Below are 144,179 nucleotides of genomic sequence, written 5' to 3'. Positions count from 1 at the left end.
ACAGAGGAAGGCAAAAAAAAGCTAGTGACAGTAGCCAGTGGACAAATTCCTTATAACCTCAACACCAATTCTCTTGTGTAAAAAAATAAGTACATTTGTTGCATATTTGTGCAAAATGTTGCTACATTTAGTTATTTTATTCAAGCCCTTGCACTTTTCTAAAAAGTGGACAGAGCTTAGCAAAATGGTGCATGGCCTATCACAAAATTTGCTATACTGCCGTCCCCAATTTATGAACATCCAACTTACACACAACCACTAGTTACAAATGCAGGATGTTAAAAAAAATATCTAAAATCTCGCCGCTGACTCCTCCAGCAGCCTCTCTGCTTGACGCCTGGTCCTCTTCTTTCTGCTGTCACATGGCGCATCTTTGGCACTCAGTCCACCTCTGTGACTTGTTTGCCGTGGGCGACCGCACCGCCGTGTACGCTGTGGGTTTCAGGCCTTTCAGCTCTCTTGGTTGTTTGGCTCCGCTGGCCTGTGTTGCCTTACACAGGTGGAGCTCTGCAGAGCCTTCTGCTTTGCACTCTTGCAAAAACAAAACTGACAATGACCATGACACACCCAAAGTCTTTACTGCAGGGTTTTTAACTGGAATCTGTGGCTTGGGCCACATAGAAAACCAAGGCCAGGAATGAAAAGGACTGCACTACTACCATATGTAGTCTGTTTCAAAACACAAAAGCCCAGAGCAGGTTTTCCCTACATTTGCCTTGGACAACCAGCATGTCCAAGACCTATACTCACTTCTATGCTACATTGCAATCACAGCTACACCTGCGACTGCAATGCACTCCCATGGCCTCAATATACCTCCATGGGCATCCTGGGGGAACACACAACGACCGCTACTTGTGACACCAGTCACTGCCTCACAGTATGTTAAAAAACCTTCCTGGAAAACCGGATCTTGTAATGGATTTGTACTGTGTACCTATAAAGGAAGTGGTAGGTTCCCTCAGCTGCGCCCTCTCCTCCCCCGTGCCCTTCGTATATATATATATATGTTATTCACTTGAATATACTATGTGTTAATACTATGTATTATGTGAATGTTCCCTTTAATGTGGTGTGTCTGCCATGTATGCAATACACCTAATAGAGGCAGGGACAGCAACAGTTAATATTGTAGGCTGGGCCAGCAGCAGAGAGGGGACAGGAAACTGCTTCTTCCTAGTCAGAACTGCCTGGGACTTTGGCCATTACAGACAGGATTGTCAGATGGGGCACTGCCAGACCCCCTGGATGGGAGAGGTCTGTTGTCCCGGACTCAAAGGACTCCAGGGACTCAGGAGGGGTCCCAAGGATCAAAGGACTGAGGATCACAACACGGGCCCCAGGAATCTGGAAGGGCTCTCGCTGGAGGGGTGTCAAGGGCCCAGGACTCCAGCGCATGGACCACTGTCTACCTTTGGCTGCCACAGCTGCTGTGGGTGCGGCTGAGGAGTGTGTCAGGGAAAGATCAGGAATCCAGTGCTGTATTCTTCTGTTATTCTACTCCATCCCTGTTTATTAAAAGTTGTTTTCCCTGTTGGAGAGCAGCTGCCTTTCTGGAGTATTAATCGCCTGGACTGCTGTGACCAGAACAGGGAAAGTAATCTGTGGGGAAAACTATGTCAGTTCTGTCCATTTATGGACAAGGGGCCGGGGGGAAGCTCGCTGACTGTCTGCCCAGTGGACTCGGTCTGTGTACTGTGCCTTTTATTAACCTGGCCATAACTACCCCCCGCGCACTTGTTACATAGCATTTGAGGTTTGCACAGAAATCCCATGATAATCCTGAAAAGAAATGGAATGGTGCAAAAACTGATTCCATCAAATAAGTGCATGTAAGCAAAGGAGAATATCAATTGGAAAACTACACAAGATCAAAGAGCCTTTTATAAAGGTAAAGAAAAGAAAAGCCCTAATAATAACTTCAGAACAGTTTTATGTGACAACAGTTTCATAATTAGGAACCCAGCATCTCTCTTCAGAATTGTAACTCATCTCTTCGAGAGGCGTAGCTAGGGTTTCGGTTCGGGGGGGGGGGGGGGGAAACTTCTGAGTGGGCCCATAACCAGGTAACCTTGATTACAACTGGGTGCTGCACAATAATAGTGGATGTAGGAGAACCTCAGCAGATGACTGCCCTGTTGCTGAAAATCATCTCTATATAAATACCAACAGTGGTCAGTAGTAGATACCAGTCCTATGTAACATATAAGAGATTACTGCACAGTTACAGATCCTGACTTACAACTGACGTTCTTTCTTGTGGAATTGTTCACTTTTCACGTCTTTTCCATCTGTCCAGTACTCGGCTGCATAAATGACAATAAAGACACATTTCAAGTCTCGTATTTTCAGTACCGTCCCAAATGGGACTATTCCCAACCTACACAAACTCCTAATCCTTCTGATACTCCAATACTGAGCCGCTACTGCCATATGTGTCCCTATTACTGCACCTGCTGTGTGGTTCTGTGTGTCCTCTAAATTCTAAAGCAACCATCTACAAGTGTACAAGGGTACAAGTGTCCTAGAAAACAGGGCCCACATTTTGCCCCCTAGAAAGTAATAATGCTCTGCGTGCCCATTTGATAGTCAAAGTAACCTGAGTTCCTCTATAACAATGTGTCCACTTTACATTTATTAATGTCCCGAGTCTCCCCCTGTATAGCTCTCTTATACACAGTATGATGCTCTCTTATACACAGTATAATGCTCCCTCAGTGTACCATCCACTCAGTATACTGATCCCTTAGTAGCCCTCAAACTGTTTGATGGCTCCAACACTTTATGATGGCCCCCTAGATAGCCTCCATATAATATAATGCACCAGATAGTCCTCAATATAGTATAATGCACTCCCCACAGGCCTCCATATAGTATAATACACTCCTCATAGGCCTCTATAATATAATGCATTCCCCATAGGCATACTCTAACTAGTATAATGTACTCCCTATAGGCAGACTCTATATTGTATAATGAACCCCCCATAGGCAGACTCTATATTGTAGACTCTGTAGTATAATGCACCCCCTTAGGAAGAGTCTATAGTATAATGCACCCCCCATAGGCAGACTCTATTGTATAAGGCAGCCCCCATAGGCAGACTCTGTATAGTATAAGGCAGCCCCCATGGGCACACTGAATAGTATAAGGCAGCCCCCATAGGCAGACTCTATAATAAAAGGAAGCCCCCATAGGCAGACTCTAACAAGTATAATCAACTCATCATAGGCAGACTCTATATAGTGAAAGGCAGCCCCCATAGGCAGATTCTATAGTATAAGGCAGCCCACATAGGCAGATTCTGTATAGTATAAGGCAGCCCCATAGGCAGACTCTATATAGTATAATGCACTCCCCATGAAAATAAATAAATACAATAGTCACCAGAGTCACCTCTTCTCCTCATTCCTCCACTGCTACAAGCTCCCACACATCTCTAGACAGCGGGTTGTGACGTCATCGCGACCCCCTGTCAGTGTCTGTGTCAGTGACGTCAGACGCTGAGAGGGGGATGATGGGAGAGGGAGCGCTCTATCTCTCATCAATGTGGTCAGCTGTATCGGCATGCAGCCGATACAGTTGAACGTGTGAAGATGGGCGGGGGCCCACTGCTGGCTTTGTACCCCCCCGCCTGCTCAGGGGCCCCATAGCATCCAGACGGCAGAGCAGGGAGATCAAGTCTCCCTGCTATGCTGCAGAATGTAACTGTATCGCTGATACAGCTACAGTGGTGTAGCTTCAGGTGGGCCCCCTCAGAGTGTGGGGCCTGGGGCGACTGCCCCCTCTGCCCCCCCCCGTTAGCTACGCTACTTCTACCTCCTCATCCTGCCCTCTTTGTTTGTATACCACAAGGCTCTGTTCTGAGACCTATACTCTTCTCAATCTATATCTTTTGCCTGGGACAACTCAAAGTCCCATGGCTTCCATTACCACCTATGCGCTAATGACACTCAGATCTACCCCTCTGGCCCAGACATCACTTCTCTGCTGTCCAGCATCACAGAGTGTCTATCAGTGATATCCTCACTTTTCTCATCTCACTTCCTAAAACTCATTGTGGACAAAACTGAACACATTATCTTTGATCCATCTCATCTAACCCCTTACCTTATCTATCTCTCACAATTAATGACACCACTCTCTCCATAGTACTGAAAGTACCATGCCTCGCAGTAACCCTCGATTCTGCCGTTTTTCAAACCACACATCCAAGCTCTTGCCACCTCTTGCCGCCTCCAGCTCAAAGATATTTCCAAATTCCGTCCTTTCCTCAACCATCAATCTACTAGAATTTTAGTGCATGTCTTTATCTCCATCCTACTGCAATATCATCCTCTGTGGCCTCCCTGCTAATACTCTTGCCTCCAAGAGTACTTGCGAATATGCCTCATCCTCTGGAATTCTGTGCTGCAACATATCCAAATATCTCCCACACTCGGAACTTTAAGATGGAACTTGAAAACCCATCTATTCAAGAAAGCTTAAAGCCTGCAAGGACCCAATGCAACCTCACCACCACTAAAGCTGCTGCAACCCCCTAATCTGTCTCCTTTTGCATTATCCTGTAGAATGTAAGCCATCAAGGGCAGGGCCCTCTCCTTTCTATTTCAGTCCGTCATTGTTAGATTTTTCACCATAATTTATATTTGTATTGTGTATGTAACCCCTTCTCATGTACTATACCATTGAATCAATGATAGTCTAAAAATAAATAATAATAATAATGTTTTCTACGATTTTGTGATACTTGATTGAATTCATCTTCTTTTCCACGTGCTACAAGTTTTCAATGCCAAAGGAATTAAAGCAGCTCCAAGATATCACTGAGTTACCACCATGTTTCACTGTAGGCAGCGCTTTCATTTCAGTATATGTTTCACTCTTCCTCCTTCTGAAATACTAAGAATCCACAAGTCCCAAAAGTTCCAATTTTGTTTAATCTATAACAGAACAGAATCCCCATACTCAATGTGGTTTATTTATACAGTTTTGAGAATATTGGAGCAGATTGTCTTGTGCTTTTGGGTGAGAAGAGGTGTATGTCTTAGCCATACTACGTTTAGTGTGCAGTGTTGCTGTGCCAATTATTTTTTTTTTATCGGAGGTCACACAGACGCATTAAAATTGTCCTATTGTAATCCTCAAAATCAGATCAGAATAGGACATGCTTTGAGTTTCACATATCTCATTTTCAGTTTTGTCATTTTAAATGGATGTCTTAACAGATCCACTTAGAAAAAAAATCATTGCTCATGAGGAATGGGCTAAGATTCCTCAGGAACGCTGACAGAACCTGGTATCTGGCGATGCATCATATTTGCAGCAAGTCAAAACAGCTAAAGCTGCTCTACCAAGTACTAAAGATGCTGGTTATAAAAGTGATGAATAATTCTGAGACAGCAGTAGTCATTAAAAGTGACATTTTGTGTAGAATTTGGAAAAACCACTTGTTATATTAGTTGTGCTGAGCTATTTATATTATTTGATTGCTTTATTGCAAAGTTTGTACATTTTAGGAATAAATCTAATTTTTAGTGGGTGATGATTGGAGCTGTACATAACAGAAAGAGGGGAACGAGTTCATAAAAAAACATTAAGAGTTATATTAAACTCCCTGTCAGAACAAGCTCACTGTGGGGAGCTAGCTGTCAATCAGCATTACTTTTGCAGTGATGCCCCTAAGAAAGAGTATACCGGAAAAGGAAGAGCTGCTATGCTGACGAGTAGTGAAATGAAACTTGGGAATCGCCAGGCTGAGTCGTCAGGGATTGTCCATGTGCAGAAAATGCAGGTTGTTAGCAACTACCTGCCCGTTAGTTCTTAACCCTATACACAAAAATAATAATAATAATTCAGGGTAACCCCTGTTAGTAAAACAGATATGCTCCCAAAGGTATCCATATCCATGAAGAATTTACACCCCCCACCCAGTCCTTCTGAAGTATGACAATTTTTCCAAATAGTTACTGAGCTAGTATGAGAGGGGCAATTTTCTTTCTTCTATGAAAATGAAGTAGGAGACATACTTGGTAAAGCATGTTTGAGAGTATAGTTTAATTTTGACTGACTTATTTTTTTTATCGTAACTCCATCTTTTCCATTCCTTACATTATTACAGGGAAAGCCATCTTGCCCAACTAGCAGCTCTAGATATTTTTAACAGTGTCTAAAATGTATAGGCTACTAGGAGAATCAAACTGTGTATCCAAACTAGAACCCCCTTTTTTAAAAAAGGACCTCAGTCTCAGAAAATGCAACATTTTCCTAAATACTGCTGTTTACCACCATCTGTCTTAGCATTATGAGCTCTAGGCTATACTCTATCTTTTGCTTTACAACAGCCATATGGACATAAATCAAGAACAGATAATGACTCATTATATGGAAGAATGTTATGCGAATGCTCTCTCATGTGTAGCAGAATCTGGGCTGTTAGAATATCATCAAAAAGTTCATTTATTTACGTTGTTAAATACAAAAAGTGAAACTCATATATTATATAGAGTCATTACAAACAGAGTGATCTATTTCACATGTGTATTTCTGTTAATGTTGATGATTACGGCTTACAGCCAATGAAAACCCAAAAGTCATTATCTCAGTAAATTAGAATACTTTATAACACCAGCTTGAAAAATGATTTTAAAATTCGAACTGTTGGCCTACTGAAATGTATTTTCAGTAAATGCACTCAGTACTTGGTCAGGGCTCCATTGGCATCAATTACTACATCAATACGGCGTGGCATGGAGGCGATCAGCCAGTGGCACTGCTGAGGTGTTATGGAAGCTCAGGTTGCTTTGATAGCGGCCTTCAGCTCATCTGCATTGTTGGGTCTGGTGTCTCTCATCTTCATCTTGACAATACCTTATAGATTCTCTAAGGGGTTAAGGTCAGGTGTGTTTGCTGGCCAATCAAGCACAGTGATGCTGTTGTTTTTAAATCAGGTATTGGTACTTTTGGCAGTGTCGACAGGTGCCAAGTCCTGCTGGAGAATGAAATTTCCATCTCCAAAAAGCTTGTCAGCAGAGGGAAGCATGAAGTGCTCGAAAATTTCCTTGTAGACAGCTGCGCTGACTTTGGTCTTGATAAAACAGTGGACCTACAGCAGCAGATGACATGTATTGTGTGTAAGTTTAAAAATGATAAAACTAACTAGAATACTTGTATCAACAAATCTGCCTCATTATTAGGTATTAGCTAATTTCAATAGCTAAGCCAATTGCTTATCTCTATCAGCTATGAGAGAGAGTCCATGAAAATGACATATTCACATTATTCAATTACAATATATATTTTAATCATCAGAAACTAATTTAGAAAGGAATAAGCTTCCTTAGAATGAGAAGAAATTAGAGTCCTTAGAATTTATAGTTTTCTATAAAATGTCTCTTTGTAGAGCTAAATATTTGTTTAGAGCAGACCTGGGCAAAGTGCGGCCCGCGGACCAAGACAGCTGTGGGGCTGGAAACCAGAGGTCCACGGGCCGCAACGTGCCCGCCTGCTCTCTGTCTCCATCTTCACTGACTTCATTGGTGAAGGAGGGGCCTCCTTCCACTTCCTCCACCAATCAGCTTGTGAAACAGCTGACGAGATGATGTCATTTCATTGTGTCAGCTGTGTACTGCAGAGAGTCAACGCATCGGAGGCAGGGAGAGAAGCTGAGAGCCGAGGAATGGGACTGAAGTGAGTATGTGGTGTTCTTTTTTTTCATATGTATGGGATGTTTGGGTGGGCATGGGGATGCTATGGGGGAGACATGCAGTACATGGGGAGGCTATGGGGGTGACATGCAGCACTTGGGGAGGCTCTGGGGATGACATGCAGCACCTGGGGATGCTAAGGGGTGACATGCAGAACATGGGGAGGCTATGGGGGTGTCATGCAGGACATGGGGATACTATGGGGGAGACATGCAGCACATGGGGATACTATGGGAGAGACATACAGCACATGTGGCTGCTATGCGGGAGTCATGCTGCACATGGGGATGCTATGGGGAGATATGCAGCACATGGGAGGCTATGGGGGGTCATGATGCACATGTGGATGCTATAGGGGTGTCATGCTGCACATGGGGGTGCTATGGGGAGACATGCAGCACATGGGGAGGCTGTGTGGGCTATGGGGATTTCATGCAGTATATAGGGAGGCTGTGGGAGCATCCTGGTGCACATGGGGAGGCTATGGGGGTTTCATGCAGCATATGGGGCGTCTGTGTGGGCCTCATGAAGTATATAGGGAGACTGTGTGGGGCTGATACTGTATATGGGGAGGCTGTGGGGCTCATGCAGTATATAGGGAGGCTGTGTTGGGCCTCATATGGGGAGACTATGGGGCTCATGCAGTATAAAGGGAGGCTATTTGGGTCTCATGCGGTGTATGGGGAGACTGTGTGGGGCCTCATGTAGTATATGAGGAGACTGTGGGGCTGATGCAGTATATAGGGAGGCTGTGTGGGGCTCATGCAGTGCATATAGGGAAGCTGTGTATCTCGGGAGGCTGCGTGGGGCTCATGCAGTGTATATAAGGAGGCTGTGTGGGGCTCATGCAGTGTATATAAGGAGGCTGTGTTGGGCTTCATGCAGTATATGGGTTGACTATGGGGCTCATGCAGTATAAAGGGAAGCTATTTGGGGCTGTTGCTGTATATGAAGAGGCTGTGTAGGGCTCATGCAGTATATTGGGAGGCTGTGTGGGGCTCATGCAGTATATGGGGAGACTGTGTTTGGCCTCATGGAGTATATAGAGAGACTGTGTGGGGCTCATGCAGTGTATATAGGGAAGCCGTGTGGGGTTCATGCAGTGTATATAGGGAGGCTGTGTGGGGCTCATGCAGTGTATATAAGGAGGCTGTGTGGGGCTCATGCAGTGTATATAGTGAGGCTATGTGGGGCTCATGCAGTGCATATAGGGAGGCTGTGCAGGGCTCATGCTGTATATATGGGGAGGCTATGGGGCTCGTGCTGTGTATAGGGAGGCTGTGTGGGGTCTCATGTAGTATATGAGGAGACTGTGGGGCTCATGCCGTGTATAAAGGGAAGCTGTGTATAGTGAGGCTGTGTGGGGCTCATGCAGTGTATATAAGGAGGCTGTGTGGGGCTAATACAGTGTATATAAGGAGGCTGTGTTGGGCCTCATGCAGTATATAGGGTGACTATGGGGCTCATGAAGTATAAAGGGAAGCTTTTTGGGGCTCTTGCTGTATATGAAGAGGCTGTGTGGGGCTCATGCAGTATATAGGGAGGCTGTGTGGGGCTCATGCAGTGTATGGGGAGACTGTGTGGGGCCTCATGGAGTATATAGAGAGGCTGTGTGGGGCTCATGCAGTGTATATAAGGAAGCTGTGTATATAGGGAGGCTGTGTGGGGCTCATGCAGTGTATATAAGCAGGCTGTGTGGGGCTCATGCAGTGTATATAAGGAGGCTGTCAGAGACACCGCACTGAACTTGCTCACTGAGCCAGTGCGCGTGTCCTGAGTAAAGCGAACAGTGCTCAAAGCTACCTGTGGAGCGGGCAGCAACTGAATAGATGCGTACTTCAGAGCTGCAGGGCCTGAAGCACGTGTCTGCTAGAGGCGTGGCCTAAACTCCACAGAGCTAGGAGCTGCAAGACAATTCCTAGCAGAGTAACTGCGAGACAAAGTTACCAAGGGGCATAGACAGTGAGAATAGTCAAGACGTAGCCAATGAGTCACACACAGAGATAGCTGCAAGGTACCAGAGGGGCGAGCAGAGAGTAGTCAGGTCACAGGCAATGAGTCATACACAGATAATAACGCAGTACAAAATCAACAGGCAAACTCACAACGGGAAACAGAATCGGGTCAGAACCATATAAACAAGCTATAGCAACCAACAGGCACACGGGGGTCAGTACACTAGGCCAAAGGCAAAAGTATAACTGGCAGGGATTGAAGCTACCCAGGGGTTTATGAAGCTCTCCCAGAACCAGAAAGAGGCCACAATCATTAACCCCAAGTGTGCAGGTCAAAACCTGCACAGAGCTCCAGACATTAACCCCCAGTGTGCAGCTCAAAAACCTGCACTGGGATCATGACAGTACCCCCCTCTCAACGGGGGGCCTCTGGACCCCCAGGCTTCCCTGGGTACTTGGCATGGAACGCCTGAACCAGGCGATCTGCATGTACCGAGCGAGCAGGGACCCATGAGCGCTCTTCTGGTCCATATCCCTTCCAGTGGACCAGCTACTGCAAAGAGCGGCGCACCCGCCGAGAGTCCACAATATGTCCGACCTCATACTCCAATTGACCCTCCACCAGCACTGGAGGAACAACAGTCTCAGAGTTCTCTTTGACAGATCCTGCTGGTTTCAACAGAGACTTATGGAACACATTAGATATTTTTAAGGAGGCGGGGAGACGCAACCTATATGCCACAGGGTTGACTATCTCCATAATCTCCTACGGACCAATGAACTTTGGTCCCAACTTAACTGATGGTACCTTTAAGTTGATGTTACGCGTGGAGAGCCAAACCTTCTCTCCCACCTGAAACATGTCACCCGAGGCTCTCTTTTTGTCCGCAAAATATTTGTATCTCCCCTGGGCTCGAGAGATATTACGCCGGACTTCAGCCCAGAGGTTTTTTAACCGTTGCACGGACCCCTCCCCACCTGGACAACCGGAATCCACCCGAGAAAACTCCCCAAAATGCGGATTAAAGCCATAGTTAATCAGGAATGGGGACATGTTGGTGGACTGACTCACCCGGTTGTTAAAAGCGAATTCAGCCAATGGTAACGCATCACACCAATCCTCCTGTCTGGCGGAGGTCAGCCACCTGAGAATTTGTTCCAGGGATTGATTGGTGCGTTCTGTCTGACCATTACTCTCCGGGTGATATGCCGACGAGAAGGAGAGTGAGATGCCCAATTTCATACAGAACGCCCTCGAAAATTTGGCCACAAACTGCACACCTCTGTCAGACACAACATTCAGGGGTACCACATGCAATCGGACCACATGCTGCACAAACAATCTTGACAACGTTTCTGCTGAAGGTAATGCTGCTAAGGGAATGAAATGGGCCTGTTTAGAAAACCTATCCACCACCACCCAGATCACGGTATTGCCCCTGGAAAGTGGAAGGCCGGTAATAAAATCCAAGGAAAGATGAGTCCATGGCCTATCAGGAACCGGTAAAGGCATGAGTTCCCCAGCCGGCCGGTTATGCGAGCTTTTGGAACGGGTACACACGCCACAAGCAGAAACAAATTCCTTGACATCGGACCTTAATGAAGACCACCAAAAACCCCTGGCTACTGCCTCTCTAGTGGCCGTGATACTTGGATGAGCACTCAGCCTAGACTCATGAAACTCCTGCAGAAGTCTAGGCCGCAATGAATCTAGAACAAACAGTTTATCCCCTGGCCTGGTTGCCAGAGCTAGGGCCTGAGCCCTTAGAATTTCTTGTTCCAACTCAGTTGAGACCCCCGCCACTACCACCCCTGGGGGAAGAATGGAGGACGGCGGCTCAGGGGGAGACACTGGATCAAAACTTCTGGACAGGGCATCCGCTTTAACATTTTTGGACCCCGGTCGAAAAGTAATTGAGAACTGAAATCGTGAAAAAAAAAGTGACCAACGGGCCTGTCTAGGAGTAAGCCTCTTAGCAGATTCAAGGTATGCCAAATTTTTGTGATCCGTGACAACCGTGATAGGGTGAGCCGCCCCTTCCAAAAAGTGCCTCCATTCCTCAAACGCCAGCTTGACCGCAAGAAGTTCTCTATTGCCTACATCATAGTTTTTCTCAGCTGAAGAGAACTTCTTGGAGAAGAAGGCACAGGGTTTGAGATTGGTAAGGGTGGCCGGACCCTGGGACAGCACAGCCCCCACCCCCACTTCAGAAGCATCCACCTCCACAATGAATGGTTTGGACGGGTCAGGTTGCACCAACACCGGGGCAGACATAAAACATTTCTTAATCGCTGAGAAGGATTCCTTAGCGAGTACAGACCAATTTTTTACATCAGCTCCCTTCTGGGTAAGATCCGTGAGTGGTTTCACCACTTGTGAGAAACCTTTAATGAATCTCCGGTAATAGTTCGCAAATCCTAAGAAGCGCTGGAGCCCCTTGAGATCTCGAGGCTGAACCCAGTCAGCGATCGCCAGCACCTTCTTAGGATCCATACGAAACCCCTCACAGGACACAATCAACCCCAAAAAAGACAGCTCCTGTACAAAAAACAAACATTTTTCCAATTTGGCGAACAATTGGTTCTCCCTGAGTCTCTGGAGAACTGTCTTTAGATGTTGCAAGTGAGATTGACTGTCCGGGGAATACACCAAAATATCATCCAAATAAATAATAACAAAACGGCCTATCAGATCAGAAAACACAACATTGATGAAATTTTGGAAAATAGCTGGTGCATTAGTTAACCCAAATGGCATTACCAGGTTCTCAAAGAGTCCTTCTGATGTGAGGAATGCCGTTTTCCACTCGTCCCCTTCCCGAACCCTTATCAGATTGTAGGCCCCCCGCAGATCTAACTTGGAGAACCATTGGGCCCCAGCTAACTGATTACATAAGTCTGGGATGAGGGGAAGCGGGTAAGAGTTCCTAACCGTTATCTTGTTCAGTTCCCGAAAGTCAAGGCACGGCCGCAAACCACCATCTTTTTTCTTCACAAAGAAGAACCCTGCTGCCACAGGTGACACAGAAGGCCTGATATGCCCTTTGCGGAGACTCTCAGCTATGTACTCCTTCATGGCTTGGCGCTCAGGCCCAGACAAATTGAACAATCGAGCCTTAGGTAACTTGGCTCCGGGTACTAAATCAATGGCACAATCATAGGGTCTATGCGGTGGCAGCTCCTCAGCCTCGCTTTCGGAAAAAACGTCTTCGAAATCTTTCAGGTACTCCGGAATACCTTCCAGATCGACAGACGACACAGACACGGATTTAACAGCGTTAACAAGATGTCCCCGGTTACCACATTTATTATTGCATCCCCATTGAGTGATTTCCCCTGTAACCCAATCAATGGTAGGATTATGGCGTTGAAGCCAAGGCATCCCCAGTACCAGTCCTGCAGGCAAGTTATCTAGCACCAGACAACTTAGTTTCTCCACATGAGTGGAACCCACTTTTAGAGAAAAAAGTTCAGACCTGCAACAGATACTATCTTGGGTAAGAGGAGATGAGTCAATTGCCACAAGTTTAACAGGATCATGAAGCCTGACTGTCCCTATCTTATTAAGAGTTATAACCTTGGTATCAATCAGGTTCACAGCCGAACCGCAGTCAATAAAAGCTGTAGTCTGAACAGGACCATAACCAAGTTCCAGTTCCACCTGCAGCACCATCTTTGCACATGAGGAAAATTGTACCTGAAGGTCTGGGTAGCCTCCTCGATTACTACCCAGACCTAGTCGTTTCCCGCCATCTTGGAGGATGACGGACAGGAGGGGCAGTCCTTCTTCCAATGTCCAGATTTCCCACAATAGAAGCACAACTGCTTTTCCCGGCGGCGTCTTCTTTCCTTTCCCTCACAGGTGACAGCGCTCACCTCCATAGCCATAGGAAGAGTCTGGGTCTCATCTCCACTGAAGAATAAGGGCGATTCCCGTTGCATAATGCCTCTAGCCCGCAGCCTGCGATCCATGCGAACCGCTTGGACCATGGCATCCTCCAGGGAGTCAGGCGGAGGATGTAGTGCCAAAGCATCCTTCAGACGTTCACACAGGCCTCTGTGGAACAGCCCCCGAAGGGCGGCATCACTCCAGGAAATCTCGGCTGCCCAACGTCTGAATTCAGTACAGAACCATTCGGCCGAGTGCTCCCCCTGACAGACACTCATTACTTTGTCCTCAGCCAACCGCACTCTATCAGGCTCATCATAAATAAGCCCTAAGGCTTCAAAAAATGCATCCACAGACATTCTCTCAGGGGCAGAAGAGGAAAGCGAGAATGCCCAGGCTTGTGGGGACCCCCTAAGCAGGGACATCACCACCCCCACCCTCTGTTTCTCATCCCCAGAGGAGCGGGGTCTCAAAGAAAAAAAAAGCTTACAGCCCTCCTTAAATGCCCTGAAATCATCCTTGTTACCAGAAAATATATCTGGCAATTTAACCGGGGATTCAGGTGGGACTAAAATGACATCTCTATTCCCCACCTGCTGGAAGCCTGCGGAAAGTACCCCCTGAACTGAGTCCTCCACCCGCCGTTGGAACTGGGCCAGAGCTTGGTGTTCCAAACTAAGCTTCTGCAGTGACTGAGTCAAGCATTTCACCTGCTCAGATAAAGCACACATTGGGTCCATGCTGCAGAAGTGAGGAGAGAAAAAAAAAAAAAAATGTTGGCCAGTTATAATGTCAGAGACACCGCACTGAACTTGCTCACTGAGCCAGTGCGCGTGTCCTGAGTAAAGCGAACAGTGCTCAAAGCTACCTGTTGAGTGGGCAGCAACTGAATAGATGTGTACTTCAGAGCTGCAGGGCCTGAAGCACGTGACTGCTAGAGGCATGGCCTAAACTCCACAGAGCTAGGAGCTGCAAGACAATTCCTAGCAGAGTAACTGCGAGACAAAGTTACCAAGGGGCATAGACAGTGAGAATAGTCAGGACGTAGCCAATGAGTCACACACAGAGATAGCTGCAAGGTACCAGAGAGGCGAGCAGAGAGTAGTCAGGTCACAGGCAATGAGTCATACACAGATAATAACGCAGTACAAAATCAACAGGCAAACTCACAACGGGAAATAGAACCGGGTCAGAACCATATAAACAAGCTATAGCAACCAACAGGCACACGGGGGTCAGTACACTAGGCCAAAGGCAAAAGTATAGCTGGCAGGGATTGAAGCTACCCAGGGGTTTATGAAGCTCTCCCAGAACCAGAAAGAGGCCACAATCATTAACCCCAAGTGTGCAGGTCAAAACCTGCACAGAGCTCCAGACATTAACCCCCAATGTGCAGCTCAAAAACCTGCACTGGGATCATGACAGAGGCTATGTGGGGCTCATGCAGTGTATATAGGAAGGCTGTGTAGGGCTCATGCTGTATATAGGGAGGCTGTGTGGGGCTCATGCAGTGTATGGGGAGACTTTGGGGCTCATGCAGTAAATAGGTAAGCTGTGTATATAGGGAGGTTGTGTGGGGCTCATGCAGTGTATATAAGGAGGCTGTGTGGGGCTCATGCAGTGTATATAAGGAGGCTGTGTTGGGCCTCATGCAGTATATGGGGCGACTATGGGGCTCATGCAGTATAAAGGGAAGCTATTTGGGGCTGTTGCTGTATATGAAGAGGCTGTGTAGGGCTCATGCAGTATATTGGGAGGCTGTGTGGGGCTCATGCAGTATATGGGGAGACTGTGTTTGGCCTCATGGAGTATATAGAGAGACTGTATGGGGATCATGCAGTGTATATAGGGAAGCTGTATGGGGTTCATGCAGTGTATATAGGGAGGCTGTGTGGGGCTCATGCAGTATATATAAGGAGGCTGTGTGGGGCTCATGCAGTGTATATAGTGAGGCTATGTGGGGCTCATGCAGTGCATATAGGGAGGCTGTGCAGGGCTCATGCTGTATATATGGGGAGGCTGTGGGGCTTGTGCTGTATATAGGGAGGCTGTGTGGGGTCTCATGTAGTATATGAGGAGACTGTGGGGCTCATGCCATGTATATAGGGAAGCTGTGTATATAGTGAGGCTGTGTGGGGCTCATGCAGTGTATATAAGGAGGCTGTGTGGGGTTAATACAGTGTATATAAGGAGGCTGTGTTGGGCCTCATGCAGTATATAGGGTGTCTATGGGGCTCATGAAGTATAAAGGGAAGCTTTTTGGGGCTCTTGCTGTATATGAAGAGGCTGTGTGGGGCTCATGCAGTATATAGGGAGGCTGTGTGGGGCTCATGCAGTGTATGGGGAGACTGTGTGGGGCCTCATGGAGTATATAGGGAGGCTGTGTGGGGCTCATGCAGTGTATATAGGGAAGCTGTGTGGGGTTCATGCTGTGTATATAGGGAGGCTGTGTGGGGCTCATGCAGTGTATATAAGCAGGCTGTGTGGGGCTCATGCAGTGTATATAAGGAGGCTATGTGGGGCTCATGCAGTGTATATAGGGAGGCTGTGTAGGGCTCATGCTGTATATAGGGAGGCTGTGTGGGGCTCATGCAGTGTATGGGCAGACTTTGGGGCTCATGCAGTAAATAGGTAAGCTGTGTATATAGGGAGGTTGTGTGGGGCTCATGCAGTGTATATAAGGAGGCTGTGTGGGGCTCATGCAGTGTATATAAAGAGGCTGTGTTGGGCCTCATGCAGTATATGGGGCGATTATGGGGCTCATGCAGTATAAAGGGACGCTATTTGGGGCTCTTGCTGTATATGAAGAGGCTGTGTGGGGCTCATGCAGTATATAGGGAGGCTGTGTGGGGCTCATGCAGTATATGGGGAGACTGTGTGGGGCCTCATGGAGTATATAAGGAGGCTGTGTGGGGCTCATGCAGTGTATATAGGGAAGGTGTGTGGGGTTTATGCTGTGTATATAGGGAGGCTGTGTGGGGCTCATGCAGTGTATATAAGGAGGCTGTGTGGGGCTCATGCAGTGGATATAGAGAGGCTAAGTGGGGCTCATGCAGTGTATATAGGGAGGCTGTATAGGGATCATGCAGTATATATGGGGAGGCTGTGGGACTCGTGCTGTATATAGGGAGGCTGTGTGGGGCTCTTGCTGTATATGGGGAGGCTGTGTGGGGCTCATGCAGTATATAGGGAGGCTGTGTGGGGCTCATGCAGCATATGGGGAGACTGTGTGGGGCCTCATGCAGTATATGGGGAGGCTGTGTTGGGCCTCATGCAGTATATAGGGCGACTATGGGGCTCATGCAGTATAAAGGGAGGCTATTTGGGGCTCTTGCTGTATATGGGGAGGCTGTGTGGGGCTCATGCAGTATATGGGGAGACTGTGTGGGGCCTCATGCATTTTATGGGGAGGCTGTGTGGGCCTCGTGCAGTATATAGGGAGGCTGTGTGGGGCCTCATGTAGTATATGGGGAGATTGTGGGGCTCATGCAGTACATAGGGAGGCTGTGTGGGGCCTCATGCAGTATATAGGGAGACTGTGGGGCTCATGCAATATATAGGGAGGCTGTGTGGGGTACATGCGGTATATGGGGAGACTGTGGGGCTCATGCAGTATATACTGAGGCTGTGTGGGGCCTCATGTAGTATATGAGGAGACTGTGGGGCTCATGCAGTACATAGGGAGGCTGTGTGGGGCCTCTTGCAGTATATAGGGAGACTGTGGGGCTCATGCAATATATAGGGAGACTGTGTGGGGCCTCATGTAGTATATGGGGAGACATTGGGGCTCATGCAGTATATAGTGAGGCTGTGTGGGGCTCATGCAGTGTACATAAGAAGGCTGTGTGGGGCTCATGCATTGTATATAGTGAGGCTATGTGGGGCTCATGCAGTGCATATAGGGAGGCTGTGCAGGGCTCATGCTGTATATATGGGGAGGCTGTGGGGCTCATGCTGTATATAGGGAGGTTGTGTGGGGTCTCATGTAGTATATGAGGAGACTGTGGGGCTCATGCCGTGTATATAAGGAGGCTGTGTGGGGCTAATACAGTGTATATAAGGAGGCTGTGTTGGGCCTCATGCAGTATATAGGGTGACTATGGGGCTCATGCAGTATAAAGGGAAGCTATTTGGGGCTCTTGCTGTATATGAAGAGACTGTGTGGGGTTCATGCAGTATATAGGGAGGCTGTGTGGGGCTCATGCAGTGTATATAGGGAAGCTGTGTGGGGTTCATGCTGTGTATATAGGGAGGCTGTGTGGGGTTCATGCAGTGTATATAAGCAGGCTGTGTGGGGCTCATGCATTGTATATAATGAGGCTATGTGGGGCTCATGCAGTGCATATAGCGAGGCTGTGTAGGGCTCATGCTGCATATAGGGAGGCTGTGTGGGGCTCATGCAGTGTATGGGGAGACTTTGAGGCTCATGCAGTAAATAGGGAAGCTGTGTATATAGGGAGGTTGTGTGGGGCTCATGCAGTGTATATAAGGAGGCTGTGTAGGACTCATGCAGTGTATATAAGGAGGCTGTGTTGGGCCTCATGCAGTATATGGGGCAACTATGGGGCTCATGCAGTATAAGGGGAAGCGATTTGGGGCTCTTGCTGTATATGAAGAGGCTGTGTGGGGCTCATGCAGTATATGGGGAGACTGTGTGGGGCCTCATGGAGTATATAAGGAGGCTGTGTGGTGCTCATGCAATGTATATAGGGAAGGTGTGTGGGGTTTATGCTGTGTATATAGGGAGGCTGTGTGGGGCTCATGCAGTGTATATAAGGAGGCTGTGTGGGGCTCATGCAGTGTATATAGGGAGGCTATGTGGGGCTCATGCAGTGTATATAGGGAGGCTGTATAGGGCTCATGCTGTATATATGGGGAGGCTGTGGAGCTCATGCTGTATATAGGGAGGCTGTGTGGGTCTCTTGCTGTATATGAGGAGGCTGTGTGGGGCGCAGGCAGTATATGGGGAGACTGTGTAGGGCCTCATGCAGTATATGGGAAGGCTGTGTGGGCCTCATGCAGTATATAGGGAGGCTGTGTGGGGTTCATGCTGTGTATATAGGGAGGCTGTGTGGGGCCATGCAGTGTATATAAGCAGGCTGTGTGGGGCTCATGCAGTGTATATAAGGAGGCTATGTGGGGCTCATGCAGTGTATATAGGGAGGCTGTGTAGGGCTCATGCTGTATATAGGGAGGCTGTGTGGGGCTCATGCAGTGTATGGGCAGACTTTGGGGCTCATGCAGTAAATAGGTAAGCTGTGTATATAGGGAGGTTGTGTGGGGCTCATGCAGTGTATATAAGGAGGCTGTGTGGGGCTCATGCAGTGTATATAAAGAGGCTGTGTTGGGCCTCATGCAGTATATGGGGCGATTATGGGGCTCATGCAGTATAAAGGGACGCTATTTGGGGCTCTTGCTGTATATGAAGAGGCTGTGTGGGGCTCATGCAGTATATAGGGAGGCTGTGTGGGGCTCATGCAGTATATGGGGAGACTGTGTGGGGCCTCATGGAGTATATAAGGAGGCTGTGTGGGGCTCATGCAGTGTATATAGGGAAGGTGTGTGGGGTTTATGCTGTGTATATAGGGAGGCTGTGTGGGGCTCATGCAGTGTATATAAGGAGGCTGTGTGGGGCTCATGCAGTGGATATAGAGAGGCTAAGCGGGGCTCATGCAGTGTATATAGGGAGGCTGTATAGGGATCATGCAGTATATATGGGGAGGCTGTGGGACTCGTGCTGTATATAGGGAGGCTGTGTGGGGCTCTTGCTGTATATGGGGAGGCTGTGTGGGGCTCATGCAGTATATAGGGAGGCTGTGTGGGGCTCATGCAGCATATGGGGAGACTGTGTGGGGCCTCATGCAGTATATGGGGAGGCTGTGTTGGGCCTCATGCAGTATATAGGGCGACTATGGGGCTCATGCAGTATAAAGGGAGGCTATTTGGGGCTCTTGCTGTATATGGGGAGGCTGTGTGGGGCTCATGCAGTATATGGGGAGACTGTGTGGGGCCTCATGCATTTTATGGGGAGGCTGTGTGGGCCTCGTGCAGTATATAGGGAGGCTGTGTGGGGCCTCATGTAGTATATGGGGAGATTGTGGGGCTCATGCAGTACATAGGGAGGCTGTGTGGGGCCTCATGCAGTATATAGGGAGACTGTGGGGCTCATGCAATATATAGGGAGGCTGTGTGGGGTACATGCAGTATATGGGGAGACTGTGGGGCTCATGCAGTATATACTGAGGCTGTGTGGGGCCTCATGTAGTATATGAGGAGACTGTGGGGCTCATGCCGTGTATATAAGGAGGCTGTGTGGGGCTAATACAGTGTATATAAGGAGGCTGTGTTGGGCCTCATGCAGTATATAGGGTGACTATGGGGCTCATGCAGTATAAAGGGAAGCTATTTGGGGCTCTTGCTGTATATGAAGAGACTGTGTGGGGTTCATGCAGTATATAGGGAGGCTGTGTGGGGCTCATGCAGTGTATATAGGGAAGCTGTGTGGGGTTCATGCTGTGTATATAGGGAGGCTGTGTGGGGTTCATGCAGTGTATATAAGCAGGCTGTGTGGGGCTCATGCATTGTATATAATGAGGCTATGTGGGGCTCATGCAGTGCATATAGCGAGGCTGTGTAGGGCTCATGCTGCATATAGGGAGGCTGTGTGGGGCTCATGCAGTGTATGGGGAGACTTTGAGGCTCATGCAGTAAATAGGGAAGCTGTGTATATAGGGAGGTTGTGTGGGGCTCATGCAGTGTATATAAGGAGGCTGTGTAGGACTCATGCAGTGTATATAAGGAGGCTGTGTTGGGCCTCATGCAGTATATGGGGCAACTATGGGGCTCATGCAGTATAAGGGGAAGCGATTTGGGGCTCTTGCTGTATATGAAGAGGCTGTGTGGGGCTCATACAGTATATGGGGAGACTGTGTGGGGCCTCATGGAGTATATAAGGAGGCTGTGTGGGGCTCATGCAATGTATATAGGGAAGGTGTGTGGGGTTTATGCTGTGTATATAGGGAGGCTGTGTGGGGCTCATGCAGTGTATATAAGGAGGCTGTGTGGGGCTCATGCAGTGTATATAGGGAGGCTATGTGGGGCTCATGCAGTGTATATAGGGAGGCTGTATAGGGCTCATGCTGTATATATGGGGAGGCTGTGGAGCTCGTGCTGTATATAGGGAGGCTGTGTGGGTCTCTTGCTGTATATGAGGAGGCTGTGTGGGGCGCAGGCAGTATATGGGGAGACTGTGTAGGGCCTCATGCAGTATATGGGAAGGCTGTGTGGGCCTCATGCAGTATATAGGGAGGCTGTGTGGGGTTCATGCTGTGTATATAGGGAGGCTGTGTGGGGCCATGCAGTGTATATAAGCAGGCTGTGTGGGGCTCATGCAGTGTATATAAGGAGGCTATGTGGGGCTCATGCAGTGTATATAGGGAGGCTGTGTAGGGCTCATGCTGTATATAGGGAGGCTGTGTGGGGCTCATGCAGTGTATGGGCAGACTTTGGGGCTCATGCAGTAAATAGGTAAGCTGTGTATATAGGGAGGTTGTGTGGGGCTCATGCAGTGTATATAAGGAGGCTGTGTGGGGCTCATGCAGTGTATATAAAGAGGCTGTGTTGGGCCTCATGCAGTATATGGGGCGATTATGGGGCTCATGCAGTATAAAGGGACGCTATTTGGGGCTCTTGCTGTATATGAAGAGGCTGTGTGGGGCTCATGCAGTATATAGGGAGGCTGTGTGGGGCTCATGCAGTATATGGGGAGACTGTGTGGGGCCTCATGGAGTATATAAGGAGGCTGTGTGGGGCTCATGCAGTGTATATAGGGAAGGTGTGTGGGGTTTATGCTGTGTATATAGGGAGGCTGTGTGGGGCTCATGCAGTGGATATAGAGAGGCTAAGCGGGGCTCATGCAGTGTATATAGGGAGGCTGTATAGGGATCATGCAGTATATATGGGGAGGCTGTGGGACTCGTGCTGTATATAGGGAGGCTGTGTGGGGCTCTTGCTGTATATGCGGAGGCTGTGTGGGGCTCATGCAGTATATAGGGAGGCTGTGTGGGGCTCATGCAGCATATGGGGAGACTGTGTGGGGCCTCATGCAGTATATGGGGAGGCTGTATGGGCCTCATGCAGTATATAGGGAGGCTGTGTTGGGCCTCATGCAGTATATAGGGCGACTATGGGGCTCATGCAGTATAAAGGGAGGCTATTTGGGGCTCTTGCTGTATATGGGGAGGCTGTGTGGGGCTCATGCAGTATATGGGGAGACTGTGTGGGGCCTCATGCATTTTATGGGGAGGCTGTGTGGGCCTCGTGCAGTATATAGGGAGGCTGTGTGGGGCCTCATGTAGTATATGGGGAGATTGTGGGGCTCATGCAGTACATAGGGAGGCTGTGTGGGGCCTCATGCAGTATATAGGGAGACTGTGGGGCTCATGCAATATATAGGGAGGCTGTGTGGGGTACATGCAGTATATGGGGAGACTGTGGGGCTCATGCAGTATATACTGAGGCTGTGTGGGGCCTCATGTACTATATGAGGAGACTGTGGGGCTCATGCAGTACATAGGGAGGCTGTGTGGGGCCTCTTGCAGTATATAGGGAGACTGTGGGGCTCATGCAATATATAGGGAGACTGTGTGGGGCCTCATGTAGTATATGGGGAGACATTGGGGCTCATGCAGTATGTAGTGAGGCCGTGTGGAGTTCATGCAGTGTATATAGGGAGGCTGTGTGGGGCTCATGCAGTGTACATAAGAAGGCTGTGTGGGGCTCATGCAGTGTATATAGTGAGGCTATGTGGGGCTCATGCAGTGCATATAGGGAGGCTGTGCAGGGCTCATGCTGTATATATGGGGAGGCTGTGGGGCTCATGCTGTATATAGGGAGGTTGTGTGGGGTCTCATGTAGTATATGAGGAGACTGTGGGGCTCATGCCGTGTATATAGGGAAGCTGTGTATATAGGGAGGCTGTGTGGGGCTCATGCAGTGTATATAAGGAGGCTGTGTTGGGCCTCATGCAGTATATAGGGTGACTATGGGGCTCATGCAGTATAAAGGGAAGCTATTTGGGGCTCTTGCTGTATATGAAGAGACTGTGTGGGGTTCATGCAGTATATAGGGAGGCTGTGTGGGGCTCATGCAGTGTATATAGGGAAGCTGTGTGGGGTTCATGCTGTGTATATAGGGAGGCTGTGTGGGGTTCATGCAGTGTATATAAGCAGGCTGTGTGGGGCTCATGCATTGTATATAATGAGGCTATGTGGGGCTCATGCAGTGCATATAGCGAGGCTGTGTAGGGCTCATGCTGCATATAGGGAGGCTGTGTGGGGCTCATGCAGTGTATGGGGAGACTTTGAGGCTCATGCAGTAAATAGGGAAGCTGTGTATATAGGGAGGTTGTGTGGGGCTCATGCAGTGTATATAAGGAGGCTGTGTAGGACTCATGCAGTGTATATAAGGAGGCTGTGTTGGGCCTCATGCAGTATATGGGGCAACTATGGGGCTCATGCAGTATAAGGGGAAGCTATTTGGGGCTCTTGCTGTATATGAAGAGGCTGTGTGGGGCTCATGCAGTATATAGGGAGGCTGTGTGGGGCTCATGCAGTATATGGGGAGACTGTGTGGGGCCTCATGGAGTATATAAGGAGGCTGTGTGGGGCTCATGCAATGTATATAGGGAAGGTGTGTGGGGCTCATGCAGTGTATATAAGTAGGCTGTGTGGGGCTCATGCAGTGTATATAGGGAGGCTATGTGGGGCTCATGCAGTGTATATAGGGAGGCTGTATAGGGCTCATGCTGTATATATGGGGAGGCTGTGGAGCTCGTGCTGTATATAGGGAGGCTGTGTGGGTCTCTTGCTGTATATGAGGAGGCTGTGTGGGGCGCAGGCAGTATATGGGGAGACTGTGTAGGGCCTCATGCAGTATATGGGAAGGCTGTGTGGGCCTCATGCAGTATATAGGGAGGCTGTGTGGGGTTCATGCTGTGTATATAGGGAGGCTGTGTGGGGCCATGCAGTGTATATAAGCAGGCTGTGTGGGGCTCATGCAGTGTATATAAGGAGGCTATGTGGGGCTCATGCAGTGTATATAGGGAGGCTGTGTAGGGCTCATGCTGTATATAGGGAGGCTGTGTGGGGCTCATGCAGTGTATGGGCAGACTTTGGGGCTCATGCAGTAAATAGGTAAGCTGTGTATATAGGGAGGTTGTGTGGGGCTCATGCAGTGTATATAAGGAGGCTGTGTGGGGCTCATGCAGTGTATACTGTATAAAGAGGCTGTGTTGGGCCTCATGCAGTATATGGGGCGATTATGGGGCTCATGCAGTATAAAGGGACGCTATTTGGGGCTCTTGCTGTATATGAAGAGGCTGTGTGGGGCTCATGCAGTATATAGGGAGGCTGTGTGGGGCTCATGCAGTATATGGGGAGACTGTGTGGGGCCTCATGGAGTATATAAGGAGGCTGTGTGGGGCTCATGCAGTGTATATAGGGAAGGTGTGTGGGGTTTATGCTGTGTATATAGGGAGGCTGTGTGGGGCTCATGCAGTGTATATAAGGAGGCTGTGTGGGGCTCATGCAGTGGATATAGAGAGGCTAAGCGGGGCTCATGCAGTGTATATAGGGAGGCTGTATAGGGATCACGCAGTATATATGGGGAGGCTGTGGGACTCGTGCTGTATATAGGGAGGCTGTGTGGGGCTCTTGCTGTATATGGGGAGGCTGTGTGGGGCTCATGCAGTATATAGGGAGGCTGTGTGGGGCTCATGCAGCATATGGGGAGACTGTGTGGGGCCTCATGCAGTATATGGGGAGGCTGTATGGGCCTCATGCAGTATATAGGGAGGCTGTATTGGGCCTCATGCAGTATATAGGGCGACTATGGGGCTCATGCAGTATAAAGGGAGGCTATTTGGGGCTCTTGCTGTATATGGGGAGGCTGTGTGGGGCTCATGCAGTATATGGGGAGACTGTGTGGGGCCTCATGCATTTTATGGGGAGGCTGTGTGGGCCTCGTGCAGTATATAGGGAGGCTGTGTGGGGCCTCATGTAGTATATGGGGAGATTGTGGGGCTCATGCAGTACATAGGGACGCTGTGTGGGGCCTCATGCAGTATATAGGGAGACTGTGGGGCTCATGCAATATATAGGGAGGCTGTGTGGGGTACATGCAGTATATGGGGAGACTGTGGGGCTCATGCAGTATATACTGAGGCTGTGTGGGGCCTCATGTAGTATATGAGGAGACTGTGGGGCTCATGCAGTACATAGGGAGGCTGTGTGGGGCCTCTTGCAGTATATAGGGAGACTGTGGGGCTCATGCAATATATAGGGAGACTGTGTGGGGCCTCATGTAGTATATGGGGAGACATTGGGGCTCATGCAGTATATAGAGAGGCCGTGTGGAGTTCATGCAGTGTATATAGGGAGGCTGTGTGGGGCTCATGCAGTGTACATAAGAAGGCTGTGTGGGGCTCATGCAGTGTATATAGTGAGGCTATGTGGGGCTCATGCAGTGCATATAGGGAGGCTGTGCAGGGCTCATGCTGTATATATGGGGAGGCTGTGGGGCTCATGCTGTATATAGGGAGGTTGTGTGGGGTCTCATGTAGTATATGAGGAGACTGTGGGGCTCATGCCGTGTATATAGGGAAGCTGTGTATATAGGGAGGCTGTGTGGGGCTCATGCAGTGTATATAAGGAGGCTGTGTGGGGCTAATACAGTGTATATAAGGAGGCTGTGTTGGACCTCATGCAGTATATAGGGTGACTATGGGGCTCATGCAGTATAAAGGGAAGCTATTTGGGGCTCTTGCTGTATATGAAGAGACTGTGTGGGGTTCATGCAGTATATAGGGAGGCTGTGTGGGGCTCATGCAGTGTATATAGGGAAGCTGTGTGGGGTTCATGCTGTGTATATAGGGAGGCTGTGTGGGGTTCATGCAGTGTATATAAGCAGGCTGTGTGGGGCTCATGCATTGTATATAATGAGGCTATGTGGGGCTCATGCAGTGCATATAGCGAGGCTGTGTAGGGCTCATGCTGCATATAGGGAGGCTGTGTGGGGCTCATGCAGTGTATGGGGAGACTTTGAGGCTCATGCAGTAAATAGGGAAGCTGTGTATATAGGGAGGTTGTGTGGGGCTCATGCAGTGTATATAAGGAGGCTGTGTAGGACTCATGCAGTGTATATAAGGAGGCTGTGTTGGGCCTCATGCAGTATATGGGGCAACTATGGGGCTCATGCAGTATAAGGGGAAGCTATTTGGGGCTCTTGCTGTATATGAAGAGGCTGTGTGGGGCTCATGCAGTATATAGGGAGGCTGTGTGGGGCTCATGCAGTATATGGGGAGACTGTGTGGGGCCTCATGGAGTATATAAGGAGGCTGTGTGGGGCTCATGCAATGTATATAGGGAAGGTGTGTGGGGTTTATGCTGTGTATATAGGGAGGCTGTGTGGGGCTCATGCAGTGTATATAAGGAGGCTGTGTGGGGCTCATGCAGTGTATATAGGGAGGCTATGTGGGGCTCATGCAGTGTATATAGGGAGGCTGTATAGGGCTCATGCTGTATATATGGGGAGGCTGTGGAGCTCGTGCTGTATATATTGAGGCTGTGTGGGTCTCTTGCTTTATATGGGGAGGCTGTGTGGGGTGCAGGCAGTATATGGGGAGACTGTGTAGGGCCTCATGCAGTATATGGGAAGGCTGTGTGGGCCTCATGCAGTATATAGGGAGGCTGTGTTGGGCCTCATGCAGTATATAGGGCGACTATGGGGCTCATGCAGTATAAAGGGAGGCTATTTGGGGCTCTTGCTGTATATGGGGAGGCTGGTGTGGGGTTCATGCAGTATATGGGGAGAATGTGTGGGGCTCATGCAGTATATGGCGAGACTGTGTGGGGCCTCATGCATTTTATGGGGAGGCTGTGTGGGCCTCGTGCAGTATATAGGGAGGCTGTGTGGGACCTCATGTAGTATATGGGGAGACTGTGGGGCTCATGCAGTACATAGGGAGGCTGTATGGGGCCTCATGCAGTATATAGGGAGACTGTGGGGCTTATGCAATATATAGGGAGGCTGTGTGGGGCACATGCAGTATATGGGGAGACTGTGGGGCTCATGCAGTATATACTGAGGCTGTGTGGGGCCTCATGTAGTATATGAGAAGACTGTGGGGCTCATGCAGTACATAGGGAGGCTGTGTAGGGCCTCTTGCAATATATAGGGAGACTGTGGGGCTCATGCAATACAAAGGGAGACTGTGTGGGGCCTCATGTAGTATATGGGGAGACTGTGGGGCTCATGCAGTATATAATGAGGCAGTGTGGGGTTCATGCAGTGTATATAGGGAGGCTGTGTGGGGCTCATGCAGTATATATAGGAAGGCAGTGTATATAGTGAGGCTATGTGGGGCTCATGCAGTGCATATAGGGAGGCTGTGCAGGGCTCATGCTGTATATATGGGGAGGCTGTGGGGCTCATGCAATATATAGGGAGACTGTGTGGGGCTTAATGTAGTATATGGGGAGACTGTGGGGCTCATGCAGTATATAGTGAGGCTGTGTGGGGCTCATGCAGTGTATATAGGGAGGCTGTGTGGGGCTCATGCAGTGTATATAGGGAGGCTGTGTGGGGCTCATGCAGTGTATATAGGGAGGCTGTGTGGGGCTCATGCAGTGTATATAGTGAGGCTATGTGGGGCTCATGCAGTATATATGGGGAGGCTATGTGGGGCTAATGCTGTATATGGGGAGGCTGTGTGGGGCTCATGCAGTGTATATAGTGAGGCTATGTGGGGCTCATGCAGTATATATGGGGAGGCTATGTGGGGCTAATGCTGTATATGGGGAGGCTGTGTGGGGCTCATGCAGTATATATGGGGAGGCTGTGTGGGGCTCATGCTGTACATGGGGGAGTCTGTGTGCGTCTTAAGCTGTGTATATAGGGAGGATGTTTGGGGCCCATGCTGCATATGGGGAGGCTCTGGGACTCATTCTGTATATAGGGATGGCTGTGTGGGGCTCATGCTGCATAGGGGGGAGGCTGTGTGTGGGTGTCACGTCGCTGTCAGACTCAGGGCCTGCTGTTCCGGCTTCAGCCACTAGGAGGCGCCGGACTGGCACGTCGCCACCAGACTCGGGACCTGCTGTTCTGGCCTCGGCCACTAGGAGGCGCCGGTCTGTCACGTCGCCGTTAGACTCGGGGCCTGCTGTTCCGGTCTCGGCCACTAGGAGGCGCCGGACCGTCACTTCGCAGTCAGACTCGGGAACGGCTGTTCCTGCCTTGGCCACTGGGAGGCGCCGTGGTTCGCTCTTGGGTAATGGTGGTGACAGAGAAGGGGCTCCTGTGCAGGCATCTGGTGGGCGCAGGCTCCGCCCCTCTGTCAGTCATCAGGGGGTTACTGCATCACCATCTGGCCTAGTCCTGGGGGCGGTCCTAATGACATCATCAGTCCGGGAACCTGTGAGGGATGACCTAATCCCTCAAATACCTTGGGACTGGTCTTGCAAGCCGCCGGATATATTCTTGGTTCCCCTGCGTGCTACTGTGTGATTTGCTATAGTTAACTCTGACCTCAGCCTGGATTTCTGACCATTCTATTGCCTGCCGTTTTTGTACCTCTGCCTCTCTCCCGATTTTTGACGCTGACCTTAGCTTGGATTCCTGACCCTTCTTCTGCCTGCTGATTTTGTACCTTTGCTGCCCTCCTGGTTTTTTTACTGACCTTGGCCAGGACTTTAGATCCTTCTTCTGCCTGCTGATTTTGCACCTCTGCTGCCCGTCGGCCTCCGACTCCTGCCTCCGGACCAGGATTACGGGTTTTAGTTTTAACCCCTTGACGACCGTTCTGCTCTGGTCCACTGCAACCCCTAGACAGCTACCCCCTGGGCCTTGCTACAATTCCAGATCCCTGTATAGGGGTTAAGGGTCTCGGGGTTACTCGGGGCGCTGTTCCTACTGCAGCCCAGATTCGCAGATGGTCGTCACAGTGGGGCTCATGCCACATATGGAAATGGCTGTATGGGGTTCATGCCGCAAATGGAAGAGGCTGTATGGGGTTCATGCCGCAAATGAAAGAGGCTGTGTGGGGCTCATGCCGCATATGAAAGAGGCTGTGTGGGGCTCATGCTGTATATGGGGGAGGCTGTGTGGGACTCTTACAGTATATAAGGGGCTGTGGGGGACTCATACGGTACACAAAAGGGACTGTACTCGGGTTCAAACTATATATATAGCGGGATGTCAGCATCCTAAATTCTGCTCAACATTAGGTGGTACAATTAATATTAATATAATTATCAATAATATAATAATATATCAATATTAATATTGAGAATTAATTTCAGCCTATTGGCTCCACAACTATCACGGTCTCTCATATGGCCCCTTGGGAAAATTAATTGCCAACCCCTGTTTTAGAAAGAGGTAAAAGAATAAAAAGAAGAGTAAGAACAAAGTACGGAAAATGAGATAAAAAAATAAATTAAACATATGGGATACTTACCACCCAGCCATAACCCAATGGAGAAGAGACACTTGAATTTTTTTAATACAAATGTACAGTGGCTTTTAAAGTTATGGAAAATTCCTCAGCAAATGTAATTTTTAAATTTGGGAGTGAATGTAAAGTCAAGTCAAGCCACGGGCTCAAAGAAGCTAAAAATTTGTCTGATACTGCTTTTGAGAATGACATGATCTTCTAAATCCCCAAAGCGTAATACCATGGAGGTCACGTTGTTTGATAGGTGTAGAAGTACAATGCGAGCTGCTATAAGTAGAAATCTGATGAAGTTTTGAGAGAGCATCCACAGAGAACCTTGGACCATAGAAAGCACAGCATGAATGTTGATTTTGTATTTTAAGGCCTCCAATAATAGCATTGAGATCTACTACTGTATCTTAGTCCAAAATGTTTGCAGAACAGAAAATTCCTACCATATACAGTGTGTCCGTAAAGTCTTTTATTTGGAGCAGATTTCACATTACTATCGTCTTTTGTTGCTTTCCAGTGACTGGTCAAAAGTGCACCATGACTTTACGGACACACTGTATTTATGATGGTGCCACGACCATGACCGCAATGCCAACAAACGTCAGATACAGATGGAAACATGGAATGTAAGGTTACTCTCACTTTGTACCATCTCATCAGGATTTTTTTTTTTGCGCTTTGCTAGAGATCGAAATGTTATGACAGTTTGTAGAATTGAAGGCACATTTGGGTTTTCCATCTTTGCTTACTAGAATGAACGGGAAACCTTGGTTAAAAAGTCAAGGAACAAGTTATAGATAAAGGAGATCACTCTCACTGGAGTTCTCTTATCGACATACAATTGCTCAAAGGGGATCATCTCAGTGCAAAGAAATCCATATTTTGTTCTTCTCATAGAAGTTTTATAATTGAAGATGTTCTAAGTTTCTACATGTGGAATGAGTAGACCCGGGCACCAATTCTGACTTGGATTTCAAACAGGACAAAATCTAACTAGCCTGGAAATTGAGGTTAAGGGCAAAGTTGCTTGTTATTGTTGTAGTTTGACCTATATCTTTTAGTTTTGATGGTAGAACCAGTCCACAACTCTGACAGATACATAGCAGAGTAGGGAGTCTGTATAGGCCAGGCCTCCATTTTGCTTTTTCCTTTGAGTTTTTTTTGGCAAGTCTCTGGAGGTTTCAATGCCCACATAAATGTGCTAAACATTCTTCTAAGCCTGTTTAGGGAAGACATATGGAATTGTTTGAAATAGAAAAGAAGTGGAAGAATGTTCATTTTTTGCCTACTGATTGTCACCAGCCAAGAAAAATATCTGTGTTTCCATTTAGAAAGCTCTGAATTAATGATTGTAATAAAGGGAGTGTGGTTTAAGTATCAAAACTTAAAAAAAACAAAAAAAATTACTTTTATTAATTGATGTCTAAAGCCATGTTTGCATTCGAACCATTCTTGTAGTTTAAAAGCATAATGAACATAATGAAGTTATGCACAGGGGAGTATAACCGACCCTCATAAACCCTATGCAACTGTTAGCCTACCTAACCACAGAGGTTGGCACCCTAGTTAATCCCTACTCAACGAGGCAGACCCTGGAGACTCTAGTGCTATACAATTCATATACACAAGGGATATGTAAAGTGCCATGGAATAAATGGCGCTACACTAAATAATAATAATAGTATAAATATAATATATATATATATATATATACCATCCTTCTGGGGATCTCAAATTCAGATGGTGACCATATGAAGGAACCACAAGAAATAATATTCTATCTTAAAATACACACATGCCCTCCAAAGTACATATAAAATATATCTTGCTTAAGGTGCACATAACACCCAATTTTCAATATGATTGGCACCTATTCTTTTGGACTCTACATTATACACTGGGGAAAAGAAGTATTTGATACACTACCGAATTTGCATGTTTTCCCACCTACAAAGAATGGAGAGGTCTGCAATTTTTATTATAGGTACACTTCATCTGTGGGAGACAGAATCTTAAAACAAATCCAGAAAATCACATTGTATTATTTTTACATAATTAATTTGCATTTTATTGCATGAAATAAGTATTTTATACAATAGCAAAACAGAACTTATCTGGTACAGAAATCTGTGCTTGCAATTACAGCGGTCAGACATTTCCTGTAGTTCTTGACCAAGCTTGCATACACTGCAGCAGGGATTTTGGCCAACTCTTCCATACAGATCTTCTCCAGATCTCTCAGGTTTCGGGACTGTCGTTGGGCAACATTGTGTTTCAGCCACGTCCAAAAATTTTCTATTGGTTCAGGTCTGGAGACTGGCTAGGCCCTCCAGGACCCTGAAATGCTTCTTAGGCCGAGGTCACACTTGCAACTGCAATGCGAGAAACTCGCATCAATACCAGGCACTGCCGCCGGCGGTCGGGACCGGAGTGTGCAGCTGCATGTATTTCTATGCAGCTGAGTGCTCCGGTCCCGAGTGCCGGGTATTGATTTGAGAGATTTGCGCGAGTTTCTCACATTACAGTTGCAAGTATGACCCCGGCCTTACAAAGTCACTTTTTTGTTGCCCTGGCTGTGTGTTTCGGGTCACTGTCATGCTGGAAGACCTAGACAAGACCCATCCTGTGACCATGAAAATGCAGACCAATCTGCAGGCATCATGATAGACAGCAGGGAGAGGTGAGTAGACTGATAAATATAATTTTATAAGAAAGGATGTAGTATAAAATTAGTTTTCTTCATTTAGTCCACTGCTCTTTCTGGGATTTTCGGTCTAGCTAGTGACTAACAGCAAGTTGAGTATTCACAGTTATACAAAGAAAGCTATCAGTCACTGATAGGACCGCCCACTGGACCCAAAATCCCGCAAAGAGCACGTTTAAATGCATAAAACAGTGGTAATATATTGAATCCTTTCTCACAAAACTATATAGATACTAGCAGTCTGGCACTTAGCCAGCACAATGTAAGCTACAAGCATCTGCCTGGGGTTTGAATTAACCCTGTGATTGCTCCTGCTGGGAGATAGTACCTGGTTACAGATAAACCTGTACAAGAAGTAACCTGCTACATTTGACTGCACAGTACTAAAGTGGGCATACACTGCTTGTCATCTCACTCCCACCCCACTCTGACAACTATCCTTTTACTGTCTGACCCAATAATACAAAACTTGGGTTCACCAACTTGGAGCTCTTTTTCTCTACTGTACATAAATATTTTTGTAAAAAACTGTAATTCCTGTCACAAGAGGTATAGCTAATTTTTTACTGACAACCCTATGTCTTGGTAACTTCTTAGTGTTTCGTCCTTCCTAAATCCCTGTGATTCCCTACATTACTGGGGACTGGATTTCTACACATCATTTCTCCTAAGTGCAACAAATTTTGTGGGCAGCGCAGCCCCGACACGATGAGTCCAACCATAAGGTCCTCCACTACTGAGAAACTGAATTTGCCAGTCATATTACACAAGAAGGGGCACCCAACTGGAATTATTTCCCGGCTCACCTTTCTCCTTAGGCCTGTTTCACACATCAGTTTTTTGCTTCAGTTAAAATCCGCTAAAATGGCGGACAACGGATCCGTTCTTGGACTGATGACAACGTTTGTCACCGGACCATTATTTTAACGGATCCGTCGAAGGAAGAATTTTAAAGGAACCGCTGCCTGGGGGGAGAGAGAGAGAGAATTTTTTCGCCGCCAGAATAGAGTTTAGGGTTAAATTTCCGAGCGAGCCAAATTTTCCGGGCATGCGCAATGTCAAATGTGGATCCGGCCGACAACAAAACGTTGCATGGTCCGTTCAGGCATGTTGGCGGATGCCAAAATTTTGGCGGATCCGCAAAAAAACGGATCGAACAGATGGCCATCCGTCAAGATCCGCCGGTAATGCAACTTGATGGGAAAAAACGGATCCGCCAAGCAAAATGGCGAATCCGTTTTTTTTGCACAACGGCGGATTTTGACGGATTTCAAAAAACAGATGTGTGAAACAGGCCTTAGGCTTTGCTGTGAAACGTGCTCATAAGAAACGGGCCATACCTCCTAGTTTGGGAGCACCCCCAGACCACTCTTGGCCAGATTCCAAACTAATGTTGTTGTGCACATTAACCTCTTGCAATCCGTGTTACTGATGGTCAATATGTACAAAACATTTATTTATTTGGATTGTCTGCACTAAATATTATTTACTACATTTACTATCTGAGTGCCAAGTCATGTGCATTATATTGCATGGGATGGGATCCTACTTGAGCACCATACATAGGAGTGCCATGTTATGCTATTCTAGTCATTTAAAGAGATGCTACAAGCTGTATTACCTTCAGTTGTTTTATAATGGCTAAGATACGTTTCTAATCATGGAACGTAAGGGGCTTGGGAACACCTAGGAAGAGGGTTCAAGTCTTTTCTTTGCTCTGTAAATTTAACCTCCAGTTGGTGTACCTTTAGGAGACCCACCTCACCAGAAACACAAATAGTGTCTTGCTGAAGTCCTGGGTACAAGGGTCCCTACACTTCTATCACACACTTACTTTAGGGGAGTCTCAGTGCTTGTGCATAAATCTCTGAAGTAGAAGGTAATATCTTCACGGTCTGACACCGAATGTCACTATATTTTCTAAAAAATAAAGTGGCAGAAATCCATGATGTTACCTTTTATCACTATGGGATGGTAAGGGATGAATTCTGCAGGCTAGAATGAGTATCTTACTTTAAATATCTAGGTGTACATATAGCAAGAAATCAGAACCAACTAAATATATCCCCTCTTTTGTCAATACATGTGGGGGAAAATTAGAATATTGGATGCCCTCCCTGTGTCAGTAGCTGGGAGAATCAATGTTATTAGAATGATAGTCCTCCCTAAATTCTTATATGTTCTAGAACATTGAGCCTCCATAATCCTGCAAAAGGTTTTTGCCTTGATCAACTCTTTTAGCCTCCTTCATATGGGGCTCAAAAAGACACAAACTGAAACTGACCCCTCTTCAGAGGCTTAGGAATGAAGCAAGTGCAGAACCCTCAGACTTCTTTTTATACTACTTACCTGGCCAACTTAGCTTTATACAACACTGGATAGCAGAACATTTGCCTAATTCTGAACACCTCCTTGCGCACTGTTTGGGTCTTCAAAGTCCATAAGGGGTCTTGGAGGCACTGAGGCTTCTTTCCAATTGAAAGACTTATGGATCAAGTGTGGAGAGGAACCAAAAAGATTTTTCTTATCAAGGACACAGTAGCGGAGTCCTTCTTATGGCATAACACTGCTCTTCCCAAATTGCTACATTCTCAAGATGCAGTTTTGGTCGAACTTAGGAAACAAGAACGCCCTAGATATATACCTGAACCTTTGTCCTGACCGCTTTAATCAGTGTAAACAGCTCTATCAAGCCTCTAGATATGGTATGTGTCCCGCTAAGGCATGCCCTAAATACCCAGTTCCCAGACATTGGAAATTCTCTTACATACTCAAACCCCCTGATGGGGATTGTAAGGAGCCAGGGACCCAAGGGGTTGATCTCTTTTATACTCCCAGTTACTAAGCAAGAGATGCTCATCCCCATTGTTGGTGGAGGCCAAATGGAGGAGTCATAACCTCCCTATCACAGAAGAATTGATCTCCCACAGTGTTTTACCAGCAACTAAGAACAAGCTAGTCCAAATGTATATAGTCCATCAATACTACCTTACACATAGCAGGTTACATAAAATGGGGACTACCACTACATATTGCCATAGGTGTGGGGAGGAGACAGCAGATTTTATACACCTGATGTGGCATCGCCCTCCTATTGCAGACTTTTGGAAAGAGGTCCTAGCTAACCTCATGGAGAACATACTATTCCCTATACCGCACTGCCCTAAGGTGTTTTTATTAGGAATTTTTGATGAGAAGACCTGACCTCACTACCCTCACACTCTTCTCAGGGAAACATTGTTTTTGGCTAACAAGTGTGATGGATGGATAGAAGACTCCCATCATTTCACCCTGGGTCAATATGGTAAATACTGGGGCTTCCTATGTGAGTGTGGTACATTGTCCTAAAAAAATGATAAAATATGAAAGCCTTGGTTTTATTCCCTCGACTCACATTAGTCTCCAGTGGATGAGGAGTATCCTCCCTTGATTAAAGTATGTGATATTTGGTGCCTGACATAGGAGCCTTTTATTATTATACATTTATATAGCGCCATTTATTCCATGGCGCTTTACAGGGAAAAGGGGAAATATAGACAAGTACAATAAACATGTGCAAGACAAGGGACACACGAGTACAGAAGGAAAGAGGACCCTGCCCGCGAGGGCTCACAGTCTACAGGGATGGGTGAGGATACACTAGGAGAGGGTAGAGCTGGTTGTGCGGTGGTTCAGTAGACCGAGGATCCTAGCAGGTTGTAGGCTTGTTGGAACAGGTGAGTCTTCAGGTTCTTCTTGAAGGTTTCGATCTGCGCACCCTATGCTAAAGATAGGGTGCGCCGATCGCAGGCGCCGCTGTGCGCTTGGAGGCGGCGCTACAAGCAAGGGGCGGGCACGCCGGGCAGAGAGCCGGCTCGGGGGCGGAGCTACCCCCGGCCGTGCGTGCGCTTAAAAAGCGCTAATGTGAAACCAGCCTAAGAAAAGAGGGCGCTGGCGCAGGAGCATCTGTCAGCAATCCGATTGGAAATCAGTGTTTCTCAAATCCAGTCCTCAAGACCCACCAACAGGTCATGTTTTCAGGATTTCTGTAGCATTGCATAGTTAATGGAATTAATGCATGAGCAGATGATGAAATTATCACCTGTGCAATACTAAGGATATCCTGAAAACCTGACCTGTTGGTGGGTCTTGAGGACTGGAGATGAGAAACACTGCGATAGATGCTACTGCGCAGGTGCCACCTGCGCCATCTTGGTGGAGACAAATTTTTGCACGAGAATCTCATCAACTGAAATCTGACAATAGAAATTAAAGAACCGCAAGACGGATTTCATGAACCAAGGTATCATTTTAATCAGTATAACGGCACTAACCTGACACTGTTTGTAGGTTACTGAGCACAATCCTGCTGACAAGTTCCCTTTAAGGGCAGGGCTAACTTTGCCAGGCAGTATTAATGAGCAATGAGAAATGTTGTTTGTTCTTTGATGTAACGTTGTCATGTTGTATAATCTTCAATAAAACGAGTTTAAAAAATAGAATAAGATGAAGTCAGTAAAATATTAGGTATGGCTAGCTTTACACATGTAGCTTTCATTACAGGTTTTTAAAGTTAAAGCCAAAAGTACGTTGGTCCTAAGAAAAGGAAATAAAGAACGCTTTGCTTCTATTATTTTGTACCCACTTGTGTTTGGCTTGAAAACGACAAAGATTTGCATATGTGAATCCAGCCTTATACAGGTGAAGACCCTGCTGCAGTCTGTAAAAACTGCAACTTGGGATTTGTTTTTCTAGAATTAAGCCCCCGTTACACACTGCGATATTGCTAGCAATATCGCTGTAAAGTCTCCGATTTTGTGACGTAGCAGCGATATTGCTAGCGATATCGCTACATGTGATACTTACCTCCGACCGGCTCCCCTGCTGGTTATTGCTGGTCGTGCGAGAAGGTCCTGGACCATTTCTCGTCGTCAGCTTCCTGAGGCGCTTCCTACTGTGACGACGAGCGACGCGTGGACGCGGGCGGGAGGACGTCAGAATCGCCGCGTCTGACAGGTAAGTAGCGATCCCCAACCCCTGGTGAGATCTGCCTGTGTGGCAGCTCACTAGCGACCACTTAGCGATGTACCAGCGATCCATATCGTTGTCGGGATCGCTGGTGCATCGCTATGTGTAACGGAACCCTTAGTTGTACCATAGCTTCCATCTATAATCAGCCTATCTCCACGCATTAAGAATGCTAATGCCTAGTAAATAGCTGCAAACTAACCGTGCTCGGCACAATACAACTTCTATTATCCAGAGTTAATATCCATTGGTGTATATTGCTTAGAATACCTCATGTCAATACTATATATACAATGTTTTTAAATAGGACAGACAAAAAGCTTAGTGATACTCTGTCAACAGACTTGGAATCAAGTACGGACTGGGAGTCCTGGCATTTGAAATCACATAGGCCCATGTTGTCCTCGTCCCCAAGTACCAGCTGGGGATATATTACCCTGGATGGAGGAAAGGAAAATTTACTACAAGCCCAAAATTTCTAATGATACCTGTGACCTGCTGGGGTAAGTGACGGAGTCAGCAACTTTGTGCTCCATCACAACTCTTAACAGTATGGGTTTCCTTAGAACACTGAGTCTGCTAACAAGCAAGCAGACAAGGCAGCCCACGACCAAACAGGCCCTTCTGGAAGTTGCCAGAATTGACAGATGGCCAGTCCGGCCCTGCTTGGAATAAATCATATTTTCGTGAGAAAAGTAAAAACAAGTTTATTGTACACCACTGGAGACGATATATGCTTTTGGGGAATCTAATTTTAAAATGAGCTTATCTAGCACAAGTAGTTCTAGTACTGCTTGGTGCAAATCCGGGATGAAATGGAGATGCTATCGCTGTTGGTATAAAACATAGTGGCGTAAAAGGTACATGAAAAGGAAACTGTTGTACCAACAGTATGTAGTCAGAAAATTAGGATATTGCCTGAAGGACATGGCCTGATCTGCTAATGCAGCTCTAATAACCCACACAAAAGTATAAAACTCAACTGAAAAGAAGAGCCATGTGATAGGGTGACACGCAATAATAGGTCAATGCTCTCTCCTATTGGCAGATAATACTTTTTTAATGGCACCGATGAAACGTTCACATACAGAATTTGTCATTGAGCATCGGAATGAGTGCAAAGCACGGAACATGCAACTTTCCTCCTCTCTCTCCACAAGTCTCAGACTTTATTTTCAGCAAAAAAATAATAATAATAAAAACACAAAAGATAACAAAGCTTTAAATTAATACTTGCAGCAGGAAAAAAAAATACACATTCCGTTTTATATTTTACCAAGCAAGAACTCTACAAATAGCATTACTGTGATTTACAGTATACTTGTTTGTACAAAGGGGAGTGGCTTGACACAAAGACCAGAAAGCCATATCAGGAATAAAAAGGGAAATAACAAATAGTATGATATAAATATGATAAAAAGTTTTTTAGTAATGAGGGATTAAATATTCCCAAAAGCTATACAGTACATCAGGCACGGTTAACATTCTCTCCTATTCACCAAAGGAATTGGTGCTACGGTCTGTGTACACACAACTTGTGCCCTGTGGGGAGTAAAAAGAGGGGCGAGTATCCTGTGCACGTAGGACCATGATAACTGATGACTGTGTATTAATAAAGAGGGTACAGTGTATAGAGAGTGGGGTGCGCTGTGTCCTGTGTACTCGGAGGCTATGATATGTGTGCAGAATGGATGGTTTAGTTTGCTATTAAAGCATGTCTGGTATCTACAGCTTTTCCACAAAGTTTAGTCCTATATAATTACAACATGAATAGTGCCGTAATATAATGCAGAGTCCACATGGCTTATATTGCTGCCGCAATGCGACACATTTACACCGCAATCAACTTAAAAGAATACTAATGCTAAATGTGCAGTCTGACCTGCACAGAATGCGGCGGCATGCACAGATTGCATACGGAAACATATATGAATGTCTGTCCCGTAGGTCATCATGAAAACAGTGTTATATGGATAGTCTCATTAATGACATTCATAGCATATCACTAACATGTTGCACTGATTGGCAGGGATTCGGGCTCCGCTTGTCGCTATGATGCAGCATCAGTGGCACTAGCGGCACACTTTACTACTTTACTGCTGTTTCTACTAAAATGGAATATTCTTTTTAAATGTAAGAGAATCTCTAGAAATCTTTACTTTTACTGTTGTTAGTCAGTGCAATATATAGCATGCATCTATTAACAGCGACCTTTAGCATTAGAGTTCCTTTAAGATCACTCTCAGAAAGTCTCAAAAATAAGAACACCAGGTACTGAATACTTGGTGCAAATTGTATAATGAAAGCATTCTCAGAATCACACAGAAAGCCAGTTCCTGCTTTGATTGCATGAGAACACTAATTACACTAATTACTAGAGGGTAAGGGTGGGTAAACAGAACTCAGAGCTTGGACCTCGCTTTGTAGGACATCTGTTTTGGAAAGGGAATAGGGCACTTGGGGAAAGCCATGGAAAGGACTGTAGACCAGCTACACAGAATAAAGGGACTCTATATGTGGCCTCGTGCGCTCCAGCAACCTGTATGCTAGGGAAAGTGGTAGAAGGAAGTCTAAGAACTAGCTAGGGTGGAAGCAGAGTCCATCCTCATCCATTTAATCCTTTCAGTGCTGCAATATTCAGCAATGAAGGGGTTAAAAACCTGCCCCATGACAGCTTGCAGTCCAGCTTCTTCTGTTCAGCCATGGGACTTGCAGGAACGGATGTTTACCTGGGCCAAACAAAAACAAAAACCCTCAGAACTAGTGGGTTGAACTTGCACAAAATAACACTTAAGGGTCCTCTATGTCGAGGAACTCCTGTTTTGGAGGGGCAGTTCCCCGGTACCAGGAGCAGGATCCATCACTACGCTTAATGCAGGCATAATGTTTTGCCTGCCGTCCATTTATGCTCTTCTCTGTCGTCCAATCTGTCCAGAGACACTCATCTTGGGAAGAGACAAGACAGGGGATGGAAGGACAGCGTGAGATCTGAGGAAGCAAAGTAGACAGACAAGACAACAATCAGAACTAGTTGATACATTTTTTACTACACGGTGAAAGCATTGGCTAAAGTTATAAGATCACACTAGGGAGATCGATACTCATGATGGATTGCATTCCCTTGTCAACATAAAAACTCCTTATTTTCTATGGATATAAGAAATGTATCGGCATACAAAGCACTGTATGTTGTATTGACAATACTAATAAATCTCAAAAGAGCTCAAAGCCTAAAAATAGTTTGAAGCTTAAAAAAAACATTTCATGGAAACTTTGTTAATATGGTAAGGCACAAGTTAAAAGGGTTATCTGGTCACAATATATAGGTCATCAATACAAGATTTTGAGGGGGCTGATACCCAGCATCCCCACCGAACAGCTGTTATTATCTCCAGCAATGGCAAGATGGTGGATGGAGCTCCATTCAATGTTTGCAGCCACTGGCGAGTACTGCTCGTCAACTCTTAATCTCTTCAATAATTTTATTTTGTATATTGTTACAGATGTGGAAATATCCAACAGGGCATCAGGGTAATACCGACAGGCCTATTGGAGTAGTAAGATGGCAGACCTGAGGGTTATTCTTAGGCCCCAGGCTGCACTCCCTGATGATGTTGGGTTGGGGTTGTGATGGGTTGACTGCATTTAAGGGGCAAGTATTCAGGAATGGAGTTTTAATTGTAGCATTTCAAAATAATGCATATACTGTGCAGGTCTTTATCAGATAAACGAATTGCATGTGATTGAACAGGAACCAAGCACAAGCCATACACACTGCCCGAGTATCATTTGTCCCTCAGTGTGTACTCTCTTCTTGGTTTCTGTTCATTCAGGTGCACGTTGTATGTCTGATGAAGTTCTGAGCTATAAGACTGAAGCATCATATGTATTATTTTGGATTGCTAAAATTAAAACCCTCAGCATTATTATTTGTAGAGCCAACTTCTTTTTACATTAGACTACAGGGTTGGTACCCTACTTGAGCACCCTGATTCTTTCTGAGTGTGTTGTATACACATTATCATCATACAACCAGGAATGAAGTTATATCTGACAACACCAGGATTAAAAATGCATGCTGTGTTTCAAATGTGTTGGTTACGCACTTGATACACTGTACACACTTAATAGGATTTTAATGCAGCTTTAATAAAGGATTCACTGGATTCAGCTGGGTCATAGTTAATTGCTTTTCTGAAACTCCTATAAGCCTAGCAAAGGTGAGGTTCTTCAGAACTATCACAACTAAGATGGGGGAGCTGGTACCTTTACTATGCATTAGTTATTTCTGTGGCTAGTTGTAAGAGTAAGGTAATGGCTGTACAGTACAGCCAGCACCCACAAGTAATGCCATAGGCACAACTCATGCCCCCCTACTTATCACCATGACATAATATTAAATGAGTTGCCCACTACTTGGACAACCTCAAATTGATCTAAATGTTTGGCCCCGATAAAATAAAAAAACTTTTACTCACCTCCCGTGCTGGCGTAGTTCCAGCGGTGTCAGCACTTATGTCCGTCCCATGGCTATCGTGCGGTTGTTGACATGTAACCCCAGCACCCAATCAGCATTGGCGTCACTGTCCCTACCACCGGACATATCGAGCATGAAGAGGATGTCCGGGCTGCATTTGATCTCTCACTTGTTCTTCATGTTCAGTCTGACAGGATTCGGGGACAGTAACGCCAGTGCTGATTGGGCGATGAGGTCACGTGTCACAACAACAGCATGAGAGCCCTGGGGAGTGTGAGTCCCGACACTGAGGGAACGGCGCAGGCACCAGAGGTGAGTATAAGCTTTTTTATCGGCCAAGTGTGGGGTATGAGAAGGAGTTGTCCAAGTTTGTGGAACACATCTTTAAGTTAGAATGGGGAAACTAAATTGATCCTAAGATATTATAGTACATCAAAGGGGTGGGAAGAGGTTATGTAGTGTCAGCACATTTTGTCGTAATTTGATGATAACCTTCCTGTTAACCTCCCTCCACAAGCTTAGCATGGTTTTGGTCACCCTATGTCTATAATTTGCTAAAAACTTCAGATAATGTCACAAAAAAATTCTTTTATCCAAGCATCATTTATGGCCTGAAATAATGGAACAAGGAATTGATGTAAAGTTAATGCATTTTGTCCTTATACACTGTTGTAGAGATTTTGCCAGATGTAGCACTTTGAACTTAGAACAAAATGTTCCAATTTTGTCTCGCCTGACCACAAAACCTTTTGTCACATGCTTTTAATAACAGTTAAATGGTTTGTTGCAACCTCTGTGTGTAATGTGAGATCCTGCCCTCTTAGTAATGGCATCCATTTTTGCTATGGAGCATTATAAAGCTGCATTGTAAGTGTGTTGGGTTATGTTGACTCATCGACAATTTTTTCTACCTAAGGTTTTAAAAAGATTCCTAGCCTATGTACTCTTCCTAACATTGCACAGGAAGACACACATGGGCCTATTTTACTAGCTTGTGTAAAATTAATGTTTTCCTGACTGCAGCAACTGCCAAAGTCTTACAATATCAACAAACAGTGTTATGGTCAAGGGCATTCAGACTAAAATCACTAATTATCTACAATTTCTCAAAAAGCACCAAGGCATTTAGCTTCTCAGGCAATAAACTTAACAGCTGCATTTCTTCATAAAGGAGCTGTCCGGCCTTAAGGCCCCGTCTCACATAGCGAGATCGCTAGCGAGATCGCTAATGCGTCACCGATTTTGTGACGCAACAGCGATCTCGCTACATGTAATGCGCAGCAGCGACCGGCCCTCCTGCTGGATATCGCTGATCGTGCAGGAATGTCTTGGGCCATTTTTTCGGATTTAGGATTATTTTTTACCTCCTGTTGTGATGGAATACTTACTATTACTTTAGGATTTATTTAATTCCTAAGCTTTGTTGTTGTTCTCCTGATTTTGAAGTGTCATTATAGAATTATCGTGTAAAAGAACTTTATGTTGCCCACAGAATTAGTACCATAACAACAAAATCCTAAAAAACATTTGTGGAATAGCAATTTTTTCATAATTTCATCTTGGAATTTCATTTCCTGTTTTTCAGTACACTGTTTGGTAAAATGGATGTTGTCATTCAAAAGTACAACTCGTTGAGCAAAAATCAAGGCCCTAAGTGGATATTTCGCCAAAAAAATAAAAAAGGTATAACTCTTGGAAACTAGAGTGGGGAACATGCAAACGTTAAAATGAAAGTTGGCTGTGGAGACTGAGGGTTAATAGTAAGTAAATACTCTGACTATTCACCGATTAGATTAGTCAACAGCTCCATGTTTGTTCCATATGGACCCTAATAGTTGAAAGGAACAGTCCTATTCTCGTGTTCTCTGGAAGTAAATCATCTTTAACAAACCATATATTGTTCTCAAACTTTGTAAAAAAACAGGCATATGCTTATTTTGGTTAGGGGGTAAGACAAAGTTTTCCTTTATCACCACCGGATGAGTCTCACATGTTAACACCCGGCACTTGGATCGGAGCGTGCGGACGCATAACAGTATATGCAGCCGCACGCTCCACTCCTGAGCGCCGGCGGCAGTGCCGGGTATTACCATGCGAGACTTGTCCGAGTTTATCCCACGTGTGATCCTGGCATACCCTATGTGATTTCCATGTACTATTACTATTTACTTACTGTAGGATATATACTCATTTATTTTTTTTCTTGGGATTTGTCTGTGAAATGGCCAAAGTGTGAACATTCTTTTACCCGTTGCACATATGCCAGCTTATAGTCCGGCTCATTTATTTGGTTTTGAAGTAATCTCTTGCACTTTGTACAAACAGGGGGAGCTAAGTATTTCATCTGTATAGCTTCCCATGGATGGGTGTCTCAGTTGGGGCCTTGTTCTGCTTTGCCCTTATTCACACTGATGTCGTACAACACATGGCAAAGTTTTAATTCTAGACAAGTTAGGACCGTCCAGATTGGTACATCTTGTCGCAGTGAGTTGGCTTTTACACTTTTTTAAATCAAAATAGCATTAAGTAAGTATCCTATGTTATTTCCATGTACTATTACTATTTACTTGCTGTAAGATATATGCTCATTTTATTTTTTTATTGGGTTTTGCTTGTGAAATGGCCACAGTTTGAACGAGCGCTTAATCTTTGCACATATACCAGCTTATAGTCCAACTCATTTTATTTAGGTTTGTATTCATCTCTTGTACTTTGTACAAACAGGGGAAGTGATCCACCCTTTCTGAGTTAAGTATTTTATCTATATAGCTTCCTGTAGATGGTGTCTTAGTTGGGGCCCTGTTCTGCTCTGCCCTTATTCACACTGATGTCATACACACAGTAAGGTTTTAATACTTGACAGTTTAGGACCATCCCGATGAGTACCCCTTGTTGTGTTGGGATGGCTTTTATGCTTTTTTTTTTTTTTAAATCAAAATAGCATTAATTAAGTACTCCATGTTATTAACATGTACTTTTACTATTTACTTCTGTGGTGTAATGACCACTGTGTCCACGAGGGGGCGCTGTGTGGATGTCCCAAGAGTGTGAGTGGTTGAAGAGCAATTATGTTTCTCAAGGTGGGTGACCTTGAGATAGAGACATATGTATGTTTATGAATGCTATTGTAAAGTATATATGTCTGTGTGAAGGACCTGTGGTGAGGTCATAGTCATGTGACCCGGTGGGCGTGGCTATGGACCATATAATGTGGCCAGGTTAGGTCACATGGAGTGAATGCTGGGACCTGATTGGTCCAGTTTGGAAGGTCCCGTGAGGAGAAGGATCTCCTCACTAACAGCAGCCTGTGGAGCGGCTGTGTGTGTAACGGCGGCCAGTATCTGAGAGTCCCTGAGGAGTGAGTGGACTTCTGCGGCCTGGAGAAACAGCCATATGAGAACCCTGAAGTGGGTGAGATAACCCTGGGGCTAAATAGCCTGTATAATGGACGCTCTCCTGTAATGCTGTGTATATTGCTGCTGGAGGTTTATGAAGGATGAATAAACCTCATAGACTATGATTTGTTGGAAAATCCTGTGCCGGATGTGTTTTTCGATCGCTGCAAGCGAGAACCCCTTACTTACATGACAGCGCTACCTCACATATGGTGGAGAAAGCAAAGGGCAATATTGTAGCCTTGTTGCTAGGGGCAACGGAAAAGGACTGCAGATTCGGTTGCTGGGGGCAACGCTGAGCCAGGAGGGCTGACGGTCTTAAAGCCATGTGATGTGCTGACAGGGGTCAGTGGTAAAGACTGTGTTCCTGGAGGGTTCAGTGAGCAAGGTCCTGGAGGGTCAGTGTTGGGAAGAGCCCTGGAGCACATGGTAGGACCTTGGACCTGGTGAGGCTTAAGTGTTGGGCAGTCTCAGGCCGAGACGGATGTCCTGAATAGCACCCGCTGAGCCCCTGGACCTGGTGAGGCCGGTGTGTGGCGAGACCCTGGGAGGAGGGTCGCTCCCTGAATCTCACCCGGTGCGCCCTGTGTGTTGGACGGTCTCAGGTGGAGACAGGAGCGTCCTGAATAGCGCACAGTCAGGACACGTGAGTTTTTTTTGTGGTGTGTTTTTTTTCTTTTTTCTCGACTCAGCCTGCGGTGGCTCAGTGGGAGTCAAGAAGGTGACAAGCGGCTTGATGTGGCTCAGTGGGGTCACGAAGGTGACAAGCGGCTTCCGGTGGATCGGCGGGTCCATGAAGACGGCGCAGCAGGAGCTACAGTGACTCCAGCCGCTGTGTGTGTGAACAGCAGCCGGTGGTGCCAGTGATCGGTGACAGCAGGAGCTGTGGTGGTGCCAACAAGGACTTGTCTGGTATCGTGAGAGACATAAACTGTGTGGTGTGAACTGTGGTCTGAGAAGACCGGTATAACAGACATGGGGAGATCCCGAAAGGGGGTGGAGTCCCAAAAGGGGGCGGTGACCCAAATTGGGGTGGTAGCCCAAAAGGGGGTGGAGTCCCAAATGGGGGTGGTAACCAAAAAAGAGGTGGAGTCCCAGAAGGGGGCGGTGACCCAAATTGGCGTGGTAACCCAAAAAGGGGTAGAGTCCCGGGAGGGGGCAGCAACCCAAAGTGGGGTGGTGGTCCAGAAAGGGGCCAAGTTTGAAGAAGTGACAGCACTGGGTGACTCAGTGGGTATGTCTGGGAAACTGCAGTGTACGTGTATGTCGTTTCCAGAATGTGGGATATACTTTCCGGAGCATGACGGGCCGCAAGTGTGTACAGTGATGCTGCACCGGGAAGGAATCTCGGGACGGTTGGACTCCAAGAGTCAGGTGACTCTGATAGGAACTCCTCTCACTTTCTGTCTGACCGAGAAAATGGCCCAGGTTCGCTGTAAACATGGGGTCACGGTGAACTATATGCTAGACAGAGTGGTGTTTGAGGGGCCTGGAGGCAGTGAGTGCCAAGGTGGCGGGATACCACCAGACTTGGTGTATACCTTGGAGGGCGGCCGGGACTTTGTCATGTTGGATGACCTATGGTACGAGGAGGGAGACGTTCCTATAGTTGGGCTAACAGATATTAAGACGGTGACGGTTCCTGACGGGGAGAGGTCAGAGGTGGAAGTGACTGGGAAAAGGGGTATGTCAGCCCAATGGACGGACCTGACATCTCGTGACAAAACTGACGCTGACCTGGTGGGTAAGACGGCGGAAGTAGTCACACGGTTAGTGAGTAACTGGAGGGATGACTTAATCTCTGGGGGTGACTGTGGCTCTGAGAAAGAAAGGGAGCACAGAATAGAAGGGCTAGAGAAAGAAGTCTCTGAGCTCAAAGGCCACATGGTAACGTGGAAGGACTGAATAAGGCCCTCAGAGAGGAGGTGAATGAATGTGTCAAACAAGAAAGAGGCCTGAGACAAACAGCTGAGCACAGAGTGGATGAGCTGGAGAAGGAAGTCTCTGAGCTCAGGGGTCACCTGTCAGCGTGTCAAACTATGAACAAAGCTATAGTGAAGGATATGGAGGTGCTCAGAGAGGCCCAAGAGAAGCATCAACAGGAGATTCTCAGGAGAGAGGATGAGCGTCGCTACCTGGCAGAGGAGCGAGATAAAGTTCTGCAAGAACTCAGTGGAGTAGTAAAAGGTCTTCTGTGGGAGAAGAAGTGGATGGGCGAAGACGTACAGCGGCCGTCCCCGACTGATAGCAAGGCAGAACTGACAAAGCCCATCTTGGAAAAGGGTCCTGAAGACTGTAAATTTCAGGAAGATGGTGAGCCAAGAGCTGCACAAGACAGTCATCCGGTCATGACAGATATCTTGAGGGAAGTGTCCGTGGGGAACCCAGAGCCATCTGTCCAGGATGAGAGCAAGTCCATGACCTTCAAGGTTGTAATTGATGTACCAGAAGACATGCAAGAAGCCTGTGCTGAGGAAGGTGTGCATGAGGCTTTCAAAGAGGCGGTCAAAGCGTGTAAGGTGCACTGGGCACCTGAGACTCGGCAGTTGGTGATAGTATCAGCTAGGGAAAACACATCAAACCGAGTAGCTGTCCTGAAAGAGATGCATTTGCAGTGTCTACGTGTCAAACAATTGGTTAGGCGGAGTAATATGAAGGCTGCTCGACGCCTAGAGATAGCAAGAGAGGCTATGGATCGGTTGGGTTTGAGGAAAGATGTGGTTCCGGTACCCAAAGCTCTCATTGGGAGAATCATTGGAAGGTCCGGGAAGGTGATGCAGGACCTTGTGAATGTCTCCGGTGTGGTGAGGGTGAGGATCCCTCCTGATGACGAAGACCAGGTGTCTGGTGAAGTGGGAAGGATTCCCATGATGGTGGTTGGCTCCATGGAAAGCCTGAGGAACTTTCAATTGCTCTTGGAGTATAGAGTGGGGTACCTGCAAGAGATTGAACAGTTGAAGCTGGACCGCCAGCGGATTAATAAAGAAGTGCGGAATACCAGGTGGCGGCCGCCTTCATACCAAGATGTAAGGACCCCAGGGGTACCGCCAAGAAGTGACATGGCAGATGGCCGAAGAATGTCAGCGAGTGGCAATTCGACAGACCGTACGAGGTTGAAGGGCTGTAGTTCCTGTGAGACGTTGACTGAGTCAGACTCGTGCCAGACAGCAGGATCGACTAAGACTTATGACCGCACCAACTGAGAGAGACGGTCAATGAGAGAAAGATCAGGTGACAAGGGGCACTGTAACAGTGTGGTGACTAAACAGTGTCTGATGATGCAGACAGACCGTGACTGGAGGGTCAAAGACAATGACCGGTATTATGACCGCTGGGGGCGGGGGAGGCCTAATGTAGAGATGAGGCCGTATGACAAATGGAGACAGTTCTCTCGACCTGTGGGGCAAGGTGCAATACGTGCCCGGTCTCGAGACCCTGGTGTGATGTTGTGTGTTCAACCCCACAAGTTTGAACATAGGGGGGAGGTATGTGGTGTAATGACCACTGTGTCCACGAGGGGGCGCTGTGTGGATGTCCCAAGAGTGTGAGTGGTTGAAGAGCCATTATGTAACTCAAGGTGGGTGACCTTGAGATAGAGACATATGTATGTTTATGAATGCTATTGTAAAGTATATATGTCTGTGTGAAGGACCTGTGGTGAGGTCATAGTCATGTGACCCGGTGGGCGTGGCTATGGACCATATAATGTGGCCAGGTTAGGTCACATGGAGTGAATGCTGGGACCTGATTGGTCCAGTTTGGAAGGTCCCGTGAGGAGGAGGATCTCCTCACTAACAGCAGCCTGTGGAGCGGCTGTGTGTGTAATGGCGGCCAGTATCTGAGAGTCCCTGAGGAGTGAGTGGACTTCTGCGGCCTGGAGAAACAGCCATATGAGAACCCTGACGTGGGTGAGATAACCCTGGGGCTAAATAGCCTGTATAATGGACGCTCTCCTGTAATGCTGTGTATATTGCTGCTGGAGGTTTATGAAGGATGAATAAACCTCATAGACTATGATTTGTTGGAAAATCCTGTGCCGGATGTGTTTTTCGATCGCTGCAAGCGAGAACCCCTTACTTACATGACAGCGCTACCTCACACTTCCTATAGGGTTTAGGCTCATTTTTTTGTTCATGTCTTTTTTTTCCAGTTGATGAAAGTGTGTAAAGGAAGAGATGGCGTGTGGGGCAAGAGGCTTCATGAAGAAAGGTTACTCTCCTAGTATAGTATCCAATGACATCAATGGGCAAACAGGAACTTTTTATTGCTGTATGTTATCCTCCACTTTACAAAGAGTATGTGTGTCACAATTCAAGGGAACTTTTTTTCTGTAGTATTAAAGAAGTGAGCTGCTGAGCAGTTTCTAATCATGTTTTATCAAATACTACATCTAACTAGGACCACTCTTAAAGCTGAGACAGAATTTATATGACATCAGTATCTTAAAGGGAATATGTCACCCCTTTAACGCAAAAATACCTTTGTTATGTTGAAGAGGTATGCAAATCGCCGCGGTCTGGTCCGATGGGCGTGGCTTAGTTGGCTTCCCCCCCTCCCCTCCTCGGCTTGCTGAGCGTAATATTCATCTGTGAATATCACAGATAACATTGTTTGCCGCGCTTGTGCATTCAAAGAGGCCTCTGGCGCCTGCGCAGTATGCTTTGCCCAACTGTGGGCGAAGCAAATAAGCGCATGCACCGGTATTTTCCAGCGCGGTCTATGCCCCGGAAGTGTGTCCTGCATGTGAAGACTTCCGGGGCACAGACCGCGCTGGAAAATACCGGCGCATGCGCAGTACCGCTTATATGCTTCGCCCACAGTTGGGCAAAGCATACTGCGCAGACACCAGAGGCCTCTTTGAATGCGCAAGCGCGGAAACCAACGTTATCTGTGATATTCACAGATGAAGATTACGCTCAGCAAGCCGAGGTGACTAAGCCATGCCCATCGTACCGGACCGCGGCGATTTGCATACGTCTTCACCAACATAACAAAGGCATTTTTGCATCAAAGGTGCGGGGTCGGGGGGAATAAAAAATCCTAAAAGAATCCTTATGGGACGCACAATATGGTGATATCTTTACATGATATCACTAAAAAGGGGTGACAGATTCCCTTTAAAGACAATCTGACTAGAGTGTCATGATGTCTGAACCAAGGGTGGCAAGAATCAGATACCGGCTGCGTTATTACAGCTGCATATGTTTTTTTTCCCAAAGAAAACCTAGTTTGATAAGCTGGGGATGATGCATCTTGGAATGGCCAGCCAAAGGCATGACCCTGGGGTACATCCCCACCCTGCTCTCCAACACTGACGGGTCTCTCCCTTCATCAAAGCAAAACTTTCCAACAAAACAATTGTTCGCCATATAATATTTAACAGCAAACAATTGTTTTAGCCATACGATAACAAATTATACTTATCTAGAAAGAAGTCTGTTCTCATCCACTATGCGGTGTCACTGAGCATTTATGGCCAGTTTGTTGCAGCCAATATGGACTAAAATATGTATGACTGTGTATATTCACATATTCTTTAAAAAACACAGAGTCACAAACATTATTTTGCACAAGTATCATGTCCTTTGATTTTCTGGAAGAGTTTGATGTCAGGCTCTGCTTGGTTCTGACTTATAGCCACAAATCTGAATTTTTATGCATTTTTTTAACAAAACTTTATGCCTTGATACAAATTGCATAAAGACACTCAAAGTATAGAGTGCAGATAAAGTCATTTCTGATACTTACAATTGTACGCACATAAATGGTATTCATCCGATTTGAAATTCTGAGATAAAATCATTTTTTACTGTAAAAAAGTCAGCCAATGACTTACCTTACACTCACAGCCCATCTCATATCTCTGATTAAGACTTTTCTTTTGGGTCTGAGTGAGAGATTCCCATGGCACAATGAAGTCACACAGTGTGATATGCATTTTTCCATTTCCCTCTGCCTTACCTGAAAAACAGGGAACCGTGACAATGATTAAAGGGGCTATCCCAGAATGTAATATTTTGGTGTAAATCCAAGTACCTGAATAGCTGGTACACCTCTTGCCTTGCTTTTCATGTTTCCATTCTAACATTGCATTTCTATGCAACTGCAAGTAAATTTAGACAACAAAACTTTGATTCTCCTTCCTGCTCCTGAGTTGTCCCATTCCTCTTGTGGGCTGACGATGCTAAACACAGCACAGTGGCACCAACAGTCTACAGACCCTCAGACTTTCCCAGGCCCCCTACTCCTTTCACTCATATAGGATGCAGTAATACATTGCAGAGGGCAGCCTTATACTATATGCCAGTTGTATATGCCAAGCTCAGCTCTTACAGGGTTACATTAGGCCTCGTCCACCATTACAATCTATCGACATTATGAAAGGGGGGTAGTTGTGCAATGTTTAAATGCAATGGTCACTATTGACCTCAATATTTATTGAGTTAAACAGCTGGGATTTGAGTTAACTCAGATTCCAAATGTTGCAGCTACCAACTATGTCAAGGCCCTAGGCTTACTCCATAAACTACCTGGTTCCACTGTTGTAAAAAGGGTTAACACTGGAATGTAAGACCTGTTTTCCATAATACCTTTTTAACCACTACCAAGTAAGGTATATAAATAAATGTATGATCTATGACATACAAAGCCATCCACAACCTGTCTCGTCCATACATCTGTTACATGGTCTCCCAGTACTTACCTACACACAACCTTCGATCATCTCAAGATCTCCTTCTCTACTCCCCTCTTATCTCCTCTTCCCACAATCGCATACAAGACTTCTCCCGTGCTTCCCCCATACTCTGGAACTCTCTACCCCAACACATCAGACTTTCGTCTACCACGTAAACATTCTAAACAAACCTGAATAACAACCTCTTCTGGAAAGCCTACAACCTGCAGTGATCCTCAGTCTACTGAACCACCGCACGACCTGCTCTACCCTCTCCTAATGTATCCTCACCCATCCCTTGTAGACTGTGAGCGCTCACAGGCAGGGTCCTCTTTCCCTCTGTACTTGTGTGTGCCTTGTTTATTGTACTTGTCTATGTATGCCCCTTTCACATGTAAAGCGCCATTGAATAAATGGCGCTATAAAAATGAATAAAAATAACAATAATAAAATGTATATGGTGTTGATTTTATCCTAATAATGACCAAGTGCACTTCATCCTGGTATGTATCTCCGTGTCTGGAAATTCTGCTCCTGTGTTCTACCAAGGGCAGATCTGGTCTCCTGCATATGTGGTGCTGTGTAGTGTACAGAAGTATCAGTCTCGCCGATCCATCTGTAGGAGCTGGTGATCAGATTATTGCCGGATACTGCCTGCCGTAGCAGTGCTGCTGAGTCCTAGCAGACTCGGTCTGCCTTCTACCACAATGAGAATCCTATGAATGCATCATTACAGTGGAAAAAATGAGTCATAAAGAAAAATAAATATATTCCACGGAAACCTTTTATGATCTCTTGGAGGAAAAATGATGTGCGAAAATATATGTATGTATACAACATCTGGAAAAAAAATAAAAAGTCCTCAACACAAAAAAAATAATAAAAAAATTATATATATATATATATATATATATATATATATATATATATATATATATATATATATATATATAAAGTTACCTGCTGCAGCCTTTGCTATTTTGATAGAGCGAAAGCCCGCTTTGATGAACTGATGCAGTGTCACGTGACCCGCCGAGAATAGCAGAGCCAAAATTGCTGGAATGGCGCCACTGTAGGATGTAATTTTACACTGCTTTTATTTTTTTAGACAGCCCTGAAGCACTTAAATGGGTTCTCCAAGAATGAGATAAAATGGAGTCCCTGATCTAATTCAAACTGGAGCCCATCCTATTCATGTGTCAGTATGGGCTGCACACTGAAGACGACTGCATTTTGTCTCCCGGTGTATAAAAAAATTTGTTTTGATCCTTCCTTATTAGGTCTTTGTATTTACATATATATTTTTTTCTTCTTGTGATTGTTTTATTCTATTTATATATTCATCTGTTTGCTAATTAAATTACTGTAAGCAAGGACCGTGTATTCTTTGCCACTTTCTATGTTCACTCAGGCTCAGACTAAGGACACTGTAGGTCAGAAACACGTTACCTGGCGTTTGCAGTTGCTCCCTCTTTGCCATTTTGATTATTTTTATGCCGATATTTTTGCCATCGCTGCTTTTAAAATGATTTCATAAAGCATCTTCTTATAGGAGAGCTGGTATCTGCTTGGACTTATACAGTAGTGTTAACAGAGTACTACTGCCGTGCACTGGACAGGTGAGCTGATTTGTACTCCTTTTTTAAGACTAAAGGCACACTGCCCCTGAAACTTGTGCCTGAACTGACAAGAACTGTATATCATCACACAGCCAGGAGCATGGCTGTGATATGTGATGAAATATGTTTTTACCCACAATGTACTTGGCGTGAAGATCTCCAGCTTCATAGACCTCCTCTTCCTCTATCAATTTTACAGCTTTATAGCAATGAACTGAAACTTACAATACCCAAATGGAAAACAAACATTGAGAAGGATGAAGCTCAAGAAAACCCCCTATGTGCTCTAATAAGAAGTGATCTATTTCTTTACATATAACAGTCGTGCTCCCGGCTGCCGACTAAGGGCCCCGTCACACATAGCGACTCACCAACGATCCCGACAACGATATGAACTTGTCAGGATCGCTGGTGTGTCGCTACATGATCGCTGGTGAGCTGCCAAACACGCAGCTTCACCAGCGATCAGGACAGCGACACGCTGGTAACAAGAGATGCACGTCGCTTAGTTACACACAGTGTACATTAAGATACCAGCGCGCTGGTGCAGGGAGCTGGTAACCAAGGTAAATATCGGATTTCTAAGCGCCGCGCGGCGCTTAGAAACCCGACGTTTACCTTGGTTACCAGCGTCCAGCTTGCTGATCTCCCGCCTGCCACACGCAGCGATGCGTGCTGGCCAGCGGGAGACCAACGATGAAAAAAATGTCCAGGCCATTCCAGCGCGATCAGCGATACCTGGCAGGGGGGCCGGTCGCTGATAAGTGTCACACACAGCGATCTCGCTGGTGAGATCGCTGTTGCGTCACACATCTTGTGACTCAGCAGCAATCTCGCTAGCGAGATCGCTGTGTGTGACGGGGGCTTTAAATATGTGTGATTCAGCTCTTGTCACACAGGTGTCTTAAGACGTATGTCTTGAGTCTGCAGCTCACGCTGACACGTGACTAGAGTGGGCTGCAGTTTGAATTATATCAGGGATGCCATTTTATCTTATTCTCAAGGAGATCCCCTTTAAGCAAAGGTTGTCTATGATTTTTGATAATTTACATGATTTTGGAATGTGTTATAAGAATACCTACTATTGTATTTTTTTTTTGTATACATTACATGTTAGCCATTTCCATTTTTGTTACATAAACATGAATCTGCAATGCTTCCCCAATGTGAAAAGATATGGGGCAATAACCCAATGATCTGAAGTAATAATCTCCTGAAATTTACTGTACACTTACTTCATAACTGGTTAGCATTTTGTCAAGAACTAATTGAGAAACAGTTACTCAAAAAGGAAATAATCCATTGGTAAACAAATTGGGAGATTTAATTTTATCATGCAGAACATAAAACATGCATAAGTTCTGCATAATATGTGCAGTCGAGTTCTCCGTGGCAACCAGACCATGGCAGTCTTCATTTTTGGGGCCTTCATCTGCATCTTAATTTCCTCTCGGGCTTAATAGCAATATAATAACATGTATGAGGAATAGTGACAAGGTCTCACATGATTTTATGACTATGCAGGTGTCACGACACAGGTGTTGGGTGACCAGGGGCTTCTTCCCTGTCCCCAACACTAGGGGCACCCTAGCTCGTCCTAGAACCAGGGATACTTCTGAAGGTGAAGATGCCGGGGCCTCCTCCCTTGCCTCATCTCCAGACTCAGCCCTTTGTCTGTTCTCTTCCCCTATGAAGGGAAGAGGGGCGCTACTGTGCACCATAGTACATCAACCTGACAAACAAGGCAACACAAACAAGGGTTAGCAGAAAATAAAGCATAGGGAATTACCACACATACAAACTAAGCAACAGTCAGAGATAACTCCTCCAACTCTCCTCATATGAACACCTCTCCCTCAGTTAGCCATGCAGCAAATGCTAGCTCTGACAAGAATTTGCAACAGAGCACAGATTATAAACTGGAAAGGAGTGTCTAACTGACCTCAGCTGCCAGACAGAGATTTCCAACATGGCCGATTAACTCCTGTTCTGCCAGAAGGAATAAACACCATTAAAATGAAGGAGAAAAGCAATCAGACGCTGCGGTCTTCTGGCTCCACACTGTCGCGGTAACCCCATGACAGCAGGATTTCATACATGCAAGAGGAACCCACGATGCCGACCACAGAAGGGAAGGTTGCCTTGATATGGCTGCCATAAAGGACTATATATCGGACCTGTCATGATCCATGCTGGATCATGTCAGATAAAAGCACTGGTAACCTTTTTTTATTTCTCTCTCTAAGCTTTGTGCTTAGAGATAGTTTTGCCTCCAGTGCCAGTATGGTCATTGCACTTGTGTTTTTAGAGATAGTTTTGCCCCCGGTGGTGGTTAGTGTAAATGCATGGGAATCACTAACAGGTGTGTTTACGCAATAAAGGTGTGTCAGTTGTGCTCACTCACATTGGTGATATTGTTGGTCTTTTCCAACCATCCTGGGTGAAGGAAGGAGCTGAGGAGAGTCCAGGGCAGCTCAGTCAGAGTCCTGGAGTGGCAGCTATGGTGTCAGCGAGGAGTTCGTGTAAAGCATGGTGGAGTGGCAGCTATGGTGTCAGTGAAGAATTCTTGCAAAGCTTGGTGGAGTGGCAGCTATGGTGAAGAGCTACACTCAGGTGCTGGACTCCGTTGCTGGACAGTTGCACTCAGGTGCTGGACACTGTTGCTGGAAAGCTGCACTCAGGTGCTGGACTCCGTTGCTGGACAGTTGCACTCAGGTGCTGGACACTGTTGCAGGAAAGCTGCACTCAGGTGCTGGACTCCGTTGCTGGACAGTTGCACTCAGGTGCTGGACACTGTTGCTGGAAAGCTGCACTCAGGTGCTGGACTCCATTGCTGGACAGTTGCACTCAGGTGCTGGACACTGTTGCAGGAAAGCTGCACTCAGGTGCTGGACAGTTGCACTCAGGTGCTGGACACTGTTGCAGGAAAGCTGCACTCAAGTGCTGGACTCCGTTGCTGGACAGTTGCACTCAGGTGCTGGACACTGTTGCAGGAAAGCTGCACTCAGGTGCTGGACAGTTGCACTCAGGTGCTGGACACTGTTGCAGGAAAGCTGCACTCAAGTGCTGGACTCCGTTGCTGGACAGTTGCACTCAGGTGCTGGACACTGTTGCTGGAAAGCTGCACTCAGGTGCTGGACTCCATTGCTGGACAGTTGCACTCAGTTGCTGGACACTGTTGCAGGAAAGCTGCACTCAGGTGCTGGACTCCGTTGCTGGACAGTTGCACTCAGGTGCTGGACACTGTTGCAGGAAAGCTGCACTCAGGTGCTGGACAGTTGCATTCAGGTGCTGGACACTGTTGCTGGACAGCTGCAATCAGGTGCTGGACTCTGTTGCTCCAAGGCGGCACTCGGGTGCTGGACGCTGTTGCTGTAAAGCTGCACCCAGGTGTTGGACACGGCGGGAGGAAGATGCACTCAGGTGTTGGACTCCGTTGCTGGACAGTTGCACTCAGGTGCTGGACACTGTTGCTGGAAAGCTGCACTCAGGTGCTGGACTCCATTGCTGGACAGTTGCACTCAGGTGCTGGACACTGTTGCAGGAAAGCTGCACTCAGGTGCTGGACAGTTGCACTCAGGTGCTGGACACTGTTGCAGGAAAGCTGCACTCAAGTGCTGGACTCCGTTGCTGGACAGTTGCACTCAGGTGCTGGACACTGTTGCAGGAAAGCTGCACTCAGGTGCTGGACAGTTGCACTCAGGTGCTGGACACTGTTGCAGGAAAGCTGCACTCAAGTGCTGGACTCCGTTGCTGGACAGTTGCACTCAGGTGCTGGACACTGTTGCTGGAAAGCTGCACTCAGGTGCTGGACAGTTGCACTCAGGTGCTGGACACTGTTGCAGGAAAGCTGCACTCAAGTGCTGGACTCCGTTGCTGGACAGTTGCACTCAGGTGCTGGACACTGTTGCAGGAAAGCTGCACTCAGGTGCTGGACTCCGTTGCTGGACAGTTGCACTCAGGTGCTGGACACTGTTGCAGGAAAGCTGCACTCAGGTGCTGGACAGTTGCATTCAGGTGCTGGACACTGTTGCTGGACAGCTGCAATCAGGTGCTGGACTCTGTTGCTCCAAGGCGGCACTCGGGTGCTGGACGCTGTTGCTGTAAAGCTGCACCCAGGTGTTGGACACGGCGGGAGGAAGATGCACTCAGGTGTTGGACTCTGTTGCTGGAAAGCTGCACTCAGGTGCTGGACTCCGTTGATGGACAGTTGCACTCAGGTGCTGGACACTGTTGCAGGAAAGCTGCACTCAGGTGCTGGACTCCGTTGCTGGACAGTTGCACTCAGGTGCTGGACACTGTTGCTGGAAAGCTGCACTCAGGTGCTGGACTCCATTGCTGGACAGTTGCACTCAGGTGCTGGACACTGTTGCAGGAAAGCTGAACTCAGGTGCTGGACAGTTGCACTCAGGTGCTGGACACTGTTGCAGGAAAGCTGCACTCAAGTGCTGGACTCCGTTGCTGGACAGTTGCACTCAGGTGCTGGACACTGTTGCTGGAAAGCTGCACTCAGGTGCTGGACTCCATTGCTGGACAGTTGCACTCAGTTGCTGGACACTGTTGCAGGAAAGCTGCACTCAGGTGCTGGACTCCGTTGCTGGACAGTTGCACTCAGGTGCTGGACACTGTTGCTGGACAGCTGCACTCAGGTGCTGGACTCTGTTGCTCCAAGGCGGCACTCGGGTGCTGGACGCTGTTGCTGTAAAGCTGCACCCAGGTGTTGGACACGGCGGGAGGAAGATGCACTCAGGTGTTGGACTCAGTTGCCAGAAGGAAGTGCATCAGAGCAAAGCTAAGTGTTTCCCTGTTTGTCACTTTTCCTCATGTTTGTGTTAGTACAGCGGTGGGGCCAGTGCCTGCACCGCACAGCTCCCTAGTAAGGAATAGGTGTAGAGTGTGCTAGGGTGACAGGTATCCTGATCAACGACAGGTGAGGAGCCTGTATAGGGAACGTTAGGAGTGTTAGGGACACTGACTCAGGGGAGTGCAGGAGGTCTCCACGTCCCCGTTCCCTATCGCAGGGCCCACCGTTGTAAATGTTTCCCTATCCCCTGTGTCTTGTTGTATTAGTTACCGGCCTGCGGGCCGTGTCACATTGGACAATTACATGTGCCGTGTCCTGTTGTATTAGTTACCGGCCTGCTGGCCGTGTCACACAGGACGGGGTACGTGACAGGACCAAAGCAGAGTGAATTTTTGTTCTCAACTCTTGTAGGTGCTGTACAAAACAAACCAGAACTCGCCAGCTGCAAATCAGTAAAATAATTTAGAAGAATAAGTATTAAGTAGAAAAACACAGTTTTTAATTTCACCCTTTGTACAAATCCTTTGAGAAACAAAATGAAATCATTCTGAGGGGTAAAACAAGAATAAAACAAACCAAATTTGTTAGATTCCCTCACGCAGGAGAATTGTGGACTCACACAATAGAAAAGATTGAGAAATCTTGTTCTCCATCATCTCCTCACCGATGTTATGATACTCTCATCCGATAGAATGTGATCACACTAACCTGACACTCCGATCAAACTCTCAGTCATTTACATAATCAATCAGATTATCTAGCATGAGAGAATCTATGCTCATGTGACACTGGCCTTAAACTCATGTTAAATATTAGTCAGTACACAGCTGCCATCATTTACAGTGATTCTCATTAACTCCATTAGCTGTTCTAGAAGGATTTTCCCAACATTTTGCTAGTTGCATAATACAGCAAATATGATGGTCCGTTAGCAGCTTACAACACAACAAAGCCATCTCATTATTGTAAGCTATCAGTCAGGAGAAGGGCACAAAAAATGACCAAGGAAGTAGATAAACAATGGAGCACTGTGAAGATGGTCATCAAGAAGTGGCTTAAATGTGGCACAACAATTACAATTCATAGAACTGGACATCACTCAAAATTTTATGAAAGTCCAACAAGAATATTAGTCCAAAATGCTGTCAAGAAGCCTACAGCAACATTAAAAGAGTTGCAGACATTGTTGGCAAGTAAAGGTTGTTTATGCATATTTTTCATATGATTGGCCTGTGGAGTAGGAAGGTAAGATGGGAGCCTTCTTTTTTTTTTACAAAGAAAAACATCAAATCCTGGCTATGCTTTGCCCAAATATATATTAAGTCTGTCTATGTGGGTAAACGTGTCATAGTCTGTTGAGACAAAACTTGACTCTTTTGGCCATAACTCCAAAAAGGTATATTTGATACAAAGCTAACCAGGGCTGTGGAGTCGGTAAGCCAAACCTGCGACTCCGACTCCTCAATTTCCCTGACTCCGACTCCACGACTCCGACTCCAACATATATTGCTTATATTTAAGTGAAAAATGTATTGTAGTACAATGTGAACATCAGACATTTAATCATTTTTATGATACAATAATCAAGATATTTAGATAGAACATAATATCTATTTATACAGCTCGTCAGAGGAGAGAGAAATAGGGTCCCCGATCCCCCCCGGTACCTCTCCGTGGCCCTCCGTCCCCTCCCGATGGTCCACGTCCCGCCGGCATCCTCCGATGGGCGCCGCCATCTTGAAAATGGCGGGCGCATGCGCAGTGCGCCCGCCGGGAATCTGGCTCCGGCTGGCAGATTCCATTCATTATTTTTATCACTATGATAAACGATCATAGTGATCAAAATAAAAAAAATAGTACATAACCCCCCCGTTTATCACTCCCTTATATAGGCCAATATAATGAAATAAAGAAAATATATATTTTTTCAATTTTCCATTAGGGTTAGGGTTAGGGTTGGGCTAGGGTTAGGGCTAGGGTTAGGGTTGGGCTAGGGTTAGGCTAGGGTTAGGGTTAGGCTAGGGTTAGGGTTGTGCTAGGGCTAGGGCTGGGCTAGGGTTAGGGCTCGGGTCACGACAAGGGTTAGAATTAGGGTTAGGGCGAACTAGAATTAGGATTAGGGATTAGGGTTGGGATTAGGGTTAGGGTTGGGATTAGGGTTAGGGGTGTGTTGGGGTTAGGGTTGGAGCAAGAATTGAGGGGGGTTTCCACTATTTGCCAACTTTGGGGGTCTAAAAATTGGGGTCTAAAAAAATCACTTTTGTGGAAATAAAAAAAGACTTTTTATTTTCACGGCTCTGCGTTTATAAACTTTTGTGAAGCGCTTGGGGGTTCAAAGTGCTCACCACACATCTAGATAAGTTCCTTAGGGGTCTAATTTCCAAAATGGGGTCACTTGTGGGGGGTTTCCACTGTTTAGGCCCATCAGGGGCTCTGCAAGCGCAACATGATGCCCGCAGACCATTCCATCAAAGTCTGCATTCCAAAATGGCACTCCTTCCCTTCCGAGCTCTCCCATGCGCCCAAACAGTGGTTCCCCCCACATATGGGGTATCGGCGTACTCAGGACAAATCGCATAACAACTGTGCGGGTAGGATTTCTCCTGTTACCCTTGTAAAAAATAAAAATTTGGGGGCGAAAAGATCATTTTTGTGGAAAAAAATAGATTTCTTATTTTCACGGCTCTACGTTATAAACTTCTGTGAAGCCCTTGGGGGTTCAAAGTGCTCACCACACATCTAGATAAGTTCCTTAATGGGTCTAGTTTCCAAAATGGGGTCACTTGTTGGAGGTTTCAACTGTTTAGGCACATTAAGGGCTCTCCGAACGCAACATGGCATCCGATCTCAATTCCAGCCAATTCTGCGTTGAAAAAGTCAAACGGCGCTCCATCCCTTGCGAGCTCTGCCGTGTGCTGAAAAAGTGGTTTACCCCCATATATAGGGTATCAGCGTATTCAGGAGAAATTGTACAACAAATTTTGTGGTTGATTTTCTCTTTTAACACTTGTGAAAATAAAAAAAATTGGTTCTGAAGTAAATTTTTTGCAAAAAAAAGTTAAATGTTAATTTTTTCCTTCCACATTGCTTTAGTTCCTGTGAAGCACTTAAAGGGTTAATAAGCTTCTTGAATGTGGTTTTGAGCACCTTGAGGGGTCTGGTGTTTAGCATGGAGCCACTTTTGGGCATTTTCTGTCATGTACACCCCTCAAAATGACTTTAAATATGATGTGGTCCCTAAAAAAAATGGTTTTGTAAATTTTGTTGTAAAAATGAGAAATCGCTGGTCAACTTTTAACCCTTATGGCTGAGTGCAGACGGAGTTTTGAGCCCTGCGGATTTTTCCGTGCAGAATGGAAGAAAACCGCAGGTCAAATGACCTGCATTTTTCCTGCGGATTTCTTCCATTTTTCACGCGGTTTTCATGCGGTTTTTGTGCGGTTTTCCATTGCGGTCTTCCCCCTGCAGATTTGGTAACGGGAGATAGAAAACCGCACAAAAGAAGCAACATGCTGCGGATTTTGTACCGCAGGAAAACCGCGCGGAAAAATCCGCAGCGTCTGCACAGCGTTTTTTTTTTTTCATTCATTTTAAAGGTACTGTACATCACAATGCGGATATGCAACGTTTCTGCGCGGTAAAATCCGCTGCGGAAACGCTGCAAATCTGCATCGTGTGCACATGGCCTATAACTTCCTAACAAAAAAAAATTTTGCTTCCAAAATTGTGCTGATGTAAAGTAGACATGTGGGAAATGTTATTTATTAAGAAATTTGTGTGACACATCTCTCTGATTTGAGGGCATAAAAATTTAAAGTTTTAAAATTGCAAAATTTTCAAAATTTTCGCCATATTTCCGTTTTTTTCATAAATAAACACAAGACTTATCGAAGAAATTTTACCACTATCATGAAGTACAATATGTCACGAAAAAACAATCTTAGAATCAGCGGGATCCATTAAAGCGTTCCAGAGTTATAACCTCATAAACGGACAGTGGTCAGAATTGTAAAAATTGGCCTGGTCATTAAGCTGCAAACTGGCTCTGTCGCTAAGGGGTTAATTGTACTTATCATCAGGGCTGTGGAGTCGGAGTCGTGGAGTCGGTGCTAATTTTGGTGGAGTCGGAGTCGGTATAAAATGGACCAACTCCGACTCCTAAAATATATAATAAATTGGGTACAGTAGTTCAATGCAGAATGTGCTGAATATTTTTTCATAGGAATTTGGGAAAGTTATGAAATGTCCTATAAAATGGCTGTTCTATTCCTGATCTAAGGCTACATTCACACACAGCGTTTTTCCTGCGTTTTTTGAGGAAATGTTCTTCAGTTGCAAAAGCAGATCAGCTTTTTAAAAAAGTTCATCACCTGAAAGGTTTGTGAGCTCATAGATAATGTTTTCAATAGCAAAAGCAGATTAGAAATCTGCTCTATCTATATATCCATTTATCCATATCTGTATCCATATGATATCTGTACCAAAAAGAATGAAAGCCGGATAGCACACAGACTAACACTCCTTTTTTTAGCACCAGTCAGGTACACCTCATAGCTGCCCAAAAGGACGCCCAGGACAGGCATTGCTCGTCTTCAGTAACACATCAACATCAATTGATAGTTGGAATAAATAGACTGCATTCATCACCACATCTTCTTAAGGTGCAGGCTTTATTTTCAAGTGTAGGGGTGTGCAGTATGAGGTTCTGCAGCATCTGAGGTGTGCAGTATGAAATTCTGCGGCACAGCATGAGGTTCTGCCCCCCCCTAGGTTTGATCCTGGCTACGCCCATAGTGTGAATGTAGCCTGAGGATCTAGGCTTTGTCTTAGCTGAGATAAGTCATAGTTTGTGTTCATGCATATATATATATATATATATATATATATATACACAGTACAGACCAAAAGTTTGGACACACCTTCTCATTTAAAGAGTTTTCTTTATTTTCATGACTATGAAAATTGTAGATTCACTCTGAAGGCATCAAGACTGTGAATTAACACATGTGGAATTATATAATTAACAAATATGTGTGAAACATCTGAAAATATGTCTTATATTCTAGGTTCTTCAAAGTAGCCACCTTTTGCTTTGATTACTGCTTTGCACACTCTTGGCATTCTCTTGATGAGCTTCAAGAGGTAGTCACCGGAAATAGTTTTCACTTCACAGGTGTGCCCTGTCAGGTTTAATAAGTGGGATTTTTTGCCTTATAAATGGGGTTGGGACCATCAGTTGTGTTGTGCTGAAGTCTGGTGGATACACAGGTGATAGTCCTACTGAATAGACTGTTAGAATTTGTATTATGGCAAGAAAAAAGAAGCAAAGTAAAGAAAAACGAGTGGCCATCATTACTTTAGGAAATGAAGGTCAGTCAGTTCGAAAAATTGGGAAAACTTTGAAAGTGTCCCCAAGTGCAGTGGCAAAAACCATCAAGCGCTACAAAGAAACTGGCTCTCATGAGGACCGCCTCAGGAAAGGAAGACCAAGAGTCACCTCTGCTGAGGAGGATAAGTTCATCCGAGTCACCAGCCTCAGAAATCGCAGGTTAACAGCAGCTCAGATTAGAGACCAGGTCTATGCCACACAGAGTTCTAGCAGCAGACACATCTCTACAATAACTGTTAAGAGGACACTTTGTGCAGCAGGCCTTCATGGTAAAATAGCTGCTAGGAAACCACTGCTAAGGACAGGTAACAAGCAGAAGAGACTTGTTTGGGCTAAAGAACACAAGGAATGGACAATAGACCAGTGGAAATCTGTGCTTTGGTCTGATGAGTCCAAATTTGAGATCTTTGGTTCCAACCACCGTGTCTTTGTGCGACGCAGAAAAGGTGAATGGATGGACTCTACGTGCCTGGTTCCCACCGTGAAGCATGGAGGAGGAGGTGAGATGGTGTGGGGGTGCTTTGCTGGTGACACTGTTGGGGATTTATTCAAAATTGAAGGCATACTGAACCAGCATGGCTACCACAGCATATTGCAGCGGCATGCTATTCCATCCGGTTTGCATTTAGTTGGACCATCATTTATTTTTCAACAGGACAATGACCCCAATCACACCTCCAGGCTGTGTAAGGGCTATTTGACCAAGAAGGAGAGTGATGGGATGCTACACCAGATGACCTGGCCTCCACAGTCACCAGACCTGAACCCAATCGAGATGGTTTGGGGTGACCTGGACCGCAGAGTGAAGGCAAAAGGGCCAACAAGTGCTAAGCATCTCTGGAAACTCCTTCAAGACTGTTGGAAGACCATTTCCGGTGACCACCTCTTGAAGTTCATCAAGAGAATGCCAAGAGTGTGCAAAGCAGTAATCAAAGCAAAAGGTGGCTACTTTGAAGAACCTAGAATATAAGACATACAGTATTTTCAGTTGTTTCACACTTTTTTGTTAATTACCGTATATAATTCCACATGTGTTAATTCATCGTTTTGATGCCTTCAGAGTGAATCTACAATTTTCATAGTCATGAAAATAAAGAAAACTTTTTGAATGAGAAGGTGTGTCCAAACTTTTGGTCTGTACTGTATATATGTAATCGATATTATACAGTGTATTACATATTTATAATTTATTACAGTTTTTTGTGTTCTAAAGTTGAATTCCAATAAATAGATATTATGTTCTACCTAAATATCTTGATTATTGGATCATAGAAATGAGTAAATGTCTGATGTTCACATTGTACTACAATAAATTTTTCACTTAAATATAAGCAATATATGTGGGAGTCGGAGTCGTGGTAAGGGAAATTGAGGAGTCGGAGTCGCAGGTTTGGCTTAGGCTACTTTCACACATCAGTTTTTTGCCGTCAGGCAGGATCCGGCTTTTTTTAGAAAAAACGGATCCGGCATAAATTTTGGAGAACTGTAGAAACGGATCCGTTTTTTTGCTGGATCCGTCTCTGTTCCTGGAGGCTGGCCAATTGGATCTGAGCATGCGCAGACTTAAAAAAACCGGATCCGGTGGCTGGATCCGTCTTTTTCTGGATCCGGCGCATTCCGGCGCCCATAGACTTTCATTGTAGCAAAAAGCTGGAAGCGCCGGATCCGGCGCTTCCGGCTTTTTCGCCGGAGACAAAAAACGTTACAGTAGACGTTTTTTCCAGACACCGGAATGAGACAAGTTGCCGGATCCGGCAAAAAACGGATGAAACGCAATGCCATCCGGCACGATCCGGCGCTAATGCAAGTCAATGGGGAAAAACCGGATCCGGCATTGCATTTTGCCGGATCCGGTTTTACAAAAAAAAGCCGGATCGCGCCTGAAGGCAAAAAACTGATGTGTGAAAGAGGCCTTACCGACTCCATAGCCCTGATTAAGAAGGCAGTAGTATGCTTTGGAGTCATGGCAGCTGGAACTGGGGCTTTAGTGAAAGTGGAGGGAATTATGAATAGTTCCAAATATCAGTCAATTTTGCATCAAAACCTTCAGGGCTCTGCTACAAAAATGAAGAGTAATTTCAACTTTCAGCACAACAACCCTAAGAATAGCTCCAAATCAACAAAAAAATGGCTTTAACCAGAAGATCAAAGTTTTGGAATGGCCCAACCAGAGCCCAGACCTGAATCTAATTGAAAATCTGTGAGTTGACCTAAAGAGGGCGCTGTACATAGAAGACACCCTCACAGTCTGAAAAATTTGGAGCTACTACAAGTAAGAGTGGTCAAAGATTGCAAATTCTAGATGTACCATGCTGATAGGCTCTTACCCAAAAACACTGAATTATGTCATACATTCATAGGGTACTTCAACAAAGTATTACTGTAATTTAAGAATGTGCATATTTATGCAACCTAATTATTTTAGTTCTTTATTTTATTTTTTTTATTTTCGACCAGAAAAGATTTCAGTTTGTTTCTCAATGGATTGTACAGTTCTAAAATGTTATATATATATATATATATATATATATATACATACATACACACACCATATCATTTGGTATAGAAAAAAATTAAATAAAACAAAAAAGCCTGTTAAAAATATAAAAAAATGCATTTGACAGAAAACAATTCAAACAGGTTAGCATCTGACGAGACACTCCTTATTAATACTTTAATAATGCATTATGCCATTCCCCTGTTAGGAACACGAGTTGTCAATGTATTCATACATTTCAATGAGAAAAAAACAAGACGAACAGCACAAAACAGTTATCTAAGAGCATATACAGTCATGGCCGTAAGTGTTGGCATACTTGAAATTGTTACAGAAAATGACGTATTTCTCTCAGAAAATTATTGCAATTACACAAGTTTTGTTACACATGTTTATTTCCTTTGTGTGTAATGGAACAACATAACAAAACAGAGAAAAAAAAGGCAAATTTGACATAATGTCACACAAAACCTCAAAAATGGGCCAGAAAAAATTCTTGATATCCTCAACTTCTTATTTGGTTGCACACCCTTTAGAATAAATAACTGCAATCAATCGTTTTCTATAACCATGAACAAGCTTCTTACACGTCTCAACTGGGATTATGGACCACTCTTCTTTTGCAAACTGCTCCAGGTCTCTCATATGTGAAGGGTGCCTTCTCCCAATAGCAATTTTAAGATCTCTCCACTGGTGTTCAGTGGGATTTAGATCCGGACTCATTTCTGGCCATTTCAGAACTCCCCAACGCTTTGTTTCCATCCATTTCTGAGGGCTTCTTGAAGTATATTTTGAGTAATTGTCCTGCAGGAAAACCCATGACCTAGGACGCAAACACAGCTTTCTGACACTGGGCACTACATTGCGACCCATAATCCTTTAGCAATCTTCTGATTTCATGATGCCTTGCACACAGTAAAGACACCCACTGCCAGAAGCAGCAAAACATCCCCAAAACATCTTTGAACCTCCATCATATTTTGACTGTAGCTATTGTGTTTTTTCTTTGTAGGCCTTATTCTGTTTTTGGTAAACATAACAATGATGTGCTTTTCCAAAAAAGCTCTATCTTGGTCTCATCTGTCCACAAGACGCTTCCCAGAAGGATTTTTGCTTACTCACGTACATTTTGGTAATGGCAGTTTAGCTTTTTATGTCTTTATGTTAGCAGTGGGACCTTCTGAATCTTCCATAGTGTTTCATTTAATTCAAATGTAGACAGATAGTTCACACTGACACTGATGTATCTTGAGCCTACAGGACAGCTTGAATTTTTTTGGAACTTCACTAGGACTTCTTATTTAATATCAGGACTATCCTGTGTTGCAACCTTTCATCTATTTTTCTCTACCGTCCATGTCCAGGGAGGTTAGCTACAGTGCCATGGGTTGTAAACTTCTTGATTACGTTGCGCGCTGTCCATAAAGGACCATCAAGATCTCTGGTGATGAACTTGTAACCTTGAGGTTGTTGATATTTTTCAACAATTTTGGTTCTCAAGTCCTCAGACAGTTCTCTTCTCTTTCTATTCTCCATGCTTAGTATTGCACACACAGACACACAATGAAAATATTGAGTCAACTTCTCCCCTTTTTAGCGGGTTTCAGGTGTGATTTTCATATTGCCCACACCTGTTACTTGCCACAGGTGAGTTTGAATGAACATCATATGTTTGAAACTTAGTTTTTTACCCAAATTTTTGGAAAGGTGCCCACAATTTTGTCTGGGCCATTTTTGGGGTTTTGTGGGAAATCATGTCCAATTTGTCTTTTTGTCTCTGTCTTTTTGTGTTGTTCCAATAGACACAAAGGAAATGTACATGTGTATAACAGAACATGCGTAATTGCAATAATTTTTTGGGAAAAATACTTCATTTCCTGGAACAATTTCAAAGGTGCCAACACTTTCAGCCATGAGTGTATGTAACTTAATGAGAATAAGTATTTAGTGAAACAGACATGTCAAGATTGCTATTGAAAAGTAGATGACCAATGCCTTTTCATATTAAGAAATAGACATAACATAAGACACCATTATAAGTTACACCTTTTAAATCCTCCATCTTTTCTATAAGTTGGATTACATCAATGTTGTCAGTGGCTGGTGAGGCAGGCGATTTAACAGACTTATTTTTTTGTTATGTCATCAGTAGATGGCAGAATTAGTTTAACCCCTTTCCGACATTGGGCGTACATTTCCCGGCAAATGTCAGCTGTTTTGAACAGCTGACATGTGCCCGGAACAGCCGTGGGTGAAATCGCGATCCACCCGTGGCTATTAACCCGCTGTACCAGTCTGTCATTGTTCGTTTGCTTACGGTAAGTGATATCTGTAATTTGTATGTAACTCCGTCTCATGTACAGCACTATGGAATTAAAGGTGCTATATAAATAAATAATAATAAATGCCGCTGTCAAACTCTGACAGCGGCATTTAACACACGATTCTCTATGGTAGTCACTGCCGAATTGCTATGAGTAATTCTGCTACATACAGGTGATCTGTTCATCGCCTCCATGCAGCAGAGCAGATCAGGTTACGGCAGCTTTTAGTCTCCCATGGAGACTACTGAAGCTTGCTAAAAGTAGAAAAAAAAATGTTTTTAAAAATATAAAAACAAATAAAAAAAAATTCAAGTTCAATTCACCCCCCTTTCGCCCCATTCAGAATAAAAAAAAATAAAATCAAACCTACACATATTTGGTATCGCCGCGTTCAGAATCGCCCGATCTATCAATAAAAAAAGGATTAACCCAATCGCTAAATGGCGTAGCGAGAAAAAAAGTCAAAACGCCAGAATTACGTTTTTTTGCTCGCCGCGACATTGCATTAAAATGCAATAACGGGTGACTAGTGATGAGCGAGTGTGCTCTTTACTCGAAATTTCCAGGCATGCATGTTTTCTGAGTAGTTTGGGCGTGCTCGGAGATTTACTTTGTGTCGCCGCAGCTGCTAGACAGCCTGAATACATGTGGGGATTTCCTAACAAACAGGCAACCATCGCATGTATTCAGGCTGTCTAGCAGCCGCAAATCATGCAGCTGCGGCGACACAAACTACTTGGAGTATGCCAGAGCATGCTCGGAAATCTTGAGTAATGAGCATACTTGCTCATCACTACGGATGATCAAAAGATTGCATCTGCACCAAAATGGTATAATTAAAAACATCAGATTGGCGCACAAAAAATAAGCCCTCACCCAGCCAAAGATCACGAAAAATGGAGACGATATGGGTATCAGAAAATGACACAATTTATTTATTTTTTTTAACAAAGTTTGGAATTTTTTTCACCACTTAGATAAAAAAAGAACCTAGACATGTTTGGTGTCTATGAACTTGTAGTGACCTGGAGAATCATATTGGCAGGTCAGTTTTAGCATTTAGTGAACATGGTGAAAAAAAACCCCACAAAAACAAGTGTGGGATTGCACTTTATTTTTGCAATTTCACCGCAATTTGAATGTTTTGCCCGTTTTCTAGTACACGATATGTTAAAACCAATGGTGTCGTTCAACTCATCCCGCAATAAACAAGCCCTCACATGGCCATATTGATCGAAAAATAAATAAGTTATGGCTCTGGGTAGAAGGGGAGCAAAAAACAAACACAAAAATGAAAAAAGCTCCGGTCATGAAGGGGTTAATATTCCATTACAAGTATTATATAAAGCTAAGCTATATAATATTACCAAAATCAGAGCGAATACAGTCCACATGTAAAAAGTACAAACCTGCAATCAAATACTCCTTTTTGCCTCCAGTTTCCAGTGTCACTCCACATACAGCTGATGTAGGAGCAGTAAAGATGTACTGTATATCCTCGGTAGGTCCCTTGAACATCTACAAAAGCATGTAAAAAAATTGTATACGGTATGAATGACAAGATACTTCCATAAATGGATCATGAAAATACTGAAAGTGGTTGTCTCCTACTTTGCAGCTTATACTTCATGGCCCCAGGGTAATTAAATAAACAAAAAAACAATATTCACCTCCTGGACCAGCAACACTCCTCTGCCCTAGCTACTGCACTCCCTGCTGATCTGCTAGCATCAATAGCCGGCAGGAGATTTTATGTAGCCACTGCAGCTAATTAGTAGTCGCTGATTGGGTGCAATGAGAACACTGCAGCCAATCAGAATGAGACTGTTAGGATGGCTTGTGCAGGCATCAGCGGTCAGCAGCTGCTGATCGGGTGCAGCGGTCACGTGATGCCCAAATTTTGATGTCATTAGACTGGTAGGGGACACAGATTAGAGTGAAGTGGGAGCTTTGATCGTACAGGAGGTGACAATAGTTTTTTTTACATTTTTATAGTACTGTCTTTTAAAGTGGTTGCAGTGTTTTGATTTTTTTCCCCATACTGAATCACGTGTTTTCATGTTGCGGAGTTGCCACCATAAATAAAAAGCATGTGAAAAAGTGATCCTGGGGTAAAATTTCTGGTGTACGTAAAGCCACAGTTTGTCATGCATTAGACGAGTTTTGGTATTATTACATCATGGAGCGAATGTGGCGGTATGGAGCGGACTCAGGCACCGGGCCAGCTCCACAAAGGGCAGGTGCTGGCTGAGTTATACAGCTGACACGTGCCTTCAACAAGAGAGATAGGAGCTAGCCTCTGACAACAGTGATTAAGTGTTGACATGTGACGCACCTTAGCACCTGACGGTACTGTTTAACCTCTTAAATGCTGCTGTCAACTTCTGGTAGAGACATTTAAATGGCCCGAAACAGGGCTCAGCACAGTACTCTATAGAAACATGAACGAGGCCTAAACTTAATACTTTGCTAGCTCAATACATCAGTAGCATCATTCTTTCTCCAGGCCTGATACTGTACTTGGATACAATTTATCTGTTCAACTCAAAGAGGATTCTCTAGTCTGAATACACTGTAGACAGTTATCTCTAGGATTTAAAGAGGTTGTTCACTACTTTTACATTGATGACCTCTCCTCAGGTTAAGTCATCAATGTCTGATCGACTGGGGTCCAACACCCGGTTCCCCCACCAATCAGCTGTTATTGGTGATTGAACTGATTTGAATAGAAGGCGGATGTGTAGTACCCTGCTGTAGCCATTACTAGAAGATGGAGCAGCTCGGCAAGTGAGTACTTACAGTCGTAGACAGCCTACACTGATAACAACAGATCGGCGGGGGTGCCGGGTGTCGGACCCCGGACGATCAGACATTGGTGACCTATCCTAAGGATAGCCTATCAATGTAAAAGTAGTGGACAACCTCTTTAAGCCTCTGAATATTCCTATACACTAGCAGGCAAAATTTTTGATTATAGGGAGAAATTAACACATTACATCAGGGGTCCCCAACCTCATGGGCTTATGATGTGTGACTCCCAGCTTAGCTTGTTGCATCAGCACCAGGTCTAGTAAACAGCAAGGAAGAGCAGGTCTCCAGATGGTGACTTTGTGAGTAACTCCACACAGAAAAGCAGATGTGGATGAGTATAGTAATGTGGAGATAGGATAATACTGCTTGAAGCTATTTTAAGGGGGTGGGTTGTCACTAATTTGGGGAAGGTGGAGAAGTCTGGATGTGGCTCGCAACCCTCTCTCAGTAATGAATGTTTTTCTCCAGGTAAATAAGGATGCGGACCACTGCATTAGATTATACACAAGCACAAGAGGAACTATTACTATTCTCAAGATGTATCCAATAAAGTCCGATGCCCATCTGCCATGACATGTGGTATTGTGAACAGCTAAAGTTACACTTCCTACCTTAATTTGTTTGATTTCATACTGGATTCTTTTGATGGGATTTCCATAGACATCATTCCCGCTGTCAACCTCTTTACCCACAATGGCCTTTGCTCTGATCACTATGTGTAAAGAGAAGAAAACATTCAAATCACAATGGCGAACATGCCCATACCCAAGTTTTTCATGACTACACAAAAAGACACCACAGTCGCATTTCCAAAGGAAATTCATTTGTCATTTATATACTACAATCTTCATAAAGTGTAATGTAGCCCATGTCTAAACGCTTTAGCAGACCCTAATGGGTTATTCCCTAGTGAGAAAGACACTGAAGCATTTCAGGTGAGTCATAGAACAGTAAAGTGCATTACCATCTTACAAGCTGCAGCCTTAAGAGACACGATCTTGCTTTAAACATTTCTACTGATTCTTCCAAAACTTAAAAGTAGATTGTAGACAATGCAGTAGATGACATTTAGAATAGTGAGTTTAGTCAAGGTGCGTAGGAAGACATTAACGCAAGAGAAGAAATCACCGGCAGTAGTGGGTGGTAGAGACAAATGATGGCTATGGGTAACGGTAAGATCCAGCTCTTTTCCTCTCGTGCTGCTGAATCATTAGACAAAAATGCATCCAAACTCAGAGAGGATTTGTTGGAAACAGAGAAGCTTTGTGGAGGGAACTGCTACTCTGCACTTTCCAAGCCAAAACCAAAGCAACAGAGCCAGGAGCTAGTGCAAAATTCGTGATGGAAGGGAGGAGAAACACAGTGAAGATGAGGAGGGGGGTAGGGAGCCTGAAGATACAGATACAATAAGAAATGTGACACCGTTGTACCATCATTGTAATCATACCAACAATGAAGCTTTGTTACGGCAACTGAACCTCACAACACATTTACATCTCTCTGATATAAAAGTATTCTCTGTGCACATTGTTCGTGTTGTAATGTAGCTTGTGTTTGTTTTGTTTTCAGCACGACACAAATTATTTACAAAACTTACAAATGACCACAAAGTTTTCTTGATGAAATGATTTCCAGTTTCTGATATACTACTAATGGATAATTATCAAAACCAGGATTTTTAAACCTGTTTTTGATCATTTCATTTGGTGGCGTTTCCCCCTGTCACAAGGCAGCTGGCTATCTAAACCTTTGCATTTTCACCCAACCACCCAAGCCTATTGTGCAATTCTACCTTCACAGGCACTGTTTCCTCAACTAACGTTGTCACTCTTCTGCAATGAGAGCTTTAAGCTTACCAAGTGTACAACGTGTTGCCAAGAAAAGCAATCACCAGAACCTGTGTGACTATGCCCAGTGGTTACATTCCAGGCCTAAGTGATAACTCCTTTGCTCCTAGCCACCTCTCGCCAACACACTGATTTACATACAGCAGTTAGCTGCTCACCTTCCTCTCAGCTCCTGACCGTGCTGCTGTTATTAGTCCTGCAACTTATAAACAAAGTAATAACAGTTTAGACTTCAGAACAAGCAGTGACAAACTGTTAATGTGTCATAGGAGCTCTCAACACACAAGGAGGAGTGCCCATTCTCCCTAAAAACAAGTAAATGACTGGAGAGCTGTGTATTGCTCAAGATACAACTTGAGAAAAACCCTTTCCAGCATACTTGTAGTTTTAGGTGGAGATACTGTGCTATATGTGTACATGAGGAACAATATTACAGGTCATTATATGACTTGTATCCTGCCCCTCCACTAGTTTTCCCCTTTGTATGTTCCATTTCTTTTTCAGTTGTCTCTGAGATAGTGGTATGAGACTAGCTGCCATGATGTCTCCCATACACAGCACACACAGACATCCGGGATTCTTGCTTTTTTAATGCCTGTAGTAGTGATTTATTGGTCTCCACTGAGGCCAATGATTGGGTGCAGTAAACACATACCTGTTCAGACAGGACAGGGAGTACAGAAACTGGTGAGTGGCGAGGGAAGTATCAGAACCAGGGATGTGGAGGATTTGTAAGAAGTGAATTAAGAAACGTTGAGACTAGTCGGCTTAGGCCTCTTTCACACTTCAGTTTTTTGCATCAGTTCAAATCCGCCAAAAAGTCAGAGAAGCGGATCCGTTCTCAACTGATGTGAACGGATGGCACAGGATCCGTTTTTAGACGGATCCTGAAAATGAGGAAATTTAAAGGAATCGCTGGCCGGGAAGGAGAAAGAGAAAGAGAAAGAGAGAGAGAGAGAGAGAGAGAGAGAGAGAGAGAGAGAAAGAAAGAGAGAGAGAAAGAGAGAGAGAGAGAGAGAGAAAGAAAGAGAGAGAGAGAGAGAGGGAGAGAGAGAGAGAAAGAAAGAGAGAGAGAGAGAGAGAGAGAGAGAGAGAGAGAGAGAGAGTTTCGGGTTAAATGAGTGTCTGGAGGATCCGCCAGAGAAAAAAACGTTGCATGCTCCGTTTTGAAATCTTTGAGGATGGTGACGGACAGCAACTTTTGGCGGATCCTCAAAAAAACGGATGCAACGGACAGCAATCCGTCACAATCCGCCATTAATGGAAGTCAATGGGGGAAAAAAACGGATCCTCAAAAGAAAATTGAGGATCCGTTTTTTTCAAAACCTGGCGGATTGTGACTGATTGTAAAAAACTGAAGTGTGAAAGAGGCCTTATGACTGTAAGTAAGCAAATAGCATAGAGCACCCACTCATAAGGGTATTTGTGATAAAGTGCATATTGGACACAGTCATAATCTGCCAATCTACAGTCGCATACAGAGACTGAAGACATTTTTTTTTTTTTTAATTTTATTGCCTTATAAAACCTCATGCAAACCAAAGGAAATAAGGGGACCTGTATAAGTGGAAATCTTTCAGTTACATTTCGCTGTGGAAATCTTCAGTTTCCCAATACAGTCAACTTCTCCACTATGCAGTAACTTCCTATTTGGCCAACAACCAATGACTAAAGGGAACTTGTCACAAGATTAAGCCGAGAATGTAGGAGTCGGCAGGGAGCCACCCAGATGACTAGTCTCCGCGTTCCTGGCTTTATCATTAGCTATGCTTCTTACAACTGCAGTGTTTCTGAGTCAAGCCTAGATGTTTAAAATCAGGCAGCCGATCCCTGTTATTTAGGACACACTAAATTTGTGACCCGGTCTTTCAAGGCTATATTCAGACATCTGTGTGACACATCTCAGATGGCACACTGACTCATAGCGTTTCATTCATCCATACACTTATTAGTTTTAAAAAGGGGTGTCTACGGTTCGTGAGAGTATGGAATAGACTCGGCAATTAAAGTCTATGGGAATCCGTGAGACACAGATGAAAATAGGAAGACATACGTTATAAGGGCTTGTGTAGATGACTGTATAAATCCGAAGAGTGCTACCTGTGGCTTTGACAAATCGCACTTGTACACATCTTATTCTATGGGGCTGTGCACAGGTCCGATTTTTGCTTCAGACGGAGTGGTCCATGGAAAAAAAAATGGCAGAATGCAAGATTTTCCTCTGAGAATTGGAAGGCAGTCACACATTCAAATCTATGGGTCCGTGAAAAAAATTAGACCGCACTCGGATGACATCCAAGAGGGGTCTGATTTACATCGACTGACATAGAGAAAGTGTAGAAACTTTTTCCTCTCCACATCTGAAAAAATCGTATCCCACTTTCATTAAACTCTGATCAGAGTCTGATTATCATAGTCAAACCGATTTTCTTGGATGGAGAGCAAACGGTCCAGTGAGCCTAGCCTTGATCAGAGTTCCATCCGAGTCTCATCCGTTTTTAACTGATCCAGTGTTAAGGGTCAATGGATAAAAAAAAAGCTCAGAAAATCTGTTTCAGTAAAAAAAGGGATGGGACAATAACTGATGCAGCTAGGAAGCAACTAGGATGCAAGCCGTATGACATCTAATAAGAAATTAGGTCCATTACTCTTGGATGGCAACACTTACAACGATGTGTGAACAAAGCCTATCTTGCACACTAAACTAATTATTGCCAGTATTAGGGTGTGTGAACACGCTGTGGATTCTGCTGCGGAATTTTCCGCACGGATTTTGCAAAATCCACAGGTAAATCCGCAGGTCAAAAGACCTGCGGTTTATCTGCGGATTAGCTTGCGGTTTTCCCCTGCGGTTTCACACCTGGACAATGGAGTAGGTGTAAAACCGCTGCAGATTCCGCACAAAGAAGTGAAATGCTGCGGTTTTGAAACCGCAGCAAATCCGCGTGGAAAATTCTGCACCGTGTGCACTGCAGTTTTTGTTTTCCATTGATTATAATGGCACTGTACCACAAGACCAAATCCGCACGGATCCACAGCAGAATCCGCAGCGTGTGCACACACCTTTAAAGGATATGAACACCTTTAGGGATTTTAATTTACTTTCAGTAAATGCATGAATTTTGGGCTTAGAATCATTTTGCAGTTGGCTTTCATTAAAAATGTGGCACTGTATGGCTTTTACAAGTTATTGATCCACAACTTTTATATTGATGACCTATTATTATGATAGCTCATCAATATCATATCAGTGTAGTGGCCACTGCCGAGTGCTGCAGATCATTATTTTTAATTTGAATAGGAGCGGATCTGCACTTGATGGCAGCAGCCACTGCACAATTGTGTTATTCAGTTAATACATCTGCTTACTTACATCCGCTACTGTCAATATACACAACTGATTCATAGGGTTTTCAGGTGTCAGACCCCTACTGATATGATACTGATGAGCTATCATAACGCTACGATACAGACGACCGTATTTTTGGTCAGAGTGCGATCCTACAAAATTTTGGATCACACTCAGATCAGTGTTATTCTATGGGGCTGGGCACATGTCAGATTTTTTTCCTCGCTGGAGCATGCTCAATTTGTATCTGAAAATTACCGTAGATCTCATTCGATCATGCAAGTCAATGAGTCTGTGGAAAAAATGTTTTTCACGGACTTACAGAATGGAGAAAGAAGCTAATTTTTCTAATAAGATGTATTACAAAATTATTATTATTAATCTTTATTATTATAGCGCCATTTATTCCATGGCGCTTTACATGTGAGGAGGGGTATATATAATACATATAAGTACAGTAATCTTAGACAATACAAGTCACGAGTGGTACAGGAGGAGAGAGGACCCTGCCCGCGAGGGCTCACAATCTACAAGGGATGGGTGAGGATACAGTAGGCGAAGGTAGAGCTGGTCATGCAGCGGTTTGGTGGATTGGTGGTTACTGCAGGTTGTAGGCTTGTCTGAAGAGGTAGGTCTTTCAGGTTCTTTTTGAAGGTTTCCATGGTAGGCGAGAGTCTGATATGTTGTGGTAGAGAGTTCCAGAGTAGGGGGGATGCGCGGGAGAAGTCTTGTATGCGATTGTGGGAAGAGGAGATAAGAGGGGAGTAGAGAACTAGATCTTGTGAGGATCAGAGGTTTCGTGCAGGTAAGTACCGGGAGACGAGGTTGCAGATGTATGGAGGACTCAGGCTGTGGATGGCTTTGTATGTCATGGTTAGGGTTTTGAACTGGAGTCTTTGGGTAATGGGGAGCCAGTGCAGGGATTGACAGAGGGGAGAGGCCGGGGAATAGCAGGCGGACAGGTGGATTAGTCGGGCAGCAGAGTTTAGAATAGATTGGAGGGGTACGAGAGTGTTAGAGGGGAGGCCACAGAGCAGGAGGTTGCAGTAGTCAAGGCGGGAGATGATGAGGGCATGGACTAGGGTTTTTGCAGATTCTTGGTTGAGGAATGTACGGATCCGTGAAATATTTTTGCTTAGTTGAAGTTAGTTAAAGTTGCTTATTTTCATGTGTACTACTGATTAATGAAATTCTAAAAAATAATAAAAATGTTTACTCTTTAAGTCTCACTCAAAAAAGTGCACAAAAAGCTCCAACATAGGAGATCTAAACAAATAGGTTACCAAGAAATAAGTACTTATCTATACACAAAGTCATTGATATTTCATTATTGATTGGCTTATATTTACCTATCTCGAGCAGTGCCATATATAAAGAACATAACAATGGTGTGCCATTCAGATTGGTCTATATAGAATTGATGTGGGTCCCAAAAGCTGGACCCCTAAGTTTCAGTGGTAGGAAGTTATCACTATTCTATGGATTAATGATAATTTACCAATTTGAAACAAACCCTAAAGAAAGAGTAAAAAAGTAAGAAATGAAAGGTCTGATGTCTGATAGCATAGACGTTTTAGACAAAGACACAGAGATGAGCAATAAGAAACATACTTGTTTGTAGGGATGGGGGTAGGTGAACTTTTTGGCACGTTCTCGACGCCTAGAATGAGCTGCTATCCCTCCTAACCACAATGCGGTCTGTATGCTTCCTGAGAAATATATTTAAGTTTCAGGCTGGAAAACAAGGCATCATTGAAAATACTCAACATACTGTTGAACTGAACACCACCGGGAAACCTTTCCTTTATAAGAAAATTACATAGTTACAAAGTAGTTACATAGTACGGTATGCTTGAAAAAAGACTTGGGACCATCGAGGTCAAGTCGGGTAAAAAGGAGAATGTGGATGGCGGGAAATGGTAAATACTAGAACTCTGTTTCCTCTATTCATCCAAAGTTGCAAAAAATCATAAGGCATAATCTAATCTGCAATAAAAGGAAAAACATTCCTTCCAAATTACTAACTATCCCATTGGACTGTTTCAAACAAGGGTAATATCTATTTATATAATTGCCTTGTAATGTTTTCATTTCCTGTTCTGTCCAGATGTCACCGTATCCCAGAATTCCAAGCGAAGTAAGTGCACCGACCGCCATATTTGGACACCCAAGTGATGGGTGTCTCAATATGGAAACTGCTGCTGGTACCAACCTATTGCGCGGTACCACCAGCGGAACACCGTTGCACCACACACACACTCTCACACTCAGTCACTATCATACACTCACACTCATATATTCACACTCACAGTCACACACTCACGCAGCCTCTTGCCCAGTACCACCAGCGGAACATCGTATATGTTCCAACCCCATGGATAGAGACAAACACCTTGGTCGCCCCAGAAATACCTTTTTGAGGGCTACCATCCAAGAACAATTGAAAACCAAATTATAAGAGCCACCAGAATGTCAAGAAATCACCTGCTACATTAAAAGCTAAAGATGAAAATAGCCGGGTGCCTCTAGTAGTCACCTACAACCCAAATCTGGAGGTGCTAAGGGGAGCTGCACGGAAATTACAACCTTTAGGTTCCGTTCACACTTAGCTTTTTTTGCGCTTTCGTGGCGATTTTGCAGCGAAAATGCAAAAAAAAGCATCCCATGCAATCCTATGGCATTCCGCACATGCTGTGCTAATGCTGCGTATTTTTCCGTGGCGGAATCGCATCGCGGAAAAATACGCAGCAGGCTCATTCTTTGTGCGGAATCGCGGGAATTCCGCACACATAGGAAATCATTGTTCCGCTTACTTTCCGCATGTGCCTATGCCCACCATGCGGAAAGTAAGAGGAAAATGTGCGGATGGTACCCACGGTCCGGAGGAGAGGAGACTGTTCTCCAGGCTGTGGGTGCCATATCACTGTAAAAAATAGAATTAAAATAAAAAACGGTGATATTCTCACCTTCCGGCGTCCCCAGGCCTCAGCGATGATCCCGCCAACTCCTGTTCCCAGTGATGACTTGCGACAATGACCTTTGATGAAGTCGCGGTCTCGCGAGACCGCCAAGTCAAAGGTCACTGTCGCAAGGCATCACTGGGAACGGGACTTGCCAGGAGCATTGCGAGGATCAGGGACACTGCGCGGGACGCCGGAAGGTGAGAATATCACCATTTTTTTTAACTTTATATCTTTTTACTACTGATGCTGCATAGGCAGCCTCAATAGTAAAAAGTTGGTCACACTCGTCAAACACTATAGGGCCTTTTACATTTAGCGATGCACCAGCGATCCGACCCGGTTAGGATCGCTGGTGCATCGCTAAATGATTGCTAGTGAGCTTCCACACAGGAAGACCTCACAGCGATGCAGCAGCGACGCAGCGCACGATACTCACCTTTCACACACAGCGATCCAGACGTCCTGCCGCCTGCCTCCAGCGTCGCTCGTCTCACACAGCAGGAAGCCCAGCAGGAAGCAGACGACGAGAAATGGAGCCGCCCGATCTCGCGCGATCAGCGATGGACAGCGGGGGAGCCGGTCGGAGGTAAGTATCACATGTAGCGATATCGCTAGCAATATCGCTATAACGTCACAAAATCAGTGACGTTTTAGCGACATTGCTAGCGATATCGCTATGTGTAAAACCCCCTTATGTTTGACGAGTGTGACCAACCTGTCAATCAGTTTTCCAAGCGATGCTACAGATCGCTTGGAAAACGACAGCATTCTGCAAGCTAATTACGCTTGCAAAACGCAAGTTAAAATGCGGGAAATACGCGGGAATTACAAATGCGGAATTCTAGAGTGTTTCCCGCGGCAGGGAGTTGCAGAATTCCTGTGGAAAATACCGCAAAAAACGTGTGCACATAGCCTTACTAAAAAAAGATGCCCGATTATAATCCATATTTCCAGACCCCCCACTGCTGTGTTTTAGGCAGCCCCCAAATTTAAGAAGCATCATTGTCAGAAGCTCCCTGTCCTCCCCAACAGCTGCAGGAACCTTTCCTTGCAACCAGAAAAAATGTAAAACTTGTCCATATATAATGACCACGGACAAGATAAAGATCCCCAACCCACATCAGGACTACAAGATCCCAGGTACTTTCAGCTGCATCACATCTAATGTGGTGTACTTAATTATTTGTACTAAATGTCAATGTCCAACTGGGGGTCTGTAAGTGGGGGAGACGGCAAAAACTGAGAACACGGATGAATTCTCATCGTCACACAATAAGACAAAAAGAATGGATCTACCTGTGGCAAAACATTTTTGTATCCCCAGTCATAGCATGATGGACATTAAATTACTTGTATTAAAAGGTACCGTATATACTCGTGTATAAGCCGAGATTTTCAGCCCATTTTTTTTGGCTGAAAGTCCCCTCTCGGCTTATACACGAGTCATATACCTGGGGGTTGGTTGGGGGAGGGGGAGCGGGGGTGTCAGAGATCATACTGACCCCCCCTGTGCGGCTCTGCAGCCCCCCCGCTTCTCTCACGGTCTCCCTTCCTGCCTTCAGCGGTCTAGTGGTACCGCTCATTAAACTCATGAATATGCGCATATTCATGAGTTTAATGAGCGGTACCACGTGACCGCTGAAGGAAGGATGAGAAGCCAGAGACTGTGGGAGTCGGAGAAGCGGGGCTGCAGAGACCTCGCCAGGAGGAGGTAAGTATATCCAATATTCACCTGTCCTGGGTCCATCGCTGCTCACCGCTGTCTCCTGTGTCAGTGACGTTTAGGCAGCAGGGGGCGCGGTGACGTGGTTAGTGCACGCCGCGCCCTCTGCTGGCTGAACAGTCACTGACACAGGAAGCAACAGACAGCGGTGAGCAGCGATGGACCCCGGACAGGTGAATATCTCAGGTGCCGGGTCCTGAGCAGGAGAGGTGAGTATGGCTTTTTTTTGCAGCAGCAGCTTATGGGGGCATAATATATGGAGCATCTTATGGGGGCAGCAAATGGGGCAGCATATGGGGGCATATTCTATGGGACAGCATATGGGGGCATAGTCTATGGACAGCATATAGGGCATATTCTATGGGGCAGCATATGAGGGCATAATCTATGCAGCATCTTATGGGGCATAATCTATGGAGCATTTTATGGGGCATAATCTATGGAGCATTTTATGGGGGCATAATCTATGGAGCATCTTATGGGGGCATAATCTACGAAGCATCTTATGTGGGCATAATCTACGAAGCATCTTATGTGGGCATAATCTATGGAGCATTTTATGGGGCATAATCTACGAAGCATCTTATGTGGGCATAATCTATGGAGCATTTTATGGGGCATAATCTATGGAGCATCTTATGGGGCATATTCTAAGGAGCATCTTATGGGGCCATAACCTTTATAGAGCATTATATGGGGCATATTATTCTATGGAGCATCTTATGGGGGCATTATTAACCTTTGTGCAGCATTATATGGGGTGTATTTTGTATGGAGCATCTTATGGGCCCATCATGAACTGTATGGAGCATTATATGGGGCTCGTTATTAAATATGGATATTCAAAAACATTTAACCTACTGATGTCTCAATTAATTTTACTTTTATTGGTATCTATTTTTATTTTTGAAATTTACCAGTAGCTGCTGCATTTTCTACCCTAGGCTTATACGCGAGTCAATAAGTTTTCCCAGTTTTTTGTGGCAAAGTTAGGGGGGTTGGCTTATACACGAGTATATACTGTAACTTCACATCTCAGAGAGACAGAAGAGTCTGGGAGTATAAATTTATGACAACTTTTGACACTCAGTGCAGGAATGAATGTGCCCATGGATTTATGTCTTTTTACATCAATTAAGGAATTAGCTCTTCAGACCTTCTGGGGTCATCACACAACAGAGAACCAGACCACAATCAGAGGGCAATAAAACTTTCACACTCATTATCTATGAACTGTTCCAATATTTATGTTTATTCCTCTCCCATAATGACAATTCTGCTTCACATCACTTGTCTTATCTAGTGCCATTATTTCTGTTCTGTGTTGTGTATAAATATATGATTCTTCAGATTTTGTATTAGTCAATGCCTGATGAAGAGACCTGAGTAGTCTCGAAAGCTTGCAATTTGTTACCATCTTTTCAGTTAGCCATTAAAAGGTATCAACCACTGAGGACTCTCAATTCTAAATATTCTTCTATCTACTGGCTAACACGGTACAAAGATATATATCTTTTGAGGAAATCATAGAAAGTTGTTACTAAATGTTTAATTTTATATTTGCGGTCTCATTTTTTGGGGTGATTTCGTCAAGACATATCCATTTTATGAATATAAACTTATGAACTTGTATAAAACAATAACCCCTCTGAACTCCAATTCATAGAACTGCATCTTTGGGCCATAATCAACAAAAGGAGATTTTCAAGTATATCTTATTTATCTCCATATGCTTGCTCTAGATGAGCATAATAAAATCGGCATTACTAATCTTCCTCAAGTCCAACGTTGCCTCACTGTCACTGCTCCGGTCTTTGCTGTAAGGCTGCCGTGAAGTTATGACTACAGCGCACTTAACCGCTGAAGCCAATCACTAAGCTCAGTGTTGATGTTGTGGTAGTCAGCATGACACAGCTGAGCCCAGTCATTGGCTGCGACAATCACATGTGCTGCAGTTATGACGTCACCGCTGCAGCCTGTCCATATTGGACTCACTAAGGCAGATCTGCGGAGGGAAAGTAATGGCTGATTTTGTCATTTTCACATAGAGCAATATTTTAACTTAGAGCAAGCCCATAGACAAACTTATAGCAGGAAAACTACTTTGAGAAATGTTTATTTTTCTGAAAAATGAAACTGGAAAACTTTAAGTACCTTTTGCTGTAAATACTTTAAAGAAGCACTCCATCAAAGTTTTTATCCTCTTAATATATTGCAATCATCATATTATATAGCACAATGTACTTACAATTGCTCATTTTGCCTTTCTACAAAGCTATTTCTTCTCTTTTCTCTAATTTATGTAGAAACAGGAAGTCTCTTTTCTCTGCATGCCCCTCTTCAACTCCTAACCCAGTTGCTTTGCTTCTCTGCCTGCCAAGTACTTTTGCAGTGACTAGTGAGTCATACAGGGAAAATTGACCTCCTGTTTCTACATAGAGCCTAGAAGGATTCGGCTAGTCAATTTTGTGATGTGATGTCACAGACATAATGGAAAAGAGAAGAATTAGCTGGGTAGAATTACAAATCATTTAGCAATTGTAAGTACACAGTGCTGTATGATTGCAATATATTAAGAGGATAAAAACTTTGATGGGAGGAGGAGTGCTGCTTTAAACAAGAACTTGGTAAAAGCAAATTCAACTGGAGTTTGTCAGATTGCGGAATCTACAGGGTAGTACATTTTCATCCAGAGAGACATAGGGAACCTTGCAAAAACATTATAATAGTGAGGACATGCATCAAGCAATCATCAAAAACAACCATGAGAACAATTATCAAAAACAAACAATCTCTCACTGCCAACTAATGCTCTCCACCGTCAATGTTCTCTGTAGTATTTTTCTATCTGAACCTATTTATGGCTGACCACATTATAAGAAAACCAATATCAGTTAAATTCCTTTATGGGAGAACACCATATATTTTTGGATTTATCACTGATAAAAAGAATAAAAAAGTAAATGCTGTGAAAATCTGGGCGCTAAATTAAATAGCCAATGTACCTGGTGGCAGAGCCTATTTTTTAGAGGTCAATGTACAGTAAGTTTTATTAATTGTTCATTATATATTTAAAGCTGGTCTTTATAATGACTCTATAGCTCCCAAATTCTCAAATATTTGTCCACCCTAGCCTTGCATATCCAACAGCATCCACAATGACAGTTTCTGATACTTCCAGTCCCCTCCTCCTATTCCTGATGCTCCACAATAATCAGACATCTATCTTATATTGTTTCTTTTATAGCTGCAAGTGCTTCTCACTAAATTTGAATATTGTCAAAAGTTAATTTATTTCAGTTCTTCAATACAAAAAGTGAAACTCATATATAGAGTCATAACAAACAGAGTGATCTATTTCACGTGTTTATTTCTGTTAATGTTGATGATTATGGCTTACAGCCAATGAAAACCCAAAAGTCATTATCTCGGGAAATTAGATTGCTTTATAACACCAGCTTGAAAAAATTATTTTAAAACCTGAAATGTTGGCCTACTGAAATGTATGTTCAGTAAATGCACTCAAAACTTGGTTGGAGCTCCTTTTGCATCAATTACTGCATCAATGCGGCGTGGCATAGAGGTGATCAGCCTGTGGCACTGCTGAGGTGTTATGGAAGCCCAGGTTGCTTTGATAGCAGCCTTCAGCTCGTCTGCATTGTTGGGTCTGGTGTCTCTCATCTTCCTCTTGACAATGCCCCATAGAGGTCAGGCGAGTTTGCTGGCCAATCAAGCACAGTGATACTGTCATTTTTAAACTATGTATTGGTACTTTTGGCAGTGTGGACAGGGGCCAAGTCCTGCTGGAGAATGAAATTTCCAACTCCAAAAAGCTTATCGGCAGAGGGAAACATGAAGTGCTCTAAAATTTCCTGGTAGACGGCTGCGCTGACTTTGGTCTTGATAAAACACAGTGGCCCTACACCATCAGATGGCATGGCTCCCCAAACCATCACTGATTGTGGAAACTTCACACTAGACCTCAAGTAGCTTGCAGGGCTGTGGAGTCGGAGTCGTGGAGTCGGAGTTAGTTTTGGTTGGAGTCGGAGTCGGAAGAAATGTACCAACTCCGACTCCAGCTTTAAAAAAAATGTATTAATATTTCATAATTGAACTTTCATATGAATTTTATAAATGTTACTCAAATATATATGTTCTATTAAACTATGAACAACAGTGATAAGCAGTTCTGCTGGAGATAGAGACATTTCTTACTTCTTGTGTGTCACTGTTCTCCACTGCCCTTATCTAATCTTATACTTGGTTAACCTCATGCTGCCCCAACCCCCCTACTTACAATGTATGAAACTGAAAGTGAAAATGTGTTGCAAATTCTTAGTAGTAAAGCTCCTCCTCTAGACTAGATCATACTAGGTGTGCGTCTTCCAAGCATCTCACAGCTGCCTGCTACTTAGAAGAGGAAGACTGTAAGAAGTATTATCCTTTCAACAAACTTTGCATCAGTTAACTGTGAGTACATGAGGAATAATAACAGTATTACTGACCACTATATCAGTTGTACGACCTGGCAATAATTTTGTACAATTGTTTTTAGGAAAAACAATTGTCATTTGGATTGTGAATGCAGAATTAAAAACCTGAGAATGTCAAAGAAGCATCACATTAAATCAGCTGTATTTGAACATCACTCAAGATAGAAAACATTATGTCTGTCAGTGTATGACAAATGATCCAGACGAAAACAAATGCTGTGAAGCCAAGATGAGTGCATATTCAGGCAAAGATAAAAATGCTCCTACTAGAGCTTCTAATCTAAAAAGAGATATTTACAGCACTTTCATCCAGAAGTACTGAAAGCAGTGGATGAGAAAGACTGCATCCAAACCAATGAACCAGTGCCCAGCTCTTCCAGCCAAACAAAGGAGCAGAGAACTTTGCAGCCATCAGTTGCAAGATATTTTGTCAGTGACAAAGTTACTGTGACAATGACAGTAGATACATTTAAAAAACAGATCATAGAGCTTGTTGTAAAGGATAGTGTGCCTATTTCATTATTTTCACGACCAGCTTTTATGTGTCTGAATGGGGAAATGGCCCGCAAGCTTGGTGTTTCTCTGGAGAGAGAGTATTAGAAAATTAGTAATCGAAGAAGCTTTTAAACAAAAGGAAGAACTTAAAAAAACTCTCAAGGGACGCTTTCTGTTTCTTAAAATGGATGCCTGCACACGTCACAGAGTGAACTATTTTGCCATCAATGTCCGATTTGTTTGTGACAAAAATGAAATAGTTACCAAGACATTGGCAGTAAAAGACACCAAAGCTCATCACACCAGTGAGTTTCTCCAGGTCTTGGTGGAAAAGGTTCTGCAAGACTATGAACTTAAAAAAGAGCAAGTTCTTTCTGTCGTAACTGACAATGCTTCAAATATGATAAGTACTATTAAGCTAATGAATGAGAGTAATGATGGTGACCAGCAGCTAGAAGAACATTCTGGGTCCACAGACACAGAAATGTTTGAAATAGAGGAACACAGTATTGTAACTGAGGAGCAAACTGAAGTTGCTTCAGATGAACAGCAACATGATAGTTTAGATGATCTTGTTGAAACTGTGTCAATATGTTCTTTCATTCATCACATGCGCTGTGTTGTGCATACGCTACAGCTGGCTATAAGAGACAGTCTGCAAGAAGGACATGCTGCTGCACTGATTGGCAAGGTGAGAAAATTGGCTACTGTTGCCAGAACCCCTAAAGTTGACTCAATTTTGAAGAGACGTGCTGGAAAAGGGGCAATTATTGATCAAGCCACACGATGGGGCAGTACTTACTTAATGATTCAGCGCTTGGTTGAACTGAAAACCTTTCTTGTAGACATGGCTAACCCTCAACTGACGCTAAATGAAAGTCAGTGGAATCAGGTGACTGAGCTGGAAAAATTGCTGGAGCACCCATTTACAGTGACTAAAAAATTACAAGCAGAGGACTTAACTCCAGGTATTTTCTTAAAGGAGTGGAAGAACCTGATGTTTCGCCTGTCCCAAAGAGGAGGGTTAATTGCAAGTGGCATTGCTACATCAATGAAACGGAGAGAGGAGCTACTATTACAAAATAACATTCTTTTGGCAGCTGTTTATGTAGACCCAATGCATCGGATTCTTCTAGATGATCAACAGCTAAGTAAAGGAAAAGAAGCTCTGTTTGAAATAGCAGTAAGGATGAAAGGGTTGCAGAACAGTCAGGAGGAACAAGAAGAATTTGGTCGTCCTGCCACATCTTCACCCTCATCATCAACTGATGAAGAATTTAATTTCGAAAAATATTTGGATCACAAGGACCGTGCAAAGCGTTCCCGCATAGAAGAAGAGTCATCCCCATCAAGGAACACAGCCAGTACATTTCAGCAGAATTTTTCATGTGCACTAAAAGAAATTGAGAAATTTGACCGTTCATCAAAAATAACAGTGCAACAAGCGATTCCTCTGTATCCTGACATTGTCAGAGATGTTGCCCGAGTGGTTACTGCTTTGCCACCAACACAAGTTAGTGTAGAGAGGTTGTTCTCTGCTCTCAAAATAATTAGATCAGATTTGAGGGCATCCATGAAGGAGGATCTGACAGAAGCAATACTTTTTTTGAGGACAAATTTATAGATTTCTTCTTATTAACTGCATAAAAGTGTTTATTGCATATTTACTTACAGTTTATAAAAGTTTATAAAAGTTATTTGCTATATTCTAATTGTATTCTAATAAATGTAGTTTTTGCTCTAAGTGGTCTGATTACTTATATGATGGTGAGAAACTGAATAAGCACGATGTTTAATATTTTACAACAGTAAATTTGTTGTTATGAATTGGCCATTTATGAAGGAGCCGGAGTCGGAGCCTGATAAAATCCAGGAGTCGGAGTCGCAACTGTGGCTTACCGACTCCACAGCCCTGGTAGCTTGGAATGTGTGCATCTCCACCCTTCCTCCAGACTCTGGGACCTTGATTACCAATTGAAATGCAAAACTACCGTATTTTTCGGACTATAAGACGCACCGGACCATAAGACGCACCCCAATTTTCAGAAAGAAAATAGGGAAAAAAATAATAATGTGTGTCATATGGGGGTCCGTCTTACAGTCCGAATTCAGCTTACCTGGGAAGGGATCCAGTACAGGTGGAGGAGTAGTCACAGGGGTCATTCAGTGGTCCAGGCTCGTGTGGTGGCGGCTCTGTGCTGGGGCAGGTGGACTGTGCTGGGGCAGGGGCAGCTGTGCTGGGGCTGGGGCAGCTTTGCTGGGGCTGGGGCAGCTTTGCTGGGGCAGGTGGCCTGTGCTGAGCTGGGGCAGATGGGCTCTGCGGGGTGAGGGTGGCGGCGGGCTGTGCTCCAATGCAGGGGCGGCGGCTCCGCCGGCATTTCCTCGCAGCCCGGAGGCCCCCGCACATCCCTTGCTGGCCGCCGCTATGTTGCGGTGGCCTCCGGGAACATGGACGCCGGAAAGATGGCCGCCGGTCCGGGGACGGCGCATGCACGGGTTCAGATCTCGTCCCGAGATCTCGGGGGACGAAATCTCGTTGCCGAGATTTGAATCTCGTCCCCCGAGATCTCGGGACGAGATTTGAACCCGCGCATGCGCCGTCCCCGGACCGGCGGCCATCTTTCCGGCGTCCATGTTCCCGGAGGCCACCGCAACATGGCGGCGGCCAGCAAGGGATGTGCGGGGGCCTCCGGGCTGCGAGGAAATGCCAGCGGAGCCGCCGCCCCTGCACCGGAGCACAGCCCGCCGCCACCACCGCACCGCAGAGCCCCGCCCACTGCCACCACCGCACCGCAGAGCCCCGGAGGTTAGTATATTGTGACCATAAGACGCACCCCCCACTTTCCCCCCAAAATTTTTGGGGAAAAAAGTGCGTCTTATGGTCGGAAAAATACGGTATTTTTCATCTGAAAACAACACCTTGGACCACTGAGTAAGGATACTTTCACATTAGCGTTTTTTAGCGCTGCGCTTCATGCACAGTAGAAACGCATGCAAAAAACGCATCATGCGTTTTGCATGCGTTTGTGTTTTTTAGGCACATGCGTTTTAACCAGTTTTTAGCCATGTTAACTCTTAAAATGCATGCGATTTTAAACAGAGGCGTGCACATGTCCTCCAGAGTTATGAGAACCTCCCTGGTAGCTAAAGCATCTTTAACATGCTCCGCCAAACCCCTCCAGAACACAGGAATGACTGTCTTATCAGGCCACTCCAGCTCGGAAGCCAGTGTCCGAAAATGGACAGCATAATGGCTGACCGAGAGGGACCCCTGTGTTAAAGTTAATAGCTGGAGAGGTGTCGTGAGTGACTCGTAGTCCCAAAAAGACCTGCTTTAGTGACGTTAGAAACTGAGCAGCGCTCAGAACCACGGGGTCACCACGCTCCCACAGGGGCGTGGCTCATTCTAACGCCCTGCCCGACAGGAGGGAGACGATAAACTCCACCTTAGCCCCCTCTGTAGGGAATCGCGCGGCCAGTAACTTGAGCTGGATAAAGCACTGGCTCACGAAACCCCTGCAGGTGGCGCTGTCACCAGAAAATTTATCGGGCAACGGGAGGCGGGATATTGTCGGCGCATGCGTGGATGTGGACACACGCGAGACAGCATCTGCGACTGCCTGGGCAGCGGCCACTGTAGCATTCGCAGCTGAGGTGGAACTCTCGAGAGCCACCAACCTGCCCTCCAGCTGCCGAATGTACTGCCGTAGCTGCTGCAGGTCAGCCATTACTAGCCAGACCCTGGCGCTAGTATAATGTTAGGGACGGCGAAACGCACTAAATAATAAATAATAATAAGTGCGTTCGCTGGCCGGGGTCCACCGTGCAGAAGATGTTACACTGCTGCTATGTAATGGCAGACGAGCTATATGGCGGTATAATGCACGTGGGTTGAACGTCATCCAGAGTGCGCTGGATGATCTCTGTTCCTTCACAGAGTCGCCGAGGAGTTACACACAAAGGCTGAGCCTGTTGACGTCACAGGACTCAGAGGAATGCACGCACGGTATACGGTCACAGGACTTGGCCCAAGACACAGAGTCCACGTCCGTCTAGACCTACCGTGCGTGCGGCGTCGCAACCGCGGACGCCAAGAGGAGCTGCAGACTGCAGCGCGGCGACATACACTGCCGGTATACAACAATGCCCGGTAGCTGGCGCACTGTCGGACGCATATTGTGTCCTGTAGCTTGCCACTGACAGGCACTGACTCTAACACTAGTTCCCTATACACACTCGTAATATCAGAGGGAGGGGGATCTTAATGAGTCATTTGCAAGTCCATACATCCATCATCATTCACACAGTTAGCAACTAGAGTCTATACTAGGGCGTGGCCGAGCGGCCATGCGAACCTTTTATAGCCAGGACCTTCTGGAAGCTTCCAGATCCCTGAGATGGACCAATCAGATCTGGAGAAGGACCTGTACATGTGACTCCCGATCTCCAATGGGAGATCGTCTCGTGAGCATGCTCAGTGGAGCGACGGAAGGACTTAGCCTCTGGAGTGACTTGCTGCTGATCAGCCTGTGCTGCTATTGCTGGCCCAGAGGTGGCAGCAACAGCCAGACCCACAGAGCTGGTCTGAGCAGAGCGTCAGGAACGATGGGGCTGCTGAGCAAGCTCCTCTGTGGTCGATGGAGAATGGGAGACCGCAGAATGTGAGGCTCTGGATCCTGCTGTGCAGTTGCAGAAACCCGATGCCTAACAGATACTGATTGCCCCTTGAATTATCAATATAGTACTACGTGTAGCAGCACATGGTATTGGCGCTCTGAGTACATTTTAGTTTTCCGATCTGAGTGAGAAGGGGATGTTGATGGTTTCCAATGTAGAAGGATTCGATGTTTTGCATCTCCCAAAAAAATCATGTTTTTTAGGTTTAAAGTATTGATCTCCGTTATACTGAGCGCGGGCTGGAGCGAGCTCAATCCAGACAGAAGGTTAGGTTGGCTCCCACCTTCTCTGAACCTCTTGAACCCACGGAGGTGTCTCGCACTGGTCCCAAGTCAAGCCCGGCGCGAAGCTCCGCACGCTGTTACCAGTGTCGACAGTTTGGTCACCCGGCTAACAGGTGCCTGCAGTGCTCGAAAAAACGATCATGTTCCATGGTAGTAGGTAGGAGTCTACCTGATATGAAACCTTTTTCCCCCAAACGGGTATTCCAAGGGACGTTAGATAGCGGTGCTTCCACCTGGGAGGTAGAGGTCACGGTTGACTCTGGGGCAGAAGGAAACTTCATGTCCTCGTCCTTCGCCCAAAAGCACGCTATTCCGCTGGTGCTACTGCCCCATCCTATGACCATCAGGGTGGTTAACGGTGCGGCTTTACCATCCCAGGTTACCCACCAGACAGCACCCCTTGGGCTCTCAATCTCACCACGAGATGTTGTCCCTGTTCATTTTGCCAGATGGCATCGACCAGGTGCTTCTCGGAGTTCCGTGGCTCCATTGCCAATCCCCTCATATAGATTGGTCTTCGGGGAGTATACTGGGTTGGAGCAAGGACTGTGAGGGTAGGTGCAAGGAGGGCAGTGTTCAAGTAGCCTCCACGGAGGTGCCCGTGGATCTTTCCGCGCTTCCTAGACACTACCGGCAGTACGCGGACGTTTTCTCCAAAAAATCAGCGGAGATGCTTCCGCCGCACCACCCTTACGACTGTCCGATAAACCTTTTGCCAGGCGCGGAAACTCCTAGAGGCCGTGTGTATCCTCTATCTCTCCCAGAGACGGAGGCCATGTCACAATATATCCGGGAGAACCTGGCAAGAGGGTTTATCAGAAAATCGGTGTCGCCAGCTGGTGCAGGGTTCTTCTTTGTGCAGAAGAAGAGTGGGGAGTTGCGCCCCTGCATTGACTACAGAGGTCTCAACGCCATTACAGTAAAAAACAAATACCCTCTTCCTTTGATCTCTGAGTTGTTTGACAGGTTGCGAGGGGCCCGGATCTTTACGAAATTGGATCTACGGGTGGCGTAAAACCTGATCCCCATACGCGAGGAAGAGGAGTGAAAGACAGCCTTTAATACTAGGGATGGCCACTATGATTACCTGGTCATGCCCTTCGGTCTCTGTAATGCGCCTGCTGTCTTCCAAGACTTCGTAAACGACGTCTTTCGCGATATGCTCTCCACCTCGGTGGTGGTTTATCTGGATGACATCATCTTTTCTCCAGATTTGCGGGCGAATTCTCTCTTCGCCAAGTTGGAGAAGTGCCAATTTGAGCAGGAGTCCTTGCCATTCCTGGGCTATATCATCTCGGCCCAGGGGTTGGCTATGGATCCTGCCAAATTGCAGGCGGTAATGGACTGGCAGGAGCCCCATTCTCTTAAAGCGGTGCAGCGCTTTTTGGGGTTCGTTAATTACTACCACCAGTTCATTCCCCACTTCTCCACACTGGTAGCTCCTTTGGAGGCCCTCACCAAAAAAGGAGCTAATCCCAAGGTTTGGTCAAAACAGGTCTCCATGGCGTTTTCGTCTCTGAAAATCCATTTTGCTGGCGCTCCTATTCTACACCGTCCCGATGTGGATAAACCTTATATCCTAGAGGTGGATGCCTCATCCGTCGGTGCAGGAGCAGTCCTTTTCCAGAAAGATGCTCAAGGTCGGAAACATCCCTGCTTCTTCTTCTCTAAAATCATCTCACCAGCGGAGAAAAACTACTCCATCGGGGACAGGGAGTTGCTGGCAATGAAATTGGTCTTTCCCAAGTGGAGACATCTCCTTGAGGGTGCCCGGTTTCTCTTTCAGGTCTATTTACAAACGGCTCAGCGCTTGAACTCTCGTCAAGCTAGGTGGTCGCTCTTCTTCTCCCGCTTCACCTTGCACTATCTGTCCGGTGAGAAGAACGTCCGTGCTGATGCTCTCTCTCGGTGGTCTCGGCGGAGGAGGCTGAGCCTCGGCTAATCGTTCCCACTGAGAGTCTGAGGACTGTGGCCCCGGTTGCTCTCGAGTTAGTGCCACCGGGCAAGACCTTTGTCCCTCCTTGCCTGCGGCAGGACGTTCTCGCGTGGGCACATGCGCCCAGGGTAGGTGGTCACTTTGGCAATAAGCGGACCACAGAACTCCTGGCAAGGTCTTATTGGTGGCCGCACATGGCTCGAGACACGAAAGAACATATTCAGGCATGCGTTTCGTGTGCTCGGAACAGGTTCTCTAGGCAGAGGCCGGCTGGGTTACTGCATCCCATGCTGGTGGCAGACAGACCCTGGGAGATGGTTGGTATGGACTTTGTGGTTGGCCTGCCCAAGTCCGGTGGCAGCACGGTCATCTGGGTGGTCACCGATCATTTTTCTAAAATGGTGCATCTGGTGCCACTTGAACGGCTGCCTTCCGCTCGAGGTCTTGCCGTACTGTTCATAAAGCATGTATTTCGTTTGCACGGTATGCCGGACAAAATAGTCAGTGACCGAGGTCCCCAATTTGCGTCTCGGTTTTGGAGGGAGCTCTGCAATCTACTCAGCATCAAGCTAAACTTGTCCTCCGCCTATCACCCTGAGACGAACGGGTTGGTTGAGAGAGCCAACCAAACTCTGGTCACGTACCTGCGACATTGTGTCTCTGCCAGGCAGGAGGACTGGGCATCCTTACTACCGTGGGCTGAATTTGCCCTGAATAATGCAGTGGCTGATTCCACTGGTCAGACGCCGTTCCTTCTTTATTACGGCCAGCATCCGGGGGTCCCCGGCCCGATGCCAGTGTCTTCCACTGATTCCAGGGTGGCGGACTGGGCAGTGGAGGCCCGCGGCATTTAGGATTGCACCCAGGATGCTATTCGAGCCACTAAGGAGAGAATGAGGGCGTCTGCCGACACACATCGGCGCCCCTCTTTAACTTTTGCCCCTGGTGATTTGGTGTGGCTTTCTGCCCGAAATATCAGGCTGCGGGCCGAGTTCACCAAGTTCGCGCCGCGATACATTGGTCCCTTCAAAATCCTTGAGCGGATCAGCTCAGTGGTCTACCGTCTGGCTCTTCCACCACACTTGGCCATATCTGACGTCTTCCATGTGTCCCTTCTCAAGCCTGTTCACATGTCCCGGTTTTCCAAGTCATCTGCCGGGACATTAGACTTGTCTTCAGACGAGTTTGAGGTCAACGCCATTGTGGGACGCAGGATGGTGCGTGGCAAAAAATTTTACTTGGTGGATTTGAAGGGTCATGGTCCAGAGGCCCGGACCTGGGAACCAGTAAAGAACATCCACGCCCCGCTCCTTATCGCGGCATTTGAGCGCAGCGAGGCGGCCCTAGGAGGGGGGGTAATGTTAGGCGTCGGGTTTCTGCAACTGCACAGCAGGGATCCAGAGCCTCACTGTCATGATCCAGGGTGGATCTGACAGATTAAATGCACAAAGTAACCTTTTCTTTTCCTTTGGCTGTGTGCCAAAGGTGGTTTTGCCCCCGGTGGCCATTAGGGTCATTGCACTGTGGTGATTCAGTTGTAGTTTTCCCCCGGTGGCCATTAGGGTCATTGCACTCTGGTTACCTTAGTTTGTGCACGTGATTATGTAACAGGTGTGATTGCTCTATAAAAGAGTGTCAGGTGTGTCAATCACTGTTGGTGATAAGTTCCTTATTTGCAAGCAAGCCTGGGTAAAGAATGGAGCTGAAGGAGAGTCACGGGCAGCCCAGTCAGAGTGCTGGAGTAGCAGCTATGGTGTCTGCAAGGAGGGCTGGCATGGATTGGTGGAGTGTCAGCTATGGTGTCTGCAAGGAGGGCTGGCATTGCTTGGTGGAGTGGCAGCTATGGTGTAGAGCTGCACGCAGGATGCTGGACTCGGTTGCGGAAAGCTGGACTCAAAATGTTGGACTCTGGCAGAAAAGCTGGACTCATTTGCTGGACTCTGTTTCTGGACAGCAGAGGGCAGGTGTGGACTCTGTTTGCTCCAAGGCTGCACTATGGTGCTGAGAAGAGTCCAGGACAACACAGTCAGAGTCCTGGAGTGGCAGCTATGGTGTCAGCGAGGAGTTCGTGGAAAGCTTGGTGGAGTGGCAGCTATGGTGTAGAGATGTACTCAGTTGCAGGACTCTTGCTGAAACTGCATTCAGGTGCTGGACTCCGTTGCTGGACAGTGCACCCAGATGTTGGACTCCTTATGTGTGTTTAGTGCAGTGGTGGGATTAGTTTCCGCACCAACCAATTCCCTAGTGAGGGTTTAGGTGCAGGGCGAGTCAGGGTTTTAAGGTTCCTGATCGGCGCCCGATGCGGAGCCGGCCTAGGGAACGTTAGGAGTGCAGAGACACTGACTCAGGGGAGTGCAGGAGGTCTCCACTTCCCCGTTCCCTATCGCAGGGCCGCCATTGTAACCCAGGTTTTCCCTATTCCCTTGTCTTATTGTATTAGTTACCGGCCTGCGGGACGCGTCACATAGGACAATTACACATGCCGCGTCTTGTTGTATCAGTTACCGGCCTGCTGGCCATGTCACTCAGGACGGGGCACATGACACTCACATTCTGCGGTCTGCCATTCTCCATCGACCGCAGAGGAGCTTGTTCAGCAGCCCCGTCGTTCCCGATGCTCTGCTCAGACCAGCTCTGTGGGTCTGGCTGTTCCTGCCACCTCTGGGCCAGCAATAGCAGCGCAGGCTGATCAGCAGCAAGTCACTCCAGAGGCTAAGTCCTTCCGTCGCTCCACTGAGCATGCTCACGAGTCGATCTCCCATTGGAGATCGGGAGTCACATGCACAGGTCCTTCTCCAGATCTGATTGGTCCATCTCAGGGATCTGGAAGCTTCCGGAAGGTCCTGGCTATAAAAGGTTCGCATGGACGCTCGGCCATGCGCTAGTATAGACTCTAGTTGCTAACTGTGTGAATGATGATGGATGTATGGACTTGCAAATGACTCATTAAGATCCCCCCTCCCTCTGATATTACAAGTGTGTATAGGGATCTAGTGTTAGAGTCAGCGCCAGTTAGTGGCAAGCTACAGGCCACAATACGCATCCTCCACAGTGCTAGCATCCGACAGTGCGCCGGCTACCGGGCATTGTTGTATAGCGGCAGTGTTTGTCTCCGCGCTGCAGTCTGCCTGCTCCTCTTGGCATCTGCAGTTGCGATGCTGCACGCACGGTAGGTCTAGATGGATGTGGACTCTGTGTCTTGGGCCTGTGACCGTATACCATGCGTGCATTCCTCTGAGTCCTGTGACATCAACAGGCTCAGTCTTTGTGTGTAACACCTCGGCGACTCTGTGAAGGAACAGAAATTGTCCAGCGCACTCCGGGTGACGTTCAACCCGCGTGTGTTATACCGCCATATAGCGCGTCTGCCATTACATAGCAGCAGTGTAACATCTTCTGCACGGTGGACCCCGGGCGGCGAACACACTTATTATTATTTATTTAGTGCATTCCGCCATCCCTAACAGTATCGTATACTTACTCTCAAAATCTGGAATGAAAATCTTCCACTCTCACACTATCACACAGCCACAAGATTGCGGACAGGTCAACACATAGTGACAGAACCTGGAACCTTGGTCTTGATGAAGGTGCAAATGTAGGACCAAAACGTTAACAACTATAAGGATTGCCAAATAAAACATGCTGTCTTTCGCTGTCATATCCTGAGTGCCAAGTTTTTCTATTACATTATCTGATGGTTGGAACCCTACTTGGGCACCACATCTCATAACTAGGAGCGCTGTATACTTTCTTCACGTAAAATGTACTCAACACAACATCCCGAAAACCTCTCAAGCTGGGAATATCACACACCTCCACCGTTCTGCAAAATAGGCGCATCTTGGGCTAAGAAAGCCTTGGACCTGCCACCAAAAAACATACATTCCACATTGCACCCACCCTAAAATATCCAGCACCACCCCACACAGGATGGTCATCTTCTTTTGCCCTCTATAAGATATTCTTATATTCTTGTCCCACCTCAGTCAACCACTTTGAGTTAGACATTCCGGTCATGACAATTATTTGTTACTTGTTTATTGTACTTAGGCACTATCGATCATGTTGGTCTTTTACAACCTTTTTTTTCTACTTGACATGCTTCTATTTTGTATGCTGTTTAATAAATAAAGAATTCTTTAGCAATAAAAGTAGTGGGTTTCTAAGAGAAGCTAAGTGCAAACCTGGATGTTGATGATGTGGCTGATGTGATAACACCTGGACTTTTCAAAAGCATTTGCTACTGTACCACACAATAGCCTTGTATTGCTCTGCACAATGTTTCTGCCTCCCTACTTGTTTCCGCTCCCTACTCCTCTCTCTTCGTCCCCCCTACATAAAGTATAATGAGTTATGCCTTACCTGTACAAACAGATTTGAGCTGTATTTTATGAGTGGTTGACAAAGCTAGACGTGTCTGATAAGTTGGAAAGGAAGATGATTTCTCTGATAATCTATATTACAAAGTTTTTTATATTCGCCTTTCTAATGGTCTATGGAAGGTTTATTGAAAGTAAAGTTAGTTCCTTTCTAAGTAGAACAAATAATAAGATCTTTCAACCCAGGCAGCATCAGGGTGCCAAATACACCTTAGAAAGCTATTGGTTGAGGGACCATGCATTTACAATTTGGGAAAGGAGAGTAAGCCGCCGTGAAACATCACTGGTTGTGGCTTAACCATGAGAATAAATGATTGGCCATGTTAAAATACAACAGCCTAATCCTTCTTAATCTTCGACTATCCAATTTTTAAGAAGCTATGTCCTTTCTGCCTTTTTCTGTTCTTAGCTGATAGACATGGGACCAGATTCATGTTCACACTGGGTCTTCTGTTATAAGCCATTTTCCTTCACCATACGGTTATTTTGGTGAGTCTGTTTTATAACCTCAGCGCACCATGTTTTTCGGTAAAAATACACACATTTGGCACATATCTTCCCATAAATGTACATTACAAGTTTGTACTTTTTTTTGTTAACACTCTTTCTGCCAATTGCCTAACAGAGTGAGGAAACCACATACATCACATTCCCTTATAGTTGCCTGCAGCCTTGTTTGTACCTTGCGCTCTCCATTGTGAACGTGTAGGCCCTGGTGTTTGCCTTTCTGATTTTATCACGTTTGAATATATGTTATGGGATTAATTAAAAGGGCTGTCCAAATGTTTAAGAAATTAAACTGGTACCAGGTAATCTTCAAAAATTAAAGAATTTAGGAACACTAAGAAATATATCATTTCTTTCTACGATGTAACTTTTATCCAGAAAGAATTCTGGGTACCACTTCCTCTGTGCTTCATCAGCAAAAAAATCAGCAAAGTTATCATTATTGTTTGTTGAAATGTTTTTGAAGATTGTCTTTCAATCTGGATTGCTTCCAATTCTAGAAATGTCCACAAAGCATATCCACATATGTAAATATACAAATGTGCTGAGCAGGCATCATGTCGGTGTATCTGTGCCCATGTGTCTGACTGCCCAGTGAAGGAAGCATGACTACCTCTTATAAACACACAATGTTTCCTGTAAGTCAGCATCTCTCCTCCCCATTTCCCTTCATCTGGATATCATTACCGTGCAAAGGTGGGAGGTAGCCAGCGCTTTCTACTAAAAGTCATGGATAATTACTGAGTATGCATATCTCAGGTATTTCCAGCCCAGCAATGACTATTGCCTCTACGGTCATCTACTTCAGAGAAGTTATTAAATAGCTGACATAAAGGAAAACTCAGCCTAAACAGTGCATACAATCAGAGACCCGCCCGCTCACATCACTCACATGTGTGGAGGGTTTCTGGTGGATATTGTAACTAGAGATTAACTAAGGACATCAGGACAACGCTCCCCTCTTTGCATCTCCAAAAAAGCTGCCTTCCATCTTGGAGTGACAACTTACCTGCACTCCCCAGAGCGCTGGTACCTTCCCCACATCTGGCCATTCAGGTCATCAGGCTCATCCTCAATTTTCCTCTGCACAACTTCTAAGTTATCCCCTATTCTCAGGACAGGAGATAACGTCTTGATCGCTGAGGGTCTGTCCACTGGGCCTCCCACCTATCCATTCATTCTTAATGGTCTTCAGCACTCCCATAAGCACATCCACTATTCCATTCAAATAATTCTCAGGATCGGAGGGGGTTCCTTGAGGTCAGACCATCAGTAATCAGGAAGTTATTCCCCATCTGATGGATAGTGGATAACTTCCAGATTTGGGAATAACCCTTTAACCTGCTTTCCCTACATAGTAAGACTGGTGGAACCAAACATTTGCCAAATCACTGCACAGGTAGAGAGAGACCAATGGCTGGTTTAAATGGAATTTGCCACCAGGTTTATTCTAGCCCATCTAAGAGAAGCATCCTGTAAGAGCAGAGACCCTGATAACAGCCAAGTATCACTTATTGGGCTGCTTGCTGTAGTTTTGATTAAATCACATTTTTATTTTCTGATCTTTCTCTGAATGCTGAGCTCTGTATCACCCCGCCCACACCACTGATCGGTAGCTTTCTGTGTATACTGTGCATAGGCAAAAAGATGCCAATCACTTGTGGGGGCTGGGTTATACAGAGCTCATGAATATGGAGGACTACATGGCAGCAGGTTTACTAGTCCTCTAGTGATAAAATCACTATTTTATCAGAAGGAAATTATCAAAACAGCAAGTAGCCCAATAAGTGACATGTCACTAGAATAAGGATCTCTGTCACAACATCTGATTCCTCTTAAAGGGGAATTACAGTAATGAAAATGGCCATGTTTCCCCAAGAGAATAAAAATGACTTGTGGGGTATACGGTTGCAAGGCAATTGCACAATGCTTGGCGCTTTAAAAAACTAACTGTCAACAGCTCAAACTTTTCCAGTATTTGCTCTTATTTTATTCGCCTTTATTTTTGAAGCGAACTACAGGATGACAGTGGGGCGGTCTGGTTGCTCTAAGACACATCTTACAAGTGGCCCATGGCCACAGATTCCAGTTAAACACCCTGCAGTATAGGGTTTGGGTGCGTCAGTGTTTGTTTGCAAGTAGCAGAGCAGGTGGCTCTGCAGTGTCCAGCCTGTGCGAGTTAACACAGAGTCAAGAGCAGCGAAAGCCTGGCACCCCGCAGCGTCATACGGTGGTGCAGTTGCCCTCGGCAACAGGTCTCATGTACGGACTGTTGTGACGCCCCGGCTGCAATCCGGAGGATACCATGTGCTGTGCACTGTATGAATTCTTGGACATTAAACACATTTGCTGTGAACTTTCCTGTGGTCCCTGCCTATCTGTCACACTGCACCAACCCCGCTGCACTACAGGTTGCAGAGATGTGACACTTGTTATTCAGTGCTAGTTATTATGGTGCTTGCCTATGGGGCGTGGCTCAGAGGATTCTCTGGTGGTGTGTCTTTAGGCTGATCCTCATTATTACCATGTAATCCACGCTCCCTTTTTTATGGATAAAAATTAGTATTAAATATAAAGGCCCTTCGCTCTGGAATCGTATGGTAGATTTTACAAAAACAAACAGCACACTCCAGGAAAAGCAGGAATAAAATAGGAGCACGAACTGGCCATTTTTGTCCCAGTGACAGATGTCTTCAAGGCTTCTTAAGGCAACACTTATGGCATTGCATGGATGGACTGACTGTTCTATTGCCCATCTATTAAACTTTCAGTTGGACGTATAGCTGGAATCGCCCTTTGAAATAAAATCCAAGCTGTACTGTAAAGCTATGTTCTCACAATGAGCTTTTTGGTGTTCCAGATTTTCTGCAACATTTCTACACCAATTAAGTAAAATAGGTTAACGTATATACTCGTGTATAAGCCGAGATTTTCAGCCCATTTTTTTGGGCTGAAAGTTCCCCTCTCGGCTTATACACGAGTCATATACGGGTGTTAGCGGGTGAGGGGGAGCGTGGGTGTCAGAGACCATATTCCCCCTCCTGGCACGGTCTCTGCAGTCCCCCTGCTTCTCCCATGATGTCAGTGTCCCAGCTGTTCCTGGATTCAGGGGTCACGTGGTACCGCTCATTAAACTCAGGAATATGCACATATTTAATGAGCGGTACCACGTGACCGCTGAATGTAGGAACAGCCTGGGACGCCGACATCATGCTGGAAGCAGGGGCTGAAGAGACCGTGCGCCAGGAGGGGGGTGGTGAGTATGATGGGGGAGCAGAGCAATACTTACCTCCCTCCATTCCTTCGCTTTCTCCGTGTCCTCTGGCTGTGACATTTAGCGGAGGGCATGATGACGTAGTCAGTGCTCGCCCTCTGCTAACGTCACTGCAGAGACCTGAGAGGCAGCGATGGAACCGGAAAGGTAAATATAGCCAGTGCCGGGGGCCTGAGCCAGCGGCTACACCAGCACCTGGCCCCCAGAGACGGAGAGGTGAGTATGTCTTTTTTTTTTTTTTTTAATAGCAGCAGAGGCAGCAGTATATGGGGGGGGGGTATTTTATGTATGGAGCATCTACTTGGGCCACCATTAACCCCTGTGCCGCATATGGGGGTATTTACAGTTGTGGCCAAAAGTATTGACACCCCTGCAATTCTATCAGATAATACTCAGTTTCTTCTTGAAAATGATTGCAAACACAAATTCTTTGATATTATTATCTTCATTTAATTTGTCTTAAATGAAAAAACACAAAAAGAATTGTCCTAAAGCCAAATTGGATATAATTCCACACCAAACATAAAAAAGAGGGTGGCCAAAAGTATTGGCACTGTTCGAAAAATCATGTGATGCTTCTCTAATTTGTGTAATTAACAGCACCTGTAACTTACCTGTGGCACCTAACAGGTGTTGGCAATAACTAAATCACACTTGCAGCCAGTTGACATGGATTAAAATTGACTCAACCTCTGTCCTGTGTCCTTGTGTGTACCACATTGAGCATGGAGAAAAGAAAGAAGACCAAAGAACTGTCTGAGGACTTGAGAAACCAAATTGTGAGGAAGCATGAGCAATCTCAAGGCTACAAGTCCATCTCCAAAGACCTGAATGTTCCTGTGTCTACCGTGCGCAGTGTCATCAAGAAGTTTAAAGTCCATGGCTCTGTGGCTAACCTCCCTAGATGTGGCCGGAAAAGAAAAATTGACAAGAGATTTCAACGCAAGATTGTGCGGATGTTAGATAAAGAACCTCGACTAACATCCAAACAAGTTCAAGCTGCCCTGCAGTCCGAGGGTACAACAGTGTCAACCCGTACTACCCGTCGGCGTCTGAATGAAAAGGGACTGTATGGTAGGAGACCAAGGAAGACCCCACTTCTTACCCCGAGACATAAAAAAGCCAGGCTGGAGTTTGCCAAAACTTACCTGAAAAAGTCTAAAAAGTTTTGGAAGAATGTTCTCTGGTCAGATGAGACAAAAGTATAGCTTTTTGGGCAAAGGCATCAACATAGAGTTTACAGGAGAGAAAAAGAGGCATTCAAAGAAAAAACACAGTCCCTACAGTCAAACATGGCGGAGGTTCCCTAATGTTTTGGGGTTGCTTTGCTGCCTCTGGCACTGGACTGCTTGACCGTGTGCATGGCATTATGAAGTCTGAAGACTACCAACAAATTTTGCAGCATAATGTAGGGCCCAGTGTGAGAAAGCTGGGTCTCCCTCAGAGGTCATGGGTCTTCCAGCAGGACAATAACCCAAAACACACTTCAAAAAGCACTAGAAAATGGTTTGAGAGAAAGCACTGGAGACTTCTAAGGTGGCCAGCAATGAGTCCAGACCTGAATCCCATAGAACACCTGTGGAGAGATCTAAAAATGTCAGTTTGGAGAAGGCACCCTTCAAATATCAGGGACCTGGAGCAGTTTGCCAAAGAAGAATGGTCTAAAATCCCAGCAGAGCATTGTAAGAAACTCATTGATGGTTACCGGAAGCGGTTGGTCGCAGTTATTTTGGCTAAAGGTTGTGCAACCAAGTATTAGGCTGAGGGTGCCAATACTTTTGTCTGGCCCATTTTTGGAGTTTTGTGTGAAATGATCAATGTTTTGCTTTTTGCTTCATTCTCTTTTGTGTTTTTACATTTAAGACAAATTCAATGAAGATAATAATACCAAAGAATTTGTGTTTGCAATCATTTTCAGGAAGAAACTGAGTATTATCTGACAGAATTGCAGGGGTGTCAATACTTTTGGCCACAACTGTATGTATGGAGCTTCTACTTGGGCCACCATTAACCCTTGTGCAGCATATGGGGGGGGTATTTTATGTATGGAGCTTCTACCTGGGCCACCATTAACCCCAGTGCATCATATGGGGGTATTTATGTATGGAGCTTCTATTTGGGCCACCATTAACCCTTGTGCAGCATATGGGGGGGTATTTATGTATGGAGATCCTACTTGGGCCACCATTAACCCTTGTGCAGCAATATATGGGGGTATTTATGTATGGAGCTTCTACTTGGGCCACCATTAACCCTTGTGCAGCATATGGGGGATATTTATGTATGGAGCATCTACTTCGGACACCATTAACCCTTGTGCAGCATATGGGGGGGTATTTTATGTATGGTGCTTCTACTTGGGCCACCATTAACCCTTGTGCAGCAATATATGGGGGGTATTTATGTATGGAGCTTCTACTTGGGCCACCATTAACCCTTGTGCAGCATATGGGGGGGTATTTTATGTATGGAGCTTCTACTTGGACCACTATTAACCCTTGTGCAGCATGTGGGGGGTATTTATGTATGGAGCATCTACTTGGGCCACCATTAACCCTTGTGCAGCAATATACGGGGGGTATTTATGTATGGAGCTTCTACATCGGACACCATTAACCCTTGTGCAGCATATGGGGGGGTATTTATGTATGAAGCTTCTACTTGGGCCACCATTAACCCTTGTGCAGCAATATACGGGGGGTATTTATGTATGGAGCTTCTACATCAGACACCATTAACCCTTGTGCAGCATATGGGGGGTATTTATGTATGAAGCTTCTACTTGGGCCACCATTAACCCTTGTGCAGCAATATATGGGGGTATTTATGTATGGAGCTTCTACATCGGACACCATTAACCCTTGTGCAGCATATGGGGGGGTATTTATGTATGGAGCTTCTACATCGGACACCATTAACCCTTGTGCAGCATATGGGGGGTATTTATGTATGAAGCTTCTACTTGGGCCACCATTAACCCTTGTGCAGCAATATATGGGGGTATTTATGTATGGAGCTTCTACATCGGACACCATTCACCCTTGAGCAGCATATGGGGGGTATTTATGTATGGAGCTTCTACTTGGACCACTATTAACCCTTGTGCAGCATATGGGGGGTATTTATGTATGGAGCATCTACTTGGGCCACCATTAACCCTTGTGCAGCAATATATGGGGGGTATTTATGTATGGAGCTTCTACATCGGACACCATTAACCCTTGTGCAGCATATGGGGGGTATTTATGTAAGAAGCTTCTACTTGGGCCACCATTAACCCTTGTGCAGCAATATATGAGGGGTATTTATGTATGGAGCTTCTACATCGGACACGATTAACCCTTGTGCAGCATATGGGGGGTATTTATGTATGAAGCTTCTACTTGGGACACCATTAACCCTTGTGCAGCAATATATGGGGGTATTTATCCTTGGAGCATCTTTTTGGACCACCATTAACCCTTGTGCAGCACCACCCTCGGCTTATACACGAGTCAATAAGTTTTTCCAGTTTTTTGTGGCAAAATTTGGGGGGTTGGCTTATACGCGGGTCGGCTTATGCCGAGTATATACGGTACTTGCATTTTTTCAAAACTAAGCAGCATCTAAAATTCACCAGAATCTCATTGTTGGAACATAGCTTGATGCTAAAACAGTCGTGGACAAGACAGTACAGACTTTAAGGTCTAGTTAACCCACTTCATTGATATTTTGTTTCAGAAACCAGACAATAGGATCGTTCTTATAAGAACTTTCATTGATCAACAGAAAACAATCCACCAACAAACAATGGCTAATTTTTGGACACAATGGCTAACTGGCTTTTCAAAATTTTCAAGTCCTAGAATGAGGTCAACGCAGAATGGTAAAATAATGCAAATGATGGCCATCACAGACTATCAGCACAGTAACATAATACAATTGAAAATAGATGAATGTACATCAAATTCAACACAGGGGTGCAAACGTAAAGACTAACTCATGACCAAGTCAGCCGTAAGAACAAGTCTTTCCTTTCTGATCCCATGTTGAATGATACAAGAGACATGGATGGTTCCACCTGTGACCAGCCCCTCAGTAGGACTATTCCACAGATTAATAGTTCTCATGGTAAAGAAGCCTTGTCTCCTGTGGAGATTGAACCCAACTTTCTCTAGGTGGAGGGAGTGCCCCCTTGTCTTTTTTTTTTTTTTTGGGGGGGGGGTATGTTTTTTTTCAAGTTAATACCGTCCCACCTTAGATGTTTCTTCTCAAAACGAAATAAATATCATTCTTCAAAGATCTCCCATGCTCTTTAGGCTTTGTGGCTCTTATTTGCACTTTTTCGAGTTTCAGGGCCTCCTTTCCACGAACTTGTGCCCAGAACTGAACTGCATATTCCAGATGAGGTCGCAGTAAAGTGATACTATGACATCACTGTCCTGCCGGCCTAAGAAACTGCTGCAGTCAATTTAACCTGCGATCTACAAGTTCACCCAGATCCTTCTGTGCCGTTGACTCTCCTGGCTGTACGCCCCCTAGAACATGTGATGCCCACATATAATACCCATGCGCATAACCTTACATTTATCAACATTGAACCTCATCTGCCAAGTGGATGCCCAAACTCAGTATGTCCACGTCAGCCTGTAAACACATGAACATCATTCATAGCACTGTGCTACAGATTGGTGTCATCTGCAAAAATAGAAACAACACTATTAATCCCGTCTCTTGTATCATTAATAAATAAAATGAATAATAGCGGAACCAGCACTGAACCTTGGGGAACACCAACAACAACCCGGCACCATTCAGACTAGCCGCTCTCTGGGTCTTTGAGACAATTATGAAACTTACTTTCTAAGCATATGGACCTTCATTTACAGTACTTGGGGCATGTGGCAGCGTCACATGCCTTGTAAAGTCCAAAAGTACGGTAATAGCACACCTCTTAGATGTGGATCAAGCAGCATAAATCAGAGTCTCTCTGTCAAATCAGTCATGGAAAACAGGGAGGGAGAAGACACTGGCTGCTTACACTATTCACTCCAGGTATTGCTTTAAGGTCACTTGCACACTATCAGTATTTGATACAGGAAAGATGTATATCTTTGTACCGTGTTAGCCAGTGGATATCAGTATTTGGTGATTTTTTTACCTCAGTATTTGTTAGCCAAAACCAGGAGTGGGTGATAAATCCATAAGTGGTGACAGGTTTCTATTATACTTTTCCTCTGACTGTTCCATTCCTGGTTTTGGCTTACAGATACTGATGTAAAATACTGACCAAATACTGAATGTGAGAATGTGGCATAAAAGTAACATCAAAAAGTTTCAGAAGAAAATACACATGCCTGAAAAAACCAAGCTGCTCTCTTAAGTCATACTATGGGCGGCATGAATCATGTGACAGGTTTCCTTTAACAAACAATAAAAAATAAATAGGAAGAACGCTCGGAGGCCACCATCCTATAGCGTAGGCTGTACCGTTATCCAGCATAACGGCCTGTGTGCGATGTCTCTGCCTCTGGGAATATTCTATATTGTACAGAAGATCACTGTTTATAACCCGCAGAATACTGAGGATCGTACACGCTTCATCCCTATACAAGTACAGCCAGAGCGTATGGCAGCAGGGAGGCACAAGGATAGTCCAGACATTCAAGTAGCAGTGCAGAGCGCAGACCTTGGGGACCAGCCCTGGGACTGAGGAACAAGTGTCAGCACAGACCTTGGGGACCAGCCCTGGGACTGAGGAACAAGTGGCAGCGCAGACCTTGGGGACCAGCCCTGGGACTGAGGAACAAGTGGCAGCGCAGACCTTGGGGACCAGCCCTGGGACTGAGGAACAAGTCTCAGCACAGACCTTGGGGACCAGCCCTGGGACTGAGGAACAAGTGGCAGCACAGACCTTGAGTACCAGCCCTGGGACTGAGGAACAAGTGGCAGCACAGACCTTGGGGACCAGCCCTGGGACTGAGGAACAAGTGTCAGCAAAGACCTTGGGGACCAGCCCTGGGACTGAGGAACAAGTGTCAGCACAGACCTTGGGGACCAGCCCTGGGACTGAGGAACAAGTTGCAGCGCAGACCTTGGGGACCAGCCCTGGGACTGAGGAACAAGTGTCAGCACAGACCTTGGGGACCAGCCCTGGGACTGAGGAACAAGTGGCAGCACAGACCTTGAGTACCAGCCCTGGGACTGAGGAACAAGTGTCAGCACAGACCTTGGGGACCAGCCCTGGGACTGAGGAACAAGTGGCAGCGCAGACCTTGGGGACCAGCCCTGGGACTGAGGAACAAGTGGCAGCGCAGACCTTGAGGACCAGCCCTGGGACTGAGGAACAAGTGGCAGCGCAGACCTTGGGGACCAGCCCTGGGACTGAGGAACAAGTGGCAGCGCAGACCTTGGGGACCAGCCCTGGGACTGAGGAACAAGTGGCAGCGCAGACCTTGGGGACCAGACCTGGGACTGAGGAACAAGTGGCAGCACAGACCTTGGGGACCACCCCTGGAACTGGTGAACAAGTGGCAGTACAGACCTTGGGGGCCACCCCTGGGACTGAGGAACAAGTAGCAGCGCAGAGCTTGGGGACCACCCCTGGGACTGGTGAACAAGTGGCAGCACAGAGCTTGGGGACCAGCCCTGGGACTGAGGAACAAGTAGCAGCGCAGAGCTTGGGGACCACCCCTGGGACTGGTGAACAAGTGGCAGCACAGAGCTTGGGGACCAGCCCTGGGACTGAGGAACAAGTAGCAGCGCAGACCTTGGGGACCAGCCTTGGGACTGAGGAACAAGTGGCAGCGCAGAGCTTGGGGACCACCCCTGGGACTGGTGAACAAGTGGCAGCGCAGACCTTGAGGACCAGCCCTGGGACTGAGGAACAAGTGGCAGCGCAGACCTTGGGGACCAGCCCTGTGACTGAGGAACAAGTGGCAGCGCAGACCTTGGGGATCACCCCTGGGACTGGTGAACAAGTGGCAGCGCAGACCTTGGGGGCCACCCCTGGGACTGAGGAACAAGTGGCAGCACAGACCTTGGGGACCAGCCCTGGGACTGGTGAACAAGTGGCAGCGCAGACCTTGGGGACCAGCCCTGGGACTGATGAGCAAGAGGCAGTACAGACCTTGGGGACCAGCCCTGGGACTGGTGAACAAGAGGCAGTACAGACCTTGGGGACCAGCCCTGGGACTGATGAGCAAGTGGCAGCGCAGACCTTGGGGATCACCCCTGGGACTGATGAGCAAGTGGCAGCGCAGACCTTGGGGATCACCCCTGGGACTGGTGAGCAAGTGGCAGCGCAGACCTTGGGGATCACCCCTGGGACTGATGAGCAAGTGGCAGCGCAGAGCTTGGGGACCAGCCCTGGGACTGATGAGCAAGTGGCAGCGCAGAGCTTGGGGATCACCCCTGGGACTGGTGAACAAGTGGCATCGCTGCTGACCCCTGACTTTCTGCTGATGGGGTGCTGCTATACAGGATAATGGAGGCTGAGTTCATGCCCCTGGGGACCACAGCAGAATACATTGCACAGCACTGGTCCCCCATAGTGGCCTCCACCGAGGTCCCTGCCGGCTGCGGACACTTCTCACCCTTATTGGAAACTGGGTACCAATCCCAAGCAGTGGCCGGAGTGGTGGGCGCAGCCCCGGGCACACAGCCTCCTGTCACCATGCCCAGCAGCCAGCCCTGCCTGCGACTGATGCACCGCAGTGTTCTCCTCTCATCAGGAGCCAGTGCCAGCACCTCCGCCGCTGCCCATCACCCCCTGCCCGTCCGCCCCGCCGGCCTCACCTATGTCCGCGTTACAGAAGGCCTGCTGTGGGTGCACGGGGGAGCAGCTGCACGCGTCAGTCACTCGCTCTGAGGGCCACAGGAGAAGCAGAAGGGCCACGGGGGCCAGGAGGCCGGAAACCGGGGCCGTCCGCATTCTCAAAGCCGCATGTAGGACCAGGTTGGAGGAGAGCGGATCGCTGGATGTCCCGGGCTGTGGCTTCTGTCTACGCCTTGACTGGAGTGAGAGGGGCTTTGGGGCGCAGACTCCGCCTCCTTCTGGGCAGCCGGCCAGGATCCAGGGAGTCACGGGGATGACTGAGAGGAGGGACGGAGGGGACGAGCGGAGATGCGGCTCACCCCAAAATGTCTGACCGAAGCCGCTGTCCGCGGAGCCGCGTGTGCACGATGGCGCCACTTCTCACAGGGACTGTCACGGCTCCACCAGGCAGCTGTCACCCGTCATGTGTGAGCCACGGCCACAACTAGTGTCTGCAGTTTATCAAGATTGTCTATCGCCCCAATAGGAGGGCAGGTCTGATGTCGCGATATAGAAAAACGCCCACTGTATTCTGCAGCAACATAGCCTGCGATATCCTGAATGAGAGGACAGCGCCACCGTAAGGGAGAAGACACAGTGCCCCCCCATAAGGGAGGAAGCCTCAGTGCCCTCCATAAGGGAGGAAGCCTCAGTGCCCTCCATAAGGGAGGAAGCCTCAGTGCCCTCCATAAGGGAGGAAGCCTCAGTGCCCCCCATAAGGGAGGAAGCCTCAGTGCCCTCCATAAGGGAGGAAGCCTCAGTGCCCTCCATAAGGGAGGAAGCCTCAGTGCCCTCCATAAGGGAGGAAGCCTCAGTGCCCCCCATAAGGGAGGAAGCCTCAGTGCCCTCCATAAGGGAGGAAGCCTCAGTGCCCTCCATAAGGGAGCAAGCCTCAGTGCCCTCCATAAGGGAGGAAGCCTCAGTGCCCTCCATAAGGGAGCAAGCCTCAGTGCCCCCCATAAGGGAGGAAGCCTCAGTGCCCTCCATAAGGGAGCAAGCCTCAGTGCCCCCCATAAGGGAGGAAGCCTCAGTGCCCTCCATAAGGGAGCAAGCCTCAGTGCCCCCCATAAGGGAGGAAGCCTCAGTGCCCTCCATAAGGGAGGAATCATAGAATCGTCGAGTTGGAAGGGACCTCCTGGGCCATCTGGTCCAACCCCCTGCTCAAAGCAGGATTCGCTAAATCATCCCAGTCAGATGTCTGTCCAGCCTCTGTTTGAAGACTTCCATTGAAGGAGAACTCACCACTTCTCGTGGCAGCCTGTTCCACTCATTGATCACTCTAACTGTCAAAAAGTTTTTTCTAATATCTAATCTGTGTCTCTTCCCATTCAGTTTCATCCCATTGCTTCTAGTCTTTCCTTGTGCAAATGAGAATAAAGTTGATCCTTCTACAATGTGACAGCCCTTTAGATATTTGTAGACAGCTATTAAGTCTCCTCTCAGTCTTCTCTTTTGCAAACTAAACATTCCCAAATCCTGCAACCTTTCCTCATAAGACAGGGTTTGCAGACCGGTCACCATTCTGGTCGCTCTTTTCTGAACTTGCTCCAGTTTGTTGATGTCTTTTTTAAAATGTGGTGCCCAAAACTGGACACAATATTCCAGATGAGGTCTGACCAAAGAGAAGTAGAGGGAAATAACGACTTCACGTGATCTAGACTGTATGCTTCTGTTAATACATCCTAGAATTGCATTTGCCTTTTTTGCTGCTGCATCACACTGTTGACTCATATTCAGTCTGTGATCTATTAGTATACCCAAGTCTTTTTCACATGTGCTGTCACTTAGCCCTATTCCTCCCATTCTATATATGCTTTTTTCATTTTTATTGCCCAGATGTAGTACTTTGCATTTCTCCCTGTTAAAAACCATTCTGTTAGTTGCTGCCCACTTCTCCAGTTTATTTAAATCTTTTTGAATCCTCTCTCTCTCTTCTCTAGTATTTGCTATCCCTCCTAGCTTTGTGTCATCAGCAAATTTAATCAGTTTACCCTCAATTCCTTCATCTAAATCGTTGATAAAGATGTTGAACAATACAGGGCCCAGGACAGAGCCCTGTGGTACCCCACTTGAGACATTCTTCCAACTGGATGTGCAGCCATTTACGACCACTCTTTGGGTCCGATCACTAAGCCAGTTATGAATCCACCTAACAGTTGCCTTGTCCATTCCATACTTAGTTATTTTATCAATAAGGATTGTATGAGAGACTTTGTCAAATGCTTTGCTGAAGTCAAGATATACTATATCTACAGCATTTCCTTGATCCACCCAATCAGTGATACCGTCATAGAAGGAAATTAAGTTAGTCTGACATGACTTATTAGTTAGAAACCCATGCTGACTCTGTTTAATCACTTCATTCTTATCCAGGTATTGACATACATGTTGTTTAATAATTTGTTCAAAGATCTTTCCTGGTATAGAAGTCAGACTCACCGGCCTATAGTTGCCTGGGTCCACCTTCTTCCCCTTTTTGAAGATAGGAACAACATTTGCTCTTCTCCAGTCTTCTGGCACTTCTCCTGTTCTCCAAGAATTTTCAAAGATTATGGAGAGGGGTTCAAAAATTTCTTCTGCTATCTCCTTCAGTACTCTGGGGTGTAATTCATCTGGACCTGGAGATTTGAATTCATTTAGGTTAGCTAAGTGTTTCCTCACTATCTTTCTGTTTATAGATATCCTGGATTCTTCTATTCCCTTAATAGGACAGTGAATAACAGTTGATGTTGCATTTCCTTTCTGAGAGAAAACAGATGCAAAATAGGAATTTAAAAGTTCAGCCTTCTCAACATCCTGTCTTACCATTTCATCATTTTCATCCTGTAAAAATCCTATAGCATCTTTGACTTTTCTTTTACTTTTGACATATCCCCAAAATCCTTTATTATTGCTTTTGACATCTCTTGCAAGCCTCAGTTCATTTTCAGCTTTAGCTAATCTGATTTGTGCCCTGCAGGTTCTGCAGACAGCATTATATTCTTCTTTAGATATGCCTCCCTCTTTCCATTTTATAAACATTTTTTTCTTCCTTTTTAGCATGTGCTTAAGTTCTGTGTTCATCCATCCTGGTTTCCTTAAATGCTTCCTATTCTTCCCTCTTTTCGGAATTGTTAACAACTGTGCTTTGAGAATTTCATTTTTCAAGATTTCCCATCCTTCCTGGACATTTTTGTCTTTAAGGATATCCAGCCATTGGATCCCTCCAATTCTCTTTCTGAATCCCTTAAAATCTGCCTTTCTGAAATCTAACCTTGACGTCTGAGTCTTCACAGGTCTTCCACCTCTAGTAATCCAAAATTCTAAAATAGCATGGTCGCTACCTCCTAGGGTCCCAGCCACTTTTACCTCCTCAACCATTTCCTCCCTGTTTATAAGGATTAGATCCAAGGTAGCAGTTCCCCTTGTTTTCTCCCTTACCTTTTGGAAGATAAAGTTGTCAGCAAGAGAGGATAAGAATTTCCTTGACCTGTTAGTTTTGCCCGAGAGAGATTCCCAACAAATGTCTGGATAGTTGAAATCTCCCATGACAACTAAGTCATATTTTTTGGAGAACTTGGCCATCTGATGCATAAAGAGTTCATCTATATCTTCGGCTTGCACAGGCGGCCTGTAGAAAATGCCTACAATGGTGTCCTTTCCATTGTTCTGTCCTTGTATTCTTACCCAAACAGTTTCCACAGAACTCCCAGTCTCTGAAGCTTCAATCTCTGTGCAGATATACGCGTTTCGAACATACAATGCGACACCCCCTCCTCGTTTATCAAGTCTGTTTCTTGCAAATAAGTTGTATCCTTCTAGTCTTGTATTCCAATCATGTGTATTGTCCCACCAAGTTTCAGTGATTCCAATTACATCATATTTCTGTTCCTGTGTTAGTAGTTCCAATTCTCCTTGTTTGTTGCCCATGCTTTGTGCATTAGTATAGAAACATTTTAGTTTGTGATTGGTTTCTCTTTCTCCAATATTTTTATTAATTAGATTCTTTCGTCTTTGTTCTTCCTTTCCACTTCTAATAGCAGAGTTCTCAATAGCATTTGTCAGGTGTATGGCTTTTTCTGGTCTTTTGCTTCCCTTCCCATGTTGTTCTAGTTTAAAGCTCTCCTTACAAGTGTAGCAAGGCGACTTCCAAATACATGCTTTCCAGTCTTCGTAAGGTGCACCCCATCTCTAGCAAGTAGTCCATCGTATAAGTAGTTCACTCCGTGATCCAGAAATCCAAATCGTTGCTGACGGCACCATCGACGTAGCCAGTTGTTCACCTGCAGAATCTTATTCCACCTCCTTGTTCCATGGCCATCCACTGGGAGGATGGAAGAGAAGACCACCTGCGCTCCCAGTTCTTTCACTTTCTTACCTAAGTCTTCAAAGTCTCTGCAGATGATTTCCAGGTCGTTTCTTGCGGTGTCATTTGTCCCCACATGTAGTAGCAGGAATGGGTAGTCATCTGTAGGTCTGAAGAGTCCTGATATCCTGTCAGACACATCTTTAATTTTTGCACCTGGAAGACAGCACATTTCTCTTGTAGTTATATCCGGTCTGCAGATAGCGGCCTCTGTTCCTCTCAGCAGGGAATCCCCCATGACCACCACTCTCCGTTTCTTCTTCACAACATTTTTCTTTCTCCATCCAGGAGGACTCTGAGGGCGTACAAGGTTGCTGTTTGTTGGCAAAGTCTTATCCTGATGTATTTCTTCATCGTTTTCCTGCGTGAGAGCCTGGTACTGGTTTCTGAGCAGTATGGGTGCTGACTGCCTCCTGATCCTCCTGCTTCTCTGGGTCACATGTCTCCATTCCTCTGTTTCTTCAGGTGCACTTCGAATTTCTTCTCTTTCTGTAACATGAAGAGATAATTCTGCTCTGTCCAAGAACTCTTCACCTTCCTTAATGATCTTCAACGTAGCTAACCTCTCTTCGAGATTTTGCAACTTTTCCTCCAACAGGGACACAAGCTTGCATTTGTGGCATGTGAAGTTTGGCTTTTCCACTGGTAAATCTGTGAACATGTAGCAAGAAATGCAGCTCACCAAATGGCTCCTGGCCTCTTCCATCTTGAGATTTCTTAAAAACGATGAAAGATGAGCCAAATTTCGCGCGCCGATTTCCTCTTTTCAGCTGCAACCGCCAAAACCCAGTGATCGTTGAGCTCGTGGAGACTCTTCATTTATCCCAGAAGGCACTGGGAATATGCAAATGATCTCCTCAAGACTCTTCCCCTGGTTCTCCGATTTCCTCTTTTCAGCTGCAACCGCCAAAACCCAGTGATCGTTGAGCTCGCGGAGACTCTTCACTTATCCTAGAAGGCACTGGGAATATGCAAATGATCTCCTCAAGACTCTTCCCCTGGTTTTCCGATTTCCTCTTTTCAGCTGCAACCGCCAAAACCCAGTGATCGTTGAGCTCGCGGAGACTCTTCACTTATCCCAGAAGGCACTGGGAATATGCAAATGATCTCCTCAAGACTCTTCCCCTGGTTTTCCGATTTCCTCTTTTCAGCTGCAACCGCCAAAACCCAGTGATCGTTGAGCTCGCGGAGACTCTTCACTTATCCCAGAAGGCACTGGGAATATGCAAATGATCTCCTCAAGACTCTTCCCCTGGTTTTCCGATTTCCTCTTTTCAGCTGCAACCGCCAAAACCCAGTGATCGTTGAGCTCGCGGAGACTCTTCACTTATCCCAGAAGGCACTGGGAATATGCAAATGATCTCCTCAAGACTCTTCCCCTGGTTTTCCGATTTCCTCTTTTCAGCTGCAACCGCCAAAACCCAGTGATCGTTGAGCTCGCGGAGACTCTTCACTTATCCCAGAAGGCACTGGGAATATGCAAATGATCTCCTCAAGACTCTTCCCCATAAGGGAGCAAGCCTCAGTGCCCCCCAAAAGGGAGCAAGCCTCAGTGCCCTACATAAGGGAGCAAGCCTCAGTGCCCCCATAAGGGAGCAAGCCTCAGTGCCCTACATAAGGGAGCAAGCCTCAGTGCCCCCCATAAGGGAGCAAGCCTCAGTGCCCCCCATAAGGGAGGAAGCCTCAGTGCCCTCCATAAGGGAGCAAGCCTCAGTGCCCCCCATAAGGGAGCAAGCCTCAGTGCCCTCCATAAGGGAGCAAGCCTCAGTGCCCCCCATAAGGGAGGAAGTCTCAGTGCCCTCCATAAGGGAGCAAGCCTCAGTGCCCCCCATAAGGGAGCAAGCCTCAGTGCCCCCCATAAGGGAGCAAGCCTCAGTGCCCCCCATAAGGGAGCAAGCCTCAGTGCCCTCCATAAGGGAGCAAGCCTCAGTGCCCCCCATAAGGGAGGAAGCCTCAGTGCCCTCCATAAGGGAGCAAGCCTCAGTGCCCTCCATAAGGGAGCAAGCCTCAGTGCCCCCCATAAGGGAGGAAGCCTCAGTGCCCTCCATAAGGGAGCAAGCCTCAGTGCCCTCCATAAGGGAGCAAGCCTCAGTGCCCCCCATAAGGGAGGAAGCCTCAGTGCCCTCCATAAGGGAGCAAGCCTCAGTGCCCTCCATAAGGGAGCAAGCCTCAGTGCCCTCCATAAGGGAGCAAGCCTCAGTGCCCCCCATAAGGGAGCAAGCCTCAGTGCCCTCCACAAGGGAGGAAGCCTCAGTGCCCTCCATAAGGGAGCAAGCCTCAGTGCCCTCCATAAGGGAGCAAGCCTCAGTGCCCTCCATAAGGGAGCAAGCCTCAGTGCCCCCCATAAGGGAGCAAGCCTCAGTGCCCTCCATAAGGGAGCAAGCCTCAGTGCCCCCCATAAGGGAGGAAGCCTCAGTGCCCTCCATAAGGGAGCAAGCCTCAGTGCCCTCCATAAGGGAGCAAGCCTCAGTGCCCTCCATAAGGGAGCAAGCCTCAGTGCCCCCCATAAGGGAGCAAGCCTCAGTGCCCTCCATAAGGGAGCAAGCCTCAGTGCCTCCCATAAGGGAGCAAGCCTCAGTGCCCCCCATAAGGGAGCAAGCCTCAGTGCCCCCCCATAAGGGAGCAAGCCTCAGTGCCCTCCATAAGGGAGCAAGCCTCAGTGCCCCCCCATAAGGGAGCAAGCCTCAGTGCCCCCCATAAGGGAGCAAGCCTCAGTGCCCCCCATAAGGGAGCAAGCCTCAGTGCCCCCCCATAAGGGAGCAAGCCTCAGTGCCCCCCATAAGGGAGCAAGCCTCAGTGCCCTCCATAAGGGAGCAAGCCTCAGTGCCCCCATAAGGGAGCAAGCCTCAGTGCCCCCCATAAGGGAGCAAGCCTCAGTGCCCTCCATAAGGGAGCAAGCCTCAGTGCCCACCATAAGGGAGCAAGCCTCAGTGCTCCCCATAAGGGAGCAAGCCTCAGTGCCCCCCATAAGGGAGCAAGCCTCAGTGCCCTCCATAAGGGAGCAAGCCTCAGTGCTCCCCATAAGGGAGCAAGCCTCAGTGCCCCCATAAGGGAGCAAGCCTCAGTGGCCCCATAAGGGAGCAAGCCTCAGTGCCCCCATAAGGGAGCAAGCCTCAGTGCCCCCATAAGGGAGCAAGCCCCAGTGCCCCCATAAGGGAGCAAGCCCCAGTGCCCCCCATAAGGGAGCAAGCCTCAGTGCCCACCATAAAGGAGGAAGCCTCAGTGCCCCCATAAGGGAGCAAGCCTCAGTGCCCCCCATAAGGGAGCAAGCCCCAGTGCCCCCCATAATGGAGCAAGCCCCAGTGCCCCCCATAAGGGAGCAAGCCTCAGTGCCCCCATAAGGGAGCAAGCCTCAGTGCCCCCATAAGGGAGCAAGCCTCAGTGCCCAGCATAAGGGAGCAAGCCTCAGTGCCCCCATAAGGGAGCAAGCCCCAGTGCCTCCATAAGGGAGCAAGCCACAGTGCCCACCATAAAGGAGCAAGCCTCAGTGCCCCCATAAGGGACAAGCTACAGAGTCTGAGTCCCTATAGGGTAGCAAGCCACAGTACCCACGATAAGGGAGCAAGCCCCAGTGCCCCCCATAAGGGAGCAAGCCTCAGTGCCCCCCATAAGGGAGCAAGCCTCAGTGCCTCCATAAGGGAGCAAGCCCCAGTGCCCCCATAAGGGAGCAAGTCCCAGTGCCCCCATAACGGAGCAAGCCACAGTGCCCCCCATAAGGGAGCAAGCCTCAGTGTCCCCATAAAGGAGCAAGCCTCAGTGCCCATCATAAGGGTGCAAGCCTCAGTGCCCATCATAAGGGTGCAAGCCTCAGTATCCCCATAAAGGAGCAAGCCTCAGTGCCCAACATAAGGGAGCAAGCCTCAGTGCCCACTATAATGGAGCAAGCCTCAGTGCCCCCATAATGGAGCAAGCCTCAGTGCCCAACATAAGGGAGCAAGGCTCAGTGCCCACTATAATGGAGCAAGCCTCAGTGCCCCCATAATGGAGCAAGCCTCAGTGCCCAACATAAGTGAGCAAGCCTCGTCTCAGTGCCCTCATAAGGAAGCAAACCATAGTGTCCACCATAAGGGAGGAAGCCACAGTGCCCACCCTTAAAAACAGCTATAGTACCCTCATGAAGGAGCAAGCCACAGTACCCATATAAAAGAGCATGCCACAGTGCCCACCATAAACACAGCCTCAGTGCCCACTATTAGTGCAGTCACAGTACTCCCAATAATGGAGCATGCCACAGTGCCAACCATACAGTCATGGCCAAAAGTTTTGAGAATGACACAAATATTATATTTTCACATGATCTGCTGCCCTCTGGTTTTTATGTGTGTTTGTCAGATGTTTTTATCACATACAGAAATATAATTGCAATCATATTATGAGTAACAAAAGGTTATATTGACAGAATGAGTTAATGCAGCAAGTCAATATTTGCAGTGTTGACCCTTCTTCTTCAGGACCTCAGCAATTCTCCCTGGCATGCTCGCAATCAACTTCTGGATCAATTCCTGACTGATAGCAGTCCATTCTTGCAAAATCAATGCTTTTATTTTGTCTGAATTTGAAGGTTTTTGTTTGTCCACCCGTCTCTTGATGATTGACCACAAGTTCTCAATGGGATTAAGATCTGGGGAGTTTCCAGGCCATGGTCCCAAAATCTCTATGTTTTGTTCCCTGAGCCATTTAGTTATCACCTTTGCTTTATGGCAAGGTGCTCCATCATGTTGAAAAAGGCATTGTTGATCGCCAAACTGCTCTTGGACGGTTGGGAGAAGTTGCTCTTGGAGGACATTCTGGTACCATTCTTTATTCATGGCTGTGTTTTTAGGCAAGACTAAGAGAGAGCCCATTCCCTTGGCTGAGAAGCCACCCCACACATGAATGGTTTCAGGATGCTTGACAGTTGGCATGAGACAAGACTGGTGGTAGCGCTCACCTGGTCTTCTCCGAATAAGCCGTTTTCCAGATGTCCCAAACAATCGAAAAGGGGATTCATCAGAGAAAATGACTTTACCCAAGTCCTCAGCAGTCCACTCCCTGTACCTCTTGCAGAATATCAGTCTGTCCATGATGTTTTTTCTGGAGAGAAGTGGCTTCTTTGCTGCCCTCCTTGAGACCAGGCCTTGCTCCAAGAGTCTCCGCCTCACAGTGCGTGCAGATGCACTCACACCTGCCTGCTGCCATTCCTGAGCAAGCTCTGCACTGCTGGTAGCCCGGTCCGCTGCTGAAACACTTTTAAGAGACGGTCCTGGCGCTTGCTGGTCTTTCTTGGGCGCCCTGGAGCCTTTTTGGCAACAAGGGAACCTCTCTCCTTGAAGTTTTTGATGATGCGATAGATTGTTGACTGAGGTGCAATCTTTCTAGCTGCGATACTCTTCCCTGTTAGGCCATTTTTGTGCAGTGCAATGATGACTGCACGTGTTTCTTTAGAGATAACCATGGTTAACAGAAGAGAAACAATGATGCCAAGCACCAGCCTCCTTTTAAAGTGTCCAGTGGTGTCATTCTTACTTAATCATGACAGATTGATCTCCAGCCCTGTCCTCATCAACACCCACACCTGTGTTAAAGGAGCAATCACTGAAACGATGTTAGCTGGTCCTTTTAAGGCAGGGCTGCAATGATGTTGAAATGTGTTTTGGGGGATAAAGTTAATTTTCTAGGCAAATATTGACTTTGCAAGTAATTGCTGTTAAGCTGATCACTCTTTATAACATTCTGGAGTATATGCAAATTGCCATTAGAAAAAATGAACCAGTAGACTTTGTAAAAATTAATATTTGTGTCATTCTCAAAACTTTTGGCCATGACTGTAGTTTCAATGCCTCCATAAAGGAGTATGCCATAGTGCCCAGCATAAACACAGCTAGAGTGCTGTGGAACTAGTGCCACAGTGCCTGGTGAGCGTGCATAAAGATGGTTGGAGTGTCCCATAAGTGACTAAGTTACTGTGCCGACCACAAACACCTAAGGAGCTACCAGCAGCGCTCACCATACACAACCATCACATGCTAAGATACAAACACATTTATGTCCCAAGAATTCTTATTTCCAACTGCGGGGTCTCTAGTAAGAAAACAGAACTGGCAATAGGTCTCTGAGAAGAAAGTATGCAGAAGTGCTGGCACTAGTACCACGATTTAACATGTTGATCCAGGGAATTGTACGGCTGCCAGTGTAGGATCAGGAAGGAATTTTTCTCTCAAAGCTACAAGAAGGATTTCAAATATTTTTGTTGATTTAATGGGATTATATTTTCACAGCTCAGATACAAGTTCATGTATTTAGAAGGCTTCTCAGTTCTCCTGACATTCACTTTAGTAAAATATGAGTTCTCCGAGCTCTGCAGCGTGACATCCCCGTGGTATACCTCCTAGAAATGACCGATTTGCAGGAACAAAACCAAAGACAGAATCATAATGATTAAATACCCTGCAGTAAATAAATAAACAGCAAAAGTGCATGAAAATAATATATGGTACTTAGTTAAGATGTTTTTTATCAATAAAATGCAAAAGCCATCCAACCACTCCACGGTGACCATAACTGGGACAGTCCTAACACTAATATTAACAACCTTATTGTATCTCAAGTGACATGCATGTGGATAAGAGCTGAGAAGGACTGAGCACGATTTGCAGGAACATCTGAATCAGAGGATTTACGCAACACAGTTAAAGGGAACCTGTCACCCCCCCAGGGCGTTTTTAAGTTAAAGAGCCACCTTCAGCAGCACTAAGGCTGCATTCTTTGAAGGTGGCTCTTCTGTTTCTGACCCCTAGTAACGCTGAAATATCGACTTTTATAAATAGGTCCTCATACCTGTAATGTGTCCCATAGGTTTGGTGTGTCCCCCTGTGTCAGCCGCTTACCATCCGTCCATCTTGCCCCTTGTGTCTGGGAGCCGCCCACCATTATTACGCCCAATAATGAGAATAATGAGCCCCATATATTGCTCCATACAGAATAAATGGTCCCATATAATGTTCCATACAGTATATGATGAGCTCCACATAATGCTACAGTATATGATGGTCCCCATATAATGTGCCATACAGTATAGGACGGTCCCCATAGAGTAGAATGAGCCCCACATATTGCTCCATACAGTATAATGAGTCACACATAAAGCTCCATACAGTATATGATGGGCCCCATATATTTCTCCATACAGAATGGGCTCCATATAATGCTCCATACAGAATAGGCCCCATATGGGCTCCATATAATTCTCCATACACTATATGATGCCCCATAAATAATGAACCCCATATGATGCTCCAGTATATGATGGGCCCATGGATGATGCTCCATTGTGTGATGGGCCTATATAATGCTCCATATATAATGGGCCCCATATGATGCTCTAGTATATGATGGGCCCCATATGATGCTCCATTGTATGATGGGCCTATATAATGCTCCATATGTAATGGGCCCCATATGATGCTGCAGTATATGATGGGCCCCATGGATGATGCTCCAGTGTATGATGGGCCTATACACTGTGTGCACAATTATAAGGCAAATGAGTATTTTGATCACATCATCCTTTTTATACATGTTGTCCTACTCCAAGCTGTATAGGCTTGAAAGCCAACTGCCAATTATGTAAATCAGGTGATTTGCATCTCTGTAATGAGGAGGGGTGTGGTCTAATGACATCAAAACCCTATATAAGGTGTGCTTAATTATTAGGCAACTTCCTTTCCTTTGGCAAAATGGGTCAGAAGAGAGATTTGACGGACTCTGAAAAGTCAAAAATTGTGAGATGTCTTGCAGAGGGATGCAGCAGTCTTGAAATTGCCAAACTTTTGAAGCGTGATCACTGAACAATCAAGCGTTTCATGGCAAACAGCCAACAGGGTCGCAAGAAGCGTGTTGATAAAAAAGGATCAAAATAACTGCCCATGAATTGAGGAAAATCAAGTGTGAAACTGCCAAGATGCCATGTGCCACCAGTTTTGCCATATTTCAGAGCTGCAATGTTACTGGAGTATCAAAAAGCACAAGGTGTGCCATACTCAGGGACATGGCCAAGGTAAGGAAGGCAGGAAAACGACCACCTTTGAACAAGAAACATAAGATAAAACGTCATGACCGTGCCAAGAAATATGTTAAGACAGATTTTTGTAAGGTTTTATGAACTGATGAAATGAGAGTGACTCTTGATGGGCCAGATGGATGGGCCCGAGGCTGGATCAGTAAGGGCCAGAGAGCTCCACTCTGACTCAGATGCCAGCAAGGTGGAGGTGGGGTACTGGTATGGGCTGGTATCATCAAAGATGAACTTGTGGGACCTTTTCGGGTTGAGGATGGAGGGAAGCTCAACTCCTAGACCTACTGCCAGTTTCTGGAAGACACCTTCTTCAAGCAGTGGTACAGGAAGAAGACATGATTTTCATGCAGGACAATGCTCCATCACATGTATCCAAATACTCCACAGTGTGGCTGCCCAGTAAAGGTCTAAAAGAAGAAAAAATAATGACATGGCCCCCTTGTTCACCTGATCTGAACCCCATAGAGAACCTGTGGTCCCTCATAAAATGTGAGATCTACGGGGGGCGTGGCCTGGATCTCACACAGGGAAGACGTGCCTTGCAGCAGCTCCCGCTTCCAGCCATAAAATTAGCCTATTTTGACCCGGACGAAAGTGAAAAAATCATTCTCAGAGCGTCCCGGGCTTGGAGAAGAAGGTGAGGGGCGGTGGAGAGAGGAGGAAGGCTGCTGCTCTCCGCCGGGATACCGGAGCGCAGAGCGGCCTCGTGGAGAGTGCTGTGGCGCCAGTGAGAGGCGGGCGCCATCTTTACATCCCCCTGCAGCGCGGATAAGGATAAGGCCTGGAAGCCGGATCACAGGAGGCCCTCGACAGAGGCGTGAGACCGCGTGGGACCGCGGAATAAGGAGCGATCTCGCCTGTCAGAGCAGAAGGCGGTGAGAGGCGGCCGTGGCGCTGGGAGCTCCCGGTGAGCTGTCTGTGGGGCCTGCAGGGGATACTGCTACTGGCGGTGGAGGGGAGCGTTGGCTCTGTGTCTGAGGGGCCGGGTTGTTGACGGCCCCCTGTCTCGTGGGGACGTTTACCGGGGACTGGGACTGAGACGCTCTTGGATCGGGGGATATCGCTCTCCCCTCATGGGGGTGCTGCTGTCTGCAGATCTTTGAGCCACCGGTGAGGAGGACATTGTATCATTTCTGAGACGCCGCGGGGGAGAGTTGGCGTTGCCTTGTCCCTACGGACTCCCGCAGATCTCCACAGATGATTTCATATATTGGCTCCTCACCCTCCAAGCTGCATGGGGTTATTTACATATAGAAAGATGCACTACTAGACTTTTCTTGATGCACGAGTGGTGAATTTAGGGCACGCTTCAATTAAGCAGAATGGTCAAGACTAATAAAGAGCGTGCAAAACCGTTGGCTGCAGAGGCGTATCGAGGCAAACAGGGTGAAATGGATACATTTTTGAAAAATAAATCTGCATCGACTAGGCCTAATGCTAAAAGGCCCCCTACAGAGGTTGTGGAAGAAGAACATGTCGAGGACTCAGACTCCAGTGACGATGCTTCAGGCAGCGATGTTACTCAATCGGACTCTGGGAGACTTTCTAGATCGGTTTTAAAAAAATTATTAACACAAGCTATAAAACCATTAGTTAATGAGATATCTGGTATGAGAGCGGATTTGCTACATATTGGTAATAGAGTGGAGTCCTTGGAGTCATCCCAGTCCTCTATCATTAGCCACTCCAATGCCATGAGAGAGCATCTGGACTATCACAGGACACAGCTTAACAACTCTTTTCTGGCCTTGGAGGACCAGGAAAATCGGAGCCGCAGGAAGAATATACGGATAAAAGGCTTGCCTGAAAGTGTTTCTACAGAAATATTAGAAAAGTCTACGAAGGAGATCTTTGCCCTCTTAATTCCACAAGAAAAATGTGACCGAGTTGTAATAGAAAGGGTGCATAGATCACTTAGACCAAAGCCGAAGCCAACAGAACCCCCGAGGGATGTGATTTGCGGCTTATTGAGCTATTTGGATACCAATGCTATTTTGTCTGCCTCAAGAGACATTAAAAATCTTTCTTATGAGGGATCTGCTATTCATCTTTATCAGGACGTTGCACCGTCGACCCTTGCAAAAAGAAGAGTCCTAAGGCCCCTCCTGGAGGTGTTACGCTCACGTAAAATTTTATATAAATGGCTGTTTCCGTTTGGTATATCTACATGGAGACGGTAAGCAAATAATGGTTCGGACCCCTGAAGATTTAGCCAAAATATGGGACACTTTTGACATTGCCCCTATTGATATTCCTTCCTGGCTACCTCTGGACATGGATCATCGCACGCCTCCCCCTGTCAATGCTTATGCTGGGCCTCAGGAAAGAAACGCTCGACTCCTAAAAGAGGGAAATCTGGAATGGGGAAGGAGATACCCCCCTGAGCTTTCTTGTGTTTCTTTCGATTGCATTTTACCACTCCTGGAGCCGGACCCCTCGGTCCACTCGGACATGTTCTAAATCACTTTAGCTTGCTAAGATTGACACTTGCTTATGTGTTGTTCATATCATTCAATTGCCGTATAAGTTACCATGTGCCACTCGTGTGTCGGAAATGTTATTTCCTGCTCTGTTATGGGAGGTATGTTTGACCCCCTACCTCTGCTACAGACAGGTAGTTGGTTCTTGTTATATTTTTGCTGTTTTATCTTAGTAATTTTTAGGTTTTTTCTTTCTTTTTTCATTTCTTTGTACTTTTTTAATTTCGGTGGTTTGATGACAGGGGAACCTTTATTATTACTTCCCCTACCAAGCTATGGGTGATAAGGTGAACTTTGCCACTATGACAGTGGCCTCGTACAATGTAAAGGGCTTACGTTCCCCAAGTAAGAGAAGCCAAGTAATGAATCTTTTGAATTCAAAGAAGTCTAGTATAGCTTTCTTGCAGGAGACACATTTTAAAAAAGGGAGAGTCCCAGATATGTCTAGATCTCGCTACCCGACCTGGTACCACATTCCGGCGGTTCGGCGTCCAGTGGAGTGAGCATTGCTATAAAAAAAAATGTCCCTTTTGTTTTGAGTGATTGTCTGTCACATTCCGAAGGCAGGTACATTAGAATTAAGGGTTTTTTGGCTAACACTAAGATTACCCTGTGTAATTTATATGCCCCAAATAGGAATCAGATAGGTTGGCTGTGCAAAACAATGAACACTCTAGAACTCTTTACTGAGAGTTTGTTGTTGGTGGGAGGGGATTTTAATGTATCTTTGAACCCAGCATTAGATACTTCGACGGGCAGGTCGGCTCTTTCTCAAAGGGCACTGAGAAAATTACACCTTTCATTACAAAAATTGCATTTGATAGACCCTTGGAGAACACTTTTTCCTTCGGGCAGAGATTATACTTTTTATTCCCATCCAAATAATAGCTATCACAAAATTGACTACCTATTGATACAAACAGCTAATCTCCCATTAGTTAAAAATACAAATATAGATATCATCTCTCTCTCAAACCACGCTCCCATTTTTCTTGACATAGAGATAAAAACTCTACCAAGGCCAGCTGGGTCATGGTCGCTTAATGAGACATTGCTGGACTCTGATTCCCACATTGCAAAACTGACAAGCACTCTTGACTTCTTTTTTCAAACTAATTTACACTCAGGCCCACCCTTGGCTATGGTATGGGAGTCACATAAAGCAGTAATGAGAGGGGAATTTATAGCCTTAGGCTCCTATTTGAAAAAAGAAAGAACAAAAAGGGTTGTGTCTATCCTACATCAAATTAGTTCCTTCGAGAGATTACATAAGAGATCTCAAGAAAACAAGATATTATCTGAACTGACAGATCTGAGAACTTCACTAAAAAACCTTTTAAACATTCAATCAGCGAAAACCTATATGAGAAGTAAAAAGAAGTTCTATCTTCATGGTAATAAAAGTAGTAAGCTCATGACATCCCTACTTAAGAAACAAAAAGAAAAGATGTTTATTAGACAACTCAGGGCTTTAGATAGCTCCTCAATTTTCGAGACCGCAGATATTGCCAGGGAGTTTAGAACCTTTTATGAAAATTTATACAATTTAAATATACCGGATAGCATGCAAGAGCCAGCCACAGCTTTAGCAAAAATCAAAGAATTCCTGACCCCACTAAATCTCCCTAAAATAACTCTTGAGGGCCAGTCCCTGCTGACCGCCCCAGTTACCCCCAAAGAAATTTTAGACACTCTTTCTACTATTCCGAATGGAAAGGCACCGGGCCCAGATGGTCTCCCCATTATCTATTACAAAAAGTTGATAAAACCACTGTTACCTTATCTGGTGTCTTTGTTTAATTCCTATCTAGAAGGCCAGCTCCCCCATAAACAATCCTTAGAGGCATACATCACAGTCCTCCCGAAAGAGGGTAAAGACCCCAATTTGTGCGCTAGCTACAGACCAATATCACTGCTTAATGCAGACATTAAAATGTGGGCTAAAATATTAGCAGGCAGAATGAGCAATTTATTACCTAAACTAATTCACGCAGATCAAGCAGACTTTGTGAAAGGCAGAGAAGGGAAGGATAATTCTACTAAAGTCATTCAGTCTATAATGCTTGCTAAGACTCGAGATGTTCCCTTGATGCTCCTGTCGACGGATGCCGAGAAGGCTTTCGACAGAGTGAGCTGGAGGTTCATGGAACAAGTAATGATCAGGTTTGGCTTTCCCCCTCGATACATAACAGCAGTTCTTTCGCTTTATTCTCAACCGACGGCCAGGGTCAGGATCAATGGCACCCTGTCAAATAGTTTTGGGATTAATAACGGGACTAGACAAGGATGCCCCTTGTCGCCATCTTTGTTCATCTTAGTTATAGAAACTTTGATACAAAGCATCAGACAAGACCAACGCATAGAGGGGTTGTCGGTGGGCCAGAGGTCATTTAAAACTTTAGCTTTCGCAGATGATCTGCTCTTCCTTATTTCCAACCCATCTCAAGCATTCCCAATTATCCTTCAAGCCTTTCATCAATTTGGTCTCTCTAATTTTAAAATTAATTTAACAAAATCTGAAGTGTTAAGCGTTGTTCTCCCCCACTCTCAGATCTCCACTATTCGCACACAGATTCCATTCTCTTGGGCTACTAATTCTATTAGATATTTGAGAATAACAATAACTAGAGATCCCGCCAACTTATTTCAAAATAACTACACTCCTTTAATTCAAAAGATCAAAAGCCTGATGCAAAAATATAACCTACCCACTTTATCCTGGATGGGTCGCATTAATGTGTTTAAGGCGTATATAATGCCTATTATAATGTATACCATGAACATGGTTCCGATTCGGATTCCCTTGACCTTTTTTAAAACGTTAAAATCCCTTATTGGAAAATTTATTTGGAAATCAAAAAAGGCTAGGTTGCCATATAAGTTTCTTTCCTACCCTATCTCTTCTGGAGGATTGGGGGTCCCGGACCCTCTTTTATACTATAAGGCTATTCATCTCAGTAGATGGTTAAGGGTGGTGTCCTGTGCTGGGAGTGAGGAGGGGGATAGTATTGATTTGGCTCTATTGGGCCTGAGGGGTTTACCGTATCTCTGGACTAAAGCTAAACCACCAATCTCTCTTAGGTTGGATGAGGTAACCACAACTACATTGCGTGTTAAAAGATTAGTGATGGGAGAGCTCCCGGAGGACACCTTCCCCTCGACATTGACACCGGTCGGCTCAATACCCTATCTGTTGGAGTTAGATTTTCAAGACCCATATAATTTATGGTCCAACCTCCCTAGAGAAACGTTGAATGGTTTTTATGGTAATAGAATCCTGCAGGGGGGGTTTTGGCCACCGGGTGCGTTGACTCAACCAACAAATTTTCTCCAAAAACACATCAGACGTACACTTTTACAATTTCGACGGAGATTCCCGTCTAAATCTAATTGGTCCTGGTTAGATATTATGATTAAACTTCCACCTCCACGGCTAAAAATTTTATCTCGCATTTATTCACATCTCATCTCTCCGAATATGCATTTTAAGCCCTCGTTTATATATTCTTGGGAAATGGAACTTAATATCAAGTTTACAGAGGACCAAATATCTAAAATGCTGTCAAATGCTCGGGGTTTTTCCAGGTGCGTACTCTTGCAGGAGAACTCTTATAAAATATTAACTAGGTGGCATTTAACTCCAGCTAAATTATTCCAGATGGGTCTCGCGGATAATGACGCTTGTTGGCGATGCCTCAATTCTAGAGGACACCATTCACATATATTCTGGGACTGCCCTAGACTGAGGGCTTTTTGGGATGGAGTTGAACTAGTTCTTAAAAAATTAAGACTAATAAAGGTTAATCTTAGAGCCACGGAGGCTCTTCTTTCTTGTCCGTCGAAGGATTTTTTACCAAAAAAACATGGTCTTCTCCCACTGATGTTGAGCGCGGCGAGACAGTTAATAGTTGCCCATTGGAAAGATGTAGCTCCTCCCACGTTGGGAGAATGGCATGCTAAAATAAATCAAATCTCTCGCTTGGAGGAGCTGTCTAGCTGGGAAATTTTTAATCATAGATCTTATGTGTTAACTTGGGCCCCGTGGAATAGATATTTAGAAGGCAATCCTCCTTAAGGGAATTTTAGTGTCTCATAAGTTTACCTGGATCTAACAGCTTCTGCGCTGGGGTTCCTGGCCCCACTGTTCCAATTAGATAGCCCTAATGTAATGTGATATGTTATTTTCTGAAGTACACCCATTCAATGTTTGTGCTCATGCCGTCAACCACATTATGTTAATGTTAATGTTGTTGATACTGTTTATGATTATGTACCCTTTTTTCCCCTTCCCTTCCTTTTTTCCCTTCTCTCCCCTACCTACCTTTCCCTTATTTTTTCCTCCCTCTTCACCCTAAACCAACCCTTAATTAATACTTCGCCAAATGTATCTGAGAATTGGTGTTGTGTTTAATGGTGATGTTTAAATTTTGAAAATAAAGAATTTACAAAAAAAAAAGTGAGATCTACAGGGAGTGAAAACATTGCACCTCTCTGAACAGTGTCAGGGAGGCTGTGGTGGCTGCTGCACGCAATGTTGATCGTAACCAGATCAAACAACTGACAGAATCTATGGATGGAAGGCTTTTGAGTGTCATCGTAAAGAAAGGTGGCTATGTTGGTCAATTTTTTTTTTTTTGGTTTTGAATGTCAGAAATGTTTATTTCTAAATTTTGTGTTGTTATATTGGTTTACCTGGTGAAAATAAACAAGTGAGATGGGTATATATTTGTTTTTTATCAAGTTGCCTAATAATTCTGCACAGTAATAGTTACCTGCACAAACAGATATCCTCCTAAGATAGCCAAATCTAAAAAAACCCACTCCAACTTCCAAAATGATAACCTTTGATATTTATGAGTCTTTTCGGTTGATTGAGAACATAGTTGTTCAATAATAAAAAGAATCCTCTCAAATACAACTTGCCTAATCATAATTATGCAAACAGTGTATAATGCTCCATATATAATGGGCCCCATTTATAATTCTGCAGTGTATGATGGGCCCATCTAATGCTCCATATATAATGGGCCCCATATGATGCTCCATTGTATAATGGGCCCTATCTATGATGCTCAAGTGTATGATGGGCCCCATATATAATTCTCCAGTGTATAATGCTCCCCATATATTGCTCCAAACATAAAAAAAAAAGAAATACATCTCCTCGCTGGGCACTGCTCTACTCTAGACTCCTCAGCGTCGCCATCTTCTAGCTCTCTGCACTTGGACTGTTCAGGCAGAGGGCGTACAGACGTGACATCTTCGTGCTCTCTGACCTGAATGTCACTGTCAGGAAATGTGGAAGAGGTCACAGCGGTGGAGCAGGGAAAGGTAAGTATTGCAAGTGCTGGTGCCCTGAGCAAGCAGGGGGTGCCACTCTTGGGCGACGGCGTCAGAGACACCGGCGTACTGTGAGGGGCCCTATGCCAGTGCCGTCGCCCACGAGTGGGTCCCCCCACCTGCTCAGGGCACCGCCACTTGCCCGGGTGCGCCAGGTGGTGACGCTGGCCCTGGGGGGTACAGCCCAGTTAGGGAGGTGGAAAAACTGGCATATGTTGAGGTGTAAGCTGGTCATTCAGCAGCAAATGGAGGAATTGGAGAAGTCGGAGGAAGAGGAGGACAAAGCGAGCCATTTTGCTGGCAACCTATGTGTCATCAGGGGAAGGTGGGACAAAATCCTTTGAAACCCATGCATGGTTCATTTTAATGAAGGTGAGATCACCAACAGTTTGGGTCGACAGCCGGGTCCTTCTTTCTGTAAGGATTGATCCAGCAGTACTGAAGACTCTTTCTGATAGCACACTACCAGCAGGGCAAGCGAGCTCTTGTAAGGTATATTGTGCCAATTCAGGCCAGGTGTCCAGTTTACAGGCCCAGTAGTCAAAGGGGAATGAACTGTGAGGGAGAACATCTATAGGGGAGGAGAGGTAATTTTGAACCATAGTTGACAACTGCTGTCTCCCGTCTGTTGCAATCAATTCAGTATTAACAGTTGTGTGAGTGGTACTCGAGAAATCAGTCCACAACATGGTCATGAAACCCCTGTCTCCAACGCCAGTTCGGCTGTGTGCACCACGAACACCTCTTCCATTTGGTCCAGTATGGCTCGTGGTAGAACCTGCACCGCTGCTGTGTGCTAGGAATGCCTCTAACAAACGATTTACCAGAGTTGCTTGTTTGTTTGCCAATATTAGCTCTAGGTTCTTCTGTGGCATGATGTTCTGTAATTTGCCTTTATAGCGTGGATCGAGGATGCTGGCCAACCAGTACCTGACCTTGGCAAGCCAACATTTTCTCTTGCCCCCCGAGAAGCATCCTCCTCCCCAAAATAATCATCACCCTGATCCTCCTCCTCTTCCTCCACCTCGTCCAGGAGAGTTCCCTGAGCAGACAATGGCTGACTGTCATCAAGGCTTCCCTCCTCCTCCTCTACCTCCTCCGCTGCAGACGCCTGATCCTTAATGTGCGTCAAAGTTTGCATGAGCAGACGCATAAGTGGGATGCTCATGCTTATCATGGCGTCTTCTGCGCTTACCAGTCATGTGCATTCCTCAAAACACTGAAGGACTTTACAGAGGTCTTTTAGCTTTGACCACTGCACACCCGACAACTCCATGTCTGCCCTCAAACTGCCTGCTCGTGTATCCTCCCACAAATGCATTACAGCCTGCCTCTGATCGCAAAGACTCTCAATCATGTGCATGGTGGCATTCCACCTTGTTGCAACGTCTATGATTAGGCGGTGCTTGGAGAGGTGGAGCGATCGCTGCAGCCTCTGCATACGTCTGGAGTCTACGGGCGAGCGACGGATGTGCGAGCACAGTCTTCGCACCTTGTGGAGAAGGGCTGGTAACTCCGGATAATTATTTAGGAAGCACTGCACCACCAGGTTCAAGGTGTGAGCCAGAGGCAAGGTACAGTATGTGTCTGAGTTTTACAAGGGCTATGGCTACCACAAAATTACGGCCGTTATCACTGACTACCTTGCCTGGCTGAAGATGTAGACTGTCCAGCCATGACTCAGTTTCTCCCTGCAAGTAGTCGGCCAGTACATCCGCGGTGTGTCTGTTGTCGCCCAAAGACATCTTTAAAACAGCCTGCTGACGCTTACCACTAGCTGTTCAATAGTGGGACACCTCGTGTGCAACACTGGCAGCTGCGGATGGAGTGCTTGTGCGACTGCACTCTGTCGACGAGCTTTCGCTTCTGGAGGAGGAGGGTCGAACGCCTACAGCCAACTGTTTCCTATACCGTGGGCTAGGCAGCACTGTTCCACCGCCGCTGTCCCCTGTGGAGCCTGCATCCATCACATTAACCCAGTGCGCAGTGATGGACACGTAATGGCCCTGGCCATGCCTACTGGACCATGCATCTGTTGTGAGGTGCACCTTTCCACTCACTGATTGTTTGAGTGCATGGACAATGCGGTCTCTCACATGCAGGTGGAGGGCAGGAATGGCTTTTCTAGAAAAGAAGTGCCGACAGGGTAGGTCATAGCGTGGGACAGCGTAGGCCATGAGCTCTCGGAACGCTTTGCTTTCAACCAAATGGAAGGGCATCATCTCTAATGAGATCAGTTTGGCAATGTGGGCGTTCAAAGCCAGTGTACGCGGATGAGAAGATGAGTACTTTCTTGTCCTACTCAGAGTGTCTGCTAGGGTGAGCTGGACTTGAGAGCTGCATATGGGGGAACTAGTGATGGACATGACGGACTGAGAGGGGGTTGGTGATGGTGGTGGTGGTGGTGATGGCCTAGATTCAGTCTTTTGTTGCAAAAACATTGTGATTCCCTGACTGCTTTGGCCTTGCGAAGACACCTCAACATATCTTGCTGGTGGTGTGCTTACCGGTGGGCTTACAGTGGGGGAAGTGATGGAGCATTGCTGGCTACCTTCAGTCGGAGCAGGTGCACATGTGCTATCTGAGGTTTTGTAGTCCGTCCACGCTTGCAAGTGCATGGTGATTAAATGTCTAAGCATGCAACTGGTATTCAAATTTCAGAGATTTTTCCCTCGGCTAAAGGTCCTGCCGCACTTCTTACAGATAACCTTTGCCTCATCAATAGGATTTTGGTCAAAAAAGTGCCACACTGCACTCTTCCTACTATGGTATAATTTTTCAGGGCTTGCACTCTGTGTGTTATGAATGAGTCACCGAAGGAGGAAAAAACAAAAATACAAGCTAAGTCCAGAAAACCGGAGAGGTTGGTAGCTATCGGATTGCAGACCCCTGATCCTATCCACAACAACTAACAGTAGCCGTGGGGGGGTTCCTACGATACCCTAGACCCCTCGATCACAGCCAGAGAACTAAATAGGCCTAAAGAAAGAAAGGGGAAATCTAAACTGCCCCAGAGCAGACCCCAAAGCAATAGGCAGCCCCCAACATATAATGACGGTGAAGCAAGATGAAAACACTAACACAGATAGAAAGATAGGTTGAGCAAACGATGGGGCCCAAGCTAACTAAAAAGGACAGGATAGAAAAGCTGCTGTCTGCAATCCGTAAAAAACCCTACCAAAAAATGTCCCAACCGTCTGATAGGAAAAACAGGCCCTGAAGTCGCTAGGACTTCAAAAAGACTATATCAGCACTCAGGTAAATTCTGAAGACAGAGTAAAGAGACAAACTGATCAGAGACAAAAATGGAACTTAGCACACCCCTGACCGGGGATGGCTGAACACCAAAAAACAAGGTAAACAAAAAAAACTAATAAGTTCAATAGCAGAGCAAAAACTTATCTTTGGGAAGCAGGAGTCAGACTGGTCTCCAAGAATCCAGCAGAGAAATCACCAGCGACTCAGAAGGGCGTCGGCTGCCTTATATCCAGACAGAAGTTCCTGTTACCCAGTCATCATCTACCAGATCAGGTGTTCGGTAATCAGCCTCATTACCTTCCTTCACAAGAAGAGGGAGTTCATCAGACATCGACGGTGAAGGGGAAAATGAACTCACAACAGTACCTCCCCCTTGAGGAGGGGTCACCGAACCCTCATCCACGCCACCAGGGCGATCAGGATGGGCCCAATGAAAGGCACGAACCAATCTTTCGGCATGAATATCGGATGCAGGGACCCAAGAATTATCCTCCTGGCCATAACCCTTCCATTTAACCAAATACTGGAGTCTCCGTCTAGCCTGGCGAGAATCCAATATCTTCTCAACCTCATATTCCACATTACCTTCAACCAATACCGGGTCAGGAGGTGCCACCACAGGAACTACTGGCTCAACAAACCTCTTTAACAAAGACTTATGAAACACCTTATGGATCTTAAATGTAACAGGAAGAGCCAATCGAAAAGAGACTGGATTAAGAATCTCCAAAATCTTGTAAGGTCCAATAAATCTAGGTTTAAACTTTGGAGAAGCCACCTTCATAGCGATATTCTTTGATGACAACCAAACCATATCACCCACCTTAAACTGGGGACCAATGGTCCTATGCTGGTTGGAAAACCGCTGGGCCTTTTCCTGGGAGAGAGACAACTTATCCACCACTTGGTCCCAGATCTGGTGCATTCTCTCCACCACAGTGTCAACACCTGGGCAGGCAGAAGGCTCCACCTGCCCTGAAGAGAATCGAGGATGAAACCCAAAGTTATAAAAAAAAGGTGACATCAAAGTGGCAGAACTAGCTCTATTATTTAAAGCAAATTCGGCCAAGGGCAAAAATGAAACCCAATCATCCTGATCAGCAGAAATAAAACATCTCAAATACGACTCCAAAGTCTGGTTTGTTCTCTCCGTCTGCCCATTGGTCTGAGGGTGAAACACAGAGGAGAAGGACAACTGAATTCCCAGCTTGGAACAGAAAGTCCTCCAAAATCTAGACACAAACTGAACTCCTCTCTCAGATACAATGTTCTCAGGAATCCCGTGCAAGCGAACCACCTGTTGCAAAAACAACGGCACCAACTCTGAGGAAGATGGCAACTTAGGGAGTGGTACAAGATGGACCATCTTAGAGAATCTATCACAAATCACCCAAATAACAGTCATTCTCTGAGAGACAGGCATATCAGAGATGAAATCCATTGAAATATGGGTCCATGGCCTCCTGGGCATCGGCAAAGGCATCAACAACCCACTAGAGCGAGAACAAGGTTTAGACCGAGAGCAAGTCCCACAGGACAGCACAAAATTCCTGACATCACGAGACAAGGCGGGCCACCAAAAAGGCCAACTCACCAAATCTCTAGTACCAAAAATACCTGGATGACCAGCCAATGCAGAGCAATGAACTTCAGACATCACTCTCCTCCTCCACTGGTCAGGAACATACAATTTTCCAATTGGACAATGCTCAGGTTTGTCCTCCTGAAACTCTTCCAGAGCACGTCTCAAATCGGGCGAGATGGCAGAAAGAACTACCCCCTCACCTAAGATGGTAGCAGGCTTGGTCACAACAGGAGAATCAGCAAAGAAACTCCTAGAGAGGGCGTTTGCCTTGACATTCTTAGTGCCCGGAAGAAAAGAGACCACAAAATCAAAACGTGTGAAAAACAAGGCCCACCTAGCCTGTCTAGGATTCAAGCGTTTGGCCGACTCCAGGTAAATCAAATTCTTGTGGTCAGTAAGGACCACGACTTCATGTTTAGCTCCCTCCAACCAATGTCTCCACTCCTCAAATGCCCATGTCATGGCTAACAGTTCCCGATTCCCCACATCATAGTTATGTTCGGATGGGGAGAAAAAGAAAGCACAGGGATTCATTTTAGATGTTACAGGATCTTTTTGGGACAAAACAGCTCCTTCACCAATCTCAGAAGCGTCCACCTCTACCTGAAACGGGAGTGAGACATCAGGTTGCCGCAAAACCGGAGCAGAAGTGAACCTTCGCTTCAGCTCCTGAAAGGAAGAAACAGCCTCCGGAGACCAATTCAGCACATCAGCACCCTTCTTAGTCAAATCAGTCAATGGTTTGGCAATACCAGAAAAATTAGCTATAAATTTACGATAAAAATTAGCAAAACCCAAAAACTTCTGGAGGGCCTTCAAAGAAGTGGGCTGAACCCAATCATAAATGGCCTGTACCTTGGCCGGGTCCATTTCAATAGTTGACGGAGACAAAATAAATCCCAAAAATGAAATCCTCTGTACACCAAAAAGGCATTTCGATCCCTTGACATACATGGAATTCTCCCTCAAAATCCGGAACACTGTCGGAACATGTTCCACATGAGAGTCCCAATCCTTGGAAAAGATCAAAATATCATCCAGATAGATGATCAAAAATTTATCCAAAAAGTCTCGGAAAATATCATTCATGAAGCACTGGAAGACAGAAGTGGCATTAGTGAGCCCAAAAGGCATCACCAGGTACTCAAAATGTCCCTCCGGAGTATTAAACGCCGTCTTCCATTCATCTCCATGCTTAATGCGAATAAGATTATACGCCCCCCTGAGGTCAAGCTTTGTAAACCAGCAAGCACCTTTAACTCTGGAGAATAGATCAGAAATCAGGGGTAACGGATACTGATATTTAACAGTAATTTTGTTGAGGGAGCGATAGTCAATACAAGGCCTTAATGACCCATCTTTCTTAGCCACGAAAAATAGCCAAATAGTCAAGAACATCATGCGACTGGGGAGAGGTGGAGAAAACAGGAGCATCACTAAGGGCACACCGACAACCCTAACTCACCACAGACACAGATTTCCAATCCAAAACTGGATTATGGATTTGCAACCAGGGAAACCCCAGAACAATGGCATCATGCAAACTATGCAACACCAAAAATCTGCAATTCTCCAGATGGTCTGGGGCGACCGCGTTACCACCTGGGTCCAAAACTGAGGTTTATTCTTCGCCAAAGGAGTAGCATCAATACCCCTCAAAGGGATAGGCGTCCGCAGAGGTGTCATAGAAAATCCACAACGTTTAGCAAAATCCAAGTCCATCAGGTTCAGAGCTGCTCCCGAATCCACAAAAGCCTTAGCGGAAAATGTGGACAGGGAGCAGATCAGAGTAATTGCCAGAAGAACCTTAGGTTCAACACCACCCACAGCAAATGTGTGTGCAAAACGTTTCTCTCGTTTAGGGCAGACAGAAATAATATGCGAGGCATCACCACAGAAGAAACACAGCTTATTACGCCTTCTGAACTCCTGACGCTGCGCCCTAGACAAAACTCTATCACATTGCATAGGTTCAGACATTTGTTCAACAGGTGGCAACACCTCTCGTGCGGTTTTGCGTTCACGCAAACGCCGATCAACCTGAATGGCTAATGACATAGAATCGTCAAGACCAGAGGGAACAGGAAATCCCACCATAGTATCTTTTACGGTTTCTGACAAACCCTTCCGAAAGAGAGCTGCCAAGGCACCATCATTCCAGGTAGTAAGGATCGCCCACTTTCGGAATTTTTGACAGTACAACTCTGCAGAATCCCGACCCTGGCTCAATGCCAACAGGACCTTTTCAGCCTGATCAATAGCATTAGGTTCATCATACAACAACCCCAAGGCTTGAAAAAATGCGTTCACATTAGTAAGAATAGGATCATCAGGTTTCAAAGAAAACGCTCAATCCTGGGGATCGCCACGCAGCAAAGAGATGACAATTTTAACCTGCTGCGCGGAGCACCCCGACGAGTTAGGCTTCAAGGCAAAAAATAATTTACAATTATTCTTAAAATTCAAAAATTTAGACCGATCCCCAAAAAACACATCAGGAGTAGGGATCTTTGGTTCAGCAGCATGTGAATGAGCAAGATAGGTGGAAATTCCCCGCACTTCAGCAGTGAGCTGCTCCACACGATCAGACAATTGCTTCATCTCCATTGAGAAAAAAAAATTCCCCCTACGGCCTCAGAGACATAGAGGAAAAAATATACACAAAAAAAAAAAAATTCTGACAAACTCTTTTTTTTTACAATTCTTTCCTGCTATTGAGTACCCTAGGATCTGCGGTATGGCTGGTGATTCTGTTATGAATGAGTCACCGAAGGAGGAAAAAACAAAAATACAAGCTAAGTCCAGAAAACCGGAGAGGTTGGGAGTTGTTGGAAGCTATCAGATTGCAGACCCCTGATCCTATCCACAACAACAAACAGTAGCCGTGGGGGGTTCCTACGATGCCCTAGACCCCTCGATCACAGCCGGAGAACTAAATAGGCCTAAAGAAAGAAAGGGGGAGTCTAAACAGCCCCAGAGCAGACCCCAAAGCAATAGGCAGCCCCCAACATATAATGACGGTGAAGCAAGATGAAAACACTAACACAGATAGAAAGATAGGTTGAGCAAGCGATGGGGCCCAAGCTAACTAAAAAGGACAGGATAGAAAAGCTGCTGTCTGCAATCCGTAAAAAACCCTACCAAAAAATGTCCCAACCGTCTGATAGGAAAAACAGGCCCTGAAGTCGCTAGGACTTCAAAAAGACTATATCAGCACTCAGGTAAATTCTGAAGACAGAGCAAAGAGACAAACTGATCAGAGACAAAAATGGAACTCAGCACACCCCCGACCGGGGATGGCTGAACTCCAAAAAACAAGGTAAACAAAAAAAACTAATAAGTTCAATAGCAGAGCAAAAACTTATCTTTGGGAAGCAGGAGTCAGACTGGTCTCCAAGAATCTAGCAGAGAAATCACCAGCGACTCAGAAGGGCGTCGGCTGTCTTATATCCAGTCAGAAGTTCCTGTTACCCAGTCATCATCTACCAGATCAGGTATTTGGTAATCAGCCTCACTACCTTCCTTCACAAGAAGAGGGAGTTCATCAGACATCGACGGTGAAGGGGAAAATGAACTCACAACACTGTGCTAATTTGACTGTCTGGCCAAGCTGTCCAGCAACTCTTTTAGTTTTTTTTCCACGTTTTTGTACAGCTACAGGCCTGCCAGATAACTGCTGCTGTGATGTCGATGCCTGCTGCGGATCCTTCTCCTCTTCTGAGCTATTGCCAGCGGCACCCTCTTCCCCCAATGGATGCCAATCCGGGTCAACAACTGGGTCATCAATCACCTCCTCTTCAATTTCATCTGCAGCTTCCTCTATGTCACCGTGTAAGGTGGTATAGTATGCAGTAAGGGGCAGCTGAGTTTCATCAGGGTTAGATTCTGGCTCAGTAGACTGCGAAGGCAATGTAGTTCTCTGGGTCAAAGTACCAGCAGAATCATCTAGCAGTGGCTGTGCATCAGTGCACTCCATGTCAGATTCATCTTGGACTGGGGAATTCAGGATTTGACTTGATAACCCAGGCATGGTATGTGAAAAGAGCTCCATGGAGTAATCTGAAGTGTGGCCTGCCGCATCCTTCACTTTTGGTGGGGGTGAAGGACACAAGGAAAGGTGTTGTTCCTTACCAGAAGCCTGCACTGACGACTCAGTGCTTTCATTTTTTGAAACTTAAGAAGAGGAGGCGATAGAGCTGGAGGCTGTTTCAGCAATGTAAGCCAAAACTTGTTCCTGATGCTCCGGCTTTAAAAGCCGTTTACCTACTCCCAGAAAAGGGAGCCTTCCAGGCCTTCTTGAGCCAGATGATGACGCAGGCTCAACACCTTCTGCCTTAGGTGCTATTGTGCTTTTGGCACTACCAGCAGATGCACCACCACCACCATCAGTACCACCTGGCCCCACGTTCACGGCCTCTTCCACCATACTTCCTCATGTTTGGGAAAATGTACCAAAAATACCAGAAGATATATGGCACTGTATCAGAAGATACCAGATGTATATAGTGTTGGGGTAATTTAAATCTCCGTATATATTTCAGGAGTCACACACAGATGCTCTCAGGCTCAGTATGGATTAGACAAGAATATAAAAAGCTGAGAAAGGGTACTGTATCAGAAGATACCAGGTGTATATAGTGTTGGGGTAACAGCTTCTGCTGCTAGCGATTTTGCCTGTACAACACACCAGTCACTGTGTGTGCAGTGCAAGTGGAGGCTATATTTTGCTGGATCAGCTGTGTTGGTTGTTAGGCTGCCTTATTAGGCTTCCTGATAGCTGCATTGCTGTTTTCCCACTGCTCTGCAAACTGCTTTTTTAAAAGCGATCCAAATTTTTTTTTTGTCCTGGTGAGGCACTGAGCGTGCATTTTTTCACACCATACAGCGGTGTACGCTCCTCACACAGTACCGTGTAACGGCTGTTATCACGGCCACAGTGAAGCTATCTGTGTGTGACTCTGTAAGGATAAGTCGAGGACCTGTTCCATTCTTATAGACCTCCACCTTCTAGTTTTGTCTGGTTTTCAAACAGTTAAGTATATTTGCTGTTTGATCACATTCAAAACTATAGAGAGACAGCGTGTGTCAGTCCGTATACTTAAAAAACACGGAGCTTGACAATTTTACAGACACCGGACAGCGGTGTACGTGCACGCTCTTCTCTCAGTACCGTGTAACGGCTGTTATCACGGCCACAGTGAAGCTATCTGTGTGTGACTCTGTAAGGATAAGTCGAGGACATGTTCCGTTCTTACAGACCTCCACCTTCTAGTTTTGTCTGGTTTTCAAACAGTTAAGTATATTTGCTGTTTGATCACATTCAAAACTATAGAGAGACAGCATGTGTCAGTCCGTATACTTAAAAAACACGGAGCTTGACAATTTTATGGACACCGGACAGCGGTGTACGTGCACGCTCCTTTCTCAGTACCGTGTAACGGCTGTTATCACGGCCACAGTGAAGCTATCTGTGTGTGACTCTGTAAGGATAAGTCGAGGACTTGTTCCGTTCTTACAGACCTACACTCTAGGGAGATTCCTATTCTGCCCAATTCTATATACACCTTGTAGTTTGTCATACACTAGTCAATTTCTGCCTGTGACATAGCGGTGTGATATTCACTGGGTCTCACACAATCCAACAGTGTCCACAAGTGTGTTCAGAAATTCTACATCTCCCCTGTCCTATAGTGACATTTTTCACACCTACGACATTGAGCCTGTGACATAGCGGTGTGATATTCACTGGGCCTCACACAATCCAACAGTGTCCACAAGTGTGTTCAGAAATTCTACATCTCCCCTGTCCTATAGTGACATTTTTCACACCTGCGACATTGAGACTGTGACATAGCGGTGTGATATTCACTGGGCCTCACACAATCCAACAGTGTCCACAAGTGTGTTCAGAAATTCTACATCTCCCCTGTCCTATATACACCTTGTACCTTGTTTTACATTACTATATAGTTTGTGGGATTTTGTGTACATTTTTACCAAAAATGAGAAAGGCTGGTGGAAGAGGCCGTGGAATTGGGCGGGGGTTGCCAGCTGGTAATGATGGTGTTGGTGGTGGATCTGATGGTAGTGGCAAAAGCAAAATAGGACTGAATGCAGGAGGTGTTGATCCTGCGTCATCGTCTGGCTCCACAAGGCCTCGAAGGCTTAGTTTTCTAGGAGTTGGCAAACCGCTTTTAAAGCCAGAGCTTCAGAAAAAAGTTTTAGCTTGCATTTCTGACTCAGCCTCCAGCTCTATCGCCTCCTCTTCTGAAGTTGTAAAAAATAAAAGCACTGAGTCATCATTGGAGGCTCATGTTCATGAACCACACCTTTCCTTGTATCCTTCACCCCAACCAAGATTGAAGGATGACGCAGGCCATACAACTGATTACTCGATGGAGCTGTTTTCACATACCATGCCTGGGTTATCAAGTGAAATGGTGAATTACCCAGGCCAAGATGAATCTGACATGGAGTGCACTGATGCACAGCCACTGATAGATGATTCTGCTGGTACATTCACTCAGAGCACTACATTGTCCTCGCAGTGTAATGAGCCAGATTCTGACCCTGATGAGACTCAGGTGCCCCTTCCCGCATACTATACCACCATACACGGTGACACAGAGGAAGGTGCACATGACATTGAAGAGGAGGTGATGGATGACCCAGTTGTTGACCCAGATTGGCATCCATTGGGGGAAGAGGGTGCTGCTTCCAATAGCTCAGATGAGGAGGAGGAGCATCCACAGCAGACATCGACATCGCAACAGCTGTTATCTGGCAGGCCCGGAGCACTCCAAAGACAGGTTCCAAAAATCAAAAGAGTTGCTGGACAGCTTGTCCAGACGGTCAAAATAGCACAGCGTGCTAGGCCGCAAAATGTCTTCCAAAGTAGGAAGAGTGCAGTGTGGCACTTTTTTGAACAAAATCCTCATGATCAGGCCAAGGTTATCTGTAAGAGGTGCGCAAAGACCTTTAGCCGAGGGAAAAATCTGAAAAATTTGAAAACCAGTTGCATGCTTAGACATTTAACCAGCATGCACTTGCAAGCGTGGACACAACACCAAACCTCAAGTACCACATGTGCAACTGATCACAAAGAAGGTAGTCAGCAACGCTACATTGTTTCCCCCACTGTAAGCCCACCGGTTAGCACAGCAGCAAATGTTGAGGTGTCGTTGCAAGGCCAAAGCAGTCAGGGAATCCCACTGTCATATCAACGAAAGACTGAATCTAGGCCATCAGAAAGAACACCAACTCCATCACCATCATCACATCACCTCTCTCTCAGTCCGCCCTGTCCACCGCTAGTTCCACCATATGCAGCTCTCAAGTCCAGCTCACCCTCCCAGACACTATGAGTAGGTCAAGAAAGTACTCAGTCTCTCATCCACGTACACTGGGTTTGAACGCCCACATTGCCAAACTAATCTCGCTAGAGATGATGCCCTATCGGTTGGTGGAAAGCGCAGCTTTCCGCGAACTCATGGCCTATGCAGTACCACGCTATGACCTACCCAGTCGCCACTTCTTCTCTCGCAAAGCCATCCCAGCCCTCCACCATCATGTGAAAGACCGCATTGTCCATGCACTCAAGCAGTCAGTGAGTGGAAAGGTGCACCTCACAACAGATGCATGGTCCAGTCGGCATGGCCAGGGCCGTTACGTGTCCATCACTGCGCACTGGGTTAATGTGGTGGATGCAGGGTCCACAGGGGACTGTGGTGGTGGGACAGTGCTGCCTAGCCCACAGTATAGGAAACAGTTGGCTGTAGCCGTTCGACCCTCCTCCTCCTACAGAAGCGAAAGCTCGTCCACAGAGCGCAGTCGTACGAGCACTCCATCTGCAGCTGCCACTGTTGCACACGAGGTGTCCCCCTATCGAGCAGCTAGTGGAAAGCGTGAGCAGGCTGTGTTGCAGATGATGTGTTTGGGCGACAGACACACCGCGGAGATGCTGGCTGAGTACTTTCAACGACAAACTGAGTCATGGCTGGGCAGTATACATCTTGAGGCAGGCAAGGTAGTTAGTGATAACGCCCGTAATTTTGTGGCAGCCATAGCCCTTTCAAAACTCAGCCACATACCTTGCTTGGCTCACACCTTGAACCTGGTGGTGCAGTGCTTCCTCAACAATTTTCCGGAGTTAACAGCCCTGCTCCAGAAGGTACGAAGAATGTGCGCGCACATCCGCCGGTCGCCTGTACACTCCATTCGTATGCAGAAGCTGCAGCGATTGCTCCACCTTCCCAACCACCGCCTCATTATCGACATTGCAACAAGGTGGAACGCCAACCTGCACATGGTTGAGCGGCTGTGCGAACAGAGGCAGGCCATAATGCATTTGTGGGAGGATACACGGCCAGGCACTTTGAGAGCAGACATGGAGTTGACAGGTGTGCAGTGGCCGAAGCTGAAAGACCTCTGTAAAGTCCTTCAGTGTTTTGAGGAATACACACGGCTGGTAAGCGCAGACGACGCCATTCTAAGCATGAGCATCCCACTTATGCGTCTGCTCATGCAAACTTTGACGCACCTTAAGGAGCAGGCGTCTGCAGCCAATGTTGATGAGGAGGAAGAGGAGGAGGGAATCCTTGATGACATTCAGCCATTGTCTGCTCAGGGACCTCTCCTGGACGAGGTGGAGGAAGAAGAGGAGGAGGAGGATGATGATGGGGATGATTACTTAGGGGAGGAGGATGCATCTCGTGGGGCAAGTGAAAATGTTGGCGTGGCAAGGTCTGGTACAGGGTTTGTGCGTGACTGGAGGGATGTGGATTTGCCAGAAAGTGCTCCTCCAACCAGCACTCGCAGTGTATCATTGACACCGGGAACATTGGCCCACATGTCAGATTATGCCTTGCAGATCCTAAAAAGGGACCCCCGCATTGCCAAAATGATGAACGATGACGACTACTGGTTGGCCAGCATCCTGGATCCACGCTATAAAGGCAAATTACAAAACATCATGCCACAGGAGAACCTTGACCTAATATTGGCTAATAAACAAGCAACTCTGGTAAACCGGTTGGTTGAGGCATTCCCAGCACACAGCAGTGGTGATGGTTCTCACACGAGCCGTACGGGCCAGGGCAGCTTGGCAGAGGTGTTCGTGGTGCACACAGCAGAAGTGGCGTTGGAGACAGGGGTTTCATGACAATGTTGTGGACTGATTTTTCAAGTACCGCTCACACAACTGGTAATACTGCATCGATGGAAAGTGACAGGAGACAGCAGTTGTCAACTATGGTTACAAACTACTTTTCCTCCCATATCGATGTTCTCCCGCACAGGTCATTCCCCTTTGACTATTGGGCCGCTAAACTGGACACCTGGCCTGAATTGGCACAATATGCCCTACAGGAGCTCGCTTGCCCAGCTGCAAGTGTGCTATCGGAAAGAGTCTTCAGTGCAGCTGGATCAATCCTGACAGAAAAAAGGACCCGTCTGTCAACCCAAAATGTGGATGATCTAACCTTCATTAAAATGAAGCATGCATGGGTTTCCAAGGATATTGTCCCACCTTCCCTTGATGACACATAGGTTGCCAGAAAAATGGCTTGCTTTGGTCCTCCTCCTATTCCGCAAACTTGACCTATTTTGCCTTTTGCAGCAGCTGAATGTCCCACATCAACATATGCCACTTTGTAAACCGCCCTAACTGGGCTGCCCCCCCCATGGCCGGGGTCACCACCTAGCGCACGAAACCGTGCGAGTGCCGTTGCCCTGGACAGGTGAGTAGGCCGACTCTTGGGCGCGGGCACTGGCACAGGGTCCCTCATAGTGCAATCAAGTGTCTCTGACGGTGGTGGTGCACACCCGCCGTCAGACACACCGCCGTACTATGAGGGGCCCAGTGCCAGTACCGACGCCCACGAGTATGCCCCCCTTGCTTGGGCAGGGCCCCAGCATTTGCAATGTTTACCTCTCCCTGCTCCTCCGCTGTGTAGTCTGGGCTGTCAAATCCTTCACTGGGAGTGCCACTACAAATTGATTGAACTGAAAGATGATGGTTAAGATGTAGCTATGCCCTGTCCTGCTGGCCGGGCTCTAGCTCCAGATGATCAATGGCTTCCATTTCTTATGGACGTCGACTCACAATGACATGCAGTGGTGGTTTATCATCAGCTTTCACAGTTTTCCTACTCACAAACGTTTGACATTCCGGAGCACATTTTAAAATGTGCCCTCTCATGCCAATCAAATAGAATCGCCTACGGCCTGTGGCTTCTGTCTTTTGCAGTCCAAAGTTACGTGACAGATCATGATAGCCAGTGAGCACCATGTTTACATCGCTCCCTGTGATAAAAATTTGATTGAGATAAGTAACAGTGATGGAATCAACGGAAGTGCGATACAGCAAGACTTTATTCACAAAAAAATGTTTTCACTGTCTCAACACACAAATTAATTGAGGGTCAGCATCGCCTATGAGAATTGTGACGGAAGTTTTTCCCGTGAATAGTAATTCCTAGATTTCTGCAATCACTAGCCTTTATGTCAGTAATTGTATGCATCTCATTTCCTATTGCGGAGAGGCTGGACTGTATTACTGAGACAGAAATATATATGAAGATTTAAAAATAACACCAAAAGTATATAATTGTGTACGCCTCAAATGCATTTCCTTTTTTC

The 144,179-nt window shown here is 46.0% G+C and overlaps 1 protein-coding gene across 1 annotated transcript; it reads right to left on the bottom strand.

The window, feature by feature from the left end:
• Positions 1-37,804: 37,804 nt before the first annotated feature.
• TIMP2 (TIMP metallopeptidase inhibitor 2) lies at positions 37,805-108,952 on the bottom strand. The gene is made up of 5 exons (XM_073588071.1): positions 108,462-108,952; positions 71,367-71,467; positions 69,354-69,462; positions 50,472-50,596; positions 37,805-39,751 (listed from the first exon to the last, which is right to left on the bottom strand). The coding sequence occupies exons 1-5, from the start codon at positions 108,595-108,597 to the stop codon at positions 39,554-39,556; spliced, it is 669 nt and encodes a 222-aa protein (XP_073444172.1). The 5' UTR covers positions 108,598-108,952; the 3' UTR covers positions 37,805-39,553.
• Positions 108,953-144,179: the final 35,227 nt, after the last annotated feature.

The sequence above is a fragment of the Dendrobates tinctorius genome, unplaced genomic scaffold (assembly GCF_039654945.1).
Source record: "Dendrobates tinctorius isolate UK_male_01 unplaced genomic scaffold, ASM3965494v1 ptg000103l, whole genome shotgun sequence".
NCBI lineage: Eukaryota > Metazoa > Chordata > Amphibia > Anura > Dendrobatidae > Dendrobates > Dendrobates tinctorius.
This window is presented reverse-complemented; position numbering and strand designations above follow the sequence as displayed.

What these genes read in the sequence shown, in the direction of transcription:
- TIMP2 (XM_073588071.1), bottom strand. Translation starts at nt 108,597, where the DNA reads ATGCGGACGGCCCCGGTTTCCGGCCTCCTGGCCCCCGTGGCCCTTCTG. An exon ending in ATGAAATCAAACAAATTAAG is followed by an intron (nt 69,463 to 71,366) that starts GTAGGAAGTGTA and finishes ATGCTTTTGTAG; the next exon opens with ATGTTCAAGGGACCTACCGA. An exon ending in AGATGGGCTGTGAGTGTAAG is followed by an intron (nt 39,752 to 50,471) that starts GTAAGTCATTGG and finishes TTGCTTCCTCAG; the next exon opens with ATCTCACGCTGTCCTTCCAT.